The 144179-nt window shown below is 50.3% G+C and overlaps 1 protein-coding gene across 1 annotated transcript; it reads right to left on the reverse strand.

Annotated features, from left to right (window-relative positions):
• Window positions 1–13459: 13459 nt before the first annotated feature.
• SH3BGRL (SH3 domain binding glutamate rich protein like) lies at window positions 13460–75151 on the reverse strand. Its single transcript, XM_063938403.1, has 4 exons — window positions 74733–75151; window positions 21821–22006; window positions 20501–20581; window positions 13460–18368 (listed from the first exon to the last, which is right to left on the reverse strand). The coding sequence occupies exons 1-4, from the start codon at window positions 74775–74777 to the stop codon at window positions 18336–18338; spliced, it is 345 nt and encodes a 114-aa protein (XP_063794473.1). The 5' UTR covers window positions 74778–75151; the 3' UTR covers window positions 13460–18335.
• Window positions 75152–144179: the final 69028 nt, after the last annotated feature.

Here is a 144179-nt window from a genome sequence, read left to right on the forward strand (position 1 = left end):
TTCCAGTCTGGAGGAAGGGGACTTCATGTTGTCAGTAGACATAAAGAATGCTTACTTGCATGTTCCCATTTATCCTCCTCATCAAGCTTATCTGAGATTCGCGGTACAAGATTGCCATTACCAGTTCCAGACGTTGCCATTCGGACTCTCCACGGCACCGAGGGTATTCACCAAGGTGATGGCAGAGATGATGGTCCTCCTTCGACAACAAGGAGTCAATATAATTCCTTACCTGGACGATCTCCTGATAAAAGCGAGATCCAAAGAACGGTTGGTGCAGAACATTGCACTCTCCCTGTCAGTACTCCAACGACACGGTTGGATCATTAATTTTCCAAAGTCACAATTGGAACCGACGACAAGATTGCCCTTTCTGGGGATGATACTGGACACAGAAGTACAGAGGGTATTTCTTCCAGTGGAAAAGGCTCTGGAAATCCAGAGACTGGTCAAGCACATTTTGAAACCAACAAGAGTGTCGATCCATCAATGCATTCGGTTGTTGGGAAAGATGGTAGCGGCCTACGAGGCCATACAGTTTGGCCGATTCCATGCCAGGGTGTTCCAGTGGGACCTGTTGTACAAGTGGTCCGGATCCAACATGCACATGCACCAAAAGATAATCCTGTCCTCCAAAGCCAGGATTTCGCTCCTGTGGTGGCTACACAGTTCTCACCTATTAGAGGGATGCAGGTTCGGGATTCAGGACTGGGTCCTAGTAACCACGGATGCAAGTCTCCGAGGCTGGGGAGCAGTCACACAGGGGGAAAGCTTCCAAAGAAGATGGTCAAGTCAGGAAACCTGTCTTCACATAAACGTGCTGGAATTGAGAGCCATTTACAACGGCCTTCTACAAGCGGTGCATCTTCTTCAAGATCAACCCGTGCAGATCCAGTCGGACAATGTAACAGCAGTCGCATACATAAACCGTCAGGGCGGAACGAAAAGCAGAGCGGCAATGGCAGAGGTATCAAAGATCCTCCTCTGGGCAGAAAGACATGCAAGAGCTCTGTCGGCAATATTCATTCCGGGAGTGGACAACTGGGAAGCAGACTTCCTCAGCAGACACGATCTCCATCCAAGAGAGTGGGGCCTCCACCAAGAAGTTTTCGCAGAGGTGACGAGTCTTTGGGGAGTTCCTCAAGTAGACATGATGGCATCTCGTCTCAACAAGAAGCTTCAGAGATATTGTTCCAGGTCGAGAGACCCTCAAGCAATAGCAGTGGATGCACTAATGACCCAGTGGGTGTTTCGGTTGGTATATGTCTTCCCTCCACTTCCACTGATACCAAAAGTTCTCAAAATCATACGAAGAACAAAGGTTCGAGTGATCCTCATTGCCCCAGACTGGCCAAGGAGGGCCTGGTATCCAGATCTTCAGGAGTTACTCCTAGAAGATCCTTGGCCTCTTCCTCCTCGCGAGGACCTGCTGCAGCAGGGGCCGTGTGTGTATCAAAACTTACCGCGGCTACACAAGTAAATATTCCAGGTGGCGCTTAAAAGTACAGAAAACAAATAAACATATTTTAAATTTAAAAAATGTTTTGTTTATTATTAATAAAAAAGAGATAATATAGTGTAGTGTACAATGGTAACACAAACTCCCGGGAGTAAAAATAAATAGACAAACAAGTAGTATACAATTAAAACAATATAAATCGGAGTTAAACAAATGTAAAATCCACACCACAGTTAGGAGCCTGATAAATGCTCACTTGATCATATACTGGCTATACTGGTATAAAATAAATGGTTGTAGAATTATACACTGATGGCCATGACTGCTGTATAGTATATATTAATGTGATCTAATCACACAGATGTACACTCCAGCGCTAGGTGTTGTGTGAAATGTCATGATTTGAAGCAGACACTCGTGTGTAACAGGGTGTCTGGAACCTCGCTAATAGCGGGACTGAGGTGTACCATATGTATACGGGTAGCTGGATAAATGTGGTATCAACCGCCCAAGTAATTTATCCGGTCTGGCACCAAAGGCGATAAGTGGGCACCAAAGGTGCGTGCGCTGGGGTGAGAAGAAAACCTGTGGAGGTCTTGATGTTTGAAGTTGGAGCTGCGCTTCCGTGCAGGGAGCGCTGGGCGTCCAGCAATGAGCGCCCCAGTGGTGTAGCCTCGGTCCGGCAGCAGAGGCAGATGATGATCACCTTTACTGGGCACACTGTGTTAGAGTATGACCGTAAGGATCTGCTTGTTGTGAGTCGCGCTGTAGCCCGTGCAGGGAGCGCTGTGATGAAAGCAGTCAGCTCCGTCAGTTTGCAGCTGGATCAGGTGTGGAGATGGAGAGCAGTCTCCGTCCGAGCACTAACTCTCTCCCCATGTACTGCACTGGCGTCAGCTGGGCCAAAACCGTTCCAGGTATCTGGATGTTATGTGCAAGATTATAGCCCGCTGGGTATGCTGGGTGTGGAATGAAGTTCTGTCGGGGGGAGAAATGTTAAAATGTCCTGTATCCTTAATGCGTTTCAACGCACAGCAGAGCGTCTTTATCCAAAGGCAGGTACGTTTGACGGCATGGCTGTTGAGCGCCGGTTCTTAGCCCGAAAGGGTATTCCAAAAGAAGTCCTTCCCACACTTATTCAGGCCAGGAAAGGAGTAACGTCTAAGCATTACCACCGTATTTGGATAAAATATGTCTTGGTGTAAATCCAAGAAGGCTCCAACGGAAGAGTTTCACTTAGGACGTTTTCTCCATTTTCTACAGGCAGGTGTGGATGCGGGCCTACGATTGGGTTCAATCAAGGTCCAGATTTCGGCCTTATAAATTTTATTTCAAAGACAATTGACCTCCCTTCCAGAAGTTCAGACGTTCGTGAAAGGGGTTCTGCACATCCAGCCTCCATGTGTGCCTCCAGTGGCACCATGGGACCTTAATGTGGTGTTGCAGTTCCTTCAATCAGATTGGTTTGAACCTCTGCAGGAGATAGAATTGAAGTTTCTCACTTGGAAAGTGGTGATGCTTTTGGCCTTGGCATCCGCAAGGCGGGTGTCTGAGTTGGGGGCCTTGTCCCACAAGAGCCCTTACCTGATCTTCCATGAAGATAGGGCAGAGTTGAGGACTCGTCAACATTTTCTTCCAAAGGTGGTTTTGTCCTTCCACATAAACCAACCTATTGTGGTGAAAGTCGCTACTGACACCTTCACTGAGTCACAGTCTCTAGATGTAGTTAGAGCTTTGAAGATTTATGTCGCAAGAACAGCTCGGTTACGGAGAACAAAGGCTCTGTTTGTCCTGTATGTTCCCAACAAGATTGGGTGTCCTGCTTCTAACCAGACCATTGCGCGTTGGATCAGAGGGACGATTCAGCACGCTCATTCCACGGCAGGATTGCCGATACCGAAGTTGGTAAATGCCCATTCTACTAGAAAGGTGGGCGCATCCTGGGCGGCTGCCCGGGGAGTCTCGGCATTACAGCTTTGCCGAGCAGCCACTTGGTCAGGGGCAAACACGTTTGCAAAGTTTTACAAGTTTGACACCTTGTCCGATGAGGACCTAAAGTTTGGTCAATCGGTGCTGCAGGGTCATCCGCACTCTCCCGCCCGTACTGGAGCTTTGGTATAACCCCATGGTACTAAAGTGGACCCCAGCATCTTCTAGGACGTATGAGAAAACAGGATTTTAATACCTACCGGTAAATCCTTTTCTCCTAGTCCGTAGAGGATGCTGGGCGCCCGACCCAGTGCGTACTTTACCCGCAGTTTTTACGTTTGTAGTTACACAGCTGTTGTGTTACGGTTATTTTCAGCATGTTGCTGCAATTGTTCATGCCCGTTGGCGTGTGTTATGTTGAATGCCATGTTGTGCGGCATGGTTGAGGTGTGAGCTGGTATGAATCTCACCATTAAATTATAAAGTAAATCCTTTCCTCGAAATGTCCGTCTCCCTGGGCACAGTTCCTATAACTGAGGTCTGGAGGAGGGGCATAGAGGGAGGAGCCAGTTCACAACCTTGAAAAGTCTTAAAGTGCCCATGGCTCCTGCGGAACCGTCTATACCCCACGGTACTAAAGTGGACCCCAGCATCCTCTACGGACTAGGAGAAAAGGATTTACCAGTAGGTACTAAAATCCTGTTATCCCATATAATTAAAGACAGTGGGCCTAATTCAAGGTTGATTGCAAAATAATATTTTCCTCTAAGGGGCGAAACCATGTGCACTGCAGGTGTGGCAGATGTAACACGTGCAGAGAGAGTTAGATTTGGGTGGGTTATATTGTTTCTGTGCAGGGTAAACTGGCTGCTTTATTTTTACACTGCAATTTAGATTTCAGTATGATACTATGAACACACCCCACCCACATCTAACTCTCTGCACATGTTACATCTGCCCACCTGCAGTGCACGTGGGGCCTAATTCAGAGTTGATCGTAGCAGCAAATTTGTTAGCAGTTGGACAAAACCGTGTGCACTGCAGGGGAGGCAGATATAACATGTGCAGAAAATAGATAGAGGCCCTCATTCCGAGTTGTTCGCTCGTTAGCAGATTTTAGCAGCATTGCACACGCTAAGCCGCCGCCTACTGGGAGTGAATCTTAGCTTATCAAAATTGCGAACGAAAGATTAGCAGAATTGCGATAAGACATCTCTGTGCAGTTTCTGAGTAGCTCCAGACTTACTCTCCTACACTGCGATCAGTTCAGTCAGTTTCGTTCCTGGTTTGACATCACAAACACACCCAGCGTTCGCCCAGACACTCCTCCGTTTCTCCGGCCACTCCCGCGTTTTTCCCAGAAACGGTAGCGTTTTTTCCCACTCTCCCATAAAACGGCCAGTTTCCGCCCAGTAACACCCATTTCCTGTCAATCACATTACGATCACCAGAACGATGAAAAAGCCGTGAGTAAAAATCCTAACTGCATAGCAAATTTACTTGGCGCAGTCGCAGTGCGAACATTGCGCATGCGCATTAAGCGGAAAATCGCTGCGATGCGAAGATTTTTACCGAGCGAACAACTCGGAATGACCCCCCTGCTCCATGGTTTTGCCCATTAGAGGAAAATATTATTCTGCAATCAACCTTGAATTAGGCCCTGTGTCAAATTGATTGCTGTGAGCGAATGAGCCTCGCTGTCTATGTAAACCGCGCTGATCTCCTGAGGATACGCAGTTTAATCCCCTTCATGGAAGTGACTGACACATAATTCGCAGAAATAAGGCTGAACGGCCGGTTATTAATAGAGAGGCACATCTGCCGTCTTCCTTCCTCTATTCTATTCAGCTATTATTCTTCTCATAGATATTAGTGATCAGAGGCGGCAACTCAAAGATGGACGCAGTGTTCGTAAAATCACAGTAAATTTTTGGAACACTGCGCACAGGCAGTTGCCGCAGTGGACATGCGATCACATCATAATTGACAGACGGAAGGTGTCCCGGGGGGTAAAGGAAATGTAGGTGTGTTGTGGCATTTTCGGGGACAGGCGATAACATCACCTGCGTTTCCCGAGATCGGAAACATGGTGGCAGTGTGCCTGCCTACGCAGCCGTGCTATACTAACATGCAATTTTAGTTTTTGCAGATTTTGCTAAAATAGCAAAGTCTGTGACCAACTCTGAAAAACCCCAAGAAACTGTATTGACTGTGTGCTAATGCCGGTATCAGCCCTCCCCCAGTGTACTGCCGTGCGTCTGTGACTGTGTGCTAATGCCGGTATCAGCCCTTCCCCCAGTGTACTGCCGTGCGTCTGTGACTGTGTGCTAATGCCGGTATCAGCCCTTCCCTCTGTGTACAGCCGTGCGTCTGTGACTGTGTGCTAATGCCGGTATCAGCCCTCCCCCAGTGTACTGCCGTGCGTCTGTGACTGTGTGCTAATGCCGGTATCAGCCCTTCCCCCAGTGTACTGCCGTGCGTCTGTGACTGTGTGCTAATGCCGGTATCAACCCTTCCCCCGGTGTACAGCCGTGCGTCTGTGACTGTGTGCTAATGCCGGTATCAGCCCTTCCCCCGGTGTACAGCCGTGCGTCTGTGACTGTGTGATAATGTCGGTATCAGCCCTTCCCCCAGTGTACAGCCGTGCGTCTGTGACTGTGTGCTAATGCCGGTATCAGTCCTTCCCCCGCTGTACAGCCGTGCGTCTGTGACTGTGTGCTAATGCCGGTATCAGCCCTCCCCCAGTGTACTGCCGTGCGTCTGTGACTGTGTGCTAATGCCGGTATCAGCCCTCCCCCAGTGTACTGCCGTGCGTCTGTGACTGTGTGCTAATGCCGGTATCAACCCTTCCCCCGGTGTACAGCCGTGCGTCTGTGACTGTGTGCTAATGCCGGTATCAGCCCTTCCCCCGGTGTACAGCCGTGCGTCTGTGACTGTGTGCTAATGCCGGTATCAGCCCTTCCCCCGGTGTACAGCCATGCGTCTGTGACTGTGTGCTAATGCCGGTATCAGCCCTTCCCTCGGTGTACAGCCGTGCGTCTGTGACTGTGTGATATTGCCGGTATCAGCCCTTCCCCCGGTGTACAGCCGTGCGTCTGTGACTGTGTGATATTGCCGGTATCAGCCGTTCCCCCGGTGTACAGCCGTGCGTCTGTGACTGTGTGCTAATGCCAGTATCAGCCCTTCCCCCGGTGTACAGCCGTGCGTCTGTGATTGTGTGCTAATGCCGGTATCAGCCCTTCCCCCGGTGTACAGCCGTGCGTCTGTGACTGTGTGCTAATGCCGGTATCAGTCCTTCCCCCGCTGTACAGCCGTGCGTCTGTGACTGTGTGCTAATGCCGGTATCAGCCCTTCCCCCGGTGTACAGCCGTGCGTCTGTGACTGTGTGCTAATGCCGGTATCAGCCCTTCCCCCGGTGTACAGCCGTGCGTCTGTGACTGTGTGCTAATGCCGGTATCAGCCCTTCCCCCGGTGTACAGCCGTGCGTCTGTGACTGTGTGATAATGCCGGTATCAGCCCTTCCCCCGGTGTACAGTCGTGCGTCTGTGACTGTGTGCTAATGCCGGTATCAGCCCTTCCCCCGGTGTACAGCCGTGCGTCTGTGACTGTGTGCTAATGCCGGTATCAGCCCTTCCCCCGGTGTACAGCCGTGCGTCTGTGACTGTGTGCTAATGCCGGTATCAGCCCTTCCCCCGGTGTACAGCCGTGCGTCTGTGACTGTGTGCTAATGCCGGTATCAGCCCTTCCCCCGGTGTACAGCCGTGCGTCTGTGACTGTGTGCTAATGCCGGTATCAGCCCTTCCCCCGGTGTAAAGCCGTGCGTCTGTGACTGTGTGCTAATGCCTGTATCAGCCCTTCCCCCGGTGTACAGCCGTGCGTCTGTGACTGTGTGCTAATGCCGGTATCAGCCCTTCCCCCGGTGTACAGCCGTGCGTCTGTGACTGTGTGATAATGCCGGTATCAGCCCTTCCCCCGGTGTACAGCCGTGCGTCTGTGACTGTGTGCTAATGCCGGTATCAGCCCTTCCCCCGGTGTACAGCCGTGCGTCTGTGACTGTGTGCTAATGCCGGTATCAGCCCTTCCCCCGGTGTACAGCCGTGCGTCTGTGACTGTGTGCTAATGCCGGTATCAGTCCTTCCCCCCGGTGTACAGCCGTGCGTCTGTGACTGTGTGCTAATGCCGGTATCAGCCCTTCCCCCGGTGTACAGCCGTGCGTCTGTGACTGTGTGCTAATGCCGGTATCAGCCCTTCCCCCGGTGTACAGCCGTGCGTCTGTGGCTGTGTGCTAATGCCGGTATCAGCCCTTCTCCCGGTGTACAGCCGTGCGTCTGTGACTGTGTGCTAATGCCTGTATCAGCCCTTCCCCCGGTGTACAGCCGTGCGTCTGTGACTGTGTGCTAATGCCGGTATCAGCCCTTCCCCCGGTGTACAGCCGTGCGTCTGTGACTGTGTGATAATGCCGGTATCAGCCCTTCCCCCGGTGTACAGCCGTGCGTCTGTGACTGTGTGCTAATGCCGGTATCAGCCCTTCCCCCGGTGTACAGCCGTGCGTCTGTGACTGTGTGCTAATGCCGGTATCAGCCCTTCCCCCGGTGTACAGCCGTGCGTCTGTGACTGTGTGCTAATGCCGGTATCAGTCCTTCCCCCCGGTGTACAGCCGTGCGTCTGTGACTGTGTGCTAATGCCGGTATCAGCCCTTCCCCCGGTGTACAGCCGTGCGTCTGTGACTGTGTGCTAATGCCGGTATCAGCCCTTCCCCCGGTGTACAGCCGTGCGTCTGTGGCTGTGTGCTAATGCCGGTATCAGCCCTTCTCCCGGTGTACAGCCGTGCGTCTGTGACTGTGTGCTAATGGCGGTATCAGCCCTTCCCCCGGTGTACAGCAGTGCGTCTGTGACTGTGTGCTAATGGCGGTATCAGCCCTTCCCCCGGTGTACAGCCGTGCGCCTGTGACTGTGTGCTAATGCCAGTATCAGCCCTTCCCCCGGTGTACAGCCGTGCGTCTGTGACTGTGTGCTAATGCCGGTATCAGCCCTTCCCCCGGTGTACAGCCGTGCGTCTGTGACTGTTTGCTAATGCTGGTATCAGCCCTTCCCCCGGTGTACAGCCGTGCGTCTGTGACTGTGTGCTAATGCCGGTATCAGCCCTTCCCCCGGTGTACAGCCATGCGTCTGTGACTGTGTGCTAATGCCGGTATCAGCCCTTCCCCCGGTGTACAGCCGTGCGCCTGTGACTGTTTGCTAATGCCGGTATCAGCCCTTCCCCCGGTGTACAGCCGTGCGTCTGTGACTGTGTACTAATGCCGGTATCAGCCCTTCCCCCGGTGTACAGCCGTGCGTCTGTGACTGTGTGCTAATGCCGGTATCAGCCCTTCCCCCGGTGTACAGCCATGCGTCTGTGACTGTGTGCTAATGCCGGTATCAGCCCTTCCCCCGGTGTACTGCCGTGCGTCTGTGACTGTGTGCTAATGCCGGTATCAGCCCTTCCCCCGGTGTACTGCCGTGCGTCTGTGACTGTGTGCTAATGCCGGTATCAGCCCTTCCCCCGGTGTACAGCCGTGCGTCTGTGACTGTGTGCTAATGCCGGTATCAGCCCTTCCCCCGGTGTACAGCCGTGCGTCTGTGACTGTGTGATAATGCTGGTATCAGCCCTTCCCCCGGTGTACTGCCGTGCGTCTGTGACCTAATGCCAGTATCAACCCTTCCCCCGGTGTACAGCCGTGCGTTTGTGACTGTGTGATAATGCCGGTATCAGCCCTTCCCCCGGTGTACAGCCGTGCGTCTGTGACTGTGTGATAATGCTGGTATCAGCCCTTCCCCCGGTGTACTGCCGTGCGTCTGTGACCTAATGCCAGTATCAACCCTTCCCCCGGTGTACAGCCGTGCGTTTGTGACTGTGTGATAATGCCGGTATCAGCCCTTCCCCCGGTGTACAGCCGTGCGTCTGTGACTGTGTGCTAATGCCGGTATCAGCCCTTCCCCCGGTGTACAGCCATGCGTCTGTGACTGTGTGCTAATGCCGGTATCAGCCCTTCCCCCGGTGTACAGCCGTGCGTCTGTGACTGTGTGCTAATGCCGGTATCAGCCCTTCCCCCGGTGTACTGCCGTGCGTCTGTGACTGTGTGCTAATGCCGGTATCAGCCCTTCCCCAGGTGTACTGCCATGCGTCTGTGACTGTGTGTTAATGCCGGTATCAGCCCTTCCCTCTGTGTACAGCCGTGCGTCTGTGACTGTGTGCTAATGCCGATATCAGCCCTTCCCCCGGTGTACAGCCGTGCGTCTGTGACTGTGTGCTAATGCCGGTATCAGCCCTTCCCCCGGTGTACAGCTGTGCGTCTGTGTGCTAATGCCGGTATCAGCCCTTCCCCCGGTGTACAGCCGTGCGTCTGTGACTGTGTGCTAATGCCGGTATCAGCCCTTCCCCCGGTGTACAGCCGTGCGTCTGTGACTGTGTGCTAATGCCGGTATCAGCCCTTCCCCCGGTGTACAGCCGTGCATCTGTGACTGTGTGCTAATGCCGGTATCAGCCCTTCCCCCGGTGTACAGCCGTGCATCTGTGACTGTGTGCTAATGCCGGTATCAGCCCTTCTCCGGTGTACAGCCGTGCGTCTGTGACTGTGTGATAATGCTGGTATCAGCCCTTCCCCCGGTGTACAGTCTGTGACTGTGTGCTAATGCCGGTATCAGCCCTTCCCCCGGTGTACAGCTGTGCGTCTGTGTGCTAATGCCGGTATCAGCCCTTCCCCCGGTGTACAGCCGTGCGTCTGTGTGATAATGCTGGTATCAGCCCTTCCCCCGGTGTACAGCCGTGCGTCTGTGACTGTGTGCTAATGCCGGTATCAGCCCTTCCCCCGGTGTACAGCCGTGCATCTGTGACTGTGTGCTAATGCCGGTATCAGCCCTTCCCCCGGTGTACAGCCGTGCGTCTGTGACGGTGTGCTAATGCCGGTATCAGCCCTTCCCCCGGTGTACAGCCGTGCGTCTGTGACTGTGTGCTAATGCCGGTATCAGCCCTTCCCCCGGTGTACAGCCGTGCGTCTGTGACTGTGTGCTCTGCTAATGCCGGTATCAGCCCTTCCCCTGGTGTACAGCCGTGCGTCTGTGACTGTGTGCTAATGCCGGTATCAGCCCTTCCCCTGAACGTGTGCGCTTGTGTCAGTGCAGTCGCCTACCATGACACGCCCGCTTTTGGCTACCCATCTCCACTACCACTGAGAAAAGCCTGTGGAAATTGCATCTTTCTGTGATTAGTTCTATGTGCATCGTTGTGGGGGAACCATCAGGCGCATGAGGAGAGTGAAAACATTGACATCGTCATGGCGTCCACCTTGGATTAAGGTCCAATATATGACCAACTGTGCATCAGCCCCATGGCAGGAAGACATGGCTCATGTATGATATAAGCGCTGTGCCAGGCTAGAGTCTGCATCCTCCAGTCATACATTACTGTCTGATACCCAGCAATCCCGTTACATGGCGCGTCACTGCATTCTATTATAATGTCTGGCTACACCAGGAGGCTTGTGATTCCATCTACCCTTTACCCCCATAGGTGCAGAGGGCCTGGCCTCGCTTGCTCCCCTCCGATCTGTCCTCAGCTCCGCAGCTAGGCTTATCTTCCTCTCCCACCGCTCCACATCTGCCACTCCCCGTTCCCAATACCTGCACTGGCTCCCATTCCCCTACAGAATCCTCTTCACACTCCTCACCCTCACATACAAGGCCATCTCTAATTCCACTGCTCCCTACATCTCCAACCTCCTCTCCCTTCATACTCCCTCCCGCCCCCTACGGTCGACTAATGACCGTCGCCTCTCCACCGCCCTGGTCACTGCTTCCCATGCACGAGTTCATGACTATGCCCGTGCTGCTCCCCTTCAGCGGAACGAGCTCCCCAGCTCCATTAGACTCTCCCCGACCCACCTATTCATCAAAGCATACCCCTCCAATGCATAACCTAGTCCTGAGGCCGCTCATCCATCTCCCTGCCCTGAGGCCGCTCCTCCGTCCCCCTGCCCTGAGGCCGCTCCTCCGTCCCCCTGCCCTGAGGCCGCTCCTCCGTCCCTCTGCCCTGAGGCCGCTCCTCCATCCCCCTGCCCTGAGGCCGCTCCTCCATCCCCCTGCCCTGAGGCCGCTCCTCCATCCCCCTGCCCTGAGGCCGCTCATCCGTCCTCCATCCCCCTGCTCTGAGGCCGCTCCTCCGTCCCCCTGCCCTGAGGCCGCTCCTCCGTCCCCCTGCCCTGAGGCCGCTCATCCGTCCCCCTGCCCTGAGGCCGCTCATCCGTCCCCCTGCCCTGAGGCCGCTCCTCCGTCCCTCTGCCCTGAGGCCGCTCCTCCATCCCCCTGCCCTGAGGCCGCTCCTCCATCCCCCTGCCCTGAGGCCGCTCCTCCATCCCCCTGCCCTGAGGCCGCTCCTCCGTCCTCCATCCCCCTGCTCTGAGGCCGCTCCTCCATCATCCTGCCCTGAGGCTGCTCCTCCATCCCCCTGTCCTGAGGCCGCTCCTCCATCCCCCTGTCTCATGCCTTGACCATCTCTGCTTTGCTCACATACTGCCATCAGGCTTCCTCTTGCTTGCTTGCACCTCATGTCATCTGTCTGTCGCCCCTCCCACTAGATTGTTAGCTCTTCAGAGCAGGGCCCTCTTTCCTCTTGTTATCTAAGCCCTCTTCTCCTCACATGTCACTCGCAGCTCTCTCCTACTCAGCGACCATATTTACCGCTTTCTCTCCTGCTGGTAAAGGCTCCTCTCTATGGCCGCCAGCCCCGAGTAGTACAATGATTACTCCCTCACTACTGACATCTTAGCTGTATTATGTGTGAGAATTGTGCTGCTCTGTTACCTGTACTCTATTTTATCTCCCTGTACTGTCCTCTGTACAGCGCTGCAATACACTTGTGGCACCCTATAAATAAAATGTAATAATAATAATCCAGAGGCTGTATACGCACAACGTACAGCGGGGTATATTCATGAAGCAGTGATAAGAGAGAAGTGAGCCTGTGGAGAAGTTCCCCATGGCAAACAATCAGCATTGAAGTAACATTTAGAATTTGCATACTATACAATTGTACGGAGCAGCTGAATAGACCGCAATATCTCTTCTCACCTGACCAGTGGTTTGGAGTAAGGCAGCAAGTGTTGCAGTTACGCCCGGATACGGCCTACCCCCCCCCCCCCCCCCCCACCCCATCCCGACCCCCCCGGACCCGTTACAGAAACGCCAGTGCTCCAGACTGGGAGTAGGATAACAGGATGAGATGTATTGATGTCGGTTTGCATAGAATTTGGAATAATATCTCCATCAATGTTTCTGTCCAGACGGCTGATGTATTATTATAGTAGTCTGTGGGCCTGTGGAGCCATGTACACAGGGAGGCTGCAGCCAGCTGCGGGTCCGGGAGATCTGTACCCGGGATAGGATGGGCCCAGGAAGATATCCCAGGGATCACCGAGGATTACACAGACAAGGCTACATAGATGCCTCACTCAGGGTCCCCCCATGTAGCCGTAGAAGCGGGAGTATTGGGGCCACACTGCCTCCTGTAGATTCCTAGGGTCACCCACACCCATCAATCTAGTGTAGGGATACACGGCGTGAGCCATTGCTGGGGAATATAGGGTCCTTGTGACCCAGGAGCAGGACAGCAGCTGTAGAGCGGTCATGTGTGCGTTTATCTAGAAGTAGTGAGCGGAAGCTTCTGCTTTCACTATGAATGCATCTGGTATTACAGGAAACCATGAAGCAGGCTGTGTGTGCTGCGGGTGCAGAATGGTTGCTACTCTGGTGTTGGACACTCTCTGGGTCTGGGTGAGAGGGGCCGGGGGGCCGGTCCTTGCTGTGACCGTCGCAGGTTCTCTGTGCATACTGCAGCCTAGCTGTATCCCCCCCCCCCCCCCGCCTCGCTGCCCCCGTATTCCCAGGTATGATCCAGAGTAGGTATGCGCCTTTATATGAAAGGTCAGGGTGGCGCTTTGCCATCACCGTCCGCAGCGGAAAGGACACAGACCAGTAACAACCGGGCATTTAACATTTCCTTTATTGGAGAAACTACAATTAATATTAAGACTCGTCTCATTGTAAAGTAAACGTCTTTATTGTGTTAGTGAATCAAAATGAGCAAAAACGTTAAAAAACAAATAAGTGTAAGAGCTTGGGACAGGAATGTGGCACATGATATAAGACCATATACAGGGATATATATATATATATATATATATATATATATATATATATATACTCCAGCTGTGCGTGGGGGTGATTGTCTGGTACAGGCTGTACGTGGTGACGGCCGGAGAGCAAACATAAGGATGAGGGGTCATTTGTCCATGGAAAGCAATACAAAGGCTGCTGCGGAACGTCTTAGGAGGGGAACTGCCAGTCATTCCGCCACTCTGTAAGACACCACTGATAGGTCTGTGCTTGTAGTGCAGGACAGGGCGTCTGCTGCATGTAATCTGCTTGTGTTCAATGCTGACCGGAGAGACTGTTCTATAGAGCCGCGCAGTTCGCTTTCCCAAGAGCTTCTGCAGCAGTTCAGGCTGACTACACACGTTATCATCTAATAGGATAATAACTTCTTTTGTACACACAGTTTTCTGGTCCACTAGAGCTTACAATCTAACATCAGTGGTAAAATAAAGTGACGTTAATGGGAAGGTGTCCGGAATCCTCTGAGGCCGCGCTGCACGGACATTGCGCATACAGAGAGATCCCCCAATCATTACTATCCGACAGGGGAGCATTATTCTACAGTAAACGGCTATCACTGACGCTGTGGGCGTACATTATACGATTATCTGGGCGATCACTGACATCACTGCGCTGTGGGCGTACATTATACGATTATCTGGGCGATCACTGACATCACTGACGCTGGGCGCACATTACACAATTATCTGGGCGATCACTGACACCACTAATGGTAGGCGTACATTATACGATTATCTGGGCGATCACTGATATCACTGCGCTGTGGGCGTACATTACACGATTATCTGGGCGATCACTGACATCACTGCGCTGTGGGCGTATATTATACGATTATCTGGGCGATCACCGACATCACTGACGCTGGGCGCACATTATACGATTATCTGGGCGATCACTGATATCACTGCGCTGTGGGCGTACATTACACGATTATCTGGGCGATCACGGATATCACTGCGCTGTGGGCGTACATTACACGATTATCTGGAAGATCACGGATATCACTGCCCTGTGGGCGTATATTATACGATTATCTGGGCGATCACTGATATCACTGCGCTGTGGGCGTACATTACACGATTATCTGGGCGATCACCGACATCACTGCGCTGTGGGCGTACATTATACGATTATCTGGGCGATCACTGCGCTGTGGGCGTACATTACACGATTATCTGGGCGATCGCTGACATCACTGCTCTTGGGGTGTACATTACACAATTATCTGGGCGATCACTGACACCACTAATGGTAGGCGTACATTATACGATTATCTGGGCGATCACTGATATCACTGCGCTGTGGGCGTACATTACACGATTATCTGGGCGATCACTGACATCACTGCGCTGTGGGCGTATATTATACGATTATCTGGGCGATCACTGACATCACTGACGCTGGGCGCACATTATACGATTATCTGGGCGATCACTGATATCACTGCGCTGTGGGCGTACATTACACGATTATCTGGGCGATCACGGATATCACTGCGCTGTGGGCGTACATTATACGATTATCTGGGCGATCGCTGACATCACTGCTCTTGGGGTGTACATTACACAATTATCTGGGCGATCACTGACACCACTAATGGTAGGCGTACATTATACGATTATCTGGGCGATCACTGATATCACTGCGCTGTGGGCGTACATTACACGATTATCTGGGCGATCACTGACATCACTGCGCTGTGGGCGTATATTATACGATTATCTGGGCGATCACTGACATCACTGACGCTGGGCGCACATTATACGATTATCTGGGCGATCACTGATATCACTGCGCTGTGGGCGTACATTACACGATTATCTGGGCGATCACGGATATCACTGCGCTGTGGGCGTACATTACACGATTATCTGGAAGATCACGGATATCACTGCCCTGTGGGCGTATATTATACGATTATCTGGGCGATCACTGATATCACTGCGCTGTGGGCGTACATTACACGATTATCTGGGCGATCACCGACATCACTGCGCTGTGGGCGTACATTATACGATTATCTGGGCGATCACTGCGCTGTGGGCGTACATTACACAATTATCTGGGCGATCACGGATATCACTGCGCTGTGGGCGTACATTATACGATTATCTGGGCGATCGCTGACATCACTGCTCTTGGGGTGTACATTACACGATTATCTGGGCGATCACGGATATCACTGCGCTGTGGGCGTACATTACACGATTATCTGGGCGATCATTGCGCTGTGCACCTGAAAATAGCGCTCGGTCGGACATGATGAATTGTTCGGCACGTGTATCAGATGCAATATATTAGAAGTTGCAAGTCGCCCACATCGGGCAGTGAATGTGCTGCTGCGGCCGACTGACGGACATTTCCCCCGTCCCTGCACAGCGGGGAAACGTCTGCTGCCCGGGGGAGGAACCCCGATACCGTGTGGCTGTACGCTGGGACATATATGACAGCTTACGCCCAGGATCACTGCAGGGTGTCAGATAAAAGGGCTGTCGGTCTTAGCCGACGGTGTCGGCCCAGCATTAGACATGGATATTAGAAAGGAAATATCATAAGTGTGTTATGCTAAATAAAGGTCATTGAACTTGGCGACGTTTTCCATTAGTATAAAAACAAATCATTATTTTCTGTCTCTTAAAGAGTGTGGGTCAGTACCTCCTACCACCTGTAGGTGGCACTCTCGCCTCACATGGCGATAATGACCTAGGCCCATGTAATCAGACAAGCTGAAGAGAGCGCCGTGAATTACACGATACAGGTTACTAAGCCAAGCGGGAATACAACGAGCAGAACTGTTGGTGAATAGAAGTGACAGAAAGCGCAAGCGCAGAGAGTGACAGAACGCGCAGAGAGTGGCAGAATGCGCAGAGAGTGGCAGAACGCGCAGAGAGTGACAGAACGCGCAGAGAGTGACAGAACGCGCAGAGAGTGACAGAACGCGCAGAGAGTGACAGAACTCGTTTGAAAACTGACAGTTGGAAGATGATTGGCCGGGGCGCCATTTATCGCTCACAGCGAGTTCTATCACTCATTGATAAATGGGCCTAAGAGTAGAATCATGTGATAGAAGTAGGAACGGTAATTCTGCGTCCGTCATACAAAGCCGGGGGTCCCAGCAGACATTGCAGAACGAGGTCTATTGTGAAACATTATGACTGGGGATTTGTGCGACGTTCATGTGACTATCCAGGTCTACGGCGAATAGCCTTGGTCAGTGCGGCCGGTCACGTTGTATCATTGTTCAGGAGAACGCAGCCGCTCGGGTGTCAGGGTCACACCGAGGCACAGGTAAGCTGATGACCACTGATAATAGGACATGTTATAGTATACAGTAAGGCGATATATATTCTGCTACAGGGTCCCAATAATTGGCACGTTATAGGGGGACGATCCGCTGGCCCTATGCAATAATCAGAGTATAATACCAGGACATCGCTAGGCTGCACGGTCGCGGGTAAGGGGAACATAATGGCGGCCAGACTGTGTACGGGATAGGGACACCTGGAATGTCAAAGTTAACATTTCATAAGCCACCTGCAGTCGGAAATCACAGACGTAGATGCGAATCTTGCGTCAGGACGCGGTCGTTATAATGGGATTTCTCCCATCAGATATAGATACTGTATATATCTCCCCAGAGCCAGGCTGTAAATGTTCCCCATACGTGTTCCTAGCTCTATGTATGTTGGGCGTGTTGTGGTAAGAGTAAGAGGTATGTGTTGTGCTTGGCCATCCCAGATGTCACGCGACCACTCACAGAGGTTCCCTGGCGGGGGGGGGACCGGCAGCCATCGCACCCCGCGGTTATAAGGCAGACTATCGCAGCAGGTGGAGCGAGAGGTTCTCATCTGACGCGAGCACTCGCAGTCTCTATATAAAGCGATCGCTGGTAGCGGACGCCATTGGTGAAGCTCAGGAATGTGCGTTTACTCCTATACAACTACTGACAATTCCTTATTGTAACAACAAAACACCGCACACGTTTCTAATGACAGCAGACGCCATATTGTCAGAGAAGCGGATCCGTACATTACTGTAAGCGACTAGCGGAAAGCACCGGATTGCAGCGCGGATCTCTGCGCAGTGTATACAAGATGCAGCCTGAGTGTTTGAGAGACGCAAAATGAGCAAGAGGTACTTCTGTGGGACCGGTTCCGGGAACTGGGAGACACACCCCATCCCCCCCCTCTCTCTCCCATCTCCTCCTACGCACTGTCCGCCATTGTGACCAATAACGAGGGACGGTCAGATCTATTTACCGGACACACCTGACGCCGATTGGTGGAGTGTGGTTTGGGGCAGCTACGAGGAGCGCTCAAGCGCTCGCCCCTTACACAAAGAACAGGACTTAATATTGGACACTGGGAGAGTAGCGCCGTCCGCGGGGGCGGTGACAGGGAAATGATTGGCGTTTGCAGACTGGATTACTGAGAAAGCGGAAGGTGAGCAGAATATTATCGGACAGTTCTCCACACGGGCTATGAAGGCCGGCACCTCGTGCCTCTCACACGGAGACCGCTCTTCCCAGCTGGCGTCCGTTTCCACAGCATTTACACTTATTACGACACAGACAGTGGCTCCATCGCCCATAGTGAGCCCACACCGGCCCCCGGCCCTCACTACACGGACAGAGTTAAGAGTTTAGGCGCAAAGCTGATCAGGTTTTATTTGAAAGCATCTGAGACACCCAGGAAAGCTCTGCAGAATAGGATCCGGTGCTGGAGAAATGTGAGGTGGTTTATGCCTCCTGCCTCGCCAGTGACTCCGCCTCCTGCAGACAGAAACAGAGGAGTAAGTGTAACGATACAACCACTCGTACAGTGGCTACTATACATTATTGCAGGATGTGAGACACTGATCACAGCATCCCCAGCGGCCAATCAGATGGCTCCAATCACTGCCGTATTAGAGATGGCTGCACCAAATGGTGACACTGAGAGCAAACAAGCATGGAGCGGAGCCCCTGGACAAACCATGCTGTGCTGCTATGTGTGCATGCAGTGTAAATACTCTCTGCTTCTACATGTAGCCCACACATGCTGGCCAGATTTATTCTCACACTGCAATGTAGGTCTGAGCTATAACATGCCCCCCCCCCCCCCAAAACCTAAATCTCTGCACATGTTACATCTGCCCCCTGCAGTGCAGCATAGTGTTACACAGGTGCTCAGTTACTGGCTGCTTCTGCATGTAGCCCACACATGCTGGCCAGCTTTATTATCATACTGCAATGTAGCTCTGAGCTAGGACACACCCCTCCCACATCTAACTCTCTGCACATGTTACATCTGCCCCCCTGCAGTGCAGCATGGTGTTACCCAGGTGCTCAGTTACTGGCTGCTTCTGCATGTAGCCCACACATGCTGGGCAGCTTTATTCTCACACTGCAATGTAGATCTGAGCTAGGACACACCCCTCCCAACTCTAACTCTCTGCACATGTTACATCTGCCCCCTGCAGTGCAGCATAGTGTTACCCAGGTGCTCAGTTACTGGCTGATTCTGCATGTAGCCCACACATGCTGGGCAGCTTTATTCTCACACTGCAATGTAGATCTGAGCTAGGACAGGGCCCTCCCACACCTAACACTCTGCACATGTTACATCTGCCCCCTGCAGTGCAGCATAGTGTTACCCAGGTGCTCAGTTACTGGCTGCTTCTGCATGTAGCCCACACATGCTGGGCAGCTTTATTATCATACTGCAATGTAGATCTGAGCTATGACATGCCCCCCCCCCCCCAAACCTAACTCTCTGCACATGTTACATCTGCCCCCTGCAGTGCAGCATAGTGTTACCCAGGTGCTCAGTTACTGGCTGCTTCTGCATGTAGCCCACACATGCTGGGCAGCTTTATTCTCACACTGCAATGTAGATCTGAGCTAGGACACACCCCTCCCACACCTCTCTGCACATGTTACATCTGCCCCCTACAGTGCAGCATAGTGTTACCCAGGTGCTCAGTTACTGGCTGATTCTGCATGTAGCCCACACATGCTGGGCAGCTTTATTATCACACTGCAATGTAGATCTGAGCTAGGACAGGGCCCTCCCACACCTAACACTCTGCACATGTTACATCTGCCCCCTGCAGTGCAGCATAGTGTTACCCAGGTGCTCAGTTACTGGCTGCTTCTGCATGTAGCCCACACATGCTGGGAAACTTTATTATCACACTGCAATGTAGATCTGAGCTAGGACATGCCTCTCCCACAGCTAACTCCCTGCACATGTTACACCTGCCCCCTGCAGTGCAGCATAGTGTTACACAGGTGCTCAGTTACTGGCTGCTTCTACATGTAGCCCACACATGCTGGCCAGCTTTATTATCATACTGCAATGTAGATCTGAGCTATGACATGCCCCCCTCCCCCCCCCCCAAACCTAACTCTCTGCACGTTACATCTCCCCCCTGCAGTGCAACATGGTGTTACCCAGGTGCTCAGTTACTGGCTGCTTCTGCATGTAGCCCACACATGCTGGGCAGCTTTACTCTCACACTGCAATGTAGATCTAGGCTAGGACATGCCTCTCCCACAGCTAACTCTCTGCACATGTTACATCTGCCTCCTGCAGTGCAGCATAGTGTTACCCAGGTGCTCAGTTACTGGCTGCTTCTGCATGTAGCCCACACATGCTGGACAGCTTTATTCTCACACTGCAATGTAGCTCTGAGCTATGACACACCCCTCTGCACGTTACATCTGACCCCCCCCGCAGCATGGTGTCACCCCCGTTATTTTTGCTTTGCTCCCACCTCAGAATCCGCCCTTTCCCTGACGACAGTTATCAGCAGACATCACCATATTAATGTAATGAGACGCTGCAGAATCGCTGCCCTGGTGCTGCTGAGGGACAGAGCTTTATCTATATGTGGCAACGTGCGGGAATATACGGCTCGTACCTTTGAGCCGGGAGGAGGTGTGAGGCCCAGGAAGGTAAAGACTCTGTTATTCTCTCTGGCTTCAAAGAAATCCTCATAATTCTGTGAAAAGAAACAGACACATTATTCTGGGTTATAATGTCTACCGTCGCTACCTCCTGGCAGGTGGCATCAGACAGTGACCGGTCACTGGGCATTATTCCGGGGTTCAGGACACGGACGTGCAGATGGCAGGCGGCAGAGGAGCGTTTCTGCCATATATAACTGTATGAAAATAGCTGGCAGAGTATCGCACACATAGACCTGTCTGCAGCCACGGCCTAGATAATAAATACTGGCAGCTGGCACACGTCCTATCTAGCTCATGGGTAAATGTACAATCTACTAGCTCTGAGGGTTACCTGTGTACCCTGGAGGCGTTGTCGCGGGGTTGGTACCTTTACCTGGATAATGAGTGCCGCCCCGCCCTAATCTCCTGGGAGGGGGGGCTGATCTGTGTGGGTGAGAGAGGAGACAGACTGACTATTCCTCAGCCTCGGTCACATACTGTAATACCCCAGTGGTGCCAGCAGGTAGTGTCTGTGATCCGCAGTGGGTGCAGGGCTGTGGATCATTAGATCGACAGTGTCTAGGTCGACCACTATAGGTCGACAGTCACTAGGTCGACAGGGTTTCTAGGTCGACACGTGCTAGGTCAAAAGGTCGACATGAGTTGTTTTTTTGGTGTGGTTTTCTTTGTAGAGTGACCGGGAACCCCAATTAGTGCACCGTGTCCCCTCGCATGGCTCGCTTCGCTCGGCACAGGTTACCGTTCCAATCGTAGTCCACATGGATCGTTACGTATGAAAAAGTTCAAAAAAAGATTTATTTTTTTAAAACTCATGTCGACCTTTTGACCTGTCGACCTAGAAACCATGTCGACTTTCCAACCCTGCCGACCTAGTGACTGTCAACCTATAGTGGTCGACCTAGACAGTGTGGCTCTTCAGAGCGGATCCCTGGGTGCAGACCCTTGGTACGGTTTGGGAGGCGCCAGTAAAATTACTAGCGGATTAGAGTAGGGGTGAGAGTGGATTCCTGAGGGGGGGGGGGGGGGGGGCAGGATGAGAGGAATTGCCCCTGAAATCCCCATTATTACCCATCTTTTCCGATGAGAATTTACCTTAGGAAATGCAAACCCAGGACAGACAGGAACGCCGTAGCGTATGGTGCCAGGAACGCCGTAGCGTATGGTGCCAGGAACGCCGTAGCGTATGGTGCCAGGAACGCCGTAGCGTATGGTGCCAGGAGTGCCACTAAGTACCGGAGAACCGGGGGAGGGGGTGTACAGACGCCTCTTACCCCAATGTATCGGTGGTCATTGAAGATCAGCGGGGGGAGGGGATTGCCGGTTGCCGGCCGACACTCTTCTGGGACGTTCTCCCTCATCCATTTTCGGTTCTCCTCGTTGGCAGCGATATCCTTCTCCTCAAATTCGATCTTCATGGCTTCCAGGAGCCCCAGAACCATCTGCTGCTGCTTCTTTATCTGAAACAAACAGAATGCACTGAGGATAGAAGAAACCAAACACAGGACAGAAGCCTTCTCCTCCAATCCCCAGCAGCGGAGAGAGGCCACAGGGAACCGTGTGCGGGCCGCAATCCCCATCATCCGTCACAGCATACTGTCAGGTCTGTAGTGACGTTACCAGCATACACAGGGCCTAATTCAGACCTGATCGCAGCAGCAAAATTGTTCTCTAATGGGCAAAACCATGTGCACTGCAGGTGGGGCAGATGTAACACGTGCAGAGAGAGTTAGATTTTGGTGAGGTGTGATCAAACTGAAATCTAATTTGCAGTGTAAAAATAAAGCAGCCAGTATTTACCCTGCACAGAAACAATATAACCCACCCAAATCTAACTCTCTCTGCACATGTTACATCTGCCCCATCTGCACTGCACATGGTTTTGACTATTAGAGAACAATTTTGCTGCTGTGATCAGGTCTGAATTAGGCCCACAGATGGCTTCACTCTACATATATCATCACGTGTCCCATGTCTCCTGTATGCGGGGAGGCTGAGAGGGTGGGGTACGGGCAGTATGGGGAACCAGTGCCACGTGGACACAACCACCCGCGGTACCCCGGTTTATCTGATGTCCCAGCAGCCCTGATTGTATGTGCGGCCCGTAGACGTCATATGTATGTAATCGCTGCCGATATGGTGACTAGCGATCCCCCGGCAACGCTACTAGACAGCAGATGGGGACTGGGAGAGGGTCAGAGGTCACTGACGATAATGTATAGGAGTGCAGGGTCATTAGGGGTCAGAGTCCCATCTCCGACACCCAGGAGATACGAGAGAGAGAGAGAGAGAGAGAGAGAGAGAGAGAGAGAGAGAGAGAGAGAGAGAGAGAGAGAGAGAGAGAGAGAGAGAGAGAGAGAGAGAGAGAGAGAGAGAGAGGGGCTATAGATATATATAATGGCAGCACGGATGGTGTAGTGGTTAGCATAACTGCCTCATAGCACTGAGGTCATGGGTTTGATTCACACCATGGCCCTATCTGTGTGGAGTTTGTATTTGAGGGTATCCGGTCTATAGATCTATAATAAAAAGGTGTATGGTCAACACGCATTAGGGCCGACAGAGTCAAAAGGTTGACAAATGTTCTTTAGTTTTTTTTTACAACAACTTTTGCTGCATTATCCACGTCACACACTATCACCTTTACACTATCACCTGTACACTACCACCTGTACACTATCACCTTCACACTATCACCCTATCACCTTCACACTATCACCTTCACACTATCACCTTCACACTATCACCTTCACACTATCACCTATCACCTTCACACTATCACCCTATCACCTGTACACTATCACCTGTACACTATCACCTGTACACTATCACCTGTACACTATCACCTTCACACTATCACCTTCACACTATCACCTTCACACTATCACCTTCACACTATCACCCTATCACCTGTACACTATCACCTTCACACTATCACCTTCACACTATCACCTGTACACTATCACCTGTACACTATCACCTGTACACTATCACCTGTACACTATCACCTGTACACTATCACCTGTACACTATCACCTTCACACTATCACCTTCACACTATCACCTTCACACTATCACCTTCACACTATCACCTTCACACTATCACCTTCACACTATCCACTATCACCTTCACACTATCACCCTATCACCTGTACACTATCACCTTCACACTATCACCTGTACACTATCACCTGTACACTATCACCTGTACACTATCACCTGTACACTATCACCTGTACACTATCACCTTCACACTATCCACTATCACCTTCACACTATCACCCTATCACCTGTACACTATCACCTGTACACTATCACCTTCACACTATCACCTTCACACTATCACCTTCACACTATCACCTTCACACTATCACCTTCACACTATCACCTTCACACTATCACCTTCACACTATCACCTTCACACTATCACCTTCACACTATCACCTTCACACTATCACCTGTACACTATCACCTGTACACTATCACCTTCACACTATCACCTTCACAATATCACCTTCACACTATCACATGTACACTATCACATGTACACTATCACCTGTACACTATCACCTGTACACTATCACCTGTACACTATCACCTGTACACTATCACCTTCACACTATCACCTGTACACTATCACCTTCACACTATCCACTATCACCTTCACACTATCCACTATACACTATCACCCTATCACCTGTACACTATCACCTTCACACTATCACCTGTACACTATCACCTTCACACTATCACCTTCACACTATCCACTATCACCTTCACACTATCACCCTATCACCTTCACACTATCACCTGTACACTATCACCTGTACACTATCACCTGTACACTATCACCTGTACACTATCACCTGTACACTATCACCTTCACACTATCACCTTCACACTATCACCTTCACACTATCACCTTCACACTATCACCTGTACACTATCACCTGTACACTATCACCTGTACACTATCACCTGTACACTATCACCTTCACACTATCCACTATCACCTTCACACTATCACCCTATCACCTGTACACTATCACCTTCACACTATCACCTGTACACTATCACCTGTACACTATCACCTGTACACTATCACCTTCACACTATCACCTTCACACTATCACCTGTACACTATCACCTGTACACTATCACCTGTACACTATCACCTTCACACTATCACATGTACACTATCACCTGTACACTATCACATGTACACTATCACCTGTACACTATCACCTTCACACTATCACCTTCACACTATCACCTTCACACTATCACCTGTACACTATCACCTGTACACTATCACCTGTACACTATCACCTGTACACTATCACCTGTACACTATCACCTTCACACTATCCACTATCACCTTCACACTATCACCCTATCACCTGTACACTATCACCTTCACACTATCACCTGTACACTATCACCTGTACACTATCACCTGTACACTATCACCTGTACACTATCACCTGTACACTATCACCTTCACACTATCACCTTCACACTATCACCTTCACACTATCACCTTCACACTATCACCTGTACACTATCACCTGTACACTATCACCTTCACACTATCACCTGTACACTATCACATGTACACTATCACCTGTACACTATCACCTGTACACTATCACCTTCACACTATCACCTTCACACTATCACCTTCACACTATCACCTGTACACTATCACCTGTACACTATCACCTTCACACTATCACCTGTACACTATCACCTGTACACTATCACCTGTACACTATCACCTTCACACTATCACCTTCACACTATCACCTTTACACTATCACCTTTACACTATCACCTTTACACTATCACCTTCACACTATCACCTTCACACTATCACCTGTGCACTATCACCTGTACACTATCACCTTCACACTATCACCTGTACACTATCACCTGTACACTATCACCTTCACACTATCACCTGTACACTATCACCTGTACACTATCACCTTCACACTATCACCTGTACACTATCACCTTTACACTATCACCTTTACACTATCACCTTTACACTATCACCTTCACACTATCACCTTCACACTATCACCTGTACACTATCACCTGTACACTATCACATGTACACTATCACCTTCACACTATCACCTGTACACTATCACCTGTACACTATCACCTGTACACTATCACCTGTACACTATCACCTTTACACTGTCACCTTTACACTGTCACCTTTACACTATCACCTTTAGTAACCTTGTGGTGAGCGGACACACTTCCAAAAATTGGGGTAAAAAATTTTTTTAAAAACACAAAACAACCAATTTTTGTGTGTGTGTCTACCTTTTGACACTGTCGACTTTATGACCATCGGCTTTTTGACCCTGTCGACCCTTTTATTGACAACCGTTTGACCCTGTCGACCTAATGACTGTCTATCTTTTTAATATCTATTTTCTGTATCAGAACCGTGCCTGCGTGCATTTCCTCCGGGTACTCCAGTTTCCTCCCACACGCCAAATACATACCTCCCTGTGAAGAGGGACATCTGCGCGCGCTTAGCGTGTGGGCGCCCGAAAAGGGGGCATAGTCTATCGAAAACGGGACGTGGCTTCGCGGGAGGGTCCATGATCGTGAGCCACGCCCCATTTCCGTCACTGAGGGGGTAAGCCCAGCGCTCTGTGAGCTGCTGACATGCCCCCTCTCCTCGTGTCTCCACTGAATAGACGCTGAGCAGCGAGTGCAGGAGCCTCCCAACTGACCCCCCCCCCCCCCACCACCACCACCACCACCACCACCACGGGACACCAGGCCGGGGACATGTGGGTCTGAGAAGCTGGAGAGGAAGGGATGGGGGTCATACGGAGTATGGGAGAGCACTGGGACATCCAGGAGAAGACAGAGAGCAGCGGAAGAGGACGGCGGGAGATTTCTGCTACTGCGCAGTGCCCGGTCTCCGGAGACAGCGGAGAGGTAAGTATGTGGGTGCAGGGTGTGGGTATCCCTGAACCCAGGCCCCCACGTGCACCGCCCTCCCTGCGCCTATTACAGATACGCCACTGCCAGGAACACAGACAGGTAGAGGGAGGGCGCTGGAATTATTAGGAAGCGCATTAAGGCCGTGTTTCTCCGCACTGTCTAATGAGAGATTGCAGGTGAGAGGAATCCCGTGGGACGCACCCGGCTACAGTATGTATATAGTCTCTGGGGGAATATTACCGATATACAGATGTGCCCCATACACTTCTGCCGCAGGCACACCATACAGCGCTTCACTTCACGCCATGTCCCCTGCTCACACCCAGCGTATATATATCACTTCACGCCATGTCCCCTGCTCACACCCAGCGTGTATATATATATATATATTGCAAGGAATAGAAGGCTGTGCGATCAATGTTTAACGTCCTTAATAATCCATAAAGTCCATGTATATTTTTGATGATGGTGCAGGCGCTTCTAAACAGTGTAACCACACTGTTGGTATGAACTGAAAAGGAATAATGAAGGCGCACTCAGTGAATCAAGAATAAAACAGATTTACTGAAAATAACAAGCTCACATACATCAAGGTAAGAAATCACCGGCTCATGGAAATCGACCAAGCTGCATCTCATATCACTCTCAGCGGTCCGTTTCTCAGGTTGCCGGCATATGGTAGTTCTCAAGTCCGCGTCTTAGCTTGCAGGACAAAAGTTCACAGTTGGAACAAACACGTCTTGGTTTAGGCCACGCCCAACGCGTTTCGTCACGATATGACGAAACGCGTTGGACGTGGCCTAAACCAAGACGTGTTTGTTCCAACTGTGAACTTTTGTCCTGCAAGCTAAGACGCGGACTTGAGAACTACCATATGCCGGCAACCTGAGAAACGGACCGCTGAGAGTGATATGAGATGCAGCTTGGTCGATTTCCATGAGCCGGTGATTTCTTACCTTGATGTATGTGAGCTTGTTATTTTCAGTAAATCTGTTTTATTCTTGATTCACTGAGTGCGCCTTCATTATTCCTTTTCAATATATATATATATATATATATATATATATATATATATATATATATATATATATATATATATATATATATATCACTTCACGCCATGTCCTCTGCTGACACCCAGCGTATATATCACTTCACACCATGTCCCCCTGCTCACACACAGCGTATATATATATCACTTCACGCCATGTCCCCTGCTCACACCCAGCATATATATCACTTCACGCCATGTCCCCTGCTCACACCCAGCGTATATATATCACTTCACTCCATGTCCCCTGCTCACACCCAGCGTATATATCACTTCGCGCCATGTCCCCTGCTCACACCCAGCGTATATATATCACTTCACTCCATGTCCCCTGCTCACACCCAGCGTATATATATATATCACTTCACGCCATGTCCCCTGCTCACACCCAGCGTATATATATATATCACTTCACGCCATGTCCCCCTGCTCACACCCAGCGTATATATCACTTCACTCCATGTCCCCCTACTCACACCCAGCGTATATATCTCTTCACGCCATGTCCCCTGCTCACACCCAGCGTATATATCACTTCACGCCATGTCCCCTGCTCACACCCAGCGTATATATCACTTCACGCCATGTCCCCTGCTCACACCCAGCATATATATATCACTTCACGCCATGTCCCCTGCTCACACCCAGCGTATATATCACTTCACGCCATGTCCCCCTGCTCACACCGAGCGTATATATCACTTCACGCCATGTCCCCCTGCTCACACCCAGCGTATATATCACTTCACGCCTTGTCCCCCTGCTCACACCCAGCGTATATATATATCACTTCACGCCATGTCCCCCTGCTCACACCCAGCGTATATATCACTTCACGCCATGTCCCCTGCTCACACCCAGCGTATATATCACTTCACGCCATGTCCCCTGCTCACACCCAGCGTATATATATCACTTCACTCCATGTCCCCTGCTCACACCCAGCGTATATATCACTTCACGCCATGTCCCCTGCTCACACCCAGCGTATACATCACTTCACGCCATGTCCCCCTGCTCACACCCAGCGTATATATATCACTTCACTCCATGTCCCCTGCTCACACCCAGCGTATATATCACTTCACGCCATGTCCCCTGCTCACACCCAGCGTATATATCACTTCACGCCATGTCCCCTGCTCACACCCAGCATATATATCACTTCACGCCATGTCCCCTGCTCACACCCAGCGTATATATATCACTTCACTCCATGTCCCCTGCTCACACCCAGCGTATATATCACTTCGTGCCATGTCCCCTGCTCACACCCAGCGTATATATATCACTTCACTCCATGTCCCCTGCTCACACCCAGCGTATATATATATATATATCACTTCACGCCATGTCCCCTGCTCACACCCAGCGTATATATATATATCACTTCACGCCATGTCCCCCTGCTCACACCCAGCGTATATATCACTTCACTCCATGTCCCCCTACTCACACCCAGCGTATATATCTCTTCACGCCATGTCCCCTGCTCACACCCAGCGTATATATCACTTCACGCCATGTCCCCTGCTCACACCCAGCGTATATATCACTTCACGCCATGTCCCCTGCTCACACCCAGCATATATATCACTTCACGCCATGTCCCCTGCTCACACCCAGCGTATATATATCACTTCACTCCATGTCCCCTGCTCACACCCAGCGTATATATCACTTCGCGCCATGTCCCCTGCTCACACCCAGCGTATATATATCACTTCACTCCATGTCCCCTGCTCACACCCAGCGTATATATCACTTCACGCCATGTCCCCTGCTCACACCCAGCGTATATATATCACTTCACTCCATGTCCCCTGCTCACACCCAGCGTATATATCACTTCACGCCATGTCCCCTGCTCACACCCAGCGTATATATATCACTTCACTCCATGTCCCCTGCTCACACCCAGCGTATATATCACTTCACGCCATGTCCCCTGCTCACACCCAGCGTATATATCACTTCACGCCATGTCCCCCTGCTCACACCCAGCGTATATATATATATCACTTCACGCCATGTCCCCCTGCTCACACCCAGCGTATATATATATCACTTCACGCCATGTCCCCTGCTCACACCCAGCGTATATATCACTTCACACCATGTCCCCTGCTCACACCCAGCGTATATATCACTTCACGCCATGTCCCCTGCTCACACCCAGCGTATATATCACTTCACTCCATGTCCCCCTACTCACACCCAGCGTATATATCTCTTCACACCATGTCCCCTGCTCACACCCAGCGTATATATCACTTCACGCCATGTCCCCTGCTCACACCCAGCTTATATATCACTTCACGCCATGTCCCCTGCTCACACCCAGCGTATATATATCACTTCACTCCATGTCCCCTGCTCACACCCAGCGTATATATCACTTCACGCCATGTCCCCTGCTCACACCCAGCGTATATATATCGCTTCACTCCATGTCCCCTGCTCACACCCAGCGTATATATCACTTCACGCCATGTCCCCTGCTCACACCCAGCGTATATATATCACTTCACTCCATGTCCCCTGCTCACACCCAGCGTATATATCACTTCACGCCATGTCCCCTGCTCACACCCAGCGTATACATCACTTCACGCCATGTCCCCCTGCTCACACCCAGCGTATATATATCACTTCACTCCATGTCCCCTGCTCACACCCAGCGTATATATCACTTCACGCCATGTCCCCTGCTCACACCCAGCGTATATATCACTTCACGCCATGTCCCTGCTCACACCCAGCATATATATCACTTCACGCCATGTCCCCTGCTCACACCCAGCGTATATATATCACTTCACTCCATGTCCCCTGCTCACACCCAGCGTATATATCACTTCGCGCCATGTCCCCTGCTCACACCCAGCGTATATATATCACTTCACTCCATGTCCCCTGCTCACACCCAGCGTATATATATATATCACTTCACGCCATGTCCCCTGCTCACACCCAGCGTATATATATATATCACTTCACGCCATGTCCCCCTGCTCACACCCAGCGTATATATCACTTCACTCCATGTCCCCCTACTCACACCCAGCGTATATATCTCTTCACGCCATGTCCCCTGCTCACACCCAGCGTATATATCACTTCACGCCATGTCCCCTGCTCACACCCAGCGTATATATCACTTCACGCCATGTCCCCTGCTCACACCCAGCATATATATATCACTTCACGCCATGTCCCCTGCTCACACCCAGCGTATATATCACTTCACGCCATGTCCCCCTGCTCACACCGAGCGTATATATCACTTCACGCCATGTCCCCCTGCTCACACCCAGCGTATATATCACTTCACGCCTTGTCCCCCTGCTCACACCCAGCGTATATATATATCACTTCACGCCATGTCCCCCTGCTCACACCCAGCGTATATATCACTTCACGCCATGTCCCCTGCTCACACCCAGCGTATATATCACTTCACGCCATGTCCCCTGCTCACACCCAGCGTATATATATCACTTCACTCCATGTCCCCTGCTCACACCCAGCGTATATATCACTTCACGCCATGTCCCCTGCTCACACCCAGCGTATACATCACTTCACGCCATGTCCCCCTGCTCACACCCAGCGTATATATATCACTTCACTCCATGTCCCCTGCTCACACCCAGCGTATATATCACTTCACGCCATGTCCCCTGCTCACACCCAGCGTATATATCACTTCACGCCATGTCCCCTGCTCACACCCAGCATATATATCACTTCACGCCATGTCCCCTGCTCACACCCAGCGTATATATATCACTTCACTCCATGTCCCCTGCTCACACCCAGCGTATATATCACTTCGTGCCATGTCCCCTGCTCACACCCAGCGTATATATATCACTTCACTCCATGTCCCCTGCTCACACCCAGCGTGTGTATATATATATCACTTCACGCCATGTCCCCTGCTCACACCCAGCGTATATATATATATCACTTCACGCCATGTCCCCCTGCTCACACCCAGCGTATATATCACTTCACTCCATGTCCCCCTACTCACACCCAGCGTATATATCTCTTCACGCCATGTCCCCTGCTCACACCCAGCGTATATATCACTTCACGCCATGTCCCCTGCTCACACCCAGCGTATATATCACTTCACGCCATGTCCCCTGCTCACACCCAGCATATATATATCACTTCACGCCATGTCCCCTGCTCACACCCAGCGTATATATCACTTCACGCCATGTCCCCCTGCTCACACCGAGCGTATATATCACTTCACGCCATGTCCCCCTGCTCACACCCAGCGTATATATCACTTCACGCCTTGTCCCCCTGCTCACACCCAGCGTATATATATATCACTTCACGCCATGTCCCCCTGCTCACACCCAGCGTATATATCACTTCACGCCATGTCCCCTGCTCACACCCAGCGTATATATCACTTCACGCCATGTCCCCTGCTCACACCCAGCATATATATATATATCACTTCACGCCATGTCCCCTGCTCACACCCAGCGTATATATCACTACACGCCATGTCCCCTGCTCACACCCAGCGTATATATATATCACTTCACGCCATGTCCCCCTGCTCACACCCAGCGTATATATCACTTCACGCCATGTCCCACTGCTCACACCGAGCGTATATATCACTTCACGCCATGTCCCCCTGCTCGCACCCAGCGTATATATCACTTCACGCCATGTCCCCCTGCTCACACCCAGCGTATACATCACTTCACGCCATGTCCCCCTGCTCACACCCAGCGTATATATATATCACTTCACGCCATGTCCCCTGCTCACACCCAGCGTATATATATATATATCACTTCACGCCATGTCCCCTGCTCACACCCAGCGTATATATATATATATCACTTCACGCCATGTCCCCTGCTCACACCCAGCGTATATATCACTTCACGCCATGTCCCCCTGCTCACACCCAGCGTATATATATATCACTTCACGCCATGTCCCCTGCTCACACCCAGCGTATATATCACTTCACGCCATGTCCCCTGCTCACACCCAGCGTATATATATCACTTCACGCCATGTCCCCTGCTCACACCCAGCGTATATATATCACTTCACGCCATGTCCCCTGCTCACACCCAGCGTATATATATATATATATATCACTTCACGCCATGTCCCCTGCTCACACCCAGCGTATATATATATATATCACTTCACGCCATGTCCCCTGCTCACACCCAGCGTATATATATATATATATATATATATCACTTCATGCCATGTCCCCCTGCTCACACCCAGCGTATATATCACTTCACTCCATGTCCCCCTACTCACACCCAGCGTATATATCTCTTCACGCCATGTCCCCTGCTCACACCCAGCGTATATATCACTTCACGCCATGTCCCCTGCTCACACCCAGCGTATATATCACTTCACGCCATGTCCCCTGCTCACACCCAGCATATATATATCACTTCACGCCATGTCCCCTGCTCACACCCAGCATATATATCACTTCACGCCATGTCCCCTGCTCACACCCAGCGTATATATATCACTTCACGCCATGTCCCCTGCTCACACCCAGCGTGTATATATATCACTTCTCGCCATGTCCCATGCTCACACCCAGCGTATATATCACTTCACGCCATGTCCCCCTGCTCACACCCAGCGTATATATATCACTTCACGCCATGTCCCCTGCTCACACCCAGCGTGTATATATCACTTCATGCCATGTCCCCCGCTCACACCCAGCGTATATATATCACTTCATGCCATGTCCCCCGCTCACACCCAGCATATATATATATCACTTCATGCCATGTCCCCTGCTCACACCCAGCGTATACCTCACTTCACGCCATGTTCCTTGCTCACACCCAGCGTATATATACATCACTTCACGCCATGTCCCCTGCTCACACCCAGCGTATATATATCACTTCACGCCATGTCCCCTGCTCACACCCAGCGTATATATCACTTCACGCCATGTCCCCCTGCTCACACCCAGCGTATATATATATATCACTTCACGCCATGTCCCCTGCTCACACCCAGCGTATATATCACTTCACGCCATGTCCCCTGCTCACACCCAGCGTATATATATCACTTCACGCCATGTCCCCTGCTCACACCCAGCGTATATATATCACTTCACGCCATGTCCCCTGCTCACACCCAGCGTATATATATATATATATCACTTCACGCCATGTCCCCTGCTCACACCCAGCGTATATATATATATATCACTTCACGCCATGTCCCCTGCTCACACCCAGCGTATATATATATATATATATATCACTTCATGCCATGTCCCCCTGCTCACACCCAGCGTATATATCACTTCACTCCATGTCCCCCTACTCACACCCAGCGTATATATCTCTTCACGCCATGTCCCCTGCTCACACCCAGCGTATATATCACTTCACGCCATGTCCCCTGCTCACACCCAGCGTATATATCACTTCACGCCATGTCCCCTGCTCACACCCAGCATATATATATCACTTCACGCCATGTCCCCTGCTCACACCCAGCATATATATCACTTCACGCCATGTCCCCTGCTCACACCCAGCGTATATATATCACTTCACTCCATGTCCCCTGCTCACACCCAGCGTGTGTATATATATATCACTTCACGCCATGTCCCCTGCTCACACCCAGCGTATATATATCACTTCACTCCATGTCCCCTGCTCACACCCAGCGTATATATCACTTCGTGCCATGTCCCCTGCTCACACCCAGCGTATATATATCACTTCACTCCATGTCCCCTGCTCACACCCAGCGTGTGTATATATATATCACTTCACGCCATGTCCCCTGCTCACACCCAGCGTATATATATATATCACTTCACGCCATGTCCCCCTGCTCACACCCAGCGTATATATCACTTCACTCCATGTCCCCCTACTCACACCCAGCGTATATATCTCTTCACGCCATGTCCCCTGCTCACACCCAGCGTATATATCACTTCACGCCATGTCCCCTGCTCACACCCAGCGTATATATCACTTCACGCCATGTCCCCTGCTCACACCCAGCATATATATATCACTTCACGCCATGTCCCCTGCTCACACCCAGCGTATATATCACTTCACGCCATGTCCCCCTGCTCACACCGAGCGTATATATCACTTCACGCCATGTCCCCCTGCTCACACCCAGCGTATATATCACTTCACGCCTTGTCCCCCTGCTCACACCCAGCGTATATATATATCACTTCACGCCATGTCCCCCTGCTCATACCCAGCGTATATATCACTTCACGCCATGTCCCCTGCTCACACCCAGCGTATATATCACTTCACGCCATGTCCCCTGCTCACACCCAGCATATATATATATATCACTTCACGCCATGTCCCCTGCTCACACCCAGCGTATATATCACTACACGCCATGTCCCCTGCTCACACCCAGCGTATATATATATCACTTCACGCCATGTCCCCCTGCTCACACCCAGCGTATATATCACTTCACGCCATGTCCCACTGCTCACACCGAGCGTATATATCACTTCACGCCATGTCCCCCTGCTCGCACCCAGCGTATATATCACTTCACGCCATGTCCCCCTGCTCACACCCAGCGTATACATCACTTCACGCCATGTCCCCCTGCTCACACCCAGCGTATATATATATCACTTCACGCCATGTCCCCTGCTCACACCCAGCGTATATATATATATATCACTTCACGCCATGTCCCCTGCTCACACCCAGCGTATATATATATATATATCACTTCACGCCATGTCCCCTGCTCACACCCAGCGTATATATCACTTCACGCCATGTCCCCCTGCTCACACCCAGCGTATATATATATCACTTCACGCCATGTCCCCTGCTCACACCCAGCATATATATCACTTCACGCCATGTCCCCTGCTCACACCCAGCGTATATATATCACTTCACGCCATGTCCCCTGCTCACACCCAGCGTATATATATATATATATATCACTTCACGCCATGTCCCCTGCTCACACCCAGCGTATATATATATATCACTTCACGCCATGTCCCCTGCTCACACCCAGCGTATATATATATATATATATATATCACTTCATGCCATGTCCCCCTGCTCACACCCAGCGTATATATCACTTCACTCCATGTCCCCCTACTCACACCCAGCGTATATATCTCTTCACGCCATGTCCCCTGCTCACACCCAGCGTATATATCACTTCACGCCATGTCCCCTGCTCACACCCAGCGTATATATCACTTCACGCCATGTCCCCTGCTCACACCCAGCATATATATATCACTTCACGCCATGTCCCCTGCTCACACCCAGCATATATATCACTTCACGCCATGTCCCCTGCTCACACCCAGCGTATATATATCACTTCACGCCATGTCCCCTGCTCACACCCAGCGTGTATATATATCACTTCTCGCCATGTCCCATGCTCACACCCAGCGTATATATCACTTCACGCCATGTCCCCCTGCTCACACCCAGCGTATATATCACTTCACTCCATGTCCCCCTACTCACACCCAGCGTATATATCTCTTCACGCCATGTCCCCTGCTCACACCCAGCGTATATATCACTTCACGCCATGTCCCCTGCTCACACCCAGCGTATATATCACTTCACGCCATGTCCCCTGCTCACACCCAGCATATATATATCACTTCACGCCATGTCCCCTGCTCACACCCAGCGTATATATCACTTCACGCCATGTCCCCCTGCTCACACCGAGCGTATATATCACTTCACGCCATGTCCCCCTGCTCACACCCAGCGTATATATCACTTCACGCCTTGTCCCCCTGCTCACACCCAGCGTATATATATATCACTTCACGCCATGTCCCCCTGCTCATACCCAGCGTATATATCACTTCACGCCATGTCCCCTGCTCACACCCAGCGTATATATCACTTCACGCCATGTCCCCTGCTCACACCCAGCATATATATATATATCACTTCACGCCATGTCCCCTGCTCACACCCAGCGTATATATCACTACACGCCATGTCCCCTGCTCACACCCAGCGTATATATATATCACTTCACGCCATGTCCCCCTGCTCACACCCAGCGTATATATCACTTCACGCCATGTCCCACTGCTCACACCGAGCGTATATATCACTTCACGCCATGTCCCCCTGCTCGCACCCAGCGTATATATCACTTCACGCCATGTCCCCCTGCTCACACCCAGCGTATACATCACTTCACGCCATGTCCCCCTGCTCACACCCAGCGTATATATATATCACTTCACGCCATGTCCCCTGCTCACACCCAGCGTATATATATATATATCACTTCACGCCATGTCCCCTGCTCACACCCAGCGTATATATATATATATATCACTTCACGCCATGTCCCCTGCTCACACCCAGCGTATATATCACTTCACGCCATGTCCCCCTGCTCACACCCAGCGTATATATATATCACTTCACGCCATGTCCCCTGCTCACACCCAGCATATATATCACTTCACGCCATGTCCCCTGCTCACACCCAGCGTATATATATCACTTCACGCCATGTCCCCTGCTCACACCCAGCGTATATATATATATATATATCACTTCACGCCATGTCCCCTGCTCACACCCAGCGTATATATATATATCACTTCACGCCATGTCCCCTGCTCACACCCAGCGTATATATATATATATATATATCACTTCATGCCATGTCCCCCTGCTCACACCCAGCGTATATATCACTTCACTCCATGTCCCCCTACTCACACCCAGCGTATATATCTCTTCACGCCATGTCCCCTGCTCACACCCAGCGTATATATCACTTCACGCCATGTCCCCTGCTCACACCCAGCGTATATATCACTTCACGCCATGTCCCCTGCTCACACCCAGCATATATATATCACTTCACGCCATGTCCCCTGCTCACACCCAGCATATATATCACTTCACGCCATGTCCCCTGCTCACACCCAGCGTATATATATCACTTCACGCCATGTCCCCTGCTCACACCCAGCGTGTATATATATCACTTCTCGCCATGTCCCATGCTCACACCCAGCGTATATATCACTTCACGCCATGTCCCCCTGCTCACACCCAGCGTATATATATCACTTCACGCCATGTCCCCTGCTCACACCCAGCGTGTATATATCACTTCATGCCATGTCCCCCGCTCACACCCAGCGTATATATATCACTTCATGCCATGTCCCCCGCTCACACCCAGCATATATATATATCACTTCATGCCATGTCCCCTGCTCACACCCAGCGTATACCTCACTTCACGCCATGTTCCTTGCTCACACCCAGCGTATATATACATCACTTCACGCCATGTCCCCTGCTCACACCCAGCGTATATATATCACTTCACGCCATGTCCCCTGCTCACACCCAGCGTATATATCACTTCACGCCATGTCCCCCTGCTCACACCCAGCGTATATATATATATCACTTCACGCCATGTCCCCTGCTCACACCCAGCGTATATATCACTTCACGCCATGTCCCCTGCTCACACCCAGCGTATATATATCACTTCACGCCATGTCCCCTGCTCACACCCAGCGTATATATATCACTTCACGCCATGTCCCCTGCTCACACCCAGCGTATATATATATATATATCACTTCACGCCATGTCCCCTGCTCACACCCAGCGTATATATATATATATCACTTCACGCCATGTCCCCTGCTCACACCCAGCGTATATATATATATATATATATATCACTTCATGCCATGTCCCCCTGCTCACACCCAGCGTATATATCACTTCACTCCATGTCCCCCTACTCACACCCAGCGTATATATCTCTTCACGCCATGTCCCCTGCTCACACCCAGCGTATATATCACTTCACGCCATGTCCCCTGCTCACACCCAGCGTATATATCACTTCACGCCATGTCCCCTGCTCACACCCAGCATATATATATCACTTCACGCCATGTCCCCTGCTCACACCCAGCATATATATCACTTCACGCCATGTCCCCTGCTCACACCCAGCGTATATATATCACTTCACGCCATGTCCCCTGCTCACACCCAGCGTGTATATATATCACTTCTCGCCATGTCCCATGCTCACACCCAGCGTATATATCACTTCACGCCATGTCCCCCTGCTCACACCCAGCGTATATATATCACTTCACGCCATGTCCCCTGCTCACACCCAGCGTGTATATATCACTTCATGCCATGTCCCCCGCTCACACCCAGCGTATATATATCACTTCATGCCATGTCCCCCGCTCACACCCAGCATATATATATATCACTTCATGCCATGTCCCCTGCTCACACCCAGCGTATACCTCACTTCACGCCATGTTCCTTGCTCACACCCAGCGTATATATACATCACTTCACGCCATGTCCCCTGCTCACACCCAGCGTATATATATCACTTCACGCCATGTCCCCTGCTCACACCCAGCGTATATATCACTTCACGCCATGTCCCCCTGCTCACACCCAGCGTATATATATATATCACTTCACGCCATGTCCCCTGCTCACACCCAGCGTATATATCACTTCACGCCATGTCCCCCTGCTCACACCCAGCGTATATATATATCACTTCACGTCATGTCCCCTGCTCACACCCAGCGTATATATCACTTCACGCCATGTCCCCCTGCTCACACCCAGCGTATATATCACTTCACGTCATGTCCCCCTGCTCACACCCAGCGTATATATCACTTCACGCCATGTCCCCCTGCTCACACACAGCGTATATATATATCACTTCACGCCATGTCCCCCTGCTCACACACAGCGTATATATATATCACTTCACGCCATGTCCCCTGCTCACACCCAGCGTATATATCACTTCACGCCATGTCCCCTGCTCACGCCCAGCGTATATATATCACTTCACGCCATGTCCCCTGCTCACACCCAGCGTGTATATATCACTTCACGCCATGTCCCCTGCTCACACCCAGCGTATATATCACTTCACGCCATGTCCCCTGCTCACACCCAGCGTATATATCACTTCACGCCATGTCCCCTGCTCACACCCAGCGTATATATCACTTCACGCCATGTCCCCTGCTCACACCCAGCATATATATATCACTTCACGCCATGTCCCCTGCTCACACCCAGCGTATATATATCACTTCACTCCATGTCCCCTGCTCACACCCAGCGTATATATCACTTCGCGCCATGTCCCCTGCTCACACCCAGCGTATATATATCACTTCACTCCATGTCCCCTGCTCACACCCAGCGTATATATCACTTCACGCCATGTCCCCTGCTCACACCCAGCGTATATATATCACTTCACTCCATGTCCCCTGCTCACACCCAGCGTATATATCACTTCACGCCATGTCCCCTGCTCACACCCAGCGTATACATCACTTCACGCCATGTCCCCCTGCTCACACCCAGCGTATATATATATCACTTCACGCCATGTCCCCCTGCTCACACCCAGCGTATATATATATCACTTCACGCCATGTCCCCTGCTCACACCAAGCGTATATATATATATATATATATATATATATATCACTTCACGCCATGTCCCCCTGCTCACACCCAGCGTATATATCACTTCACTCCATGTCCCCCTACTCACACCCAGCGTATATATCTCTTCACACCATGTCCCCTGCTCACACCCAGCGTATATATCACTTCACGCCATGTCCCCTGCTCACACCCAGCGTATATATTACTTCACGCCATGTCCCCTGCTCACACCCAGCGTATATATATATCACTTCACTCCATGTCCCCTGCTTACACCCAGCGTATATATCACTTCACGCCATGTCCCCTGCTCACACCCAGCGTATATATCACTTCACGCCATGTCCCCTGCTCACACCCAGCGTATATATATCACTTCACTCCATGTCCCCTGCTCACACCCAGCGTATATATCACTTCACGCCATGTCCCCTGCTCACACCCAGCGTATATATATCACTTCACTCCATGTCCCCTGCTCACACCCAGCGTATATATCACTTCACGCCATGTCCCCTGCTCACACCCAGCGTATATATATCACTTCACTCCATGTCCCCTGCTCACACCCAGCGTATATATCACTTCACGCCATGTCCCCTGCTCACACCCAGCGTATATATTACTTCACGCCATGTCCCCTGCTCACACCCAGCGTATATATATATCACTTCACTCCATGTCCCCTGCTTACACCCAGCGTATATATCACTTCACGCCATGTCCCCTGCTCACACCCAGCGTATATATCACTTCACGCCATGTCCCCTGCTCACACCCAGCGTATATATATCACTTCACTCCATGTCCCCTGCTCACACCCAGCGTATATATCACTTCACGCCATGTCCCCTGCTCACACCCAGCGTATATATATCACTTCACTCCATGTCCCCTGCTCACACCCAGCGTATATATCACTTCACGCCATGTCCCCTGCTCACACCCAGCGTATATATATCACTTCACTCCATGTCCCCTGCTCACACCCAGCGTATATATCACTTCACGCCATGTCCCCTGCTCACACCCAGCGTATACATCACTTCACGCCATGTCCCCCTGCTCACACCCAGCGTATATATATCACTTCACTCCATGTCCCCTGCTCACACCCAGCGTATATATCACTTCACGCCATGTCCCCTGCTCACACCCAGCGTATATATATCACTTCACTCCATGTCCCCTGCTCACACCCAGCGTATATATCACTTCACGCCATGTCCCCTGCTCACACCCAGCGTATACATCACTTCACGCCATGTCCCCCTGCTCACACCCAGCGTATATATATCACTTCACGCCATGTCCCCTGCTCACACCCAGCATATATATATCACTTCACGCCATGTCCCCTGCTCACACCCAGCGTATATATATATATCACTTCACGCCATGTCCCCTGCTCACACCCAGCGTATATATATATATCACTTCACGCCATGTCCCCCTGCTCACACCCAGCGTATATATCACTTCACTCCATGTCCCCCTACTCACACCCAGCGTATATATCTCTTCACGCCATGTCCCCTGCTCACACCCAGCGTATATATCACTTCACGCCATGTCCCCTGCTCACACCCAGCGTATATATCACTTCACGCCATGTCCCCCTGCTCACACCGAGCGTATATATCACTTCACGCCATGTCCCCCTGCTCACACCCAGCGTATATATCACTTCACTCCATGTCCCCCTACTCACACCCAGCGTATATCTCTCTTCACGCCATGTCCCCTGCTCACACCCAGCATATATATATCACTTCACGCCATGTCCCCTGCTCACACCCAGCGTATATATCACTTCACGCCATGTCCCCCTGCTCACACCGAGCGTATATATCACTTCACGCCATGTCCCCCTGCTCACACCCAGCGTATATATCACTTCACGCCTTGTCCCCCTGCTCACACCCAGCGTATATATATATCACTTCACGCCATGTCCCCCTGCTCACACCCAGCGTATATATCACTTCACGCCATGTCCCCTGCTCACACCCAGCGTATATATCACTTCACGCCATGTCCCCTGCTCACACCCAGCATATATATATATCACTTCACGCCATGTCCCCTGCTCACACCCAGCGTATATATCACTACACGCCATGTCCCCTGCTCACACCCAGCGTATATATATCACTTCACGCCATGTCCCCCTGCTCACACCCAGCGTATATATCACTTCACGCCATGTCCCACTGCTCACACCGAGCGTATATATCACTTCACGCCATGTCCCCCTGCTCGCACCCAGCGTATATATCACTTCACGCCATGTCCCCCTGCTCACACCCAGCGTATACATCACTTCACGCCATGTCCCCCTGCTCACACCCAGCGTATATATATATCACTTCACGCCATGTCCCCTGCTCACACCCAGCGTATATATCACTTCACGCCATGTCCCCCTGCTCACACCCAGCGTATATATATATCACTTCACGCCATGTCCCCTGCTCACACCCAGCGTATATATCACTTCACGCCATGTCCCCTGCTCACACCCAGCGTATATATATCACTTCACGCCATGTCCCCTGCTCACACCCAGCGTATATATATCACTTCACGCCATGTCCCCTGCTCACACCCAGCGTATATATATATATATATATATATATATATATCACTTCACGCCATGTCCCCTGCTCACACCCAGCGTATATATATATATATCACTTCACGCCATGTCCCCCTGCTCACACCCAGCGTATATATCACTTCACTCCATGTCCCCCTACTCACACCCAGCGTATATATCTCTTCACGCCATGTCCCCTGCTCACACCCAGCGTATATATCACTTCACGCCATGTCCCCTGCTCACACCCAGCGTATATATCACTTCACGCCATGTCCCCTGCTCACACCCAGCATATATATATATATCACTTCACGCCATGTCCCCTGCTCACACCCAGCATATATATCACTTCACGCCATGTCCCCCTGCTCACACCGAGCGTATATATCACTTCACGCCATGTCCCCCTGCTCACACCCAGCGTATATATCACTTCACGCCATGTCCCCTGCTCACACCCAGCGTATATATATCACTTCACGCCATGTCCCCTGCTCACACCCAGCGTGTATATATATCACTTCTCGCCATGTCCCATGCTCACACCCAGCGTATATATCACTTCACGCCATGTCCCCCTGCTCACACCCAGCGTATATATATCACTTCACGCCATGTCCCCTGCTCACACCCAGCGTATATATATCACTTCATGCCATGTCCCCCGCTCACACCCAGCGTATATATATCACTTCATGCCATGTCCCCCGCTCACACCCAGCATATATATATATCACTTCATGCCATGTCCCCTGCTCACACCCAGCGTATACCTCACTTCACGCCATGTTCCTTGCTCACACCCAGCGTATATATACATCACTTCACGCCATGTCCCCTGCTCACACCCAGCGTATATATATCACTTCACGCCATGTCCCCTGCTCACACCCAGCGTATATATCACTTCACGCCATGTCCCCCTGCTCACACCCAGCGTATATATATATCACTTCACGCCATGTCCCCTGCTCACACCCAGCGTATATATCACTTCACGCCATGTCCCCCTGCTCACACCCAGCGTATATATATATCACTTCACGTCATGTCCCCTGCTCACACCCAGCGTATATATCACTTCACGCCATGTCCCCCTGCTCACACCCAGCGTATATATCACTTCACGTCATGTCCCCCTGCTCACACCCAGCGTATATATCACTTCACGCCATGTCCCCCTGCTCACACACAGCGTATATATATATATCACTTCACGCCATGTCCCCTGCTCACACCCAGCGTATATATATCACTTCACGCCATGTCCCCTGCTCACACCCAGCGTATATATATCACTTCACGCCATGTCCCCTGCTCACACCCAGCGTATATATATCGCTTCACGCCATGTCCCCTGCTCACACCGAGCGTATATATATCACTTCATGCCATGTCCCCCTGCTCACACCCAGCGTATATATCACTTCACGCCATGTCCCCCTGCTCACACCCAGCGTAAATATCACTTCACGCTATGTCCCCCTGCTCACACCCAGCGTATACATCACTTCACGCCATGTCCCCCTGCTCACACCCAGCGTATACCTCACTTCACGCCATGTCCCCTGCTCACACCCAGCGTATATATACACATCACTTCACGCCATGTCCCCTGCTCACACCCAGCGTATATATCACTTCACGCCATGTCCCCCTGCTCACACCCAGCGTATATATATATCACTTCACGCCATGTCCCCTGCTCACACCCAGCGTATATATCACTTCACGCCATGTCCCCCTGCTCACACCCAGCGTATATATCACTTCACGCCATGTCCCCCGCTCACACCCAGCGTATATATCACTTCACTCCATGTCCCCCTGCTCACACCCAGCGTATATATCACTTCACGCCATGTCCCCCGCTCACACCCAGCGTATATATCACTTCACGCCATGTCCCCTGCTCACACCCAGCGTATATATCACTTCACGCCATGTCCCCCTGCTCACACCCAGCATATATATATATCACTTCACGCCATGTCCCCTGCTCACACCCAGCGTATATATCACTTCACGCCATGTCCCCCTGCTCACACCCAGCGTATATATATATATCACTTCACGTCATGTCCCCTGCTCACACCCAGCGTATATATCACTTCACGCCATGTCCACCTGCTCACACCCAGCGTATATATCACTTCACGCCATGTCCCCCTGCTCACACCCAGCATATATATCACTTCACGCCATGTCCCCCGCTCACACCCAGCGTATATATCACTTCACTCCATGTCCCCCTGCTCACACCCAGCGTATATATCACTTCACTCCATGTCCCCCTGCTCACACCCAGCGTATATATCACTTCACGCCATGTCCCCTGTTCACACCCAGCGTATACCTCACTTCACGCCATGTCCCTTGCTCACACCCAGCGTATATATACACACATCACTTCACGCCATGTCCCCTGCTCACACCCAGCGTATATATCACTTTACGCCATGTCCCCCGCTCACACCCAGCGTATATATCACTTCACGCCATGTCCCCTGCTCACACCCAGCGTATATATCACTTCACGCCATGTCCCCTGCTCACACCCAGCGTATATATATCACTTCACGCCATGTCCCCCTGCTCACACCCAGCGTATATATATATATCACTTCACGCCATGTCCCCTGCTCACACCCAGCGTATATATCACTTCACGCCATGTCCCCCTGCTCACACCCAGCGTATATATCACTTCACGCCATGTCCCCCTGCTCACACCCAGCGTATATATCACTTCACGCCATGTCCCCCTGCTCACACCCAGCGTATATATATATATCACTTCACGCCATGTCCCCCTGCTCACACCCAGCGTATATATATATATATCACTTCACGCCATGTCCCCTGCTCACACCCAGCGTATATATCACTTCACGCCATGTCCCCTGCTCACACCCAGCGTATATATATCACTTCACGCCATGTCCCCCTGCTCACACCCAGCGTATATATCACTTCACGCCATGTCCCCCTGCTCACATATCACTTCACGCCATGTCCCCTGCTCACACAGAGCGTATATATCCTCTTCAATGTGCAGCTAAGTTCCACAAATTAAATACTCCGATGCCACAAAGCCACTTAGCTAACGAGGTTTCCTTTCACAGCCATTCCTAACTTTGTTTTTTGATTTTTCATTATTTAATAAACTTTGAAAATAATTTTTTATAAATATTATATTATGCGCATCTGCAGAACGGATCTCCTCGTCAGACTGGGGGCACAACGGAGCGGCGCGGTCACATGTGATCTGACCACACCAGTGAACTGGTTAATGAGACGGATTCATCCGAGAGGCGACAACTATCCATCTGTGTGCGAATGATTCTCAGTCTGTGTACCTGGCGAAGCGATGCAGCGAATGCGGCTTTATCGCACGCCAGGTTCCGTGGAGCGTCATCCGACACTCTGAACATAAAACTAAATTCCTCTACAGCTGAAGTCGCAGCCCAGCGCCTCCGGTACAGACTGAGTGTCCCCGGTCACTGCAGGAGGTGTCAGGGGTGCAGTGTGCTCTCCCGTGTCCCCGGTCACTGCAGGAGGTGTCAGGGGTGCAGTGTGCACTCCCGTGTCCCCGGTCACTGCAGGAGGTGTCGGTGGTACAGTGTGCTCTCCCGTGTCCCCGGTCACTGCAGGAGGTGTCAGGGGTGCAGTGTGCACTCCCATGTCCCCGGTCACTGCAGGAGGTGTCGGTAGTACAGTGTGCACTCCCGTGTCCCCGGTCACTGCAGGAGGTGTCGGTGGTACAGTGTGCACTCCCGTGTCCCCGGTCACTGCAGGAGGTGTCAGGGGTACAGTGTGCTCTCCCGTGTCCCCGGTCACTGCAGGAGGTGTCGGTGGTACAGTGTGCACTCCCGTGTCCCCGGTCACTGCAGGAGGTGTCGGTGGTACAGTGTGCACTCCCGTGTCCCCGGTCACTGCAGGAGGTGTCAGGGGTGCAGGGTGCTCTCCCGTGTCCCCGGTCACTGCAGGAGGTGTCAGGGGTGCAGTGTGCTCTCCCGTGTCCCCGGTCACTGCAGGAGGTGTCGGGGGTACAGTGTGCACTCCCGTGTCCCCGGTCACTGCAGGAGGTGTCGGGGGGTACAGCGTGCACTCCCGTGTCCCCGGTCACTGCAGGAGGTGTCGGGGGGTACAGCGTGCACTCCCGTGTCCCCGGTCACTGCAGGAGGTGTCGGGGGTACAGTGTGCACTCCCGTGTCCCCGGTCACTGCAGGAGGTGTCGGTGGTACAGTGTGCTCTCCCGTGTCCCCGGTCACTGCAGGAGGTGTCAGGGGTACAGTGTGCTCTCCCGTGTCCCCGGTCACTGCAGGAAGTGTCGGGGGGTACAGTGTGCTCTCCCGTGTCCCCGGTCACTGCAGGAGGAGTCAGGGGTACAGTGTGCTCTCCCGTGTCCCCGGCCACTGCAGGAAGTGTCGGGGGGTACAGTGTGCTCTCCCGTGTCCCCGGTCACTGCAGGAGGAGTCAGGGGTACAGTGTGCTCTCCCGTGTCCCCGGCCACTGCAGGAGGTGTCGGGGGTACAGTGTGCTCTCCCGTGTCCCCGGTCACTGCAGGAGGTGTCGGGGGTACAGTGTGCTCTCCCGTGTCCCCGGTCACTGCAGGAGGTGTCGGGGGTACAGTGTGCACTCCCGTGTCCCCGGTCACTACAGTAGGTGTCGGGGGGCACAGTAACACAAGTGCCACTACTAATGCAGTAAGATAGGTAAAGTCTCATTGTCTATAGACGTGTGACGTGCAGGGACAATATAATATAATAACACATGTGCTGCCTGATAGCTCTTATCTCGTATTACCTACACAGCACCGGTTATCAGGTCTCCTCTGTATAAACACTGTAGTGTAATACTTGTGTAACTCAGGAGAATTCACAGTCAGAGAGGCGAGGGGGGGGGGGGGGGGGTAATTCCTCTTCTTTCTTCCGCACATTTCCCTTATACGGACAAGAACCCCCTCCCCCCTCCTCCTCTGATGCTGGCTCCAGGCAGACACAGAACCTCCATATAAGGAGATGTGACCGCTCTGCCCAGCAGCACAGTGTGTGTGTGTCTGCAGAGCATAGAGCAGATTACAGCATTGCAGAGCACTCAGAGCCTTAGTACTACAATATGATGGGGTAACCTCACACTGCTCCAGCGGCCTTCCCCCATCACTTACACAATGGTAACGCCGCTGGGGGCCCGCTCGGTAACGCCACAAGGGGGCCCGCTCACTAACGCCACAAGGGGGCCCGCTCACTAACGCCACAAGGGGGCCCGCTCACTAACGCCACAAGGGGGCCCGCTCACTAACGCCACAAGGGGGCCCGCTCACTAACGCCACAAGGGGGCCCGCTCACTAACGCCACAAGGGGGCCCGCTCACTAACGCCACAAGGGGGCCCGCTCACTAACGCCACAAGGGGGCCCGCTCACTAACGCCACAAGGGGGCCCGCTCACTAACGCCACAAGGAAGCCCGCTCACTAACGCCACAAGGGGGCCCGCTCACTAACGCCACAAGGGGGCCCGCTCACTAACGCCACAAGGGGGCCCGCTCACTAACGCCACAAGGGGGCCCGCTCACTAACGCCATCATATGGTTTCTGCCAATGCCACCACTAACTCCATGGCCTACCCTAATCTCCATCCTCACCTCTGTGTCACACCGCTGGTGCGGAGCCGGGCTGTGACCGCTACACGCCCTTCCCTGGTGCACATGCATGTGTCTGACTGCGCAAGGACTGAGACGTACACTGTCATTGTCTGTAGATGCTGAAATACGGCTTGGTGCGGCTTTAGATGCTGCCATAGGTAGCGCAAAACGGTCCCTCTTGGAGTGCTAGGTCCCGGGTGACTCGGCCAATCGTCTTTCTTGCTCAAAATGTGCGCAGATTCGCATAAACAACTGTGTGACAAAACTACTCTGCAAGGTTACTCTGACCAACTTCATGTGCGACACGTACATCTGTGTGCGACGGAGTCTGAATCTGTATAGGAGGTGCTGCGACGCAGCGGCCACGGCGTTCTCTTACGCCAAGTCCCGATGCGATTCATGTACATACTAATCCCTGTGCAGCCCAGCGCCAGTAGCGTTATGTGAGCGGCGTTTTGCTGCGTCTGCGATGTAAAATTGAAAGAGTAAGACGGCGCGCTGCACCTCACGGAGCATCTCAGTAATTCCGGGCGTCTCACACTACTGTATGCGGAGTCTTGAGGACACATCTGCATACACACACACTGTGTGGAAGGGGAAGCGCAGCGCATGACTCAGAGTCCCATCCCCGTCTCCACTACACCCACAGCAAGCGTAATCACAAGTCATTATACTGTACACTGCTGAGGAGGAGATTGGAGCGTCTTCTGTGTCACCACCAGCGTCACCGGAGAATGCCGCCATATATACTGTATAATACCAATCACCAGCTACTCTGCCCACAGGTTTACAGAGGCAGTACTGTGCTTGTATACATATATAATGCGACTAGACAGATGCGGAGAATTACACCCAGCGTACAGAGGCAGTACTGTGCTTGTATACATATATAATGCGACTAGACAGATGCGGAGAATTACACCCAGCGTACAGAGGCAGTACTGTGCTTGTATACATATATAATGCGACTAGACAGATGCTGAGTAATACACCCAGCATACAGAGGCAGTACTGTGCATGTATACATATATAATGTGACTAGACAGATGCTGAGAATTACACCCAGCATACAGAGGCAGTACTGTGCATGTATACATATATAATGTGACTAGACAGATGCTGAGAATTACACCCAGCATACAGAGGCAGTACTGTGCATGTATACATATATAATGAGACTATACAGATGCTGAGAATTACACCCAGCATACAGAGGCAGTACTGTGCATGTATACATATATAATGAGACTATACAGATGCTGAGAATTACACCCAGCATACAGAGGCAGTACTGTGCTTGTATACATATATAATGTGACTAGACAGATGCTGAGAATTACACCCAGCGTACAGAGGCAGTACTGTGCATGTTATAATGTGACTAGACAGATGCTGAGAATTACACCCAGCGTACAGAGGCAGTACTGTGCATGTATACATATATAATGTGACTAGACAGATGCTGAGAATTACACCCAGCATACAGAGGCAGTACTGTGCATGTATACATATATAATGTGACTAGACAGATGCTGAGAATTACACCCAGCATACAGAGGCAGTACTGTGCATGTATACATATATAATGAGACTATACAGATGCTGAGAATTACACCCAGCATACAGAGGCAGTACTGTGCATGTATCCATATATAATGTAACTAGATAGATGCTGAGAATTACACCCAGCATACAGAGGCAGTACTGTGCATGCATCCATATATAATGTAACTAGATAGATGCTGAGAATTACACCCAGCATACAGAGGCAGTACTGTGCATGTGTCCATATATAATGTGACTATACAGATGCTGAGAATTACACCCAGCGTACAGAGGCAGTACTGTGCATGTATCCATATATAATGTAACTAGACAGATGCTGAGAATTACACCCAGCATACAGAGGCAGTACTGTGCATGTGTCCATATATAATGTGACTATACAGATGCTGAGAATTACACCCAGCGTACAGAGGCAGTACTATGCATGTATCCATATATAATGTAACTAGACAGATGCTGAGAATTACACCCAGCATACAGAGGCAGTACTGTGCATGTATCCATATATAATGTAACTAGACAGATGCTGAGAATTACACCCAGCGTACAGAGGCAGTACTGTGCATGTATCCATATATAATGTAACTAGACAGATACTGAGAATTACACCCAGCATACAGAGGTAGTACTGTGCTGTATACATATATAATGTAACTAGACAGATACTGAGAATTACACCCAGCGTACAGAGGCAGTACTGTGCATGTATAAATATATAATGTAACTAGACAGATACTGATAATTACACCCAGCATACAGAGGCAGTACTGTGCTTGTATACATATATAATGTAACTAGACAGATACTGAGAATTACACCCAGCATACAGAGGCAGTACTGTGCATGTATACATATATAATCTGACTAGACAGATGCTGAGAATTACACCCAGCATACAGAGGCAGTACTGTGCTTGTATACATATATAATGTAACTAGACAGATGCTGTGAGAATTACACCCAGCGTACAGAGGCGGTACTGTGCATGTATCCATATATAATGTGACTAGACAGATGCTGAGAATTACACCCAGCATACAGAGGCAGTACTGTGCTTGTATACATATATAATGTGACTAGACAGATGCTGAGAATTACACCCAGCATACAGAGGCAGTACTGTGCATGTATCCATATATAATGTAAACTATACAGATGCTGAGAATTACACCCAGCATACAGAGGCAGTACTGTGCATGTATCCATATATAATGTGACTAGACAGATGCTGAGAATTACACCCAGCATACAGAGGCAGTACTGTGCATGTATCCATATATAATGTAACTAGATAGATGCTGAGAATTACACCCAGCATACAGAGGCAGTACTGTGCATGTATCCATATATAATGTAACTAGATAGATGCTGAGAATTACACCCAGCATACAGAGGCAGTACTGTGCATGTATCCATATATAATGTGACTAGACAGATGCTGAGAATTACACCCAGCATACAGAGGCAGTACTGTGCATGTATCCATATATAATGTGACTAGACAGATGCTGAGAATTACACCCAGCGTACAGAGGCAGTACTGTGCATGTATCCATATATAATGTGACTAGACAGATGCTGAGAATTACACCCAGCATACAGAGGCAGTACTGTGCATGTATCCATATATAATGTGACTAGACAGATGCTGAGAATTACACCCAGCGTACAGAGGCAGTACTGTGCATGTATCCATATATAATGTAACTAGACAGATGCTGAGAATTACACCCAGCATACAGAGGCAGTACTGTGCATGTATCCATATATAATGTAACTAGACAGATGCTGAGAATTACACCCAGCGTACAGAGGCAGTACTGTGCATGTATCCATATATAATGTAACTAGACAGATACTGAGAATTACACCCAGCATACAGAGGCAGTACTGTGCATGTATCCATATATAATGTAACTAGATAGATGCTGAGAATTACACCCAGCAGTACTGTGCATGTATCCATATATAATGTGACTAGACAGATGCTGAGAATTACACCCAGCGTACAGAGGCAGTACTGTGCATGTATACATATATAATGTGACTAGACAGATGCTGAGAATTACACCCAGCATACAGAGGCAGTACTGTGCATGTGTCCATATATAATGTGACTATACAGATGCTGAGAATTACACCCAGCGTACAGAGGCAGTACTGTGCATGTATCCATATATAATGTGACTAGACAGATGCTGAGAATTACACCCAGCATACAGAGGCAGTTCTGTGCTTGTATACATATATAATGTAACTAGACAGATGCTGAGAATTACACCCAGCATACAGAGGCAGTACTGTGCATGTATACATATATAATGTGACTAGACAGATGCTGAGAATTACACCCAGCATACAGAGGCAGTACTGTGCTTGTATACATATATAATGTGACTAGACAGATACTGAGAATTACACCCAGCGTACAGAGGCAGTACTGTGCATGTATCCATATATAATGTAACTAGACAGATGCTGAGTAATACACCCAGCATACAGAGGCAGTACTGTGCTTGTATACATATATAATGTGACTAGACAGATACTGAGAATTACACCCAGCGTACAGAGGCAGTACTGTGCATGTATACATATATAATGTGACTAGACAGATACTGAGAATTACACCCAGCGTACAGAGGCAGTACTGTGCATGTATACATATATAATGTGACTAGACAGATGCTGAGAATTACACCCAGCATACAGAGGCGGTACTGTGCATGTATCCATATATAATGTGACTAGACAGATGCTGAGAATTACACCCAGCGTACAGAGGCAGTACTGTGCTTGTATACATATATAATGTAACTAGTCAGATGCTGAGAATTACACCCAGCGTACAGAGGCAGTACTGTGCATGTATCCATATATAATGTGACTAGACAGATGCTGAGAATTACACCCAGCATACAGAGGCAGTACTGTGCTTGTATACATATATAATGTGACTAGACAGATGCTGAGAATTACACCCAGCATACAGAGGCAGTACTGTGCCTGTATCCATATATAATGTAACTAGACAGATGCTGAGAATTACACCCAGCGTACAGAGGCAGTACTGTGCATGTATCCATACACACTGTAACTAGACAGATGCTGAGAATTACACCCAGCATACAGAGGCAGTACTGTGCATGTATCCATATATAATGTGACTAGACAGATGCTGAGAATTACACCCAGCATACAGAGGCAGTACTGTGCCTGTATCCATATATAATGTAACTAGACAGATACTGAGAATTACACCCAGCATACAGAGGCAGTACTGTGCCTGTATCCATATATAATATAACTAGACAGATGCTGAGAATTACACCTAGTACTGTAGTGTGCCAATGTCTGTGTTTAGAATATGAACAGTTACAGAGCACGTATTCCACATGTACAACTAGAAGTGGTACTGTGCACTTTAAACTATAAGTAATGACAGAGAATCAAAATAAGGTTATATTTTCAGAATTACTTTTTACATTTCAGTACTCGGATAGAATACATATGATTTACTGGCTGTGCAGCATGCTATGCTCCTATACATTACTCTGATTACTGGTCACATATAATGTATGACCGCCGGCTGTGCAGCATGCTATGTTCCTATACATTGCTCTGATTACTGGTCACATATAATGTATGACCGCCGGCTGTGCAGCACCCTATGCTCCTATACAATACTCTGATTACTGGTCACATATAATGTATGACTACCGGCTGTGCCACATGCTATGTTCCTATACATTGCTCTGATTACTGATCACATATAATGTATGACTGCCGACTGTGCAGCACCCTATGCTCCTATACACATTACTGTGATTACTGGTCACATATAATGTATGACCGCCGGCTGTGCAGCATCCTATGTTCCTATACATTGTTCTGATTACTGATCACATATAATGTATGACTGCCGGCTGTGCAGCACCCTATGCTCCTATACATTACTCTGATTACTGATCACATATAATGTATGACTGCCGGCTGTGCAGCACCCTATGCTCCTATACATTACTCTGATTACTGATCACATATAATGTATGACTGCCGGCTGTGCAGCACCCTATGCTCCTATACATTACTCTGATTACTGATCACATATAATGTATGACAGCCGGCTGTGCAGCATCCTATGTTCCTATACATTGTTCTGATTACTGATCACATATAAAGTATGACTGCCGGCTGTGCAGCACCCTATGCTCCTATACATTACTCTGATTACTGATCACATATAATGTATGACTGCCGGCTGTGCAGCACCCTATGCTCCTATACATTACTCTGATTACTGATCACATATAATGTATGACTGCCGGCTGTGCAGCACCCTATGCTCCTATACATTACTCTGATTACTGATCACATATAATGTATGACTGCCGGCTGTGCAGCATCCTATGTTCCTATACATTACTCTGATTACTGATCACATATAATGTATGACTGCCGGCTGTGCAGCATCCTATGTTCCTATACATTACTCTGATTACTGATCACATATAATGTATGACTGCCGGCTGTGCAGCACCCTATGCTCCTATACATTACTCTGATTACTGATCACATATAATGTATGACTGCCGGCTGTGCAGCATCCTATGTTCCTATACATTGTTCTGATTACTGATCACATATAAAGTATGACTGCCGGCTGTGCAGCACCCTATGCTCCTATACACATTACTGTGATTACTGGTCACATATAATGTATGACCGCCGGCTGTGCAGCATGCTATGTTCCTATACATTGTTCTGATTACTGATCACATATAATGTATGACTGCCGGCTGTGCAGCATTCTATGTTCCTATACATTGTTCTGATTACTGATCACATATAATGTATGACTACCGGCTGTGCCACATGCTATGTTCCTATACAATACTCTGATTACTTGTCACATATAATGTATGACTACCGGCTGTGCCACATGCTATGTTCCTATACATTGTTCTGATTACTGATCACATATAATGTATGACTGCCGGCTGTGCAGCATCCTATGTTCCTATACATTGTTCTGATTACTGATCACATATAATGTATGACTGCCGGCTGTGCAGCACCCTATGCTCCTATACATTACTCTGATTACTGATCACATATAATGTATGACTGCCGGCTGTGCAGCACCCTATGCTCCTATACATTACTCTGATTACTGATCACATATAATGTATGACTGCCGGCTGTGCAGCACCCTATGCTCCTATACATTACTCCGATTACTGATCACATATAATGTATGACTGCCGGCTGTGCAGCACCCTATGCTCCTATACATTACTCCGATTACTGATCACATATAATGTATGACTGCCGGCTGTGCAGCACCCTATGCTCCTATACATTACTCCGATTACTGATCACATATAATGTATGACTGCCGGCTGTGCAGCACCCTATGCTCCTATACATTACTCCGATTACTGATCACATATAATGTATGACTGCCGGCTGTGCAGCACCCTATGCTCCTATACATTACTCTGATTACTGATCACATATAATGTATGACTGCCGGCTGTGCAGCACCCTATGCTCCTATACATTACTCTGATTACTGATCACATATAATGTATGACTGCCGGCTGTGCAGCACCCTATGCTCCTATACATTACTCTGATTACTGATCACATATAATGTATGACTGCCGGCTGTGCAGCACCCTATGCTCCTATACATTACTCTGATTACTGATCACATATAATGTATGACTGCCGGCTGTGCAGCACCCTATGCTCCTATACATTACTCTGATTACTGATCACATATAATGTATGACTGCCGGCTGTGCAGCACCCTATGTTCCTATACATTACTCTGATTACTGATCACATATAATGTATGACTGCCGGCTGTGCAGCACCCTATGCTCCTATACATTACTCTGATTACTGATCACATATAATGTATGACTGCCGGCTGTGCAGCATCCTATGTTCCTATACATTGTTCTGATTACTGATCACATATAAAGTATGACTGCCGGCTGTGCAGCACCCTATGCTCCTATACATTACTCTGATTACTGATCACATATAATGTAGATTATCCAAAAAAGAAAAGAAAGAATTGGTCTTTCAGTGGCGCACAGAGAAAAGGTAAGTAGAATAAAGGTAGGTATTATAAAAAATAACTTATTTCAATCACCATAAAATGCCCACTGTGAAATATTTAAAAAGAACATTCAAGACATGGTGTGTTAGACAGCACGTAAGACATAAGGGGCCTAATTCAGACCTGATGGCTCGCTAGCTATTTTTTGCAGCGCTGCGATCAGATAGTCGCCGCCAATGGAGGAGTGTATTTTAGCTTTGCAAGTGTGCGATCGCATGTGCAGCCGAGCGGTACAAAAAATGTTGTGCAGTTTCTGAGTTGCCCAGAACTTACTCAGCCGCTGCGATCACTTCAGCCTGTCCGGGCCCGGAATTGACGTCAGACACCCGCCCTGCAAACGCCTGGACACGCCTGCGTTTTTCCAACCACTCCCACAAAACGGTCAGTTGACACCCACAAACGCCCTCTTCCTGTCAATCACATTGAGATCGGCCGTGCGAATAGATTCTTCGTTAAATCCATCACTCAGCAACGATCCGCTTTGTACCCGTGCGATGCGCCTACGCATTTCGTTGCATGCGCAGTTATGACCTGATCGCAGCGCAGCGAAAAAACCTAGCGTGCGATCAGGTCTAAATGACCCCCAAGGTGTGAATTAAAATGCAAACAGTCATATGCGTGTGTGTACTCATGTTTCATAGTCGTATTTACTTACTCTGGGTATTATAAACCCTCCTGACTGTTGTATACTTATCTATTATTGTGACCTTTGTGTAAATGAATGTGTCTCAGTTCTATATACACCTTTGTCTCCTGTGTATTATTGAGATTATATTTATTGTGAGATCTGGATGTTCCTTCTGCTTATACTGTGTGTGAGGCACAAAACTTACCCCCTTGTACATATCAATTGTAGTATCTGATCATGTATGTCACTTCAAGTATCTATTATCCCCCAACACAGGTGATTAATACTACTAGAAGAATGTCCGGATAAATCTAGAAGTTATTCATTGTTTTTGGTGTAATGTTATATTTCATCCCAATTCCAAATTCACATATAATGTATGACTGCCGGATGTGCAGTGAGTCAGAGCTCCGGCCGCAGTGGGGATGTGCGGCGAGTCAAAGCTGCGGCCGCAGTGGGGATGTGCGGCAAGTCAGTGCTCCGGCTGCAGTGGGGATGTGCGGCGAGTCAGAGCGCCGGCCACAGTGGGGATGTGCAGCGAGTCAGAGCGCCGGCCGCAGTGGGGATGTGCAGTGAGTCAGAGCTGCGGCTGCAGTGGGGATGTGCAGTGAGTCAGAGAACTGGCTGCAGTGGGGATGTGCAGTGAGTCAGAGCTCCGGCTGCAGTGGGGATGTGCAGTGAGTCAGAGCTCCGGCTGCAGTGGGGATGTGCAGTGAGTCAGAGAACCGGCTGCAGTGGGGATGTGCAGTGAGTCAGAGCTCCGGCTGCAGTGGGGATGTGCAGTGAGTCAGAGCTCCGGCCGCAGTGGGGATGTGCAGCGAGTCAGAGCGCCGGCCGCAGTGGGGATGTGCAGTGAGTCAGAGCTGCGGCTGCAGTGGGATGTGCAGTGAGTCAGAGCTCCGGCTGCAGTGGGGATGTGCAGTGAGTCAGAGAACCGGCTGCAGTGGGGATGTGCAGTGAGTCAGAGAACCGGCTGCAGTGGGGATGTGCAGTGAGTCAGAGCTCCGGCTGCAGTGGGGATGTGCAGTGAGTCAGAGCTCCGGCTGCAGTGGGGATGTGCAGTGAGTCAGAGCTCCGGCTGCAGTGGGGATGTGCAGTGAGTCAGAGCTCCGGCTGCAGTGGGGATGTGCAGTGAGTCAGAGCTCCGGCTGCAGTGGGGATGTGCAGTGAGTCAGAGCTCCGGCTGCAGTGGGGATGTGCAGTGAGTCAGAGCTCCGGCTGCAGTGGGGATGATGGCGGTTTCCTGGCAGTAGGCGGCAGACATCTGGTATACGGCCAGTGAGTCAGCGCGGCTGCAGCCTGTACGGTCACAGACGGAGAGCTGCACATTGTCACAGCTTCTGCAGATTACTCTGTACACAGATTTCCCTGCACATTCCTGACCTGGTACCAGGACACGGATTGTCACGCCGCACAGCGGTGCTGGAGCTCAGACCAATCACGCGCTCCCCGGCATTCCTGACACGGTGTAGGAAATAATAGCCAACATCTGACTGGTTGCTCTGGGTGACAGCAGCTGTAACTAACCAGTGATACACACGACGTCTTCAGGCTGACGCCCTATCACAATATATTTATTTCCGAGTGATAATAAAAGAGCGTACACTGATCTAGCCACCAACACTGCAGTGACAAAGACAGGGCACGTATTACACGGGCACAGCCTCCGCCATCAGCACGGTGTAGCGAGAGCCCCGGGAGCCAGGAAAGTCAGAGGGTGCGCTGCCGCCTGCACCACCCCCTTCCCATGGGCCACTGTACTGGCAGCGGCAGAGCAGCAGGAGAATCAGAGAGGGCGCACACTGACTCGGAGACCAGGTAGGGAGCATGGCAGTACAGAGGAGACACTGACAGACAGCACATGCCGGAGCTCTGCCACCCTCTATATATGTCTCACTGCTTGTAGCTGTACAGCAGGGTTACTTCTGTCCTGCAGCTCCACACTCTGCCACAGCTGCTGCAGCACCTCTCTCTTTCCTGGAAGCTGCTGCACGTCTCTACTGCAGATGCTGCTGCACCTCTATCTGCCCCAGCTGCTGCTGCAGCACCTCAGTCTGCATTAGAAGCGGCACCTCACTCTCTCTGCCCCTAGGGCGGCTTCTGCGGCACAGCTCTCTCTCTGCCCCTAGGGCGGCTGCTGCGGCACAGCTCTCTCTCTCTGCCCCTAGGGCGGCTGCTGCGGCACAGCTCTCTCTCTCTCTGCCCCTAGGGCGGCTGCTGCGGCACAGCTCTCTCTCAGCAACACAGGCCTCCCAACTGTCCCGCACTCACTGCCAGTGACCTGATGCACAGCCTCCTCCCAACTGTCCCGCACCCACTGCCAGTGACCTGATGCACAGCCTCCTCCCAACTGTCCCGCACCCACTGCCAGTGACCTGATGCACAGCCTCCTCCCAACTGTCCCGCACCCACTGCCAGTGACCTGATGCACAGCCTCCTCCCAACTGTCCCGCACCCACTGCCAGTGACCTGATGCACAGCCTCCTCCCAACTGTCCCGCACCCACTGCCAGTGACCTGATGCACAGCCTCCTCCCAACTGTCCCGCACCCACTGCCAGTGACCTGATGCACAGCCTCCTCCCAACTGTCCCGCACCCACTGCCAGTGACCTGATGCACAGCCTCCTCCCAACTGTCCCGCACCCACTGCCAGTGACCTGATGCACAGCCTCCTCCCAACTGTCCCGCACCCACTGCCAGTGACCTGATGCACAGCCTCCTCCCAACTGTCCCGCACCCACTGCCAGTGACCTGATGCACAGCCTCCTCCCAACTGTCCCGCACCCACTGCCAGTGACCTGATGCACAGCCTCCTCCCAACTGTCCCGCACCCACTGCCAGTGACCTGATGCACAGCCTCCTCCCAACTGTCCCGCACCCACTGCCAGTGACCTGATGCACAGCCTCCTCCCAACTGCCACACACCCACTGCCAGTGACCTGATGCACAGCCTCCTCCCAACTGTCCCGCACCCACTGCCAGTAACCTGATGCACAGCCTCCTCCCAACTGTCCCACACCCACTGCCAGTGACCTGATGCACAGCCTCCTCCCAACTGTCCCACACCCACTGCCAGTGACCTGATAAACAGCCTCCTCCCAACTACCACACACCCACTGCCAGTGACCTGATGCACAGCCTCCTCCCAACTGCCACGCACCCACTGCCAGTGACCTGATGCACAGCCTCCTCCCAACTGCCACACACCCACTGCCAGTGACCTGATGCACAGCCTCCTCCCAACTGTCACGCACCCACTGCCAGTGACCTGATGCACAGCCTCCTCCCAACTGTCCCGCACCCACTGCCAGTGACCTGATGCACAGCCTCCTCCCAACTGCCACGCACCCACTGCCAGTGACCTGATGCACAGCCTCCTCCCAACTGCCACGCACCCACTGCCAGTGACCTGATGCACAGCCTCCTCCCAACTGCCACGCACCCACTGCCAGTGACCTGATGCACAGTCTCCTCCCAACTGTCCCGCACCCACTGCCAGTGACCTGATGCACAGCCTCCTCCCAACTGCCACACACCCACTGCCAGTGACCTGATGCACAGCCTCCTCCCAACTGCCACGCATCCACTGCCAGTGACCTGATGCACAGCCTCCTCCCAACTGCCACACACCCACTGCCAGTGACCTGATGAACAGCCTCCTCCCAACTGCCACACACCCACTGCCAGTGACCTGATGCACAGCCTCCTCCCAACTGCCACACACCCACTGCCAGTGACCTGATGCACAGCCTCCTCCCAACTGCCACACACCCACTGCCAGTGACCTGATGCACAGCCTCCTCCCAACTGTCCCGCACCCACTGCCAGTGACCTGATGCACAGCCTCCTCCCAACTGCCACGCACCCACTGCCAGTGACCTGATGCACAGTCTCCTCCCAACTGCCACACACCCACTGCCAGTGACCTGATGCACAGCCTCCTCCCAACTGTCCCGCACCCACTGCCAGTGACGTGATGCACAGTCTCCTCCCAACTGCCACACACCCACTGCCAGTGACCTGATGTACAGCCTCCCTCCTGGAAAAGAACCCAAGAACTCCCGGCATATTTAGGACATGTGACACTTGTACAAGTGATGGGTTGCTTTGTTATAGTAGGCAAAGTGCGAAAGTGAAAGTTGCACAATGTGTCACAGTGAAAACAGAGGATGAGGCCTGAATTCCGCCATACCTGCGGCTGCGACACAAAAGGCTTCTCGTGTGCGTACTCTGCCCCAGCAAGGAGAAGCGCGGATCCCGGACTCAGAGTGCGCAAACATCAGCACTCGCAACACGTGCCACATGCAGCCGCAGGAATAAGGCCAGGTACATGCTGACAACTTACACCTTGGCAAAACATTGGGGCTTATTTATCAACAAGTGATAAAACTCAATGCGCATGATAAATGGTGATCCAGCCAATTAGCCCCCAGCTGTCATTTTTCAAACACATGACAATTGGGAGCCGATTGGCCGGAGAACAATTTATCATACGCAACACGTTTTATCATTCACAACGAGTTCTATCACCTGTTGATAAATGGGCCCCGTTGTTTTATATATTTTTCACACTAAGCTCATCATGGTCATATACTGCCAATACATGGCAGTGCCCACACCAGGCTACGGGGATGCCATGCAATGTCGAATGACAGGAACCATAGTGAACATTGGAAACGCTAAGGCAAGATCCAATATGGCGGCAATTCTTTACTCATTAGTAACGACATCCTGTGTGGTCCATATACGCTCTCCTGTGGGTGTGTCTGCTCCTCACATCAGGAGACTGGATCCGGGCATATGTATACATAGCCCCCATCCCATACACAGAGCTTCCCTCAGCCGGACGGCCATGAGACGAGCAGCCTGGAAACCTCCGGATGTTATACAGCGCTGACAGCGATCTTGTGTACGTTAGTGTTCCAGTGTTATTCATGTTTATGCTCTAGAATTGTCGCATTCCACACAAAATGTATCTAACCTTCTGACGCATTTCCGGGCATATTAATCAAAATTATTTTTCTAAAATAACGTGAAAAGGGCGTTATCACTCCGCCAAGCCCTTATATTCACATTCCAGATCGCATTTCCCATACTTGTAATGGGAACTGTGATCTGTCCGAGTTTACGAATAAGACAATTGTAAAAAAAAAACACCGGAGGAAGCCCTGTGATAATAGCGCTATCCTAGGATAGTGTTAACCAGGGTTCCCTCCGGCTCCCCCACCCCTGCACAACCTTCCGTGCCTGCTGGCAGTGAAGACTGAGCTCAGATCTGGTCCAGCATCAGCCATGTGTGCCTGATAAACACTCAGGCTGATCACTGTGAACATAAGGTAATACCTGCACCCAGGGACCGGTGGTCGGTGATCTGGTGAGGGCAGCCGGTCATCTGATGACTGCGCTCCGGTGGTCGGTGATCTGGTTAGGGCAGCCGGTCATCTGATGATAGCTGGTCATCTCCTGCTATGAGTCTCGGCGCAGTAAAGTGATGCTGCCCCCCCCCCCCCCCCCCCTTTGAAGGAGACTGTGCCATTACCTCTCAGCCCCCCCGCCCCCCACACAGTCACCTGTAGAAATCGCCACCTCCACGATCTGAGTTAAGTTCCGCACAAGTCATTTACACAAGTGTCATTTACTCTATTTTTGGTACAGTTTCTAATACAGGAGTAAATGAAACAATGAGTGATATTCTTGTTATAAGTCGTTACGTAATGATAAATGGTGATCCAGCCAATCATAACGTAACACGTGATAAGAATATTGCCCATTGCTAAATCTGCGCACTGCACATTCTCCTGGAAAATCTGCCTAAATCTCTGCGGCCTGGGCAACTACTGTATACTATGTGGATGAAGCAGGTTCACAGAGCAAAATGGTGGCGGAATGACAGACTGCACACGGATAAAGCGTCACATACTGCAAATACCCCCCCTCCCCCTTACACTGAAGTATTGCACAGTGACGTCACATTTCAGGGCTACCTGTACGGTGGTTGCCACCTCTCCCGGATTTGCTGGATTCTCCAGGATTTGGTGGCAACCCTCCAGGAGGCTTTTCCTCTCTCCCAGATTCTGGGATCTCCCGGAATAAGGGGACCCGCCCCGCCCCCTCCTGCGTGTCACCAGCTCATTGTACAGTGCGGCGTGCCCTTTGCGCTGTGGCCGATAACAGGAGAAGAGGTCTCGCCCCCACCCCACCCGGAAGAGGTCTGTGCGCAAAACTTCATTAATGTCATCGCGCGGACCTCGGAGGAAGGGACGGTGCGTCTAGAGTGGATCCAGCAGGAGAGGCGAGTATGAGTGTTTTTACTGTCTGTCTGTGTGTTTGTTTGTTATAAACCTAATCTTCTAGCCCCACTATGTTTAAGGGATCATGCAAAGAGGCAAAGGTGCGTGCCTGCAACGGAGCAGATTACAGGAACGGGTTGGTGAGAAAGGAGCCTATGCTGCCACTACAGGGTATTGCTGCCAGTGACATACTGACTCTCAGACGCCCTCTAAGTTACCTCCCCTCTCCTGGAATAGATGATGCGCGAGGTGGAAACCCTAGCTACCTGTCGTCTTTCAATCTCTGTATCTTTCCTCCATTATAATGGGGCCGATTCAAATGTGTGTTTTTTTCGTGGTCGCCATTACAGGGTGCCCAATGGCAGCAATTCCATTTTTCTGCCGTTCAGGTGGCTGCGGAGGACACATCTTTTTCTCGCAGCCTCCTGAGGTGCGAGAAAAAATGTGTCCAAACTTTGGGCGTCCGAACGAGCGTTTGGACGCCCAAAGCAGGCGCTTAGACGGGTTTAGCCGTTTTACACGGTTAAACCCTGTCTATTTGGGCGTGACATGTACAATGTACATGGGTGCTTAAACACATGAATAGGGACAATTGTTTGGACGTCTAAACAGGCCCTTTTAGACGGGATTTTTAGATGCCCAAAACAATTGAATTCCTCCCAATGTGTTCATTTACACATGAAGCTAAAGGGCGACATTCAATGGTTATATCGCGCCCGATCTTCTGTCTAAAGTGACGGGAGGTCGCGTGGTGATATTCAATTGATCTTTTTACGCAGCTATTGTGCTGATAGAGGCCGGGTTTAGCAGCATAAAGCGGGTAGACCCGACAAAACTAATGGGCACCCAAATGGGTCCCTTTTCATGCATTTCAGCTCGCCACACCTGGGGGATCTGAGTGGAAATGCCAGCGCCAGAAGCCATCGCGCACCAATGGAGCAACGAATGAATTGCTCCGTTAGGCGCCATCTAGTGGCTGCCGACACAGTAACAATTGAATATCACCCAAAGAATACAGAAGTATATCTGATATGTTACTCACAGGATGATTGCTCAGCGCCCACTGGCGCATCAATGTGTTCTGTATGAGAGTAATGCCAAGACACGTGGGACCTGGACACTCACTGGCGCCAACGCAACTTGCTTTGGGGGGGGGGGTCATTCTGAGTTGTTCGCAGTGATCAGGCTAAAAATTGGCATTTCTGGGCATACGTATGCACCGCAATGCGCAGGCGCGTCATACGGGTACAATGAGCATCGTGGGTTTGCACAGAGTATAACGAACATTCCAGTCGCATGGCCGAACGCAGGAAAACTGACATGAAGTGGGCGTGTCTGGCTGTCAACTGACCGTTTTCAGGGAATGCTTAGAAAAACGCAGGCATGGCAGAAAAAACGCAGGTGTGGCTGGGCGGGTGTGTGACGTCAAAAGCCGTCCCTCCGTTGTTAGAATCAACGCACACGAAGAGTAACTACAGTGCTGGTCTTGTTTTGCACAAAACGATTTTGCAGGCGCTCTGCTGCACAGGCGTTCGCACTTCTGCAAAGCAAAAATACACTCCCCAGTGGGCGGCGACAAAGCGTTTGCACGGCTGCTAAAAACTGCTAGCGAGCGATCAACTCGGAATGACCCCCTTGTTCCAGATACAAAATGACTTTCTCTGTTTGCTTTGCTCCCACCCCAGTGTCGGTCACAAAGTGATCTGTTGCAGCAGATGCTATATGAGCAGCCGCCATACCTTCCGGCTGCCTGGCAGAGTGGGCAAGTCTCCCAGAGCTGACCACCATCCACTTAACAAGCGAAAGTGGGCAGCCGATTAGGTGATTCACGCTGAATGGCATCAAAGTGACCCAGCACCCGCTTCTCAATGCTGGAAATCATGGCAGCTGGTGTGGGGCCACTTCTGTACAACGCGTGATCGCGCAATATGGAGGTGGTCAGAGGAACAAGGGACCGCCAGCTCCCTGGGGTATAGAAGGGCACAGTGTGGCCCATAACCCTTACAGACTAATCTGACAGCTGTATCCCTCAGACAGACAGGCTTCCTACAGGCCATACACTTGCTGGAATTATAATCCAGTCCATGACAAGAGAACAGACCCGCATTGTGCAGAAAGTAAATACATCGGCTCACACGGCGCGCTCCCCTGCCGCCGTTACTGGACTGTGGACCGCTGACGTGTGTGTCTGCTTCCCAGATGTTGTGCCTTTGTTACACAGCATGCAGACTAATGAATACACACAAACGCTCTGTTTACCGGACAAATAAACCTGAAAGGTGCTCGGAGTATATACACATCCATATACAGCGCTTAACGGCCACAACCAAGCAGTCACATATATATATTATACATCTATTATATATTGGGCACCTGGCAGAGGTTGCCAACACCAGGAAATATTCAGTTGGGTTAATTATTACCATCGTCCTGAGGTGTGAAAGTAGCGCTAACGCGCAGCCGTAAATCAGAGGCTATCGGTCTAGTGCAGATTATATTACAAACATATTATATAACTCATTATACCTATTATATTATACCCAGCAGTGCCCAACGTATTATACCTATTATATCATACCCAGCAGGGCCCAAATCATTATACCCATTATATTATACCCAGCAGGGCCCAGCGTATTATACCTATTATATCATACCCAGCAGGGCCCAAATCATTATACCTATTATATTATTACCCAGCAGGGCCCAAATTATTATACCTATTATATTATACCCAGCAGTGCCCAACGTATTATACCTATTATATCATACCCAGCAGGGCCCAAATCATTATATCTATTATATTATTACCCAGCAGGGCCCAAATTATTATACCTATTATATTATACCCAGCAGGGCCCAACGTATTCTACCTATTATATCATACCCAGCAGGGCCCAAATCATTATACCTATTATATTATACCCAGCAGGGCCCAACGTATTCTACCTATTATATCATACCCAGCAGGGCCCAAATTATTATACCTATTATAGTATACCCAGCAGTGCCCAACGTATTATACCTATTATATCATACCCAGCAGGGCCCAAATCATTATACCTATTATATTATACCCAGCAGTGCCCAACGTATTATACCTATTATATCATACCCAGCAGGGCCCAAATCATTATACCCATTATATTATACCCAGCAGGGCCCAACATATTCTACCTATTATATCATACCCAGCAGGGCCCAAATCATTATACCTATTATATTATACCCAGCAGGGCCCAACGTATTATACCTATTATATCATACCCAGCAGGGCCCAAATCATCATACCTATTATATTATTACCCAGCAGGGCCCGAATTATTATACCTATTATATTATACTCAGCAGGGCCCAACGTATTATACCTATTATATCATACCCAGCAGGGCCCAAATCATTATACCTATTATATTATTACCCAGCAGGGCCCAACGTATTATACCTATTATATCATACCCAGCAGTGCCCAACGTATTCTACCTATTATATCATACCCAGCAGGGCCCAAATCATTATACCTATTATATTATACCCAGCAGGGCCCAACGTATTCTACCTATTATATCATACCCAGCAGGGTCCAAATTATTATACCTATTATATTATACCCAGCAGTGCCCAACGTATTATACCTATTATATCATACCCAGCAGGGCCCAAATCATTATACCTATTATATTATACCCAGCAGTGCCCAACGTATTATACCTATTATATCATACCCAGCAGGGCCCAAATCATTATACCCATTATATTATACCCAGCAGGGCCCAACGTATTCTACCTATTATATCATACCCAGCAGGGCCCAAATCATTATACCTATTATATTATACCCAGCAGTGCCCAACGTATTATACCTATTATATCATACCCAGCAGGGCCAAAATTATTATACCTATTATATTATACCCAGCAGGACCCAACGTATTCTACCTATTATATTATACCCAGGGCCCAACGTATTCTACCTATTATATCATACCCAGCAGGGCCCAACGTATTATACCTATTATATCATACCCAGCAGGGCCCAAATCATTATACCTATTATATTATTACCCAGCAGTGCCCAACGTATTCTACCTATTATATCATACCCAGCAGGGCCCAAATCATTATACCTATTATATTATTACCCAGCAGGGCCCAAATTATTATACCTATTATATTATACCCAGCAGTGCCCAACGTATTATACCTATTATATTATACCCAGCAGTGCCCAAATCATTATACCTATATTATACCCAGCAGGGCCCAACGTATTATACCTATTATATTATACCCAGCAGGGCCCAAATCATTATACCTATTATATTATACCCAGCAGTGCCCAAATCATTATACCTATTATATTATACCCAGCAGGGCCCAAATTATTATACCTAACGTATTCTACCTATTATATCATACCCAGCGGCGCCCAAATCATTATACCTATTATATTATACCCAGCAGTGCCCAAATCATTATACCTATTATATCATACCCAGCAGGGCCCAAATCATTATACCTATTATATTATTACCCAGCAGTGCCCAAATCATTATACCTATTATATTATACCCAGCAGGGCCCAAATTATTATACCTATTATATTATACCCAGCAGGGACCAACTCATTATACCTATTATATTATACCCAGCAGTGCCCAACTCATTATACCTATTATATTACACCCAGAAGGGGGATGTAGTCACTATACCGACACCGGAATCCCAAGCGCTGGACAGCCTGACAGTCGGCATGCTGACCAACAGGGACTATTCCCACTCGTGGGTGTCCACGACACACATAGAGTCGGAATCGAAACTGTGGCGAACGCAGTGAGCCACCGATCCTACTGCGCGGTGAGCACGCAAGGGGCTTTGTTGTGCTCGCCCCCCCCTCGTCATTCTGGAGACTGGGATCAGTATGGTGACCTCCGGGATTCCAAATGCCGGTCTCCCAATAACAACCCCCAGCAGACCCAAATCATTATACCTATTATAGTATACCCAGCAGTGCCCAACACATTATATAGTATACCCAGCAGGGCCCAACTCATACCTATGTTAAGGATGTTACATGGCGATCGTGAACCAGCTGTGGTTCCCCCGAGAACCATTACTGGCTGTTGTACCCAGGTCAGGACCCATACAGTTTGCAAAATTTGTTGACAGTGATGAGGACATTGAAGGACATCTACAAGTTTTTGAAAGGGTTTGCAAACTCCATTACATGCCTAAGACAGTGTGGGTGAGACACCTAGTGCCCACTCTGCATGGAGAGGCAATGGAGGCTTATCGAGGAGTGGAGGACTGACTGCTGTGGAGATGATGATGAAGTCATAAGGGCCCACCTTAAACGATATTCTATCACTCCCGAGTCCTACACGAAAAAACAATATGCCAAGAACAGTTCTATAGCAGGTGCGCCCCAGAGGTAAAGGAGTGGGTGCTAAACCTGGAACCACCTAACTTGAAGATGGCGGTCCAGCTAGGCGACAAATATGTGGCACTTCTGCCACAAGGAAAAAAGCAGGTTGACCAGCAGCCAACCCCAAAGGACTATACAAACAGGACGACACCCGTCTTCTGCTCATTGCCCCCCAAAGCAAGTATCTTTCAACCTGGGTGTAATCAGAAACCACCAGTGTCCCAACTGGTCAAGAAGTGCTGGAATGTTGGAAAATCGGGCACACGAGGACACCCCAAGCACCCTAGACTCACGCCCCAAATCAGAGTGCTGCCTTGCTTCTTTAGCAAGTGGAGGTGAGCCCAAAGAGACCTAATCCAGTAAATCTGATAGATTGTGGGGAGAAGCAGCCAGTGCAAGTTGGGCCCCTACAGGGAGAAGGCTTAACAGCCCGCACGGACAGATGGGAAATAAGGCCAGAGACCCGACCCATATGGCCAAAATGGTGGCTGTGGCACTGAGGGGGTTAATCCACACCATTTTCATATGAACTACCAAATTATATGTACTCTAAATGTATGTTTAATGATGTGTTTTAATAGGTTATATTTAGTGCGCTGTGCGGAATTGGAGAACTATGGGAAGACGTGTCACTGCACAAACTATGGGCCCCGATTCAGACCTGATAGCTGCTGTGCGTTTTCGCACAGCGGGCGATCAAACTACTGCGCATGCACGGCAACGTGCACTCACGTCGCCAAACAGCAACAGGATGGTGCGAAAATTTCGATCGCGCAGCTGTTCACAAGGTGATTGACAGGAAGAGGACGTTTCTGGGTGGTAACTGGCCGTTTTCAGGGAGTGTCCGTGCCCAAGCGTTTGTCAGGGCGGGTGTGTGACGTCAGCTCCGCCCCGATCAGCCCGTTCTCATCGCGCTGGAAGAGTAAGTCCTGGGCTGCGCACACACTGCACAAAATGGAGAAAATATTTGATGGTGAGTGTGATCTGACTGAGGGGAATTTTCGCACAGAGTACACAGGGGATCGCACACTTGCACGGGCGCATTTTCACTCCCCCTGTGCAGCGACTATGTGGTCGCAGGACAGTGTAATTTGCAGCTCAGCGATCTGTCTGCATTAGGCCCTATGCCCTTATCGGAAGGCATTTTGTTTGTTGAGGGCTTTTGGAAACAGATTGCTTATTGGACATTCTCACTTAGGGGACGATTTATCACCATCTGAGGATGCGGATGAGCTGCGATAATATCGTTCTAATGCGATCATTGATTACACTGCACGGATGTATTAAATATTGCATGAAGGGATAGAGCTTGCAAGAAAGCTTTGTCTCTGTTACGCCACTCACGCCCGTATTATACCCAGCACAGTATACCCATATAAGGGCGCACGTTATACCATATACAGTATACAGAGCAGTGCCCGTATTATACCCAGCACAGTATACCCATATAAGGGCGCACGTTATACCATATACAGTATACAGAGCAGTGCCCATATTATACCCAGCACAGTATACCCATAAGGGCGCACGTTATACCATATACAGTATACAGAGCAGTGCCCGTATTATACCCAGCACAGTATACCCATAAGGGCACACATTATACAGTATACAGAGCAGTGCCCGTATTATACCCAGCACAGTATACCCATAAGGGCGCACGTTATACCATATACAGTATACAGAGCAGTGCCCGTATTATACCCAGCACAGTATACCCATAAGGGCGCACGTTATACCATATACAGTATACAGAGCAGTGCCCGTATTATACCCAGCACAGTATACCCATAAGGGCGCACGTTATACCATATACAGTATACAGAGCAGTGCCCATATTACACCCAGCACAGTATACCCATAAGGGCACACGTTATACCATATACAGTATACAGAGCAGTGCCCATATTATACCCAGCACAGTATACCCATAAGGGCGCACGTTATACCATATACAGTATACAGAGCAGTGCCCATATTATACCCAGCACAGTATACCCATAAGGGCACACGTTATACCATATACAGTATACAGAGCAGTGCCCGTATTATACCCAGCACAGTATACCCATAAGGGCACACTATATACCATATACAGTATACAGAGCAGTGCCCGTATTATACCCAGCACAGTATACCCATAAGGGCACACGTTATACCATATACAGTATACAGAGCAGTGCCCGTATTATACCCAGCACAGTATACCCATAAGGGCACACTATATACCATATACAGTATACAGAGCAGTGCCCGTATTATACCCAGCACAGTATACCCATAAGGGCACACGTTATACCATATACAGTATACAGAGCAGTGCCCATATTATACCCAGCACAGTATACCCATAAGGGCACACGTTATACCTTATATACAGTATACAGAGCAGTGCCCATATTATACCCAGCGCAGTATACCCATAAGGGCACACGTTATACCTTATATACAGCATACAGAGCAGTGCCCATATTATACCCAGCGCAGTATACCCATAAGGGCACACATTATACAGTATACAGAGCAGTGCCCATATTATACCCAGCGCAGTATACCCATAAGGGCACACATTATACAGTATACAGAGCAGTGCCCATATTATACCCAGCACAGTATACCCATAAGGGCACACGTTATACCATATACAGTATACAGAGCAGTGCCCATATTATACCCAGCACAGTATACCCATAAGGGCACACGTTATACCATATACAGAACACAGAGCAGTGCCCGTATTATACCCAGCACAGTATACCCATAAGGGCACACATTATACAGTATACAGAGCAGTGCCCATATTATACCCAGCACAGTATACCCATAAGGGCACACGTTATACCTTATATACAGTATACAGAGCAGTGCCCATATTATACCCAGCGCAGTATACCCATAAGGGCACACATTATACAGTATACAGAGCAGTGCCCATATTATACCCAGCGCAGTATACCCATAAGGGCACACATTATACCTTATACAGTATACAGAGCAGTGCCCATATTATACCCAGCACAGTATACCCATAAGGGCACACTATATACCATATACAGTATACAGAGCAGTGCTCATATTATACCCAGCACAGTATACCCATAAGGGCACACGTTATACCATATACAGAACACAGAGCAGTGCCCATATTATACCCAGCACAGTATACCCATAAGGGCACACGTTATACCATATACAGTATACAGAGCAGTGCCCATATTATACCCAGCACAGTATACCCATAAGGGCACACGTTATACAGTATACAGAATATATTATACCCAGCAGTGCTAATGGGCAAAAGCATGTGCACTGCAGGTGGGGTAGATGTAACATGTGCAGAGAGAGTTAGATTTGGGTGGGGTGTGTTCAAACTGAAATCTAAATTGCAGTGTAATAATAAAGCAGCCAGTATTTACCCTGCACAGAAACACTATAACCCAGCCAAACCTAACTCTCTCTGCACATGTTATATCTGCCCCACCTGCAGTGCACATGGTTTTACCCATTAGTGTGCTTTTTTGGTCTGCTTACAAAGCTGAATAACCCCACTTATCCCTTAAGGTGAGTGACAGTGTATCTGTGATATCTCCGTGGTAATTGTAGTACTAAATAGGACGGTTACTGCCAATACTAGACATTGCTGCGGGTATTATAGCACAACACAGTAGTACCTATACCCAGTACTCATGTTTCTCCCACTAGACTGCAGCGCAATGCAGCAGATAAAGAGCTGACAATGAGGTTTACCAGCAGTGTGCCTGACACAGAGACGGACACTAATGCAATTGTATGTGCGACTTTCTCGGCTTCACAACTGCAGGTGAAGCGGTCGCCCTGGAATTAAATGAGACGCCCACCAGAACTATTGCAGCTCATTCGCAGTTGCGTTCGCATTTGCAGCGTATATGCAAGAGCAAGGAACCTCGGGCTTAAGGGTAGCCCCATGGATACGCAGACTGGACGCAGAAATAGTGATGCGGACGCCATGTTTTTGTGTGTAAGCGCTCCCAGCTGACGGCAGATACATGACACACCTGCGTTTTCGCAAACCATGAAATCCTCACTGCACGCAGGATCACAGCGGCACCTTGACGCATGCACAGTGCGATAACAGCACATGTGCAATCTGCCGAAAACCGCTCAGCTGCCTGAACATCGGCCATGGCGTACAACGCTGCATGGGGCCATGTGTCTCCAGGCTGAGTGCTGCTACACAGAGGTGCAGTGCATCCAGCCTGTAAGGCGACATCAGAGCACAGCGTTACACGGAGGCAGACATCTGCAGACGTGTTCCCGTCTGGTGAGGACATATAATAGTGGGTGCACAGAGCCCTGTAATCCATTACAGATGTTAGGTCTGGATACATGGTGACTGCATGGAACTGTTATTATCTAATAACCTCTAGCGGCGTCGTAGCTATGTCACATGATGGTCTGCACCCAATGCCACGTCAAACTCATGGTCGGCCAGCTGTTGTGAAACTACAAGTCCCAGCATGCGTTACCATCTGATCAGTGGAAGGTATGCTGGCAAAGCATGCTGGGACTTGTAGTTTCACAACAGCTGGAGGGCCACGAGTTTGACATGCCTGCGTTACACAAACACTAGTAAAAGACTGAAAATGCAATAGACATCCTGTATTACTAGAGTCTGGAGGCCTCCATAATGCATTCTCCAACATCATGTTCTGCTGTGCAATTGTTACAAATGTGCATTTGTACAGTGAAGCAGTTGCGCCGTCTGCGCGGGTGCATTTGTACAGTGAAGCAGTTGCGCCGTCTGCGCGGGTGCATTTGTACAGTGAAGCAGTTGCGCCGTCTGCGCGGGTGCATTTGTACAGTGAAGCAGTTGCGCCGTCTGCGCGGGTGCATTTGTACAGTGAAGCAGTTGCGCCGTCTGCGCGGGTGCATTTGTACAGTGAAGCAGTTGCGCCGTCTGCGCGGGTGCATTTGTACAGTGAAGCAGTTGCGCCGTCTGCGCGGGTGCATTTGTACAGTGAAGCAGTTGTGCTGTCTGTGTGGGTGCATTTGTGTGAAATGCAACAAATCATGTTTACACAGGCAGACTAGATGGTCCAAGTGGTTCTATTCTATGTTTAGGTTTCTGCAATTCATCTTTTGTGTATAAATCCCTTTACAGATCTATAATGCAGTATTCAGACGCATATAAAGATGCTACAAAGTCCCCATTGTGGTTTATGACTTCCTTAGTAGGTGTCATTAATGTTACTCAGAGATATAACATCCGCCTGTCCTTCCCCAGTCCTGGCACAGAGTCACGTCGTGCTCCCACGTATACAACACTAGTCAGATATAAGCAGCTCTGCGCAATAACCAGTGTCACTGTACCGGTGTGAGAGACCGACCTATGCGGACTACACCGCTCCAGCTAGGACGCTGGGAGTTGTAGTTCTCAGAGACCTGTGTGATGTAAGCCTGCAGTAGCCCATCTGTAATCACAGCAGTAACGGAGCCCCCTCTCGCCCAGCTAGCGCCTGGACGTCCCACCACCCACATCTGGCTGGAGACTGAACACAAACGTTTCTCTTTATGCTGTGCAGAACAGACAGCTGCTCTGAATACGTCCCACTCACACTGACCATATCACACCACCGTGGCTCCACAAGGACCCTCGTAACAGATCAGGGGCACTCACAGAACCCTCCTCCCATCTGGCTGGATGATGCACAGGCATGGCTGGTGGCAGCACAAATACCAGGGGGGGGGGGGGGGGGATTCAGGCACACCCACAGCTGGCCCTCCTGTCTGGAGCGGGCAGAGAGAAGGAGAACCCATCTCACTGCCCAGATACAGGGCAGCTGTAACCCCATGTACACAGGCTTCTAATGCTAGCCCTTGAAACCAGGACACTCATGGATCACACAGGTTCTGTGGCTGATTACAACCAGGTAAGATGCAGGCTTGGAGTCAGCCAGCCCCAGAACCTGTATAACTTATGCATCCAGGTGTAAAGGGATAGTATGGTAAGCCTATACACAACATATACACAGCGCCCAGTCTGTCCTTCCAGCACACAACGCCCTGCTCCCGGCCCCCCACATAACGTGCGACTGCAGCCACCTGTGCTGACCTCACTGATGAGACGGGTGACTATAGCTCAGGTGACCGCAATCCTACACTAGTGGGGGGCCCGGGAGCAGGGCACGGTGTGCAGAACCTGGCGGCAGGGGTTATGTGAGAGGGGGGGGGGGGGGGTATTAGCGTTCATAGCAATCTGTACAAGCCACATCTGGTCTCTCCAAGTACCCCCTGCCCCAGTGCCATGATTACAGGTACAATGGGCACTTCTTACCGATGTGGAGCCAGAGGAAGTTGCAATATAAACTTTGATCACCATCTTGGGTGACTGTGTCTGGGCGGTGGAGGTGCTCTGGGTGATGGTGGCTGGATGATGATGATGCTTCTGCCCTGGATGGTGCTGCTGGTACCCTCCTGCTCTGGGTGGTGCTGCTGGTGCCCTCCTGCTCTGGGTGGTGCTGCTGGTGCTCTCCTGCTCTGGGTGATGGTGGCAGCAGCTGGATGATGACGATGCTGGTGCCCTCCTGGCCTGGGTGATGGTGGCAGCAGCTGGATGATGCTGGTGCCCGCCTGGCCTGGGTGATGGTGGCAGTGGCTGGATGCTGCTGCTGCTGGATCCTCCTCTCTCCGCTACTCTGTATCAATCTCTTTCTCCCACTCTCAGACTCTGCACTCTGCAAACTGGGAGGTTCTTTTTTTTTTTTCTCTATCAATTAACTTTATTTAACCCAGCAAAAACACAGCACAGCTGCACAATGAACAAGCCTATCCCCGCACACTGTGGCTTTGGATCTGGGAAGTTTCCAGCCCGTCACTGGGAGATACACCTGTAACTGCTGCAGCTTCCAGCAGCTGATGTATCTGTTAGTGATACGCTGCACTTACTGTATGCAGACAGAACGCCGACGGCAGATTTTAGGGTTACATTAAATATAAGAAAATCACATTGTCAGTCTGGCAACTGTTCATGTTCTGGCAATGGTCCTGATTCATGTTTGCAAGTAAAGCAAAAAAGCAAAGTACGGGGCAAAACCATGCTGCACTGCAGGCGGGGCAGATGTAACATGTGCAGAGAGAGTAACATCAGCAATCACACAAACACAATTTGCAGATTCTGAGAATTCCCTCCCCCCCCCCCTCCCGATTTAAAGATTCCTCAATCCACCATTCTGCCCCCACACATTACAGATATTATACATTACAGATATGTGTCAGTGATCTGCAGATCATTCTCAGCAAATACAGATCTGCCAGTCTGAAAGACTCATCAGTTTACTAGGAACGGTCTGCAGATCTGCTGATTGTTACCATACGCCGGCAATCTACAGCCCCAAGTGATCTGCCAAATCCAACATGTTGGACATCCTGATTTACCAACCCCATTGAGTTTTGGTCTGAATACGTGATCTGTGAACCCCATATATTGCAGATTTATTTGCACAATCTGCAGATTGCTCCAATCGATTGCTGATGAATGGGGGCCTTTAGGTAGTGATTCAGAAGTGCATGCAGCAGCAGCTACTGGTGGTTGCCAGCCTGTGACATCATACAAATACCGCTACAAAGCCCTTCCCTTGCTACAAATGTGCAAGGGCTCGGACGTCCACTGACAGCGTCCACGTTCTACCGACCAGTGCATCCTTAGATGCCACCACTGCTTGCACCATCAAAACTTGCAAAAAAATGAAAGGGGTGCTCCCCCCCCCCCCTCCCCTGGTATCCCCCTGCACACTAAATAGTACTTACAACAATACCTGAAAACTATAAGGTAATAGAAATTCAAAGATATTTGTTGCATGTATTTGCAAATACATGGTAATCTGTGAAGGGGCTCTGCAGCTTACCATGTATTTGCAAACACATGCAATAAATATCTCTGAATTTCTATTACCATATAGTTTTCAAGTATTGTTGTAAGTACTATTTAGTGTGCACGGGGATACCAGGGGGAAAAAGCGCCCCCTTTCTGTTTCTGTGACCCCTTCCTTTCATGCACCTGATAAGTGCTGACAGACTGATTACGCAGCTATCGCTGTGTTTATCATCAACCACATCCACCACACACTTGTGACAGTCCCATAACACGCCCATATCCGTGCATTCACTAAGACACCTCCCTGTCACTGGCTAGGAACGCCCACTACATTTGCAATACACTTATCCCTGCATGCATCTGAAATGAGAATTGAGACTGCACGGACAAAATTGGGACGCAAGCAGTAGAAGACATCGCTCCAATACATCCAACATCAGTAGCACGTACACCTCTGAATCAGGCCCTATGAATCCGCTAGGAACAAGTGGTTTCACTGAAATATGAGGCACTATGTGCCTCATGCCTCAGATATTTCAAATTTCACAGAGAATGAATAGGCAGTGTGGACAAATGTCCATGGGTATCCATGTTACAGCAATAATTCTAGCTTTATCTATCTGGATACAGTTCTGCATTAGCATTCGTGCGTGTTGATGGCGACAAAAGGCGTAACAGGATCATTTGTGCAGCCTATGGTGTGGGGGGTGGTGACCTGAGGACCAGCCAGACTATACAATATAGGTGCACCCTCAGTATAAAGCATTAGGGCCAGCCACACACACATCCTCTCCATGTGCCCCTTTTAACGCCCATCGCCCTCCCCCATGTAGATTACATGGCATCAAACCGCCCCTGCCCACAAACACTTAGTTACTGCTGCTATGGGGCAGTGTCCCCTGTACATATTATGCCACATCACAGTGCTCCCCTGTACATATTATGCCTCATAACAGTGCTCCCCTGTACATATTATACCACATCACAGTGCCCCTGTACATATATGCCTCATCATAGGTCCCCTGTATATCTTATACCACATCACAGTGCTCCCCTGTACATATTATGCCTCATCACAGTGCCCCTGTACATATTATGCATCATCACAGTGCCCCTGTACATATTATGCCACATCACAGTGATCCCCTGTACATATTATGCCACATCACAGTGCTCCCCTGTACATATTATGCCACATCACAGTGCCTTCTGTACATATTATGCATCATCACAGTGCCCCTGTACATATTATGCCTCATCACAGTGCCCCTGTATATATTATACCACATCACAGTGCTCCCCTGTACATATTATGCCACATCACAGTGCTCCCCTGTACATATTATGCCACATCACAGTGCCTTCTGTACATATTATGCATCATCACAGTGCCCCTGTACATATTATGCCTCATCACAGTGCCCCTGTATATATTATACCACATCACAGTGCTCCCCTGTACATATTATGCCTCATCACAGTGCCCCTGTACATATTATGCATCATCACAGTGCCCCTGTACATATTATGCATCATCACAGTGCTCCCTGTACATATTATGCCACATCACAGTGCTCCCCTGTACATATTATGCCACATCACAGTGCTCCCCTGTACATATTATGCCACATCACAGTGCCCCTGTACATATTATGCCACATCACAGTGCTCCCCTGTACATATTATGCCACATCACAGTGCCTTCTGTACATATTATGCATCATCACAGTGCCCCTGTACATATTATGCCACAGTGCCCCTGTACATATTATACCACATCACAGTGCTCCCCTGTACATATTATGCCTCATCACAGTGCTCCCCTGTACATATTATACCACATCACAGTGCTCCCCTGTACATATTATGCCTCATCACAGTGCCCCTGTACATAAAATGCATCATCACAGTGCCCCTGTACATATTATGCCACAGCACAGTGCTCCCCTGTACATATTATGCCTCATCACAGTGCTCCCCTGTACTTATTATACCACATCACAGTGCCCCTGTACATATTATGCATCATCACAGTGCCCCTGTACATATTATGCCTCATCACAGTGCCCCTGTACATATTATACCACATCACGTTGCTCCCCTGTACATATTATACCTCATCACAATGCCCCCTGTACATATTATGACACATCACAGTGCTCCTGTACATATTATGCCACATCACAGTGCCCCTGTACATATTATGCCACATCACAGTGCCTTCTGTACATATTATGCCACATCACAGTGCCCCTGTACATATTATGCCACATCACAGTGCCCCTGTACATATTATGCCTCATCACAGTGCCCCTGTACATATTATACCACATCACAGTGTCCCTGTACATATTATACCTCATCACAGTGCTCCCCTGTACATATTATGCCACATCACAGCGCCCATGTACATATTATGCCACATCACAGTGCCTTCTGTACATATTATGCCACATCACAGTGCCCCCTGTACATTTTATACCACATCACAGTGCTTCCCTGCACATATTATGCCACATCACAGTGCCCCTGTACATATTATGCCACATCACAGTGCCCCTGTACATATTATGCCACATCACAGTGTCTCCTGTGCATATTCTGCCTCATCACAGTGCTCCCCTGTACATATTATGCCTCATCACAGTGCCCCTGTACATATTATGCCACATCACAGTGCTCCTTGTACATATTATGCCACATCACAGTGTCCCCTGTAAATATTATGCCACATCACAGTGTTCCCCTGTACATATTATGCCACATCACAGTGTTCCCTTGTACATATTATGCCACATCAGTGTCCCCTGTACATATTATGCCACATCACAGTGCTTCCCTGTACATATTATGCCACATCACAGTGCTTCCCTGTACATATTATGCCACATCACAGTGCCTTCTGTACATATTATGCCACATCACAGTGCCCCTGTACATATTATGGAATATCACAGTGCTCCTGTACATATTATGCCTCATCACAGTGCCCCTGTACATATTATGCCACATCACAGTGCTCCCTGTACATATTATGCCAGATCACAGTGCCCCCTGTACAAATGATGCTACATCACAGTGCCCCTGTACATATTATGCTACATCACAGTGCTTCCCAGTACCCTATTATGCCACATCACAGTGCCCCTGTACATATTATGCCACATCACAGTGCTTCCCAGTACATATTATACCACATCACAGTGCCCCCTGTACATATTATGGCATATCACAGTGCCCCTGTACATATTATGCCACATCACAGTGCCCCTGTATATATTATGCCACATCAGTGTCCCCTGTACATATTATGCCACATCACAGTGTTCCCCTGTACATATTATGCCACATCACAGTGCCCCTGTATATATTATGCCAGATCACAGTGTTCCCCTGTATATATTATGCCACATCAGTGTCCCCTGTACATATTATGCCACATCACAGTGCCCCCTGTACATATTATGCCACATCACAGTGCCCCTGTCCATATAATGCCACATCAGTGTCCCCTGTACATATTATGCCATGTCACAGTGTCCCCTGTACATATTATGCCACATCAGTGTCCCCTGTACATATTATGCCACATCACAGTGTCCCCTGTACATATTATGCCACATCACAGTGCTCCCCTGTACATATTATACCACATCACAGTGCCCCCTGTACATATTATGCCACATCACAGTGCCCCTGTACATATTATTCCACATCACAGTGCCCCCTGTACATATTATGAAATATCACAGTGCTCCCCTGTACATATTATTCCACATCACAGTGCCCCCTGTACATATTATGAAATATCACAGTGCTCCCCTGTACATATTATGCCACATCACAGTGCTCCCCTGTACATATTATTCCACATCACAGTGCCCCCTGTACATATCATACCACATCACAGTGCTCCCCTGTACATATTATGAAATATCACAGTGCTCCCCTGTACATATTATTCCACATCACAGTGCTCCCTGTACATATTATGCCATATCACAGTGCCCCTGTACATATTATGCCACATCACAGTGCCCCTGTACATATAATGCCACATCACAGTGCTCCCCTGTACATATTATGCCATATCACAGTGCCCCTGTACATATTATGCCACATCACAGTGTCCCCTGTACATATTATGCCACATCACAGTGCCCCTGTACATATAATGCCACATCACAGTGTCCCTGTATATATTATACCACATCACAGTGCTCCCCTGTACATATTATGCCACATCACAGTCCCCTGTACATATTATGCCACATCACAGTGTCCCCTGTACATATTATGCCACATCACAGTGCCCCTGTACATATAATGCCACATCACAGTGCTCCCCTGTACATATTATGCCATATCACAGTGCCCCTGTACATATTATGCCACATCACAGTCCCCTGTACATATTATGCCACATCACAGTGTCCCCTGTACATATTATGCCACATCACAGTGCCCCTGTACATATAATGCCACATCACAGTGCCCCCTGTACATATTATGCCTCATCACAGTGCCCCTGTATATATTATACCACATCACAGTGCTCCCCCGTACATATTATGCCTCATCACAGTGCCCCTGTACATATTATGCCTCATCACAGTGCCCCTGTATATATTATACCACATCACAGTGCTCCCCTGTACATATTATGCCACATCACAGTGCCCCTGTATATATTATACCACATCACAGTGCTCCCCTGTACATATTATGCCACATCACAGTGCCCCTGTACGCATTATGCCACATCACAGTGCCTTCTGTACATATTATGCCACATCACAGTGCCCCTGTACATATTATGCCACATCACAGTGCCTTCTGTACATATTATGCCACATCACAGTGCCCCTGTACATATTATGCCACATCACAGTGCCCCTGTACATATTATGCCACATCACAGTGCTCCCCTGTACATATTATGCCTCATCACAGTGTCCCTGTACATATTATACCTCATCACAGTGCTCCCCTGTACATATTATGCCACATCACAGCGCCCTTGTACATATTATGCCACATCACAGTGCCTTCTGTACATATTATGCCACATCACAGTGCCCCTTGTACATTTTATACCACACCACAGTGCTTCCCTGTACATATTATGCCACATCACAGTGCCCCTGTACATATTATGCCACATCACAGTGTTCCCTGTACATTTTATACCACATCACAAAGCCCCATGTACATATTATGCCACATCACCGTGCCCCTGTACATATTATGCCACATCACAGTGTCTCCCGTGCATATTCTGCCTCATCACAGTGATCCCCTGTACATATTATGCCTGATCACAGTGCTCCCCTGTACATATTATGCCACATCACAGTGCCCCTGTACATATTATGCCACATCACAGTGCTCCCTGTACATATTATGCCACATCACAGTGTCCCCTGTAAATATTATGCCACATCACAGTGTTCCCCTGTACATATTTTGCCACATCACAGTGTCCCCTGTAAATATTATGCCACATCACAGTGTTCCCCTTGTACATATTATGCCACATCACAGTGTCCCCTGTAAATATTATGCCACATCACAGTGTTCCCCTGTACATATTATGCCACATCACAGTGTCCCTTGTACATATTACGCCACATCAGTGTCCCCTGTACATATTATGCCATATCACAGTGCCCCCTGTACATTTCATACCACATCACAGTGCTTCCCTGTACATATTATGCCACATCACAGTGCTTCCCTGTACATATTATGCCACATCACAGTGCCTTCTGTACATATTATGCCACATCACAGTGCCCCTGTACATATTATGGAATATCACAGTGCCCCTGTACATATTATGCCACATCACAGTGCCCCTGTACATATTATGCCATATCACAGTGCTCCCTGTACATATTATGCCACATCACAGTGCCCCTGTACATATTATGCCATATCACAGTGCCCCTGTACATATTATGCCACATCAGTGTTCCCTGTACATATTATGCCACATCACAGTGTTCCCCTGTACATATTATGCAATATCACAGGGCTCCCCTGTACAGATTATGCTAGATCACAGTGCCCCCTGCACAAATGATGCTATATCACAGTGCCCCTGTACATATTATGCCACATCACAGTGCTTCCCAGTACCCTATTATGCCACATCACAGTGCCCCTGTACATATTATGCCACATCACAGTGCTTCCCAGTACATATTATGCCACATCACAGTGCCCCTGTACATATTATGCCACATCACAGTGCTCCTGTACATATTATGCCACGTCTCGGTGCTCCCCTGTACATATTATGCCATGTCAGTGTCCCCTGTACATATTATGCCACATCACAGTGCTCCCCTGTACATATTATGCCACATTACAGTGCCCCCTGTACATATTATGCCTCATCACAGTGCCCCCTGTACATATTATGCCACATCACAGTGTCCCCTGTACATATGAAATATCACAGTGCTCCCCTGTACATATTATGCCACATCACAGTGCCCCTGTACATATTATGCCTCATCACAGTGCCCCCTGTACATATTATGCCACATCACAGTGTCCCCTGTACATATTATGAAATATCACAGTGCCCCTGTACATATTATACCACATCACAGTGCTCCCCTGTACATATTATGCCACATCACAGTGCCCCCTGTACATATCATGCCACATCACAGTGCTCCTCTGTACATATTATACCACATCACAGTGCCCCTGTACATATTATGCCACATCACAGTCCCCTGTACATATTATGCCTCATCACAGTGCCCCTGTATATATTATACCACATCACAGTGCTCCCCTGTACATATTATGCCTCATCACAGTGCCCCTGTACATATTATGCCTCATCACAGTGCCCCTGTATATATTATACCACATCACAGTGCTCCCCTGTACATATAATGCCACATCACAGTGCCCCTGTATATATTATACCACATCACAGTGCTCCCCTGTACATATTATGCCACATTACAGTGCCTTCTGTACATATTATGCCACATCACAGCGCCCCTGTACATATTATGCCACATCACAGTGCCCCTGTACATATTATGCCACATCACAGTACCTTCTGTACATATTATGCAACATCACAGTGCCCCTGTACATATTATGCCACATCACAGTGCTCCCCTGTACATATTATACCTCATCACAATGCTCCCCTGTACATATAATGCCACATCACAGTGCTCCGTACATATTATGCCACATCACAGTGCCCCTGTACATATTATGCCATATCATAGTGCCTTCTGTACATATGATGCCACATCACAGTGCCCCTGTACATATTATGCCACATCACAGTGCCCCTGTACATATTATACCACATCACAGTGCTCCCCTGTACATATTATGTCACATCACAGTGCCCCCTGTACATATCATGCCACATCACAGTGCTCCCCTGTACATATTATGCCATATCACAGTGCCCCTGTACATATTATGGCACATCACAGTGCCCCTGTACATATTATGCCACATCACAGTGCCCCCTGTACATATTATGCCTCATCACAGTGCCCCTGTATATATTATACCACATCACAGTGCTCCCCTGTACATATTATGCCTCATCACAGTGCCCCTGTACATATTATGCCTCATCACAGTGCCCCTGTATATATTATACCACATCACAGTGCTCCCATGTACATATTATGCCACATCACAGTGCCTCTGTATATATTATACCACATCACAGTGCTCCCCTGTACATATTATGCCACATTACAGTGCCTTCTGTACATATTATGCCACATCACAGTGCCCCTGTACATATTATGCCACATCACAGTGCCCCTGTACATATTATGCCACATCACAGTGCCTTCTGTACATATTATGCCACATCACAGTGCCCCTGTACATATTATGCCACATCACAGTGCTCCCCTGTACATATTATACCTCATCACAATGCTCCCCTGTACATATTATGCCACATCACAGTGCTCCGTACATATTATGCCACATCACAGTGCCCCTGTACATATTATGCCACATCACAGTGCCTTCTGTACATATGATGCCACATCACAGTGCCCCTGTACATATTATGCCACATCACAGTGCCCCTGTACATATTATGCAACATCACAGTGCTCCCCTGTACATATTATGCCTCATCACAGTGCCCCTGTACATATTATACCACATCACAGTGTCCCTGTGCATATTATACCTCATCACAGTGCTCCCTGTACATATTATGCCACATCACAGCGCCCTTGTACATATTATGCCACATCACAGTGCCTTCTGTACATATTATGCCACATCACAGTGCCCCTTGTACATTTTATACCACATCACAGTGCTTCCCTGAACATATTATGCCACATCACAGTGCCCCTGTACATATTATGCACATCACAGTGCCCCTGTACATATTATGCCACAACACAGTGTTTTCTGTACATTTTATGCCACATCACAATGCCCCATGTACATATTATGCCACATCACAGTGCTCCCCTGTACATATTATACCTCATCACAATGCTCCCCTGTACATATTATGCCACATCACAGTGCTCCGTACATATTATGCCACATCACAGTGCCCCTGTACATATTATGCCACATCACAGTGCCTTCTGTACATATGATGCCACATCACAGTGCCCCTGTACATATTATGCCACATCACAGTGCCCCTGTACATATTATGCAACATCACAGTGCTCCCCTGTACATATTATGCCTCATCACAGTGCCCCTGTACATATTATACCACATCACAGTGTCCCTGTACATATTATACCTCATCACAGTGCTCCCTGTACATATTATGCCACATCACAGCGCCCTTGTACATGTTATGCCACATCACAGTGCCTTCTGTACATATTATGCCACATCACAGTGCCCCTTGTACATATTATGCCACATCACAGTGCCTTCTGTACATATTATGCCACATCACAGTGCCCCTTGTACATTTTATACCACATCACAGTGCTTCCCTGAACATATTATGCCACATCACAGTGCCCCTGTACATATTATGCACATCACAGTGCCCCGTTACATATTATGCCACATCACAGTGTCTCCTATGCATATTCTGCCTCATCACAGTGCTCCCCTGTACATATTATGCCTCATCACAGTGCTCCCCTGTACATATTATGCCACATCAGAGTGCCCCTGTACATATTATGCCACATCACAGTGCTCCCTGTACATATTATGCCACATCACAGTGTCCCCTGTAAATATTATGCCACATCACAGTGTTCCCCTGTACATATTATGCCACATCACAGTGCTCCCCTGTTCCCCTGTACATATTATGCCACATCACAGTGTCCCTTGTACATATTATGCCACATCAGTGTCCCCTGTACATATTATGCCACATCACAGTGCCCCCTGTACATTTCATACCACATCACAGTGCTTCCCTGTACATATTATGCCACATCACAGTGCTTCCCTGTACATATTATGCCACATCACAGTGCCTTCTGTACATATTATGCCACATCACAGTGCCCCTGTACATATTATGGAATATCACAGTGCCCCTGTACATATTATGCCATATCACAGTGCTCCCTGTACATATTATGCCACATCAGTGTTCCCTGTACATATTATGCCACATCACAGTGTTCCCCTGTACATATTATGCAATATCACAGTGCTCCCCTGTACATATTATGCTATATCGCAGTGCCCCTGTACATATTATGCCACATCACAGTGCTTCCCAGTACCCTATTATGCCACATCACAGTGCCCCTGTACATATTATGCCACATCACAGTGCTTCCCAGTACATATTATGCCACATCACAGTGCCCCTGTACATATTATGCCATATCACAGTGCCTTCTGTACATATTATGCCATGTCACAGTGTCCCCTGTACATATTATGCCACATCACAGTGCTCCCCTGTACATATTATGCCACATTACAGTGCCCCCTGTACATATTATGCCTCATCACAGTGCCCCCTGTACGTATTATGCCACATCACAGTGTCCCCTGTACATATGAAATATCACAGTGCTCCCCTGTACATATTATGCCACATTATAGTGCCCCCTGTACATATTATGCCTCATCACAGTGCTCCCCTGTACATATTATGCCACATCACAGTGTCCCCTGTACATTTCATACCACATCACAGTGCTTCCCTGTACATATTATGCCACATCACAGTGCCCCCTGTACATATTATGCCACATCACAGTGCCTTCTGTACATATTATGCCACATCACAGTGCCCCTGTACATATTATGCCACATCACAGTGCCCCTGTACATATTATGCCACATCACAGTGCTTCCCTGCACATATTATGCCATATCACAGTGCCTTCTGTACATATTATGCCACATCACAGTGCCCCCTGTACATATTATGCCACATCACAGTGCCTTCTGTACATATTATGCCACATCACAGTGCCCCTGTACATATTATGCCACATCACAGTGCCACTGTACATATTATGCCACATCACAGTGCTTCCCTGTACATATTATGCCACATCACAGTGCCCCTGTACATATTATGCCACATCACAGTGCCCCTGTACATATTATGCCACATCACAGTGCTTCCCTGTCCATATTATGCCACATCACAGTGCCTTCTGTACATATTATGCCACATCACAGTGCCCCTGTACATATTATGGAATATCACAGTGCCCCTGTACATATTATGCCATATCACAGTGCTCCCTGTACATATTACAGGTTGAGTATCCCTTATCCAAAATGCTTGGGACCAGAGGTATTTTGGATATGGGATTTTTCCGTATTTTGGAATAATTGCATACCATAATGAGATATCATGGTGATGGGACCCTAGTGTAAGCACAGAATTCATTTATGTTTCATATACACCTTATACACACAGCCTGAAGGTCATTTAATACAATATTTTTAATAACTTTGTGTATTAAACAAAGTTTGTGTACATCGAGCCATCAGAAAACAAAGGTTTCATTATCTCACTCTCACTCAAAAAAGTCCGTATTTCGGAATATTCCGTATTTCTGAATATTTGGATATGGGATACTCAACCTGTATACCACATCAGTGTTCCCTGTACATATTATGCCACATCACAGTGTTCCCCTGTACATATTATGTAATATCACAGTGCCCCCTGTACAAATGATGCTATATCACAGTGCCCCTGTACATATTATGCCACATCACAGTGCTTCCCAGTACCCTATTATGCCACATCACAGTGCCCCTGTACATATTATGCCACATCACAGTGCCCCTGTATATATTATGCCACGTCTCGGTGCTCCCCTGTACATATTATAACATGTCACAGTGTCTCCTGTACATATTATGCCACATCACAGTGCTCCCCTGTACATATTATGCCACATCACAGTGCCCCTGTACATATTATGCCACGTCTCGGTGCTCCCCTGTACATATTATGCCACATCACAGTGCTCCCCTGTACATATTATGCCACATCACAGTGCCCCTGTACATATTATGCCACATCATAGTGCCCCTGTACATATTATGCATCATCACAGTGCCCCTGTACATATTATGCCACATCACAGTGCTCCCCTGTACATATTATGCCACATCACAGTGCCCCTGTACATATTATGCCACATGATAGTGCCCCTGTACATATTATGCATCATCACAGTGCCCCTGTACATATTATGCCACATCACAGTGTCTCCTGTACATATTATGCCACATCACAGTGTCTCCTGTACATATTATGCCACATCACAGTGCCCCTGTACATATTATGCCACATCATAGTGCCCCTGTACATATTATGCCTCATAACAGTGCCCCCTGTACATATTATGCCACATCACAGTGTCTCCTGTACATATTATGCCACATCACAGTGTCTCCTGTACATATTATGCCACATCACAGTGCTCCCCTGTATATATTATGCCACATCACAGTGCTCCCCTGTACATATTATGCCATATCACAGTGCCCCTGTACATATTATGCCACATCACAGTCCCCTGTACATATTATGCCACATCACAGTGTCCCCTGTACATATTATGCCACATCACAGTGCTCCCCTGTATATATTATGCCACATCACAGTGCTCCCCTGTACATATTATGCCATAACACAGTGCCCCTGTACATATTATGCCACATCACAGTCCCCTGTACATATTATGCCACATCACAGTGTCCCCTGTACATATTATGCCACATCACAGTGCCCCTGTACATATTATGCCACATCACAGTGTCCCTGTACATATTATGCCATATCACAGTGTCCCCTGTACATATTATGCCACATCATAGTGCCCCTGTACATATTATGCCTCATCACAGTGCCCCCTGTACATATTATGCCACATCACAGTGTCTCCTGTACATATTATGCCACATCACAGTGCTCCCTGTACATATTATGCCACATCACAGTGCTCCCCTGTACATATTATGCCATATCACAGTGCCCCTGTACATATTATGCCACATCACAGTCCCCTGTACATATTATGCCACATCACAGTGTCCCCTGTACATATTATGCCACATCACAGTGCCCCTGTACATATTATGCCACATCACAGTGTCCCTGTACATATTATGCCATATCACAGTGTCCCCTGTACATATTATGCCACATCACAGTGCCCCTGTACATATTATGCCACATCACAGTGTCCCCTGTACATATTACGCCACATCACAGTGCTCCCCTGTACATATTATGCCACATTACAGTGCCCCCTGTACATATTATGCCTCATCACAGTGCCCCCTGTACATATTATGCCACATCACAGTGTCCCCTGTACATATGAAATATCACAGTGCTCCCCTGTACATATTATGCCACATCACAGTGCCCCTGTACATATTATGCCTCATCACAGTGCCCCCTGTACATATTATGCCACATCACAGTGTCCCCTGTACATATTATGAAATATCACAGTGCTCCCCTGTACATATTATGCCACATCACAGTGCCCCCTGTACATATCATGCCACATCACAGTGCTCCCCTGTACATATTATACCTCATCACAGTGCCCCTGTACATATTATGCCACATCACAGTGCTCCCCTGTACATATTATGCCACATCACAGTGCCCCTGTACATATTATGCCACATCACAGTGTCCCTGTACATATTATGCCATATCACAGTGTCCCCTGTACATATTATGCCACATCATAGTGCCCCTGTACATATTATGCCTCATCACAGTGCCCCCTGTACATATTATGCCACATCACAGTGTCTCCTTTACATATTATGCCACATCACAGTGCTCCCCTGTACATATTATGCCACATCACAGTGCTCCCCTGTACATATTATGCCATATCACAGTGCCCCTGTACATATTATGCCACATCACAGTCCCCTGTACATATTATGCCACATCACAGTGTCCCCTGTACATATTATGCCACATCACAGTGCTCCTGTACATATTATGCCACATCACAGTGTCCCTGTACATATTATGCCATATCACAGTGTCCCCTGTACATATTATGCCACATCACAGTGCCCCTGTACATATTATGCCACATCACAGTGTCCCCTGTACATATTATGCCACATCACAGTGCTCCCCTGTACATACTATGCCACATTACAGTGCCCCCTGTACATATTATGCCTCATCACAGTGCCCCCTGTACATATTATGCCACATCACAGTGTCCCCTGTACATATGAAATATCACAGTGCTCCCCTGTACATATTATGCCACATCACAGTGCCCCTGTACATATTATGCCTCATCACAGTGCCCCCTGTACATATTATGCCACATCACAGTGTCCCCTGTACATATTATGAAATATCACAGTGCTCCCCTGTACATATTATGCCACATCACAGTGCCCCCTGTACATATCATGCCACATCACAGTGCTCCCCTGTACATATTATACCTCATCACAGTGCCCCTGTACATATTATGCCACATCACAGTGCTCCCCTGTACATATTATGCCACATCACAGTGCCCCTGTACATATTATGCCACATCACAGTCCCCTGTACATATTATGCCACATCACAGTGTCCCCTGTCCATATTATGCCACATCACAGTGCCCCTGTACATATTATGCCACATCGCAGTGCCCCCTGTACATATTATGCCTCATCACAGTGCCCCTGTATATATTATACCACATCACAGTGCTCCCCTGTACATATTATGCCTCATCACAGTGCCCCTGTACATATTATGCCACATCACAGTGCCCCTGTATATATTATACCACATCACAGTGCTCCCCTGTACATATTATGCCACATCACAGTGCCCCTGTATATATTATACCACATCACAGTGCTCCCCTGTACATATTATGCCACATCACAGTGCCCCTGTACATATTATGCCACATCACAGTGCCCCTGTACATATTATGCCACATCACAGTGTCTCCTGTGCATATTATGCCACATCACAGTGCCTTCTGTACATATTTTGCCACATCACAGTGCCCCTGTACATATTATGCCACATCACAGTGCTTCTCTGTACATATTATACCTCATCACAATGCTCCTCTGTACATATTATGCCACATCACAGTGCTCCTGTACATATTATGCCACATCACAGTGCCCCTGTACATATTATGCCACATCACAGTGCCTTCTGTACATATTATGCCACATCACAGTGCCCCTGTACATATTATGCCACATCACAGTGCCCCTGTACATATTATGCCACATCACAGTGCTCCCCTGTACATATTATGCCTCATCACAGTGCCCCTGTACATATTATACCACATCACAGTGTCCCTGTACATATTATACCTCATCACAGTGCTCCCCTGTACATATTATGCCACATCACAGCGCCCTTGTACATATTATGCCACATCACAGTGCCTTCTGTACATTTCATACCACATCACAGTGCTTCCCTGTACATATTATGCCACATCACATTGTCCCTTGTACATATTATGCCACATCAGTGTCCCCTGTACATATTATGCCACATCACAGTGCCCCCTGTACATTTCATACCACATCATAGTGCTTCCCTGTACATATTATGCCACATCACAGTGCTTCCCTGTACATATTATGCCATATCACAGTGCCTTCTGTACATATTATGCCACATCACAGTGCCCCTGTACATATTATGGAATATCACAGTGCCCCTGTACATATTATGCCATATCACAGTGCTCCCTGTACATATTATACCACATCACAGTGCTCCTGTACATATTATGCCACATCACAGTGCCCCTGTACATATTATGCCACATCAGTGTTCCCTGTACATATTATGCCAGATCACAGTTCCCCCTGTACAAATGATGCTATATCACAGTGCCCCTGTACATATTATGCCACATCACAGTGCTTCCCAGTACCCTATTATGCCACATCACAGTGCCCCTGTACATATTATGCCACATCACAGTGCTTCCCAGTACATATTATGCCACATCACAGTGCCCCTGTACATATTATGCCACGTCTCGGTGCTCCCCTGTACATATTATGCCATGTCACAGTGTCCCCTGTACATATTATGCCACATCACAGTGCTCCCCTGTACATATTATGCCACATTACAGTGCCCCCTGTACATATTATGCCACATCACAGTGCCCCCTGTACATATTATGCCACATCACAGTGTCCCCTGTACATATGAAATATCACAGTGCTCCCCTGTACATATTATGCCACATCACAGTGCCCCCTGTACATATCATGCCACATCACAGTGCTCCCCTGTACATATTATGCCATATCACAGTGCCCCTGTATATATTATGCCACATCACAGTCCCCTGTACATATTATGCCACATCACAGTGTCCCCTGTACATATTATGCCACATCACAGTGCCCCTGTACATATTATGCCACATCACAGTGCCCCTGTACATATTATGCCATATCACAGTGTCCCCTTTACATATTATGCCACATCACAGTGCCCCTGTACATATTATGCCTCATCACAGTGCTCCCCTGTACATATTATGCCACATCACAGTGCCCCTGTACATATTATGGCACATCACAGTGCCCCTGTACATATTATGCCACATCACAGTGCCCCTGTACATAGTATGCCATATCACAGTGTCCCCTTTACATATTATGCCTCATCACAGTGCCCCTGTACATATTATGCCACATCTCAGTGCCCCTGTACATATTATGGCACATCACAGTGCCCCTGTACATATTATGCCTCATCACAGTGCCCCTGTACATATTATGCCTCATCACAGTGCCCCTGTACATATTATGCCTCATCACAGTGCCCCTGTACATATTATGCCTCATCACAGTGCCCCTGTAGATATTATGCCTCATCACAGTGCTCCTGTACATATTATGCCACATCACAGTGCCCCTGTACATATTATGCCTCATCACAGTGCCCCTGTACATATTATGCCTCATCACAGTGCCCCTGTACATATTATGCCTCATCACAGTGCCCCTGTACATATTATGCCTCATCACAGTGCCCCTGTAGATATTATGCCTCACCACAGTGCTCCTGTACATATTATGCCACATCACAGTGCCCCTGTACATATTATGCCTCATCACAGTGCCCCTGTACATATTATGCCTCATCACAGTGCCCCTGTAGATATTATGCCTCATCACAGTGCCCCTGTACATATTATGCCACATCACAGTGCCCCTGTACATATTATGCCTCATCACAGTGCCCCTGTACATATTATGCCACATCACAGTGCCCTCTGTACATATTATGCCAAATCACAGTGCCCCTGTACATATTATACCACATCACAGTGCTCCCCTGTACATATTATACCGCATCACAGTGCCCCCTGTACATATGCCACACCATAGTGCCTCTTATAACCATATTTACATACACAGTATCACTTCACTTGTTCTGTATGCAATTCTCAATACCCTTATTCTGTATATATGCACAATTTCACAAGATAACTTACCTTATGTATACTGGGTGCAATTCTCAATATCACCAATATCTCACAACATCACATCTCCAGTTCTATATGCATTTCTCAGTATCCCTTCTTCAGTATATATACACAATTAACTTGAGAACTTATCCTGAGGTGTATGCTGGGTGTATGCTGGGTGTAATTCTCAGTATCTATTCTTGTATGCATAGGCACATACACAGTATCACTTACCCTCAGTTCTCGTTCTGTACGTTCTCAGTATGTCTTCTTATCCTGTATGTCTGCACAATTACAAAGGGCAACTTACTGTACCTTCTGTTTATGCTATCTGCAATTCTCAGTGTCTGTTCTTATATACATATGTATGAGATATATATGTACGGAATACACACTATTTAGCGGCGGGCGGGATGCCGGCTGTGAGCCAGCAGCGGGGAGAGCGCTAAGAGTCCCCTTGCGGGCGCAGTGGCTCACCACAGGTTCTATTCTCACTCTATAGGTATCGTGGACACCCACGAGTGGGAATAGCACCTGTGCACTGGGATTCGGGCAGTCTGCATTGTTGGCTGTCGGGATTCTGGTGTCGGTATCCTGACCGCCAGGATGCCAACAGCCGGCAAATTGATTGCATCCCATATGTACACAGTTATGGGAAGCGGTTAGCATACCGCCAGTCGGGATCCCGGCGATCATAATACAGACGCTGGAATCCTGACAAGCGGTGAAACACCAACGCCGAAATACCGGTGACACAGGCTATTCTCCCTCCGTGGGTGTCCACGACAACCCGTTCGTATTTCTTTCCGCTATCCGCAACCTCTTCTTCTCCGCTTCACCGAAACCTGGCTTTCTTCCACTAGCACTGCATCCCCCGCTGCTCTATGGGGTCTCTCCTTCATCCATCAGACCTGATGACTGCCCAGGTGGCAGAGTTGGAATCCTCCTATCCCCAAGCTGTACCTTTTGTGTTATGTCACTTCTACCCCATGCATGTCTTTGTCATCTACCATCCCCCTAGCCCCATTTCCCAATTCCCCAACAACTTTGCTACTTGGCTTCCACTCTACCTCTCCACTGACCTTACCTCCCTCATCCTCGGCGACTTCAATATCCCCACTGACCCAGCTTCCAATACACTTCTTGCCCTCTGCTCTTTTGGTCTTTCTCAAAGGACCTCCTACCCTACCATCTCGGCCACTCCCTTGACCTTGTTTTCTCCCATCTGTGTACTCTCTCTGACATCTCCAACTATCCCAACTCTCTGACCACCATCTCCTTTCCTTCACTCTCTCCTCATCTCCTGTACCTCCCTACACACAAATCCATGGTCACCAGACACAATCTCAACACTCTTGACCCCGCTGTTCACTCTTCTTTTCTTGGTAGTCTCCTCCTACCTCTATCCTCCTGATCTGCCCCAACCAGACGGCCTCCTTCTCATCCTCACTGTCACCTTCACACTCAACTTTGTTGCCCCCCACCTTTCTGTCCCCCTTCGCTGCTCAACGCCCTAACCTTGACACTCCAAATGAACCCGGTTCCTTAAACAATACTTGTGCACTGCCAAATGCCACTCACTCCCTGGCAGACTTCCTCCACTTCAAGATCATCCTCTCTTCCTACTGCTCTGCCCTCTCACTCACTAAGCAATCCATCTCTTCTCTTCTCAGTCCTCCAATCCCCGCCGCCTCTTGGCAACATTCAACACACTGCCCCTTCCACTCTACTGAAGCTGCATTGGACAAAGTGACCAATGACCTTCTCTCAGTCAAATCCAGGGGCAACGTTTCCCTCCTCATCCTCCTGGACCTCTCTGCAGCTTTTAACACTATGGATCACCCTCACCTGCCGTGCTTTCTCCAGACGATTGGTCTCTATGACACATTTCTTTCTTGTTTTTCACCAACCATTCCTTCTCTGTTTGTACCTTTGATTACCTCCCCCTATCCTTCCTATGGGCATCCCGCAGGCTTCTATCTTTGCTTGGCCCTCTGTTCTTTTCTCTGTACACCTGCTCCCTGGGTGAACTCATGAGTTTCTTTGGCCTCCAGTATCACCTCTATGCCATTGACACTCAACTCCACCTCTACTCTCTTGATCTCACTCCTTCCTTCCTCTCTCTCTTTGCTGTCCTATTGCCTCTCCGCCATCTCCTCCTGACCTATCACTGTCTCATCCCCTCCCGACCTATCACTGTCGACAACACTACTATCATCTTCATTGCCCAACTCTGCTGCTTGGGAATTATTCTAGACTCTTTCCTCACCTTCACCCCCTAAATTCAAACTTTTGCCCTACCATGTTGGCTCCAGCCTTGCAACATCACTCACATCAGACCATTCCTTTCCCAGCATGCCACCAAAACCACTGTCCACTCACTGATCATCTCTCACCTTGACTACTGCAACCTTCTCCTCACCGGACTAGCCCATTGCCATCTTGCTCCTCTCCAATCTATACTCAACACTGCAGATAGACTTATCTACCTCACCTGCCACTCCACATCCGCTATGCCTCTCTTCCAAGCCCTTCATTGGCTCCCCTCCCGCTACAGAATGCTCTTTAAACTCCTCACTGTAACATTCAAGGCCATCTCCAACTCCACTGCTCGCTACATCACCAACCTCATCTGCATACACACTCCCTTCCTCCTTCTCCAGCTGGCCAATGATCGTAACTTTTATCTTCACTCTGGTTACTATATCTCACTCCAGAATACAAGATTTCTTACACGTTGCCCCCACCTTTGGAATGATCTCTCTCATTCTGTCAGACTAAACCACTGCCTGCATTGCTTCAAGTGGGGGCTGAAAACCCACCTGTTAATAAGCAAACCAGTCCGCCATTTAACCATGTAACCACTTAGTCTAACTCACCCTCTTGCTTCCTCCACTCCCGCTTCCAGCCCTTAGATCCCCTTGCACTGGCTCAGTCCATTTGTCTCACCCTTTCCTTTTAGACTGTAAGCTCAATGAGCAGGGCCCTCCTTCCTCCTGTTCATATTACCTCCTCTCCTTGAGCTCTCTGCCACTGGACTCCTCCATTGTTCGGTTTCTTCAAATGACCTAGACCCATTAACTAAGTCCACACTAACAGCTACAGGTTTCGGCTTACGCTGAATACTTCCGTCGTGCCCCTTTTATCAACGGTTGTGTTGCGGTTGTAGTGCTATTTGTAACTTGTCTACTGTATTGTGTTGTACTGTTATATTTTACCCAGTACTGTCTGATTATTTGCCCCCTTTACGGTGCTGTGGACCACTTGTGGCACCCTCTAAAGTTAGATAATAATATGTATGGACACATGCACACTATCACAGCTTTTGTCCTGTATGCAAATATCTTATTTTGTATGCGTGTATAGCTGCACTACATCTCGTTCCCTATATGCAATTTCATGACCCCTTCTCATTAGTACGATTGCATACATGCACAGTGCAACTTCTCTAGTGTATACTGGATGTACTCTCAGTATTTGTTCTTATATCTGTAAGCATGGTTTGCCCGGACCGCGCCCCATAAACGGCGTCCAAACACCGCCGGTCCGCCCAGTGAACGCCTCTGTCAATCAGGCAGTGGCGATCGCAGGGCTGAGACAGTCGTCGGCTGTCTGGCATGCGCTGGTGCATACGCAGCTCAGACCTGATCGGCTGCTGTGTGAAAACGCACAGCACCGATCAGGTCTGAATTAGGCCCAATATCTGTTATTTCTGTAAGGACAAGTTACCTTGTGTGTAATTCTCAATACTTCTAATTTAGTATGAATGGATGCATGCCCAGTACCACTTCTCTTGTGCATGATGGATGCAATTATCAACATACATTCTTAAGTCTGCAGCGGCTATTTTCCGGTGATTCACGCATGTGCAGTAAAAATGTCCCCGGGATCGCGGCGCTGCCGCCATGACCCTAGAGACCTGCACATGCGCAATAGACTCTACCATAATGCCAGTCTACTGTCTACTGCAACAATATCACATATCTCGGTTCCTCATGCAGTTCTCAGTAACTCTTCTTATTCTGTAAGATGCAATAGAGAATGGAGTACTATGTTGGGCATATCATTCTGTAACCACCATCGTGATGACTTCTGCCTCGTTTATAAGGCTACATTATATTACCATAAATCTGTGACTGCACTTCTCTGCCATTATTGATCAATCATATATACATTTTATTTTATATACTTTAGGCCATTGGTACCCTAACTCGGTCCTCAGGACTCCAGAAAGTTCACGTTTTCCAGGTCACCCAGCAGGTGCACAGGTGTATTCATTACTCACTGACACATTTTAAAAGGTCCACAGGTAATGATAATAATAATAATTTTATTTATATAGCGCTCTTTCTCCAACAGGACTCAAGGTGGAGCTAATTATTTCACTTGTGATAGTGAGGAGATCTGGAAAACATGAACTGTCTGGGCTCCTGGAGACCGAGTGTGAGAACCTATGCTTTAGGCCAGTGATCTTCAACCTTAATTGGGGTGTGAGCTACTTTCGGAAAATAAAACCTCTGAAAGAGCTCCCCCCTCCCCCCCAATGTGCACGCGTTCCTGAGAAAGTGGGTGTGGCCTCACAACTACAAGTATTGCCCCCCTGCGTAGTGCCAGATACACAAATAATGCCCCCCAGCAGTGCCAGATATACATACAATGCCCCCAGCAGTGCCAGATACAATGCCCCCCCGAAGTGCCAGATAGTGCCCCCTGCAGTGCCAGATACAATGCCCCTCAGCAGTGCCAGATACAATGCCCCCCCGCAAATGCCCCCTGCAGTGCCAGATACAATGCCCCCCTGCAGTGCCAGATACAATGCCCCTCAGCAGTGCCAGATACAATGCCCCCCACAGTGCCAGAAAGTGCCCCCTGCAGTGCCAGATACAATGCCCCCCGCAGTGCCAGATACAATGCCCCCCGCAGTGCCAGATACAATGCCCCCCAGCAGTGACAGATACAATGCCCCCCGCAGTGTCAGATACAATGCCCCCTGCAGTGCCAGATACAATGCCCCCCGCAGTGCCAGATACAATGCCCCCCAGCAGTGACAGATACAATGCCCCCCAGCAGTGTCAGATACAATGCCCCCTGCAGTGCCAGATACAATGCCCCCCCCGCGCAAATACCCCCTGCAGTGACAGATACAATGCCCCACGCAGTGCCAGATTCAATGCCCCCCAGCAGTGACAGATTCAATGCCCCCCAGCAGTGACAGATACAATGCCCCCCGCAGTGTCAGATACAATGCCCCCTGCAGTGCCAGATACAATGCCCCCCGCAGTGCCAGATACAATGCCTCCCAGCAGTGACAGATACAATGCCCCCCAGCAGTGCCAGATACAATGCCTCCCCAGCAGTGACAGATACAATGCCCCCCAGCAGTGACAGATACAATGCCCCCCAGCAGTGACAGATACAATGCCCCCCAGCAGTGTCAGATACAATGCCCCCTGCAGTGCCAGATACAATGCCCCCCCCGCGCAAATACCCCCTGCAGTGACAGATACAATGCCCCACGCAGTGCCAGATTCAATGCCCCCCAGCAGTGACAGATTCAATGCCCCCCAGCAGTGACAGATACAATGCCCCCCGCAGTGTCAGATACAATGCCCCCTGCAGTGCCAGATACAATGCCCCCCGCAGTGCCAGATACAATGCCCCCCAGCAGTGACAGATACAATGCCCCCCAGCAGTGTCAGATACAATGTCCCCTGCAGTGCCAGATACAATGCCCCCCCCGCGCAAATACCCCCTGCAGTGACAGATACAATGCCCCCCGCAGTGCCAGATACAATGCCCCAGCAGTGACAGATACAATGCCCCCCGCAGTGTCAGATACAATGCCCCCTGCAGTGCCAGATACAATGCCCCCCGCAGTGCCAGATACAATGCCCCCCAGCAGTGACAGATACAATGCCCCCCAGCAGTGACAGATACAATGCCCCCCAGCAGTGACAGATACAATGCCCCAGCAGTGACAGATACAATGCCCCCCAGCAGTGATAGATACAATGCCTCCCAGCAGTGACAGATACAATGCCTCCAGCAGTGCCAGATACAATGCCTCCAGCAGTGCCAGATACAATGCCTCCCAGCAGTGACAGATACAATGCCTCCCAGCAGTGACAGATACAATGCCTCCCAGCAGTGACAGATACAATGCCCCCCAGCAGTGACAGATACAATGCCCCCCCAGCAGTGATAGATACAATGCCCCCCAGCAGTGCCAGATACAATGCCCCCCCAGCAGTGATAGATACAATGCCCCCCCAGCAGTGACAGATACAATGCCCCCCAGCAGTGCCAGATACAATGCCCCCCCAGCAGTGATAGATACAATGCCCCCCCAGCAGTGACAGATACAATGCCTCCAGCAGTGCCAGATACAATGCCTCCCCAGTAGTGACAGATACAATGTCCCCCAGCAGTGACAGATACAATGCCCCCCAGCAGTGACAGATACAATGCCCCCCAGCAGTGACAGATACAATGCCTCCCCAGCAGTGACAGATACAATGCCCCCCAGCAGTGACAGATACAATGCCCCCCAGCAGTGACAGATACAATGCCTCCCCAGCAGTGACAGATACAATGCCTCCCCAGTAGTGACAGATACAATGTCCCCCAGCAGTGACAGATACAATGCCCCCCAGCAGTGACAGATACAATGCCCCCCAGCAGTGACAGATACAATGCCTCCCCAGCAGTGACAGATACAATGCCCCCCAGCAGTGACAGATACAATGCCCCCCAGCAGTGACAGATACAATGCCCCCCAGCAGTGACAGATACAATGCCTCCCCAGCAGTGACAGATACAATGCCCCAGCAGTGACAGATACAATGCCCCAGCAGTGACAGATACAATGTCCCCCAGCAGTGACAGATACAATACCTCCAGCAGTGACAGATACAATGCCTCCCCAGCAGTGACAGATACAATGCCCCAGCAGTGACAGATACAATGCCTCCCCAGCAGTGACAGATACAATGCCCCAGCAGTGACAGATACAATGCCCCCCAGTAGTGACAGATACAATGCCTCCAGCAGTGACAGATACAATGCCTCCCAGCAGTGACAGATACAATGCCTCCCCAGCAGTGCCAGATACAATGCCCCAGCAGTGCCAGATACAATGCCCCCCAGCAGTGACAGATACAATGCCTCCCCAGCAGTGACAGATACAATGCCCCAGCAGTGACAGATACAATGCCCCCCAGTAGTGACAGATACAATGCCTCCAGCAGTGACAGATACAATGCCTCCCAGCAGTGACAGATACAATGCCTCCCCAGCAGTGACAGATACAATGCCCCAGCAGTGACAGATACAATGCCCCCCAGCAGTGACAGATACAATGCCTCCAGCAGTGACAGATACAATGCCTCCCCAGCAGTGCCAGATACAATGCCTCCCAGCAGTGACAGATACAATGCCCCCCAGCAGTGACAGATACAATGCCCCAGCAGTGCCAGATACAATGTTCCCCCCAGCAGTGACAGATACAATGCCCCCCAGCAGTGCCAGATACAATGTCCCCCCCAGCAGTGACAGATACAATGCCTCCCAGCAGTGACAGATACAATGCCTCCCAGCAGTGCCAGATACAATGCCTCCCAGCAGTGATAGATACAATGCCCCCCAGCAGTGACAGATACAATGCCCCCAGCAGTGATAGATACAATGCCCCCCAGCAGTGACAGATACAATGCCCCCCAGCAGTGACAGATACAATGTCCCCCCCAGCAGTGACAGATACAATGCCCCCCAGCAGTGACAGATACAATGTCCCCCCCAGCAGTGACAGATACAATGGCCCCCAGCAGTGACAGATACAATGCCTCCCCAGCAGTGACAGATACAATGCCTCCCCAGCAGTGCCAGATACAATGCCTCCCAGCAGTGACAGATACAATGCCCCCCAGCAGTGACAGATACAATGCCTCCCCAGTAGTGACAGATACAATGCCCCCCAGCAGTGACAGATACAATGCCCCCCAGCAGTGACAGATACAATGCCTCCCCAGTAGTGACAGATACAATGCCCCCAGCAGTGACAGATACAATGCCCCCCAGCAGTGACAGATACAATGCCCCCAAGCAGTGACAGATACAATGCCCCCCAGCAGTGACAGATACAATGCCCCCCAGCAGTGACAGATACAATGCCCCCCAGCAGTGACAGATACAATGCCCCCCAGCAGTGACAGATACAATGCCTCCCAGCAGTGACAGATACAATGCCTCCCAGCAGTGACAGATACAATGCCTCCCAGCAGTGACAGATACAATGCCTCCCAGCAGTGACAGATACAATGCCTCCCAGCAGTGACAGATACAATGCCTCCCAGCAGTGACAGATACAATGCCTCCCAGCAGTGACAGATACAATGCCCCCAGCAGTGACAGATACAATGCCTCCCCAGCAGTGACAGATACAATGCCTCCCAGCAGTGACAGATACAATGCCCCAGCAGTGCCAGATACAATGCCCCCCAGTAGTGCCAGATACAATGCCCCCCCAGCAGTGACAGATACAATGCCCCCCCAGCAGTGACAGATACAATGCCCCCCCAGCAGTGACAGATACAATGCCTCCCAGCAGTGACAGATACAATGTCCCCCAGCAGTGACAGATACAATGCCCCCCAGCAGTGACAGATACAATGGGGGTAATTCCAAGTTGGTCGCAGCAGGAATTTTGTTAGCAATTGGGCAAAACCACGTGCACTGCAGGGGAGGCAGATTTACCATGTGCAGAGAGAGTTAGATTTGGGTGTGGTGAGTTCAATATGCAATCTAAATTGCAGTATAAAAATAAAGCAGCCAGTATTTACCCTGCACAGAAACAAAATAACCCACCCAAATCTTACTCTCTCTGCACATGTTACATCTGCCCCCCCTGCACTGCACATGGTTTTGCCCAACTGCTAAAACATTTCCTGCTGCGATCAACTTGGAATTACCCCCAATGCCTCCCCAGCAGTGCCAGATACAATGCCTCCCCAGCAGTGCCAGATACAATGCCCCAGCAGTGACAGATACAATGCCTCCCAGCAGTGCCAGATACAATGCCCCAGCAGTGACAGATACAATGCCTCCCAGCAGTGACAGATACAATGCCTCCCAGCAGTGACAGATACAATGCCTCCCAGCAGTGACAGATACAATGCCCCCAGCAGTGACAGATACAATGCCTCCCCAGCAGTGACAGATACAATGCCTCCCAGCAGTGACAGATACAATGCCCCAGCAGTGCCAGATACAATGCCCCCCAGTAGTGCCAGATACAATGCCCCCCCAGCAGTGACAGATACAATGCCCCCCCAGCAGTGACAGATACAATGCCCCCCCAGCAGTGACAGATACAATGCCTCCCAGCAGTGACAGATACAATGTCCCCCAGCAGTGACAGATACAATGCCCCCCAGCAGTGACAGATACAATGGGGGTAATTCCAAGTTGGTCGCAGCAGGAATTTTGTTAGCAATTGGGCAAAACCACGTGCACTGCAGGGGAGGCAGATTTACCATGTGCAGAGAGAGTTAGATTTGGGTGTGGTGAGTTCAATATGCAATCTAAATTGCAGTATAAAAATAAAGCAGCCAGTATTTACCCTGCACAGAAACAAAATAACCCACCCAAATCTTACTCTCTCTGCACATGTTACATCTGCCCCCCCTGCACTGCACATGGTTTTGCCCAACTGCTAAAACATTTCCTGCTGCGATCAACTTGGAATTACCCCCAATGCCTCCCCAGCAGTGCCAGATACAATGCCTCCCCAGCAGTGCCAGATACAATGCCCCAGCAGTGACAGATACAATGCCTCTCCAGCAGTGCCAGATACAATGCCCCCCAGCAGTGCCAGATACAATGCCCCCCAGCAGTGACAGATACAATGCCTCTCCAGCAGTGACAGATACAATGCCTCCCCAGCAGTGCCAGATACAATGCCTCCCAGCAGTGACAGATACAATGCCTCTCCAGCAGTGACAGATACAATGCCTCCCAGCAGTGACAGATACAATGCCCCCTGCAGTGACAGATACAATGCCCCCCAGCAGTGACAGATACAATGCCCCCCGCAGTGATAGATACAATGCCTCTCCAGCAGTGCCAGATACAATGCCCCCCAGCAGTGCCAGATACAATTCCCCCAGCAGTGACAGATACAATGCCCCCCAGCAGTGACAGATACAATGCCTCCCAGCAGTGCCAGATACAATGCCTCCCCAGCAGTGCCAGATACAATGCCCCCCCAGCAGTGCCAGATACAATGCCTCCCCAGCAGTGACAGATACAATGCCTCTCCAGCAGTGACAGATACAATGCCTCCCAGCAGTGACAGATACAATGCCTCCCCAGCAGTGACAGATACAATGCCTCTCCAGCAGTGACAGATACAATGCCTCCCAGCAGTGACAGATACAATGCCTCCCCAGCAGTGCCAGATACAATGCCTCCCCAGCAGTGACAGATACAATGCCTCCCAGCAGTGACAGATACAATGCCCCCCAGCAGTGACAGATACAATGCCTCCCCAGCAGTGACAGATACAATGCCCCCCAGCAGTGACAGATACAATGCCCCCCCCGCAGTGACAGATACAATACCCCCCAGCAGTGACAGATACAATGCCTCTCCAGCAGTGACAGATACAATGCCTCCCAGCAGTGACAGATACAATGCCTCCCCAGCAGTGCCAGATACAATGCCTCCCCAGCAGTGACAGATACAATGCCTCCCAGCAGTGACAGATACAATGCCTCCCCAGCAGTGACAGATACAATGCCCCAGCAGTGACAGATACAATGCCCCCCAGCAGTGATAGATACAATGCCCCCCAGCAGTGACAGATACAATGCCCCCCAGCAGTGACAGATACAATGCCCCAGCAGTGACAGATACAATGCCCCCCAGCAGTGACAGATACAATGCCTCCCCAGCAGTGACAGATACAATACCCCCCAGCAGTGACAGATACAATGCCTCTCCAGCAGTGACAGATACAATGCCTCCCAGCAGTGACAGATACAATGCCTCCCCAGCAGTGCCAGATACAATGCCTCCCCAGCAGTGACAGATACAATGCCTCCCAGCAGTGACAGATACAATGCCTCCCCAGCAGTGACAGATACAATGCCCCAGCAGTGACAGATACAATGCCCCCCAGCAGTGACAGATACAATGCCCCCCAGCAGTGACAGATACAATGCCCCCCAGCAGTGACAGATACAATGCCCCAGCAGTGACAGATACAATGCCCCCCAGCAGTGACAGATACAATGCCCCCCAGCAGTGACAGATACAATGCCCCAGCAGTGACAGATACAATGCCCCCCAGCAGTGATAGATACAATGCCCCCCAGCAGTGACAGATACAATGCCCCCCAGCAGTGACAGATACAATGCCCCCCAGCAGTGACAGATACAATGCCCCCCAGCAGTGATAGATACAATGCCCCAGCAGTGACAGATACAATGCCTCCCAGCAGTGACAGATACAATGCCCCCCAGCAGTGATAGATACAATGCCTCCCAGCAGTGACAGATACAATGCCCCCCAGCAGTGACAGATACAATGCCTCCCAGCAGTGACAGATACAATGCCCCCCAGCAGTGACAGATACAATGCCCCCCAGCAGTGACAGATACAATGCCCCCCAGCAGTGACAGATACAATGCCTCCCAGCAGTGACAGATACAATGCCCCCCAGCAGTGACAGATACAATGCCCCCCAGCAGTGATAGATACAATGCCCCAGCAGTGACAGATACAATGCCCCCCAGCAGTGACAGATACAATGCCCCCCAGCAGTGATAGATACAATGCCCCCCAGCAGTGACAGATACAATGCCCCCCAGCAGTGACAGATACAATGCCCCCCAGCAGTGATAGATACAATGCCCCCCAGCAGTGACAGATACAATGCCCCCCAGCAGTGACAGATACAATGCCCCCCGCAGTGACAGATACAATGCTCCCCAGCAGTGATAGATACAATGCCCCAGCAGTGACAGATACAATGCCTCCCAGCAGTGACAGATACAATGCCCCCCAGCAGTGACAGATACAATGCCTCCCAGCAGTGACAGATACAATGCCCCCCAGCAGTGACAGATACAATGCCCCCCAGCAGTGATAGATACAATGCCCCAGCAGTGACAGATACAATGCCCCCCAGCAGTGATAGATACAATGCCCCCCAGCAGTGACAGATACAATGCCCCCCAGCAGTGACAGATACAATGCCCCCCAGCAGTGATAGATACAATGCCCCCCAGCAGTGACAGATACAATGCCCCCCAGCAGTGACAGATACAATGCCCCCCGCAGTGACAGATACAATGCCCCCCCAGCAGTGACAGATACAATGCCCCCCAGCAGTGATAGATACAATGCCCCAGCAGTGACAGATACAATGCCTCCCAGCAGTGACAGATACAATGCCCCCCAGCAGTGACAGATACAATGCCTCCCAGCAGTGACAGATACAATGCCCCCCCAGCAGTGACAGATACAATGCCCCCCAGCAGTGATAGATACAATGCCCCAGCAGTGACAGATACAATGCCTCCCAGCAGTGACAGATACAATGCCCCCCAGCAGTGACAGATACAATGCCTCCCAGCAGTGACAGATACAATGCCCCCCAGCAGTGACAGATACAATGCCCCCCCGCAGTGACAGATACAATGCCCCCCCCGCAGTGACAGATACAATGCCCCCCAGCAGTGACAGATACAATGCCCCCCAGCAGTGACAGATACAATGCCCCCCAGCAGTGACAGATACAATGCCCCCCCAGCAGTGACAGATACAATGCTCCCCAGCAGTGACAGATACAATGCCCCCCCAGCAGTGACAGATACAATGCCCCCCAGCAGTGACAGATACAATACCCCCCAGCAGTGACAGATACAATGCCCCCCAGCAGTGACAGATACAATGCCCCCCAGCAGTGACAGATACAATGCCCCCCAGCAGTGACAGATACAATGCCCCCCAGCAGTGACAGATACAATGCCCCCCAGCAGTGACAGATACAATGCCCCCCAGCAGTGACAGATACAATGCCCCCCAGCAGTGACAGATACAATGCCCCCCAGCAGTGACAGATACAATGCCCCCCAGCAGTGACAGATACAATGCCCCCCAGCAGTGACAGATACAATGCCCCCCAGCAGTGACAGATACAATGCCCCCCAGCAGTGCCAGATACAATGTCCCCCAGCAGTGACAGATACAATACCCCAGCAGTGACAGATACAATTCCCCCCAGCAGTGACAGATACAATGCCCCCCAGCAGTGACAGATACAATGCCCCCCAGCAGTGCCAGATACAATGCCCCCCAGCAGTGCCAGATACAATGCCCCCCAGCAGTGACAGATACAATGCCTCCCAGCAGTGACAGATACAATGCCTCCCAGCAGTGACAGATACAATGCCCCCCAGCAGTGACAGATACAATTCCCCCCAGCAGTGACAGATACAATGCCCCCCAGCAGTGACAGATACAATTCCCCCAGCAGTGACAGATACAATGCCCCCCAGCAGTGACAGATACAATGCCCCCCAGCAGTGACAGATACAATGCCCCCCAGCAGTGACAGATACAATTCCCCCCAGCAGTGACAGATACAATGCCTCCCAGCAGTGACAGATACAATGCCCCCCAGCAGTGACAGATACAATTCCCCCCAGCAGTGACAGATACAATGCCCCCCAGCAGTGACAGATACAATGCCCCCCAGCAGTGACAGATACAATGCCCCCCAGCAGTGACAGATACAATGCCCCCCAGCAGTGACAGATACAATGCCTCCCAGCAGTGACAGATACAATGCCCCCCAGCAGTGACAGATACAATTCCCCCCAGCAGTGACAGATACAATGCCCCCCAGCAGTGACAGATACAATGCCCCCCAGCAGTGACAGATACAATGCCCCCCAGCAGTGACAGATACAATTCCCCCCAGCAGTGACAGATACAATGCCCCCCAGCAGTGACAGATACAATGCCTCCCAGCAGTGACAGATACAATGCCCCCCAGCAGTGACAGATACAATTCCCCCCAGCAGTGACAGATACAATGCCCCCCAGCAGTGACAGATACAATGCCCCCCAGCAGTGACAGATACAATGCCCCCCCAGCAGTGACAGATACAATTCCCCCCAGCAGTGACAGATACAATTCCCCCCAGCAGTGACAGATACAATTCCCCCCAGCAGTGACAGATACAATACCCCCCAGCAGTGACAGATACAATTCCCCCCAGCAGTGACAGATACAATGCCCCCCAGCAGTGACAGATACAATGCCTCCCAGCAGTGACAGATACAATACCCCCCAGCAGTGACAGATACAATGCCCCCCAGCAGTGACAGATACAATTCCCCCCAGCAGTGACAGATACAATGCCTCCCCAGCAGTGACAGATACAATGCCCCCCAGCAGTGACAGATACAATGCCCCCCAGCAGTGCCAGATACAATGCCCCCCAGCAGTGCCAGATACAATGCCCCCCAGCAGTGCCAGATACAATGCCCCCCAGCAGTGACAGATACAATGCCCCCCAGCAGTGACAGATACAATACCCCAGCAGTGACAGATACAATGCCCCCCAGCAGTGACAGATACAATGCCCCCCCAGCAGTGACAGATACAATGCCTCCCAGCAGTGACAGATACAATGCCCCCCAGCAGTGACAGATACAATTCCCCCCAGCAGTGACAGATACAATGCCCCCCAGCAGTGACAGATACAATGCCCCCCAGCAGTGACAGATACAATGCCTCCCAGCAGTGACAGATACAATGCCCCCCAGCAGTGACAGATACAATTCCCCCCAGCAGTGACAGATACAATGCCCCCCAGCAGTGACAGATACAATTCCCCCCAGCAGTGACAGATACAATGCCCCCCAGCAGTGACAGATACAATGCCCCCCAGCAGTGACAGATACAATGCCCCCCCAGCAGTGACAGATACAATTCCCCCCAGCAGTGACAGATACAATTCCCCCCAGCAGTGACAGATACAATTCCCCCCAGCAGTGACAGATACAATACCCCCCAGCAGTGACAGATACAATGCCCCCCAGCAGTGACAGATACAATTCCCCCCAGCAGTGACAGATACAATGCCCCCCAGCAGTGACAGATACAATGCCTCCCAGCAGTGACAGATACAATACCCCCCAGCAGTGACAGATACAATGCCCCCCAGCAGTGACAGATACAATTCCCCCCAGCAGTGACAGATACAATGCCCCCCAGCAGTGACAGATACAATACCCCCCAGCAGTGACAGATACAATTCCCCCCAGCAGTGACAGATACAATGCCCCCCAGCAGTGACAGATACAATGCCCCCCAGCAGTGACAGATACAATGCCCCCCAGCAGTGACAGATACAATGCCCCCCCAGCAGTGACAGATACAATGCCCCCCAGCAGTGACAGATACAATGCCCCCCAGCAGTGACAGATACAATGCCCCCCCAGCAGTGACAGATACAATGCCTCCCAGCAGTGACAGATACAATGCCTCCCCCGCAGTGACAGATACAATACCCCCCAGCAGTGACAGATACAATACCCCAGCAGTGACAGACACAATGCCTCCCAGCAGTGACAGATACAATGCCCCCCAGCAGTGCCAGATACAATGCCTCCCCAGCAGTGACAGATACAATGCCCCCCCAGCAGTGAAAGATACAATGCCTCCCCAGCAGTGACAGATACAATGCCTCCCCAGCAGTGACAGATACAATGCCTACCCAGCAGTGACAGATACAATGCCTCCCAGCAGTGACAGACACAATGCCCCCCAGCAGTGACAGATACAATGCCTCCCAGCAGTGACAGATACAATGCCTCCCAGCAGTGACAGATACAATGCCCCCCAGCAGTGCCAGATACAATGCCTCCCCAGCAGTGACAGATACAATGCCTCCCAGCAGTGACAGATACAATGCCTCCCAGCAGTGACAGATACAATGCCCCCCAGCAGTGACAGATACAATGTCCCCCAGCAGTGACAGATACAATGCCCCCCAGCAGTGACAGATACAATGCCCCCCAGCAGTGACAGATACAATGCCTCCCAGCAGTGACAGATACAATGCCCCCCAGCAGTGACAGATACAATGCCCCAGCAGTGACAGATACAATGTCCCCCAGCAGTGACAGATACAATGCCCCCCCAGCAGTGACAGATACAATGCCTCCCCAGCAGTGACAGATACAATGCCTCCCAGCAGTGACAGATACAATGCCCCCCAGCAGTGACAGATACAATGCCTCCCAGCAGTGACAGATACAATGCCTCCCAGCAGTGACAGATACAATGCCCCCCAGCAGTGACAGATACAATGCCTCCCAGCAGTGACAGATACAATGCCTCCCAGCAGTGACAGATACAATGCCCCAGCAGTGACAGATACAATGTCCCCCAGCAGTGACAGATACAATGCCCCCCAGCAGTGACAGATACAATGCCTCCCCAGCAGTGACAGATACAATGCCTCCCAGCAGTGACAGATACAATGCCCCCCAGCAGTGACAGATACAATGCCTCCCAGCAGTGACAGATACAATGCCCCCCAGCAGTGACAGATACAATGCCCCCCAGCAGTGACAGATACAATGCCCCCCAGCAGTGACAGATACAATGCCCCCAGCAGTGACAGATACAATGCCCCCCAGCAGTGACAGATACAATGCCCCCCAGCAGTGACAGATACAATGCCCCCCCAGCAGTGACAGATACAATGCCCCCCCAGCAGTGACAGATACAATGCCTCCCAGCAGTGACAGATACAATGCCCCAGCAGTGACAGATACAATGCCCCCCAGCAGTGACAGATACAATGCCCCCAGCAGTGACAGATACAATGCCCCCAGCAGTGACAGATACAATGCCCCCCAGCAGTGACAGATACAATGCCTCCCAGCAGTGACAGATACAATGCCCCCCCAGCAGTGACAGATACAATGCCCCCCAGCAGTGACAGATACAATGCCTCCCAGCAGTGACAGATACAATGCCCCCCCAGCAGTGACAGATACAATGCCTCCCAGCAGTGACAGATACAATGCCCCCCCAGCAGTGACAGATACAATGCCTCCCAGCAGTGACAGATACAATGCCCCCCCAGCAGTGACAGATACAATGCCCCCCAGCAGTGACAGATACAATGCCCCCCAGCAGTGACAGATACAATGCCCCCCAGCAGTGACAGATACAATGCCCCCCAGCAGTGACAGATACAATGCCCCCCAGCAGTGACAGATACAATGCCCCCCAGCAGTGACAGATACAATGCCCCCCAGCAGTGACAGATACAATGCCTCCCAGCAGTGACAGATACAATGCCTCCCAGCAGTGACAGATACAATGCCCCCCAGCAGTGACAGATACAATGCCTCCCAGCAGTGACAGATACAATGCCTCCCAGCAGTGACAGATACAATGCCTCCCAGCAGTGACAGATACAATGCCCCCCAGCAGTGACAGATACAATGCCCCCCAGCAGTGACAGATACAATGCCCCCCAGCAGTGACAGATACAATACCCCCCAGCAGTGACAGATACAATGCCCCCCAGCAGTGACAGATACAATGCCCCCCAGCAGTGACAGATACAATGCCCCCCAGCAGTGACAGATACAATGCCTCCCAGCAGTGACAGATACAATGCCTCCCAGCAGTGACAGATACAATACCCCCCAGCAGTGACAGATACAATGCCCCCCAGCAGTGACAGATACAATGCCCCCCAGCAGTGACAGATACAATGCCCCCCAGCAGTGACAGATACAATGCCTCCCAGCAGTGACAGATACAATGCCTCCCAGCAGTGACAGATACAATGCCTCCCCAGCAGTGACAGATACAATGCCCCCCCAGCAGTGACAGATACAATGCCTCCCAGCAGTGACAGATACAATGCCCCCCAGCAGTGACAGATACAATGCCTCCCCAGCAGTGACAGATACAATGCCCCCCAGCAGTGACAGATACAATGCCCCCCCCGCAGTGACAGATACAATGCCTCCCCAGCAGTGACAGATACAATGCCCCCCCCGCAGTGACAGATACAATGCCCCCCAGCAGTGACAGATACAATGCCTCCCAGCAGTGACAGATACAATGCCCCCCAGCAGTGACAGATACAATGCCTCCCCAGCAGTGACAGATACAATGCCCCCCCAGCAGTGACAGATACAATGCCTCCCAGCAGTGACAGATACAATGCCCCCCCAGCAGTGACAGATACAATGCCTCCCAGCAGTGACAGATACAATGCCTCCCCAGCAGTGACAGATACAATGCCCCCCCAGCAGTGACAGATACAATGCCTCCCAGCAGTGACAGATACAATGCCCCCCCAGCAGTGACAGATACAATGCCTCCCAGCAGTGACAGATACAATGCCTCCCAGCAGTGACAGATACAATGCCTCCCAGCAGTGCCAGATACAATGCCCCCCCCGCAGTGACAGATACAATACCCCCCAGCAGTGACAGATACAATGCCCCCCAGCAGTGACAGATACAATGCCCCCCCCCCGCAGTGACAGATACAATGCCTCCCCAGCAGTGACAGATACAATGCCCCCCAGCAGTGACAGATACAATTCCCCCCAGCAGTGACAGATACAATGCCCCCCAGCAGTGACAGATACAATGCCTCCCCAGCAGTGACAGATACAATGCCCCCCAGCAGTGACAGATACAATGCCCCCCAGCAGTGACAGATACAATGCCTCCCAGCAGTGACAGATACAATGCCCCCCAGCAGTGACAGATACAATGCCTCCCCAGCAGTGACAGATACAATGCCCCCCAGCAGTGACAGATACAATGCCCCCCAGCAGTGACAGATACAATGCCTCCCAGCAGTGACAGATACAATGCCCCCCAGCAGTGATAGATACAATGCCTCCCCAGCAGTGACAGATACAATGCCTCCCAGCAGTGACAGATACAATGCCTCCCCAGCAGTGACAGATACAATGCCCCCCCAGCAGACAGATACAATGCCTCCCAGCAGTGACAGATACAATGCCCCAGCAGTGACAGATACAATGCCCCCCAGCAGTGACAGATACAATGCCTCCCCAGCAGTGACAGATACAATGCCTCCCAGCAGTGACAGATACAATGCCCCAGCAGTGACAGATACAATGCCCCCCAGCAGTGACAGATACAATGCCCCCCAGCAGTGACAGATACAATGCCCCCCAGCAGTGACAGATACAATGCCCCAGCAGTGACAGATACAATGCCCCCCAGCAGTGACAGATACAATGCCCCCCAGCAGTGACAGATACAATGCCTCCCCAGCAGTGACAGATACAATGCCTCCCCAGCAGTGACAGATACAATGCCCCCCCAGCAGTGACAGATACAATGCCTCCCAGCAGTGACAGATACAATGCCCCAGCAGTGACAGATACAATGCCCCCCAGCAGTGACAGATACAATGCCCCCCCAGCAGTGACAGATACAATGCCTCCCCAGCAGTGCCAGATACAATGCCCCCCAGCAGTGACAGATACAATGCCCCCCAGCAGTGACAGATACAATGCCCCCCCAGCAGTGACAGATACAATGCCTCCCCAGCAGTGACAGATACAATGCCCCCCAGCAGTGACAGATACAATGCCTCCCCAGCAGTGACAGATACAATGCCCCCCAGCAGTGACAGATACAATGCCTCCCCAGCAGTGACAGATACAATGCCCCCCAGCAGTGACAGATACAATGCCCCAGCAGTGACAGATACAATTCCCCCCAGCAGTGACAGATACAATGCCCCCCAGCAGTGACAGATACAATGCCCCCCGCAGTGATAGATACAATGCCTCTCCAGCAGTGACAGATACAATGCCTCCCCAGCAGTGACAGATACAATGCCTCCCCAGCAGTGACAGATACAATGCCCCCCAGCAGTGACAGATACAATGCCCCCCAGCAGTGACAGATACAATGCCCCCCCAGCAGTGACAGATACAATGCCCCCCAGCAGTGACAGATACAATGCCCCCCAGCAGTGACAGATACAATGCCCCCCCAGCAGTGACAGATACAATGCCCCCCCAGCAGTGACAGATACAATGCCTCCCAGCAGTGACAGATACAATGCCTCCCCAGCAGTGACAGATACAATGCCTCCCCAGCAGTGACAGATACAATGCCTCCCCAGCAGTGACAGATACAATGCCTCCCCAGCAGTGACAGATACAATGCCTCCCCAGCAGTGACAGATACAATGCTCCCCAGCAGTGACAGATACAATGCCTCCCAGCAGTGCCAGATACAATGCCTCCCCAGCAGTGACAGATACAATGCCCCCCGCAGTGCCAGATACAATGCCCCCCAGCAGTGACAGATACAATGCCTCCCCAGCAGTGACAGATACAATGCCCCCCCAGCAGTGACAGATACAATGCCTCCCAGCAGTGACAGATACAATGCCCCCCAGCAGTGACAGATACAATGCCCCCAGCAGTGCCAGATACAATGTCCCCCAGCAGTGACAGATACAATGCCCCCCCAGCAGTGACAGATACAATGCCTCCCAGCAGTGACAGATACAATGCCCCCCAGCAGTGACAGATACAATGCCCCCAGCAGTGCCAGATACAATGTCCCCCAGTAGTGTCAGATACAATGCCCCCCGCAGTGCCAGATACAATGCCCCCCCCCGCAGTGTCAGATACAATACCCCCCGCAGTGCCAGATACAATGCCCCCCAGCAGTGCCAGATACAATGCCCCCCAGCAGTGCCAGATACAATGTCCCAGCAGTGCCAGATACAATGCCCCCCAGCAGTGCCAGATACAATGCCCCAGCAGTGTCAGATACAATGCCCCCCGCAGTGCCAGATACAATGCCCCCCCCCGCAGTGTCAGATACAATACCCCCCGCAGTGCCAGATACAATGCCCCAGCAGTGCCAGATACAATGCCCCCCTGCAGTGCCAGATACAATGCCCCAGCAGTGACAGATACAATGCCCCAGCAGTGACAAATACAATGCCCCCCCAGCAGTGACAGATACAATGCCCCAGCAGTGCCAGATACAATGCCTCCCCCGCAGTGTCAGATACAATGCCCCCCAGTAGTGACAGATACAATGCCCCCCGCAGTGACAGATACAATGCCGCCCCCGCAGTGCCAGATACAATGCCCCCCCCCCCCCCGCAGTGTCAGATACAATACCCCCCGCAGTGCCAGATACAATGCCCCAGCAGTGCCAGATACAATGCCCCCCAGCAGTGCCAGATACAATGCCCCCCAGCAGTGCCAGATACAATGCCCCAGCAGTGACAGATACAATGCCTCCCCCGCAGTGTCAGATACAATGCCCCCGCAGTGCCAGATACAATGCCTCTTCTGCAGTGTCAGATACAATGCCCCCCATAGCGCCAGATACAATGCCCCCCCCCCGCAGTGTCAGATACAATACCCCCCGCAGTGCCAGATACAATGCCCCAGCAGTGCCAGATACAATGCCCCCCATAGTGCCAGATACAATGCCCCCCCCCGCAGTGTCAGATACAATACCCCCCGCAGTGTCAGATACAATACCCCCCGCAGTGACAGATACAATGCCCCAGCAGTGCCAGATACAATGCCCCCCATAGTGCCAGATACAATGCCCCCCCCCGCAGTGTCAGATACAATACCCCCCGCAGTGTCAGATACAATACCCCCCGCAGTGACAGATACAATGCCCCAGCAGTGACAGATACAATGCCCCAGCAGTGCCAGATACAATGCCCCAGCAGTGCCAGATACAATGCCCCAGCAGTGCCAGATACAATGCCCCCCCCCCCCGTAGTGTCAGATACAATACCCCCCGCAGTGCCAGATACAATGCCCCAGCAGTGCCAGATAAAATGCCCCCCAGCAGTGACAGATACAATGCCCCCCAGCAGTGACAGATACAATGCCCCCGCAGTGCCAGATACAATGCCCCAGCAGTGCCAGATACAATGCCCCCTAGCAGTGCCAGATACAATGCCCCCCAGCAGTGCCAGATACAATGCCCCAGCAGTGCCAGATACAATGCCCCCCAGCAGTGCCAGATACAATGCCCCAGCAGTGACAGATACAGTGCCCCAGCAGTGCCAGATACAATGCCCCAGCAGTGCCAGATACAATGCCCCAGCAGTGCCAGATACAATGCCCCCCAGCAGTGCCAGATACAATGCCCCAGCAGTGACAGATACAATGCCTCCCCCGCAGTGTCAGATACAATGCCTCCCCCGCAGTGTCAGATACAATGCCCCCCGCAGTGCCAGATACAATGCCCCCCCCCCCCGCAGTGTCAAATACAATACCCCCCCGCAGTGCCAGATACAATGCCCCAGCAGTGACAGATACAATGCCCCAGCAGTGACAGATACAATGCCCCCCAGCAGTGCCAGATACAATGCCCCCCAGCAGTGCCAGATACAATGCCCCCCAGCAGTGCCAGATACAATGCCCCAGCAGTGCCAGATACAATGCCCCAGCAGTGCCAGATACAATGCCCCAGCAGTGCCAGATATAATGCCCCCCCCCCCCGTAGTGTCAGATACAATACCCCCCGCAGTGCCAGATACAATGCCCCAGCAGTGCCAGATAAAATGCCCCCCAGCAGTGACAGATACAATGCCCCCCAGCAGTGACAGATACAATGCCCCCCGCAGTGCCAGATACAATGCCCCAGCAGTGCCAGATACAATGCCCCCTAGCAGTGCCAGATACAATGCCCCCCAGCAGTGCCAGATACAATGCCCCAGCAGTGCCAGATACAATGCCCCAGCAGTGCCAGATACAATGCCCCAGCAGTGCCAGATACAATGCCCCCCAGCAGTGCCAGATACAATGCCCCAGCAGTGACAGATACAGTGCCCCAGCAGTGCCAGATACAATGCCCCAGCAGTGCCAGATACAATGCCCCAGCAGTGCCAGATACAATGCCCCCCAGCAGTGCCAGATACAATGCCCCAGCAGTGACAGATACAATGCCTCCCCCGCAGTGTCAGATACAATGCCTCCCCCGCAGTGTCAGATACAATACCCCCCGCAGTGCCAGATACAATGCCCCAGCAGTGACAGATACAATGCCCCCCAGCAGTGCCAGATACAATGCCCCCCAGCAGTGCCAGATACAATGCCCCAGCAGTGCCAGATACAATGCCCCAGCAGTGTCAGATACAATGCCCCCCGCAGTGCCAGATACAATGCCCCCCCGCAGTGTCAGATACAATACCCCCCGCAGTGCCAGATACAATGCCCCAGCAGTGACAGATACAATGCCCCCCAGTAGTGACAGATACAATGCCCCCCGCAGTGCCAGATACAATGCCCCAGCAGTGCCAGATACAATTCCCCCCAGCAGTGCCAGATACAATGCCCCAGCAGTGCCAGATACAATGCCCCAGCAGTGACAGATACAATTCCCCCCAGCAGTGCCAGATACAATGCCCCCTGCAGTGCCAGATACAATGCCTCCCCCGCAGTGTCAGATACAATGCCCCCCATAGTGCCAGATACAATGCCCCCCCGCAGTGTCAGATACAATACCCCCTGCAGTGCCAGATACAATGCCCCAGCAGTGCCAGATACAATGCCCCCCAGCAGTGCCAGATACAATGCCCCAGCAGTGACAGATACAGTGCCCCAGCAGTGCCAGATACAATGCCCCCCAGTAGTGTCAGATACAATACCCCCTGCAGTGCCAGATACAATGCCCCAGCAGTGCCAGATACAATGCCCCCCAGCAGTGCCAGATACAATGCCCCAGCAGTGACAGATACAATGCCCCAGCAGTGACAGATACAATGCCCCCCAGCAGTGCCAGATACAATGCCCCCCCGCAGTGTCAGATACAATACCCCCTGCAGTGCCAGATACAATGCCCCAGCAGTGCCAGATACAATGCCCCCCAGCAGTGCCAGATACAATGCCCCAGCAGTGACAGATACAATGCCCCAGCAGTGACAGATACAATGCCCCCCAGCAGTGCCAGATACAATGCCCCCCAGCAGTGCCAGATACAATGCCCCAGCAGTGACAGATACAATGCCTCCCCCGCAGTGTCAGATACAATGCCTCCCCCGCAGTGTCAGATACAATGCCCCCCGCAGTGCCAGATACAATGCCCCCCCCCCGCAGTGTCAAATACAATGCCCCCCAGCAGTGATAGATACAATGCCTCCCAGCAGTGACAGATACAATGCCCCCCAGCAGTGACAGATACAATGCCTCCCAGCAGTGACAGATACAATGCCCCCCAGCAGTGACAGATACAATGCCCCCCCGCAGTGACAGATACAATGCCCCCCCCGCAGTGACAGATACAATACCCCCCAGCAGTGACAGATACAATGCCCCCCAGCAGTGACAGATACAATGCCCCCCAGCAGTGACAGATACAATGCCCCCCCAGCAGTGACAGATACAATGCTCCCCAGCAGTGACAGATACAATGCCCCCCCAGCAGTGACAGATACAATGCCCCCCAGCAGTGACAGATACAATGCCTCCCCAGCAGTGCCAGATACAATGCCCCCCAGCAGTGACAGATACAATGCCCCCCAGCAGTGACAGATACAATGCCCCCCAGCAGTGACAGATACAATGCCCCCCAGCAGTGCCAGATACAATGCCCCCCAGCAGTGCCAGATACAATGCCCCCCAGCAGTGACAGATACAATACCCCAGCAGTGACAGATACAATGCCCCAGCAGTGCCAGATACAATGTCCCCCAGCAGTGACAGATACAATACCCCAGCAGTGACAGATACAATTCCCCCCAGCAGTGACAGATACAATGCCCCCCAGCAGTGACAGATACAATGCCCCCCAGCAGTGCCAGATACAATGCCCCCCAGCAGTGACAGATACAATGCCCCCCAGCAGTGACAGATACAATGCCTCCCAGCAGTGACAGATACAATGCCCCCCAGCAGTGACAGATACAATTCCCCCCAGCAGTGACAGATACAATGCCCCCCAGCAGTGACAGATACAATTCCCCCAGCAGTGACAGATACAATGCCCCCCAGCAGTGACAGATACAATGCCCCCCAGCAGTGACAGATACAATGCCCCCCAGCAGTGACAGATACAATTCCCCCCAGCAGTGACAGATACAATGCCCCCCAGCAGTGACAGATACAATTCCCCCCAGCAGTGACAGATACAATGCCCCCCAGCAGTGACAGATACAATGCCCCCCAGCAGTGACAGATACAATGCCCCCCCAGCAGTGACAGATACAATTCCCCCCAGCAGTGACAGATACAATTCCCCCCAGCAGTGACAGATACAATTCCCCCCAGCAGTGACAGATACAATACCCCCCAGCAGTGACAGATACAATTCCCCCCAGCAGTGACAGATACAATGCCCCCCAGCAGTGACAGATACAATGCCTCCCAGCAGTGACAGATACAATACCCCCCAGCAGTGACAGATACAATGCCCCCCAGCAGTGACAGATACAATTCCCCCCAGCAGTGACAGATACAATGCCTCCCCAGCAGTGACAGATACAATGCCCCCCAGCAGTGACAGATACAATGCCCCCCAGCAGTGACAGATACAATGCCCCCCAGCAGTGCCAGATACAATGCCCCCCAGCAGTGCCAGATACAATGCCCCCCAGCAGTGACAGATACAATGCACCCCAGCAGTGACAGATACAATACCCCAGCAGTGACAGATACAATGCCCCCCAGCAGTGACAGATACAATGCCCCCCAGCAGTGACAGATACAATGCCCCCCAGCAGTGACAGATACAATGCCCCCCAGCAGTGACAGATACAATGCCCCCCAGCAGTGACAGATACAATGCCCCCCAGCAGTGACAGATACAATGCCCCCCAGCAGTGCCAGATACAATGCCCCCCAGCAGTGACAGATACAATGCCCCAGCAGTGCCAGATACAATGTCCCCCAGCAGTGACAGATACAATGCCCCCCCAGCAGTGACAGATACAATGCCTCCCAGCAGTGACAGATACAATTCCCCCCAGCAGTGACAGATACAATACCCCAGCAGTGACAGATACAATTCCCCCCAGCAGTGACAGATACAATGCCCCCCAGCAGTGACAGATACAATGCCCCCCAGCAGTGACAGATACAATGCCTCCCAGCAGTGACAGATACAATGCCCCCCAGCAGTGACAGATACAATTCCCCCCAGCAGTGACAGATACAATGCCCCCCAGCAGTGACAGATACAATTCCCCCCAGCAGTGACAGATACAATGCCCCCCAGCAGTGACAGATACAATGCCCCCCAGCAGTGACAGATACAATGCCCCCCCAGCAGTGACAGATACAATTCCCCCCAGCAGTGACAGATACAATTCCCCCCAGCAGTGACAGATACAATTCCCCCCAGCAGTGACAGATACAATACCCCCCAGCAGTGACAGATACAATGCCCCCCAGCAGTGACAGATACAATTCCCCCCAGCAGTGACAGATACAATGCCCCCCAGCAGTGACAGATACAATGCCTCCCAGCAGTGACAGATACAATACCCCCCAGCAGTGACAGATACAATGCCCCCCAGCAGTGACAGATACAATTCCCCCCAGCAGTGACAGATACAATGCCCCCCAGCAGTGACAGATGCAATACCCCCCAGCAGTGACAGATACAATGCCCCCCAGCAGTGACAGATACAATTCCCCCCAGCAGTGACAGATACAATGCCCCCCAGCAGTGACAGATACAATGCCCCCCAGCAGTGACAGATACAATGCCCCCCAGCAGTGACAGATACAATGCCCCCCCAGCAGTGACAGATACAATGCCTCCCAGCAGTGACAGATACAATGCCTCCCCCGCAGTGACAGATACAATACCCCCCAGCAGTGACAGATACAATACCCCAGCAGTGACAGATACAATGCCCCCCCAGCAGTGCCAGATACAATGCCCCCCAGCAGTGCCAGATACAATGCCCCCCCAGCAGTGCCAGATACAATGCCCCCCAGCAGTGCCAGATACAATGCCCCAGCAGTGACAGATACAATGCCTCCCCAGCAGTGACAGATACAATGCCCCCCAGCAGTGACAGATACAATGCCCCCCCAGCAGTGACAGATACAATACCCCCCAGCAGTGACAGATACAATGTCCCCCAGCAGTGACAGATACAATGCCCCCCCAGCAGTGACAGATACAATGGCTCCCAGCAGTGACAGATACAATGCCTCCCAGCAGTGACAGATACAATGCCCCCCAGCAGTGACAGATACAATGCCTCCCAGCAGTGACAGATACAATGCCTCCCCAGCAGTGACAGATACAATGCCTCCCAGCAGTGACAGATACAATGCCCCCCAGCAGTGACAGATACAATGCCTCCCAGCAGTGACAGATACAATGCCTCCCAGCAGTGACAGATACAATGCCCCCCAGCAGTGCCAGATACAATGCCTCCCCAGCAGTGACAGATACAATGCCCCCCCAGCAGTGAAAGATACAATGCCTCCCCAGCAGTGACAGATACAATGCCTCCCCAGCAGTGACAGATACAATGCCTACCCAGCAGTGACAGATACAATGCCTCCCAGCAGTGACAGATACAATGCCCCCCAGCAGTGACAGATACAATGCCTCCCAGCAGTGACAGATACAATGCCCCCCAGCAGTGACAGATACAATGCCCCCCAGTAGTGACAGATACAATGCCCCCCGCAGTGCCAGATACAATGCCCCAGCAGTGCCAGATACAATTCCCCCCAGCAGTGCCAGATACAATGCCCCAGCAGTGCCAGATACAATGCCCCAGCAGTGACAGATACAATGCCTCCCCCGCAGTGTCAGATACAATGCCCCCTGCAGTGCCAGATACAATGCCTCCCCCGCAGTGTCAGATACAATGCCCCCCATAGTGCCAGATACAATGCCCCCCCGCAGTGTCAGATACAATACCCCCTGCAGTGCCAGATACAATGCCCCAGCAGTGCCAGATACAATGCCCCCCAGCAGTGCCAGATACAATGCCCCAGCAGTGACAGATACAGTGCCCCAGCAGTGCCAGATACAATGCCCCAGCAGTGCCAGATACAATGCCCCAGCAGTGCCAGATACAATGCCCCCCAGCAGTGCCAGATACAATGCCCCAGCAGTGACAGATACAATGCCTCCCCCGCAGTGTCAGATACAATGCCTCCCCCGCAGTGTCAGATACAATACCCCCCGCAGTGCCAGATACAATGCCCCAGCAGTGACAGATACAATGCCCCCCAGCAGTGCCAGATACAATGCCCCCCAGCAGTGCCAGATACAATGCCCCAGCAGTGCCAGATACAATGCCCCAGCAGTGTCAGATACAATGCCCCCCGCAGTGCCAGATACAATGCCCCCCCGCAGTGTCAGATACAATACCCCCCGCAGTGCCAGATACAATGCCCCAGCAGTGACAGATACAATGCCCCCCAGTAGTGACAGATACAATGCCCCCCGCAGTGCCAGATACAATGCCCCAGCAGTGCCAGATACAATTCCCCCCAGCAGTGCCAGATACAATGCCCCAGCAGTGCCAGATACAATGCCCCAGCAGTGACAGATACAATGCCTCCCCAGCAGTGACAGATACAATGCCCCCCAGCAGTGACAGATACAATGCCTCCCCAGCAGTGACAGATACAATGCCCCCCAGCAGTGACAGATACAATGCCCCAGCAGTGACAGATACAATTCCCCCCAGCAGTGACAGATACAATGCCCCCCAGCAGTGACAGATACAATGCCCCCCGCAGTGATAGATACAATGCCTCTCCAGCAGTGACAGATACAATGCCTCCCCAGCAGTGACAGATACAATGCCTCCCCAGCAGTGACAGATACAATGCCCCCCAGCAGTGACAGATACAATGCCCCCCAGCAGTGACAGATACAATGCCCCCCCAGCAGTGACAGATACAATGCCCCCCAGCAGTGACAGATACAATGCCCCCCAGCAGTGACAGATACAATGCCCCCCCAGCAGTGACAGATACAATGCCCCCCCAGCAGTGACAGATACAATGCCTCCCAGCAGTGACAGATACAATGCCTCCCCAGCAGTGACAGATACAATGCCTCCCCAGCAGTGACAGATACAATGCCTCCCCAGCAGTGACAGATACAATGCCTCCCCAGCAGTGACAGATACAATGCCTCCCCAGCAGTGACAGATACAATGCTCCCCAGCAGTGACAGATACAATGCCTCCCAGCAGTGCCAGATACAATGCCTCCCCAGCAGTGACAGATACAATGCCCCCCGCAGTGCCAGATACAATGCCCCCCAGCAGTGACAGATACAATGCCTCCCCAGCAGTGACAGATACAATGCCCCCCCAGCAGTGACAGATACAATGCCTCCCAGCAGTGACAGATACAATGCCCCCCAGCAGTGACAGATACAATGCCCCCAGCAGTGCCAGATACAATGTCCCCCAGCAGTGACAGATACAATGCCCCCCCAGCAGTGACAGATACAATGCCTCCCAGCAGTGACAGATACAATGCCCCCCAGCAGTGACAGATACAATGCCCCCAGCAGTGCCAGATACAATGTCCCCCAGTAGTGTCAGATACAATGCCCCCCGCAGTGCCAGATACAATGCCCCCCCCCGCAGTGTCAGATACAATACCCCCCGCAGTGCCAGATACAATGCCCCCCAGCAGTGCCAGATACAATGCCCCCCAGCAGTGCCAGATACAATGCCCCAGCAGTGCCAGATACAATGCCCCCCAGCAGTGCCAGATACAATGCCCCAGCAGTGTCAGATACAATGCCCCCCGCAGTGCCAGATACAATGCCCCCCCCCGCAGTGTCAGATACAATACCCCCCGCAGTGCCAGATACAATGCCCCAGCAGTGCCAGATACAATGCCCCCCTGCAGTGCCAGATACAATGCCCCAGCAGTGACAGATACAATGCCCCAGCAGTGACAGATACAATGCCCCCCCAGCAGTGACAGATACAATGCCCCAGCAGTGCCAGATACAATGCCTCCCCCGCAGTGTCAGATACAATGCCCCCCAGTAGTGACAGATACAATGCCCCCCGCAGTGACAGATACAATGCCTCCCCCGCAGTGCCAGATACAATGCCCCCCCCCCCCCCCCGCAGTGTCAGATACAATACCCCCCGCAGTGCCAGATACAATGCCCCAGCAGTGCCAGATACAATGCCCCCCAGCAGTGCCAGATACAATGCCCCCCAGCAGTGCCAGATACAATGCCCCAGCAGTGACAGATACAATGCCTCCCCCGCAGTGTCAGATACAATGCCCCCGCAGTGCCAGATACAATGCCTCTTCTGCAGTGTCAGATACAATGCCCCCCATAGCGCCAGATACAATGCCCCCCCCCCGCAGTGTCAGATACAATACCCCCCGCAGTGCCAGATACAATGCCCCAGCAGTGCCAGATACAATGCCCCCCATAGTGCCAGATACAATGCCCCCCCCCGCAGTGTCAGATACAATACCCCCCGCAGTGTCAGATACAATACCCCCCGCAGTGACAGATACAATGCCCCAGCAGTGCCAGATACAATGCCCCCCATAGTGCCAGATACAATGCCCCCCCCCACAGTGTCAGATACAATACCCCCCGCAGTGTCAGATACAATACCCCCCGCAGTGACAGATACAATGCCCCAGCAGTGACAGATACAATGCCCCAGCAGTGCCAGATACAATGCCCCAGCAGTGCCAGATACAATGCCCCAGCAGTGCCAGATACAATGCCCCCCCCCCCGTAGTGTCAGATACAATACCCCCCGCAGTGCCAGATACAATGCCCCAGCAGTGCCAGATAAAATGCCCCCCAGCAGTGACAGATACAATGCCCCCCAGCAGTGACAGATACAATGCCCCCCGCAGTGCCAGATACAATGCCCCAGCAGTGCCAGATACAATGCCCCCTAGCAGTGCCAGATACAATGCCCCCCAGCAGTGCCAGATACAATGCCCCAGCAGTGCCAGATACAATGCCCCCCAGCAGTGCCAGATACAATGCCCCAGCAGTGACAGATACAGTGCCCCAGCAGTGCCAGATACAATGCCCCAGCAGTGCCAGATACAATGCCCCAGCAGTGCCAGATACAATGCCCCCCAGCAGTGCCAGATACAATGCCCCAGCAGTGACAGATACAATGCCTCCCCCGCAGTGTCAGATACAATGCCTCCCCCGCAGTGTCAGATACAATGCCCCCCGCAGTGCCAGATACAATGCCCCCCCCCCCCGCAGTGTCAAATACAATACCCCCCCGCAGTGCCAGATACAATGCCCCAGCAGTGACAGATACAATGCCCCAGCAGTGACAGATACAATGCCCCCCAGCAGTGCCAGATACAATGCCCCCCAGCAGTGCCAGATACAATGCCCCCCAGCAGTGCCAGATACAATGCCCCAGCAGTGCCAGATACAATGCCCCAGCAGTGCCAGATACAATGCCCCAGCAGTGCCAGATATAATGCCCCCCCCCCCCGTAGTGTCAGATACAATACCCCCCGCAGTGCCAGATACAATGCCCCAGCAGTGCCAGATAAAATGCCCCCCAGCAGTGACAGATACAATGCCCCCCAGCAGTGACAGATACAATGCCCCCCGCAGTGCCAGATACAATGCCCCAGCAGTGCCAGATACAATGCCCCCTAGCAGTGCCAGATACAATGCCCCCCAGCAGTGCCAGATACAATGCCCCAGCAGTGCCAGATACAATGCCCCAGCAGTGCCAGATACAATGCCCCAGCAGTGCCAGATACAATGCCCCCCAGCAGTGCCAGATACAATGCCCCAGCAGTGACAGATACAGTGCCCCAGCAGTGCCAGATACAATGCCCCAGCAGTGCCAGATACAATGCCCCAGCAGTGCCAGATACAATGCCCCCCAGCAGTGCCAGATACAATGCCCCAGCAGTGACAGATACAATGCCTCCCCCGCAGTGTCAGATACAATGCCTCCCCCGCAGTGTCAGATACAATACCCCCCGCAGTGCCAGATACAATGCCCCAGCAGTGACAGATACAATGCCCCCCAGCAGTGCCAGATACAATGCCCCCCAGCAGTGCCAGATACAATGCCCCAGCAGTGCCAGATACAATGCCCCAGCAGTGTCAGATACAATGCCCCCCGCAGTGCCAGATACAATGCCCCCCCGCAGTGTCAGATACAATACCCCCCGCAGTGCCAGATACAATGCCCCAGCAGTGACAGATACAATGCCCCCCAGTAGTGACAGATACAATGCCCCCCGCAGTGCCAGATACAATGCCCCAGCAGTGCCAGATACAATTCCCCCCAGCAGTGCCAGATACAATGCCCCAGCAGTGCCAGATACAATGCCCCAGCAGTGACAGATACAATGCCTCCCCCGCAGTGTCAGATACAATGCCCCCTGCAGTGCCAGATACAATGCCTCCCCCGCAGTGTCAGATACAATGCCCCCCATAGTGCCAGATACAACGCCCCCCGCAGTGTCAGATACAATACCCCCTGCAGTGCCAGATACAATGCCCCAGCAGTGCCAGATACAATGCCCCCCAGCAGTGCCAGATACAATGCCCCAGCAGTGACAGATACAGTGCCCCAGCAGTGCCAGATACAATGCCCCAGCAGTGCCAGATACAATGCCCCAGCAGTGCCAGATACAATGCCCCCCAGCAGTGCCAGATACAATGCCCCAGCAGTGACAGATACAATGCCTCCCCCGCAGTGTCAGATACAATGCCTCCCCCGCAGTGTCAGATACAATGCCCCCCGCAGTGCCAGATACAATGCCCCCCCCCCGCAGTGTCAAATACAATACCCCCCGCAGTGCCAGATACAATGCCCCAGCAGTGACAGATACAATGCCCCCCAGCAGTGCCAGATACAATGCCCCCCAGCAGTGCCAGATACAATGCCCCAGCAGTGCCAGATACAATGCCCCAGCAGTGCCAGATACAATGCCCCAGCAGTGTCAGATACAATGCCCCCCGCAGTGCCAGATACAATGCCCCCCCGCAGTGTCAGATACAATACCCCCCGCAGTGCCAGATACAATGCCCCAGCAGTGACAGATACAATGCCCCCCAGTAGTGACAGATACAATGCCCCCCGCAGTGCCAGATACAATGCCCCAGCAGTGCCAGATACAATTCCCCCCAGCAGTGCCAGATACAATGCCCCAGCAGTGTCAGATACAATGCCCCCCGCAGTGCCAGATACAATGCCCCCCCCGCAGTGTCAGATACAATACCCCCCGCAGTGCCAGATACAATGCCCCAGCAGTGCCAGATACAATGCCCCCCAGTAGTGACAGATACAATGCCCCCCGCAGTGCCAGATACAATGCCCCAGCAGTGCCAGATACAATTCCCCCCAGCAGTGCCAGATACAATGCCCCAGCAGTGCCAGATACAATGCCCCAGCAGTGACAGATACAATGCCTCCCCCGCAGTGTCAGATACAATGCCCCCTGCAGTGCCAGATACAATGCCCCCTGCAGTGCCAGATACAATGCCTCCCCCGCAGTGTCAGATACAATGCCCCCCATAGTGCCAGATACAATGCCCCCCCCGCAGTGTCAGATACAATACCCCCCGCAGTGCCAGATACAATGCCCCAGCAGTGCCAGATACAATGCCCCAGCAGTGCCAGATACAATGCCCCCCAGCAGTGCCAGAAACAATGCCCCAGCAGTGCCAGATACAATGCCCCCCAGCAGTGCCAGATACAATACCCCAGCAGTGCCAGATACAATGCCCCCCAGCAGTGACAGATACAATGCCTCCCCAGCAGTGACAGATACAATGCCCCCCAGAAGTGCCAGATACAATGCCCCCCCAGCAGTGACAGATACAATGCCCCCCAGCAGTGCCAGATACAATGCCCCAGCAGTGACAGATACAATGCCCCAGCAGTGCCAGATACAATGCCCCCCAGCAGTGCCAGAAACAATGCCCCAGCAGTGCCAGATACAATGCCCCCCAGCAGTGCCAGATACAATGCCCCAGCAGTGCCAGATACAATGCCCCCCAGCAGTGCCAGATACAATGCCCCCCAGCAGTGCCAGATACAATGCCCCCCAGCAGTGATAGATACAATGCCTCCCCAGCAGTGCCAGATACAATGCCCCAGCAGTGCCAGATACAATGCCCCAGCAGTGCCAGATACAATGCCCCCCAGCAGTGCCAGATACAATGCCCCCCAGCAGTGCCAGATACAATGCCTCCCCAGCAGTGACAGATACAATGCCCCCCAGCAGTGCCAGATACAATGCCCCCCCAGCAGTGCCAGATACAATGCCCCCCCCCCCCCAGCAGTGCCAGATACAATGCCCCAGCAGTGCCAGATACAATTCCCCCCAGCAGTGACAGATACAATGCCTCCCCAGCAGTGACAGATACAATGCCTCCCCAGCAGTGACAGATACAATGCCTCCCCAGCAGTGACAGATACAATGCCTCCCCAGCAGTGACAGATACAATGCCTCCCCAGCAGTGCCAGATACAATGCCCCAGCAGTGCCAGATACAATGCCCCCCAGCAGTGACAGATACAATGCCTCCCCAGCAGTGACAGATACAATGCCTCCCCAGCAGTGCCAGATACAATGCCCCCCAGCAGTGACAGATACAATGCCTCCCCAGCAGTGCCAGAAACAATGCCCCAGCAGTACCAGATACAATGCCCCCCAGCAGTGACAGATACAATGCCCCAGCAGTGCCAGATACAATGCCCCAGCAGTGCCAGATACAATGCCCCCCAGCAGTGCCAGATACAATGCCCCAGCAGTGCCAGATACAATGCCCCCCAGCAGTGCCAGATACAATGCCTCCCAGCAGTGACAGATACAATGCCCCCCAGCAGTGACAGATACAATGCCCCCCAGCAGTGACAGATACAATGCCCCCCCAGCAGTGCCAGATACAATGCCCCAGCAGTGCCAGATACAATTCCCCCCAGCAGTGACAGATACAATGCCTCCCCAGCAGTGACAGATACAATGCCCCAGCAGTGCCAGATACAATGCCTCCCAGCAGTGCCAGATACAATGCCCCCCAGCAGTGACAGATACAATTCCTCCCCAGCAGTGACAGATACAATGCCTCCCCAGCAGTGACAGATACAATGCCCCAGCAGTGCCAGATACAATGTCCCCCAGCAGTGACAGATACAATGCCCCCAGCAGTGACAGATACAATGCCCCAGCAGTGACAGATACAATGTCCCCCAGCAGTGACAGATACAATGCCCCCAGCAGTGACAGATACAATGCCCCAGCAGTGACAGATACAATGTCCCCCAGCAGTGACAGATACAATGCCTCCCAGCAGTGATAGATACAATGCCCCCCAGCAGTGACAGATACAATGCCTCCCCAGCAGTGACAGATACAATGCCTCAGCAGTGCCAGATACAATGCCCCAGCAGTGCCAGATACAATGCCCCAGCAGTGCCAGATACAATGCCCCAGCAGTGCCAGATACAATGCCCCAGCAGTGACAGATACAATGCCCCCCAGCAGTGACAGATACAATGCCCCCAGCAGTGACAGATACAATGCCTCCCCAGCAGTGACAGATACAATGCCTCAGCAGTGCCAGATACAATGCCCCAGCAGTGACAGATACAATGCCCCAGCAGTGACAGATACAATGTCCCCCAGCAGTGATAGATACAATGCCCCCCAGCAGTGACAGATACAATGCCTCCCCAGCAGTGACAGATACAATGCCTCAGCAGTGCCAGATACAATGCCCCAGCAGTGCCAGATACAATGCCCCAGCAGTGACAGATACAATGCCCCAGCAGTGACAGATACAATGCCCCCCACCAGTGACAGATACAATGCCTCCCCAGCAGTGACAGATACAATGCCCCAGCAGTGCCAGATACAATGCCCCCAGCAGTGACAGATACAATGCCCCCCAGCAGTGACAGATACAATGCCCCAGCAGTGCCAGATACAATGCCCCCCAGCAGTGACAGATACAATGCCCCCCAGCAGTGACAGATACAATGCCCCCCCCCCCCAGCAATGCCAGATACAATGCCCCAGCAGTGCCAGATACAATTCCCCCCAGCAGTGACAGATACAATGCCTCCCCAGCAGTGACAGATACAATGCCCCCCCAGCAGTGCCAGATACAATGCCCCCCAGCAGTGACAGATACAATGCCCCCCAGCAGTGCCAGATACAATGCCCCCCAGCAGTGACAGATACAATGCCCCCCCAGCAGTGACAGATACAATGCCCCCCCAGCAGTGACAGATACAATTCCCCCCAGCAGTGACAGATACAATGCCCCGGCAGTGCCAGATACAATGCCCCAGCAGTGCCAGATACAATGCCCCAGCAGTGCCAGATACAATGCCCCAGCAGTGCCAGATACAATGCCCCCCAGCAGTGCCAGATACAATGCCCCCCAGCAGTGCCAGATACAATGCCCCCCAGCAGTGACAGATACAATGCCCCCCCCAGCAGTGACAGATACAATTCCCCCCAGCAGTGACAGATACAATGCCCCAGCAGTGCCAGATACAATGCCCCAGCAGTGCCAGATACAATGCCCCAGCAGTGCCAGATACAATGCCCCAGCAGTGCCAGATACAATGCCCCCCAGCAGTGACAGATACAATGCCCCCCAGCAGTGACAGATACAATGCCCCAGCAGTGACAGATACAATGCCCCAGCAGTGCCAGATAGAATGCCTCCCCAGCAGTGATAGATACAATGCCCCAGCAGTGCCAGATACAATGCCCCAGCAGTGCCAGATAGAATGCCTCCCCAGCAGTGATAGATACAATGCCCCAGCAGTGCCAGATACAATGCCCCAGCAGTGCCAGATACAATGCCCCAGCAGTGCCAGATACAATGCCCCAGCAGTGCCAGATACAATGCCTCCCCAGCAGTGCCAGATACAATGCCTCCCCAGCAGTGACAGATACAATGCCCCCCCAGCAGTGACAGATACAATGCCCCCCAGCAGTGACAGATACAATGCCTCCCCAGCAGTGCCAGATACAATGCCCCAGCAGTGCCAGATACAATTCCCCCCAGCAGTGCCAGATACAATGCCCCCCCCCCCCGTAGTGCCAGATACAATGCCCAAGCAGTGCCAGATACAATGCCCCAGCAGTGCCAGATACAATGCCCCCCGCAGTGCTCACTGCTGCTGGCTTCTTCTACCGCTGCCAGTGCTCCTCCTGTATGAGGGACGGAAGTGGAGGACAGCGCAGCACGCGCCTCTCCTGTGAAGTCCGGACTCCGGAGAGCAGCTGCAGTGAGGGTGACAGAGTCTCCGGCAGTGGCGGGCATTTGAAATATGGCACCGATAAGTGAGCCAATCAAAGCTTGCGGTCCGGCAGCCAATCAGGTGCTGCCGTTGCCGGTCTGCGAGCTCTGATTGGCTGACGGCCTGCACCATATTAAAAATGAAGGGAGGAGGTGTGCCAGTGACTTGCCAAGCCCGTGCGCTCTGCGAGCTACCGAAAATACTATGGCGAGCTACCGGTAGTTCGCAAGCTATGGGTTGGCGATCACTACTTTAGGCTTTTATGAGCAGTCTAGAGTGAGATAAATCTGTAAGATTTTTACAATATACAGTGAAAATCTTAAGGAAAGTTATTGCAAATCTCAGGGTGTAAGACGCCCATACACTAGACGAGCTGTTAGGGATGATTTATCATTAACGATATATATAATGGGGGGTGGTGATACCTGATCTTGGGGGTACTCCTGAGCGGGGTAACACTACACTAAGATAACATCCGCAGTAAGGCACAGATCACCCCACATACTGAGCGTGACTGTACTACAGCACCTGCCGCGGCTCTATAGCACACCGGGTACATGGGGTATAGTGTATGTACATTCCTCTCACAGAGCTAATCCCTCATCGGTCCGCTGTTACTGTCCACGCCGGTGTGCTGTCCTGTATACCACGCAGCAGGCAGGTCTGGGATCTGTGGGCACGTACTGCGAGTTTTCTCTGGGGATCTGGGTTTGCACCACAAGCCACCTGTGTGTAGATGGCCAATCACACACCTTATATAGCCACCGAGCCAGCGCAGGACACGCGACCGTACTTCATGGGCTGCGCGCTGCCGACAACGACTGTGTATAGTCAGCCCACAAAGGAACATCTCCATAAGATGAATGCGATATAGGCCTAGTGTACAATTATAATCAGGGAGAACCTAATTATTCTGTGGTATAAGACAGTAACTGAAATGGCAGCAGCTACAGTAACACAAGCATAGTCATATACGTTATTATCATATGTACCATACATGCTATATCCATGAATTCACTTTAGAAGGATGAAATATTACATTTTAAAAGTTAATTCCATAGAGTTTGATGTCCCCCCAATCTACTTCTGAAGATCTATAGAGTGTAAGCCTGCGAGCAGGGCCCTCTCACCTCTCTGTCTGTTATTACCCAGTACTATTTTACTCCCAATTATAAAACGAAACGGAATACGCTGGCGCTATATAAGTAACTCATATTAATAATAATAATAATAAAAAAATAATATCTATTTTCATTTCCCATTGGGAACATTGGCCCTCATTCCGAGTTGATCGGTCGCAAGGCGAATTTAGCAGAGTTACACACGCTAAGCCGCCGCCTACTGGGAGTGAATCTTAGCTTCTTAAAATTGCGACCGATGTATTCGCAATATTGCGATTACTAACTACTTAGCAGTTTCTGAGTAGCTCCAGACTTACTCTGCCTGTGCGATCATTTCAGTGCTTGTCGTTCCTGGTTGACGTCACAAACACACCCAGCGTTCGCCCAGGCACTCCCACCGTTTCCCCGGCCACTCCTGCGTTTTTTCCGGAAACGGTAGCGTTTTCAGCCACACGCCCCTGAAACGCCGTGTTTCCGCCCAGTAACACCCATTTCCTGTCAATCACATTACGATCGCCGGAGCGAAGAAAAAGCCGTGAGTAAAATTACTTTCTTCATAGTAAAGTTACTTGGCGCAGTCGCAGTGCGAACATTGCGCATGCGTACTAAGCGGATTTTCACTGCGATGCGATGAAAAATACCGAGCGAACAACTCGGAATGAGGGCCATTACCTGTAATGAGTAGAATACTGCAGTGATTGCTTGCTTTTATAGAGTAACCAATAGCAATGCATGTTGTGTTAGTTCCATGGAAGAAGTAAAGTATGACTGCCACCATGGGGTGACATGACTGTATTGCAGGATGTATTTCTGAGAAAACGTTTCCCAAATGCTCTTAAAAAAAATTAAACAGCTACACAAATGAAGCACTGATATGAGAGTGGGACAAGGAGAAACAAAAAGACCCCAAAATAGCTGGAGACCCAATCTCTGTTTCAATGTCCATTACACCCATGGAATCAAATTGTGAAATGTTACACCCCATACTATACAAACGGCGAAAAACTATTTTTACATAGTGATGAGCGGGTTCGGTTTCCGAGAAACCGGACCCCCCCGAGCTTTACCTTTTTTACACGGGTCCGAGGCAGGTTCGAACCATCCCGCCTTGCTCGGTTAACCCGAGCACGCCCGAACGTCATCATCCCGCTGTCCGATTCTCGCGAGATTCGGATTCTATAAGCAGCCGCGCGTCGCCGCCATTTTCACACGTGCATTGGAGATGATAGGGAGAGGACGTGGCTGGCGTCCTCTCCGTTTAGTAGAAGTCAGAAGACAGTTGATTTCATTTGATTGCTTGTGCTTGTTTATTATTATAATTGTGGGGAGGATTGGGGAGCAGCTGTTAGGAGGAGTACAGTGCAGAGTTTAGTTTTTATCCGTTCTCTGCCTGAAAAAAACGCTCCATACCATATCTGTGCTCAGTGTGCTGCATGATATATCTGTGCTGAGTGCTCACACTGCTTAATTGTGGGGACTGGGGAGCAGCTATAGCAGGAGTACAGTGCAGAGTTTTGCTGACAGTGACCACCAGTATACGTTTGTCTGCCTGAAAAACACTCCATATCTATGCTCACAGTGTGCTGCTTTATTGTGGGGACTGGGGACCACCAGTATAATTAATATTATATATAGGAGGAGTACAGTGCAGAGTGCACTGCTGTACGTACCTCTGTGTCGTCATCCATTAAGTATACTATCCATCTACATTCCTATACCTGTGGTGCATTTTAGTTTAGCAGTTTGCTGACAGTGTCCACCAGGTCCAGCATACTATATATAGCAGTACGGTAGGCCACTGCTGTACCTACCTCTGTGTCGTCACTCGTCATCCATAAAGTATACTATCCATCCATCTACATTGTATACCTGTGGTGCCTTTTTTTTAGACTAGTTTAGCAGTTTGCTGACAGTGTCCACCAGGTCCAGTATACTGTATATAGCAGTACGGTAGGCCACTGCTGTGTACCTACCTCTGTGTCGTCACTCGTCATCCATAAAGTATACTAGTATCCATCCATCTACATTGTATACCTGTGGTGCATTTTTTTTAGACTAGTTTAGCAGTTTGCTGACAGTGTCCATCAGGTCCAGTATACTGTATATAGCAGTACGGTAGGCCACTGCTGTGTACCTACCTCTGTGTCGTCACTCGTCATCCATAAAGTATACTAGTATCCATCCATCTACATTGTATACCTGTGGTGCCTTTTTTTTAGACTAGTTTAGCAGTTTGCTGACAGTGTCCACCAGGTCCAGTATACTGTATATAGCAGTACGGTAGGCCACTGCTGTGTACCTACCTCTGTGTCGTCACTCGTCATCCATAAAGTATACTAGTATCCATCCATCTACATTGTATACCTGTGGTGCCTTTTTTTTAGACTAGTTTAGCAGTTTGCTGACAGTGTCCACCAGGTCCAGTATACTGTATATAGCAGTACGGTAGGCCACTGCTGTGTACCTACCTCTGTGTCGTCACTCGTCATCCATAAAGTATACTAGTATCCATCCATCTACATTGTATACCTGTGGTGCCTTTTTTTTAGACTAGTTTAGCAGTTTGCTGACAGTGTCCACCAGGTCCAGTATACTGTATATAGCAGTACGGTAGGCCACTGTTGTGTACCTACCTCTGTGTCGTCACTCGTCATTCATAAAGTATACTAGTATCCATCCATCTACATTGTATACCTGTGGTGCCTTTTTTTTAGACTAGTTTAGCAGTTTGCTGACAGTGTCCACCAGGTCCAGTATACTGTATATAGCAGTACGGTAGGCCACTGCTGTGTACCTACCTCTGTGTCGTCACTCGTCATTATTTTCATATATTGTCATAGTATTTTCCGGATCGATGTATCTGGGCAAAGGGGGAGACAAAGGAAAAACGGGTGAAAGTAACGGGCTATGGAATTCATGTCATGTCTGGCAGGGTTTGAGGATCCGGCAGCTGAGATTTGCCCGAGGAGGTAGCAGGCTGTGAATGAACCAGATGAGGGGGCTGGATATAGTTCCTTCGCATGGGACACGGAGCAATGAAGAACGTAGGCGGGGTTTGAGAGTCAATGGAAAGTATTTATTATGTACAGGGCTGAGGTAGGGAACTGAGGCTGAGACACAATGGTTAAAGACGTGGCTGGAGGTGAAGAACTGCGGACTGTGATTTGAAAGACGAGACTGTAGATGATGAACTGTGGAACTGTGGATGGTAGTTGAAAACGTGGCTGGAGACAAGGACTGTGGTTTGGAAAACGAGGCTTGAAGATAATAATCTGCAGGCTGTGGTCAGAGGTACAAAGGCGTGGCTGGTGAAGGAGATCTGTGGAGTGTGGCTTGAAAGTTGAGGCAGAAGACCCGGGGCCGACTGTGCCCAAAGAGTCTTACTGGACCGGGTTTTCCAGGAGCGCTTCCACAGGCAGTAGCAGGCAAGAAACAGCAGGACTGCAGCAGCAACAAAGAACCGACCAAGCAGGATCAGGAGGAACCAAGATACAGCAGGAATCCTGGGAGCACAGGCTAAAGCACCTACAACAGGGTTATAACTTGAAGCACTGGCGTCCCTGTCCTAAACCAGCCCCCTTTTATAGGGAGAGCTTCCCCTGGATTGGCTGGAAGAAACAGGAAACAGGAACTATGCTTAAAACTTGGTCTCCAACATGGTGGCGCCCAGTAATGCAGACCTTTTTGCAAAGCCACATTGCTCACTGCCCCTGGTCTCCAAGCAACAGTTCAGCAAGAGCAACCCGCTGTAGCGGCGTCCCGCCGCCACGAGCGGACCCCCTCACCTCCGCTACTGCTGCCCACGGATCCGGCGCAGCAGCCCACCTCCGCCGCTGCCCGCACAACGCCAAGGAAGCCAGCCCCGCGGCCCCAGCGTACCGGTAAGACTCCGGATGCTGACAATTCATTTGCAATCCTTATCATAACATTGTCTCTATGGATGGGTCGTAAATTAAATCTGCTGCTGTAACATCAATTGTGTGCCGTGCTTGCGCCGCGTTAAAATTCGAACACACGTAAATATCAAGCCAATAATTATGACGACTCCCAGGATACAAAGGAGAAACTTTCCTACACTCATAACAACATTTTGAGCACATTCTCCTAAACCTGAGAACCAATTGCGTGGGTTCAACCATGAGACCCAGCCGGTCAGTTCATTACTCACAGCAGTCAGGGTAAGGTTGTGTCTCCTTCGGAACTCCCACTTCAACTGCAAGATATCGTCCATCTTTTGATCGATGATCTCGGTTGGGTCATCAGTGCTGTTTGTAATATACGTGCAGCACTTCACACCATATTGAGTTGCCAAAGTGACACAGTACCCACCCGTCACAGCTGTGATATAATTAAGGACCGTCTTGTGCTGGATCAGTTCCGTTTTGTAAGCTTGCAACTCCCTACCCGTATACCTGAAGGTGTCGTCATACATCTCAGTGATATTATCTATCAAGTTCGCTAGCGCATGGATATACCTATCATTTATAATTCCTCTGGCAGTACGGGTGATGTCTAATGCGAGAGGGAATTGAATCCCGGTGGATTCGTGGATCAGATCAGAGGCTACGTGCTCTGTCCTATCTATGAGGTGTCTCTTGACGATGTGTTCATAGTGAGTATGAGTATAAGGAGCCTGAGCACTGCGGTGAACGTCTTTCATCTTATCATGGGTTATGGTCATGACCTCTGGCAACACTCTTCCAACATAACACAATCCCTCTGCGTTTGGGGCAAGCCACTTATACGCCTTCCTCCCACATATGAAATAGGCATCATCGGGGAGAACATATGGGACAGAATATGACATTACCATATTGCAAACTTTCCAAGTGAAAAATCCCATCCCTAACTCTCCCATCTGCTCAGTACAAGTATCAGGCTGGATGATATGCGCACAGTACCCTGGTGATACTTCTCCAACCCGCATGGTCTTGCTTCCTTGAGTATACCTATACCGAAAATACCTTCCACTGTTGGCTATTTGGCGTATAAATAGCCAACAGTTCAGAGTCTACGGGTATCCTATCAGCTCTGTGCGAAAATGCCATGGTTTGATTATTCCATGTCACCTCCCAATTTCCTGGTTTTCGGGAATTCGAAATGTTGAAGCATAATAAGGATCTATCTACATGATACTGGTGGAGCTTCAAACTAGGGGGCCTAGAAATATTAAATTTCTTGTCCACCGGTCTCCCACCCCGTAATTCGAGTACCTCATCTATTGCTAAATGGTACGGTACTATTCCTGACTTGCTCTGACCTTGAGGTACTTGTGAGCACACCCCGCATTCTGTTTGGTTTAAAACCTTACCCACTAGTGAGTGGTAATCACTCAATGGATGACGGTCCATGTTGATATTAAGGCTGGACTGACATCTCTGGATGCACCCATCCTCAACTATGTTCTCACAATTTTTACAAATGCAATTTTCCTCAGCCAATAACCCTTCACAGTGCCTCCTAGTTCCCTGACTACCAGATCGTTTTCTGATACTCGCCTTTGCTAGAGTGATGTGTTGCTCTTGGAATTCTACAAATCCATCCTCGCCATCAGAACCCATTCCAGATCCTTTCTCGACCTCTCTGGGACTCTCACCGAAACAGACTGTTCTGGTCAACAACAGGGTTAACAGGAAAACCCGGAACGCAGTCTCTTGGGGTAAGTCCATCTTGTTAAGGGAAGAGAAAGGAAACAAGAAGTGGGAGGAAAAGGGAAGGAGAGAAGGAGGGTAGAGGGAGATGGAGAAAATAATAAAAAGAAAAACTGGTGCGACAACCGCCTCTTGGTCTTGTTATTCTCCGCGCTCAGGTGCCGTGACAACAGTCCTGCCTCTCAACCTTCCCGGAACAGACACTCCAGTGATACGATGTTCTCTACACTCTGCTCTTTGTCACGGGTTCTCTCTGGGTCAGCGACCTTCTTACAGTGGGACGAGTGGACCCAAGTCTCTCTTTCGGCAACCTTTAATGCTGTCGTGCTGGTTAGTAAGACTTGGTACGGTCCTTCCCACCTGTCAATGAGGCAACCTGAGCGTAGAAAATTTTGAATCATTACCTAATCCCCAGGTTCAATGTCATGACAATTACTGTTCGGTAGGTCAGGAATCACCAGCTTTAGATTTCTGTTTTGATTCCTTAGCTGCTGGCTCATCTTAACCAAATATTTTACAGTCACTTCGTTATTGCATTTCAAATCATCCTGGGGGTCTATCATTACATGGGGTTGTCGACCACCAAAAAGAATCTCAAAGGGTGATAGGTTAAGTGGGGACCTGGGAGTGGTTCTGATGCTGTACAATACTAGTGGCAAAGCTTCTGGCCACAACAATCCAGTTTCAGCCATCACTTTGCTCAACTTGTTCTTAATAGTGCTGTTTACTCTCTCCACCTTCGCACTCGCCTGTGGGCGGTACGGAGTGTGCAGCTTGCTATTAATTCCCATCAGTTTGCACATAACATGAAAGACTTCACCTGTAAAATGGGTACCCCTATCGCTTTCAATTATTCTAGGGATACCATATCTGCACACAAATTCCTGCACAATTTTCTTTGCAGTGAAGGTAGCAGTATTTGTGGCAGCAGGGAACGCTTCTACCCAATTGGAAAACACATCAATACAGACTAACACATATTTTAAATTCCTGCAGGGTGGTAACTGTATGAAATCAATCTGTATTACCTGAAAAGGGCCGTCTGTCGGCGCGATATGGGATGGTTCTGTTGGTATTGACTTTCCAATATTCTTCCTCAAGCAAATAAGACATGTCATTGCTCTCTTACCTGGATGAGAAGAGAATCCTGGCACACACCAGTAGGCTCTCACCAGCTTACACATACCCTCTTTACCCAGATGAGTCAGACCGTGTGCCGCCTCGGCTAAGCTTGGAAGATATGCTCTGGGGGCCACTGGCTTACCCTGTCCATCTGTCCAGAGGACTCCTGGCCATACCCCTTTGACCTCCAGACTGCCTTTTCCTGTGGAGAACACACATTTTGCATTTCACTTAATTTTTGTGTGTTGATGGTGTTGAATATCATCAGTGATGTGATATCTGTTTGTATGGGGGTGCTGGCTGCTGATTTAGCAGCTTCGTCTGCCCGGCTGTTACCAAGTGACACTGGGTCTTGACTGTAAGTGTGGGCTTTGCACTTGATAACAGCCACTCTGTCTGGTTCTTGTATCGCTGTTAGAAGCCTTTTTATGTGGGATGCATGCGCTACAGGCGTGCCAGCTGCCGTCATGAAATTTCCGAGGCGCCATAGGGCCCCGAAATCATGCACTACTCCAAAGGCATACCTAGAATCTGTATATATATTGGCTGACTTACCCTTGGCCAATTCACACGCTCTGGTTAGGGCGACCAGCTCAGCAACTTGTGCTGAGTGCGGTGGGCCCAGGGGCTCAGCTTCTATGATACCTCTGTCATCTACGACTGCGTATCCAGTACACAAGTCTCCCGAGTCCGTCTGTCTGTGGCAACTACCGTCAGTGTAAAAGGTAAAATCTACGCCTTCCAGTGGGTTGTCACTAATGTCGGGTCTTGCAGTGAAAGTCTAGTTCAGATATTCCATACAATCATGTGTGTCAGTGTCTGTACTAAATCCTCCTTCACCATCATTCTCATCCTACACCCTTTGTGCCTGTCCAGGCACACCTGGCAGATAAGTTGCAGGATTTAGTGCACTGCATCTCTTTATGGTGATGTTTACAGGGGCCATTAGTGCTAATTCCCACCTTGTAAACCGTGCAGATGAGACATGTCTGGTTTGGGCAGAGTTCAGTAGGGCTGACACTGCATGAGGTGTATGGATGGTCAGGTTGTGTCCTAACACTATGTCTTCGCTTTTACTTACTAGCAAGGCTATCGCTGCAACACTTCGCAAGCATGTTGGGAGAGACCGCGCTACGGTGTCCAACTGTGCACTGTAGTAAGCTACCGGTCTGCTGGCATCACCACGTCTCTTGGTTAGGACACCTGCCGCACACCCAGCACTTTCCGTACCGTACAATTCAAAGGGTTTCCCATAATCTGCCTGTGATAGGCACTGTTTAAGTCTCTCAAATGCCAGTTCGGACTCATCTGTGTGAGAGATCCAATCTGGTTTGTTCGAGGAGACCATTTATTGCAAAGGTAAAGCCAGTATGGAGAACCCTGGAATCCAGTTTCGGCAGTACCCACATATTCCAAGAAAAGTGCGGATTTGTTGCTGGGTTTGTGGCAGAGTCATGTCGCGAATGGCTTGTATTCTATCAGCGGTGAGGTGTCTAAGTCATTGTGTCAAGCAATGTCCCAAATATTTTACCTTGGTCTGGCACAACTGCAACTTATCCTTTGAAACCTTGTGTCCCGTATTAGAAAGGTGAAACAGAAGCTTTTTCGTGTCTTTCAAGGACGATTCGAGTGAATCAGAACACAGCAGTAAGTCATCTACATACTGTATTAATACTGATCCGCTCTCAGGTTGAAAGGACTGTAAACAGTCATGCAAAGCCTGGGAGAAAACACTTGGGCTGTCAATGAAACCTTGGGGTAGGCAAGTCCAGGTGTACTGTACTCCCCTGTATGTAAATGCAAACAAATATTGGCTGTCAGGGTGCAGAGGGACAGAAAAGAAAGCAGAACAGAGGTCAATGACAGTGAAAAATTTGCAGTAGGAGGAATTTGCATGAGGATGACGGCTGGATTCGGCACTACAGGGAACTGGCTCTCATCTATCTTGTTTATCCCCCTTAGATCCTGCACTAGCCTATAACCCCTCCCCCCACTCTTTTTCACAGGGAAGATGGGACTATTGGCGGTGCTGGACGTCCTGACTAGGATGCCCTGCTCTAGCAGCCGCTCTATGACGGGGTACACTCCTAATTCTACCTCTGGCTTCAGAGGATACTGTGGGATTTTTGGAGCTATCCTACCATCTTTTACTTGCACTACTACAGGAGCTACATTTGCCATCAATCCAGTGTCTTGTCCATCTTTGGTCCAGAGGGATTCCGGTATCTGGGAGATCATTTCCTCTATCTTGGACGGACACCTGTCTGTAACAGCAGTGTGTGACATTAACCTTTGTGGGGTGTCTAACATATCCTGCACTTCCTGAACGTGATTCTCGGGTATATCTAAGAAGACACCCTCAGAAGTACAATATATGACACACCTCATCTTACACAATAAATCTCTCCCGAGTAGATTAGTCGGATCCGATGCAGCCAGCAAAAAGGAGTGCTTGGTCTGCAAAGGCCCTATCGTAATCTCCGCTGGTTTACTTAAAGGGTAGTGTTGTACTACTTCTGTTACTCCCATTGCTGAAATTGTTTTACCCGTGGTTTTCATACCTACCGTCGAATTTAACACTGACCTGGCCGCCCCTGTATCTACAAGAAAAGGTAATGATCTACCAGCTACATCAACTGTGACCTTGGGTTCACTACCAAGGCTAGCAATCAACTTCACTGGCTGCAGACTACAGGTGTGGCCCAACCCCTATTGTATATTGTGGCCCTCCCGCAGCGCGCTGGCAGCTACAATATGTGAGGGGGGTAACTGAGAATTTTCAGAGGCCTGCCAGTCCCTCCTAGGTGGATACCTCCTTGTTTCCCCTGTGTGTGGCTCTTAATTTTTCCTATGTGATCCCTGATCCCAATTACGTGTATCATAATGTGGTTCATATCCTGGTCTAGGGGTCGGTATACCTTATGTGTGTCCTTATACCTACAATTTCGTGCAAAATGTCCTTCCTTCTTACAGTTATAGCATACCACTACACGTAACTTACCAACAGGGGTCTGGGGTTTTGGCTGATGCGGCTTCGTTGTGAGAGCATTTATACTTACTGTCATCAGCTTATCCCCTTGTGACTCCCTTTGCTTAATGATGTTCCGATCATGCTCGATAGCGGACTCTCTTAATGCAGCCACCGAGATACCTCTCCAGTTAGGTAGAGTGGTTTGTACCCTTGTTCTCAATGTTTCTTTTAACCCGTCCATTAATACTGACACAGCTACATCCCTGTGACGTACATTTTCCTTAATGTCCTCGATCCCAGTGTATCTAGCCATTTCCTGCAGTGCTCGATGGAAATATTCAGATGCCGTTTCACCTTCTTTTTGTCTTATGGAAAAGATTTTATTCCCTTTGACAACAGTAGGGATATATACTCCTAATTGCAGATTGATCTGTCGTACATTCTCCTGAGTGTACTCATCAGTGAGAGGTACTTCTGCGTCTAATTTACAATCGGTAATGAATTTTGCGGGGTCAATATTGGAGGGTAAACATACCCGTAGCACTGTTCGCCAATCTTTGTTTGTGGGTTCGGTGGCGTTACCTAATTCTTTAATAAACCTCTGGCATGCGACTAGATCCTTTCTGGGATCGGGAAATTCAGACATAATTGTCCTCAATTCTGTCCGGGACCAAGGACAATGCATAGCAATGTTCCTGATGGGAGTGACTCCCTGAGCATCAGTCTTCCCATTGGGGACTGCGATCACCCTGACAGGATTTAATTCAATTACATCATTTTGAGTTGACTCTACAATCTGAGGTGCTATTGTCTCTGCATAATGTATGGTACCGTACTTACCTGTGGACACGACCTCACTTATCCCTCCGCTAGGGGGCCTTACAACTGATCTTACTGGTTGGGCCGTGCCCACCTGAGTGTTCTGTATGGTGGCTGCTAGAGAGAGTGCTGATATCGTGCTGGGCTCATCTTCCTGCTCGCAGTCTTGAGGGAAGTTTAAAATGGGATACAACTTGCACGGGTTAGCATTAGTGCATTTATCAACTATACTCTTATCGGATACCAATATGCCATTGTCTGTAGCCACTTTCTCCCCTACAATATACGGTGGTGGTGGTGCGGTTGCCATCATTTTCCTGCTAGGTTTGGAACCTGCTGCGTGAGCTAGTTCCCTCTGCATATCGCCCTCTTGCTGCCATAAATTTAAACAGTTTGTGTGTCTGACCCTTTGCTTTCGGGATTTTATCAGACATATCCTAACCCTTAAATTCTGCAATACCTCTGGTTCAAAACTGCCTACCTTAGGGAATGGTTCCCTATTTTCCGCAGTCATACGTTCCCATTCATTGCACAAAATTTCTACGTGTGGTCCATGCTTCTCACACATTATGAACCTCGCTGACCCTTTGGGTCGCGGTATGTCAACCTGAACCCTGGTTGCACGTCCCTTACTTGAGCAACTGGTCCCCATATTTTGCAGGTATTGCCGTCCCGGCTAATCCTACAAAAAACCAAAATACTCAATATAAGGCAACAGTGAAAGTTCTCCGAGTGCTTTCACCCACTCACCGCCCACGTTGGCCAATACTACCATACACTGTCGTTAGCGAAGGTACGTACCCAACCTAGGGCCCTATGTAACCTCTATTCACTGGAAGTTTCTGGGAGTGACTTACCCTTTCCAGTAAATATTGGTCGTTGGAGAGTTCCTGAGTGAGACCAGCGAAAACTCCCTAAACCTTTATTATACACAAATCACGCTTGCGTATGCAATAACCAGCGCTAATGATACCGCGATTTTACGCAAAGCTCGTAAAAGAGTATCACGTTGCGCTAAATATTGCACCCACGAACGCGCGGTCCAATCGCACAGCGTATAGGTACTTGTTACTTATCCGCCGTACGACCAATGGAATCGTTTTTTTCAGGCTGCGAAACCTCAGCCGGAGCGAATCAATCAAAAACTAAATGGGTATCTTCGCTAACCCCCTGGGCTGCGGTACTCTAAAACCTCGCTGACCTTTGGTCTGCGGTACTCTAAACCTTCGCTGACCTTCTGGCCTGTGGTACTCTGCTACCTTGCTCCTTTGTACTTCAATTTATATTAACGTGAGCCAGCTATTCTCACGCCACCAAGTCTCCACTCACCTGGTGTGGTCTCCTACGGGATCCCGAATTCACTGGGTCCACAAAACCTTTATTATGTTTGCACACTCACGCTCGTTCACTCAAATACACTTTGTTTTTTGTTTTTTTTTCTGTACAGAAAATTAACTTTCATTCAGATAAACAGCCTAGTACCAGAGGTAATACAGTAAAAAAGGTTTTATTTAAACTAAATCTTGGAAACTGAGCAATTTGTGCTATTGTCGCGTGGCTACCGTCCCGCGCCTAAACTAAACAATGCTATTGTGTAATTTGTACTTAGCGGCCGTACCCTTACGCACGTTGCGTAAACATGCGACCGTGCGTATGTCTTTACATTGCGTACACAGTCCCTTACTTTGTCCGAGACACGTGTACAAAGACTGTACGTCCGCAATAGCACAAATCCCACACTTCTATAAATGTAAGCGATATTACCTATAATCGTTTACTTAACACAACACAGTTTCTTTCTGTATAAACCTGTTTAACTAGGCCAGACTGTATTTGTGTTTTACGTTTACTTCCTTAATATTTAGTCTATGTTTTAACTAAATAGCAACAAATTTCTCAGTGCAGGTCAAAATGAATCTAATAATCAATACTTATGGCA

Source organism: Pseudophryne corroboree, chromosome 8 (genome assembly GCF_028390025.1).
Source record: "Pseudophryne corroboree isolate aPseCor3 chromosome 8, aPseCor3.hap2, whole genome shotgun sequence".
NCBI lineage: Eukaryota > Metazoa > Chordata > Amphibia > Anura > Myobatrachidae > Pseudophryne > Pseudophryne corroboree.

Coding starts and splice junctions, on each gene's coding strand:
- SH3BGRL (XM_063938403.1), bottom strand. CDS start 74,777: ATGGTGATCAAAGTTTATATTGCAACTTCCTCTGGCTCCACATCG. Junction 20,582..21,820: donor ATGACCACCGATACATTGGG/GTAAGAGGCGTC, acceptor TTCTTTTCACAG/AATTATGAGGATTTCTTTGA. Junction 18,369..20,500: donor CACCTCCTCCCGGCTCAAAG/GTACGAGCCGTA, acceptor TTCTGTCTGCAG/GAGGCGGAGTCACTGGCGAG.